General features: G+C 44.7%; 1 protein-coding gene across 2 annotated transcripts; it reads left to right on the top strand.

Moving 5' to 3' along the window:
• The first annotated feature begins 24,781 nt into the window (after window positions 1-24,781).
• Window positions 24,782-142,145, top strand: MGLL (monoglyceride lipase). 2 transcript variants are annotated; one of them, XM_089682454.1, is made up of 8 exons: window positions 24,782-24,911; window positions 38,746-38,886; window positions 59,096-59,202; window positions 108,447-108,583; window positions 112,756-112,866; window positions 115,187-115,276; window positions 132,266-132,481; window positions 136,136-142,145. In XM_089682454.1, exons 2-8 carry the CDS (start codon window positions 38,762-38,764, stop codon window positions 136,280-136,282), a joined length of 933 nt encoding a protein of 310 aa, XP_089538580.1. In that variant the 5' UTR covers window positions 24,782-24,911; window positions 38,746-38,761; the 3' UTR covers window positions 136,283-142,145. The 2 variants fall into 2 exon arrangements, with proteins under 2 accessions (XP_089538580.1, XP_089538581.1); XM_089682455.1 differs by having other exon boundaries at window positions 24,822-24,911; window positions 38,750-38,886.
• Window positions 142,146-144,179: the final 2,034 nt, after the last annotated feature.

Raw genomic sequence — 144,179 nt, 5'->3', positions numbered from 1 at the left:
GCATGTCTGCAAGACTTCTCCAGGTCCTCCCCCATCCTCTGGAACTCACTACCCCAATCCATCAGACTGTCACCTTCCTTCCTCACCTTCAGGCGCTCCCTGAAAACCCACCTCTTTAGGGAAGCCTACCCCACCCTCACCTAACAGCCATTCTCCTTCATTCCCCCTACCACTCCATCCCCCACAGCCACTTCCTCCTGTACCACTACCCCCTTCCTTCTAGATTGTAAGCTCGAAAGAGTAGGGCCCTCTAACCCCTCGTGTGCTGTTTGTAGTTGCTGTACTGTTTCATGTATTGTCCCCCCCTCTATTGTACAGCGCTGAGCAAACCCTTTGGCGCTATATAAACTCGATGTAATGTAATGTAATAATGATGCTTTTCTTACATCTTGGACATCAGTAGCAACTATTGTAACTGGGCTACTGATTGTAGTTCCGTTTATTCGAATATTTGAATTTTATGAATTTCTATTTATGTGTTTGATAGTTATGTTCCACCTGCTGGTGGTTTTTTAACCCAATAAAAGGTGTTCAATTTTTTTATGATTTGTTTATATATTTTTTGCACACTTGATGCTGATTTATATGGTTTGGTACCTTTAAAGCCCCATTAGTTTTTCTGGTCAGGGTCTCATTTATTATTTTGCCCAGACAAACACTCTAAAGGTTTCTAGGCAGATATAAAAGGCACAGAACAACGCAACCCTGTATTAATTAATAGATCACTGAATGTATACTTCAAATGCAAGCAAACGTGACCAGAACTGAATGTGACCTGGTTTCAGCCTCTTGCAGCCCCTGTGCAGCATGGCTGGAGTGTGAGAGTAATAAGCAGCTCAAAGAGCCAATCAGTTCAATGCATGATGATAGAAGGAGGGAGCAGAGTGACAGGGAAATGAGCTTATCACTGCACTGCTTCTCCTTTCACTGTCCAGTCATAGGCTTGGGGTGGGATCAGGATGACTTGGGAACAGAAGAAACTGGGTTGAATGATGTTGTCCATCAGACTGAGGACATCTAGTGGCAGAAAAAACTACTGCATGGGAAATTTCTATCTTAGGGGTGAATATTGCTGCATTTTTTTTTTTTGTCTTTTTGGGTGGATACATCTAAAACCATATTGATGCAAAGCTAAAACTCAGGTAGCCGGTAGAACGTGTTCAAGGGCCATGTTGGGTTATAAATGATTGCTTCAGCCAACAAAAAGGCTGCCTCTATTGTTGGCGATGGAAGTGCACTTCAAGATGATTTTGTAGGTGAGAGTCTTCAGAGGTCTGGAAGGATGCTTGTGAAAAAAACAAAGAATTCTAATTAGTTTTTGTTAATTAATAACAAACATCGGGCGTTTGTTCAATCATGTAAGGGTGGGGAGCAACGCAGGCGTGTAAGATTAGGCGCACGGGTTATTACACAGCGGACTAATTCAGGTTCATTAATATGCAAACCTAGAGCTCCTCCAAAGTTATTATTCATAATACAATCTCTGAGCCTAATGTCAATATGGAGATGTTTGATCATTATATTTCAGGGATGTGCATCTTTGCACACAGGAGGGACACATGTAATATTATATCCAGTAAAAGGCTATTTCTAATTATACACCTGAAAGTAATAAACATAACAGTGGAGATGAAATTAAGATCTACAGTGCAGATTTAAAGTCTATTTAAGGTAACTTTTTTTTTAGTTTTGAATAGTCCGGAAGGGGTAGCCTGACATGCTATAACTCAGATCCCGGTGCATATGTTCTCATTTTATGTCTATAAAAAAAATAAGCGAGGTATAATTTTCCATAGCATTTCAAAAATATTTACTGTCAATTTTCAGTGTGCCCCTTGACATCATGTGCCCTTGTATTAGGTGTCCCCATCACAGGGCCGCCTTACATCAGATGGTCTCATTAGAGTGCTCCCTTATATTAGGTGTCCCCATTAGAGTGCCCCATTACATCAGGTGTCCCCATTAGAGTACCTTCTTACATCAGTTGTCCCCATCACAGTGCCTCCTTACATCAGATGGTCTCATTAGAGTGCCCCCTTATATCAGGTGTCCCCATTAGAGTGCCCCATTACATCAGGTGTCCCTATTAGAGTACCTTCTTACATCAGGTGTCCCCATCACAGTGCCTCCTTACATCAGATGGACTCATTAGAGTGCCTCCTTACATCAGGTGTCCCCATTAGAGTGCCCCATTACATCAGGTGTCCCCATTAGAGTACCTTCTTACATCAGGTGTCCCCATCAAAGTGCCCCCTTACATCAGGTGTCCCTATCAGAGTGCCCCCTTACATCAGGTGTCCCCATTAGAGTACCTTCTTACATCAGGTGTCCCCATCACAGTGCCTCCTTACATCAGATGGTCTCATTAGAGTGCCCCCTTACATCAGGTGTCCCCATTAGAGTACCTTCTTACATCAGGTGTCCCCATTAGAGTACTTTTTTACATTAGGTGTCTCCATCAAAGTGCCCCCTCACATCAGGTGTCCCTATCAGAGTGCCCCCTTGCATCAGGTGTCCCCATCACAGCGCCCCTTACATCAGGTTTTCACATCAGTTCCCCTTACATCAGGTGTCTCTATCAGGGTGCTTCCTTACATCAGAGTGCTTGATTACATAACATGTCCCCATCACAGTGCCTCTTACATCAGGTATCCCTACCATAGTGCCCCCATACATCAGGTGTCCCCATTTGAATACCTTCTTACATCAGATGTCCCCATCAGAGTGCCCCCTTGCATTAGGTGTCCCCATCATAGTGCCCCCTTGCATTAGGTGCCCCCATCAGAGTGTCTCCTTACATCAGGTGCCCCCATCAATATGCCCCTTTACATCAGGTATCCCCATCAAAGTGCCCCCTTACATCTAGTCTTTCCATGAGGGAACCCCTTACATTAGGTTTTGCCATTAGAGTCCCCCTTACTTCAGGTGGCGCCATCAAAGTACCCCTTACATCAGGTGTCCCCATCAGAGAACCCCTTACATCAAGTGTCCCCATCACAGTGCCCCTTACATCAGGTGTTGCCATCAGAGTCCCCCTGATAACAGGAGGCTTCATCAGAGTGCTTGCTTTCATAACGTGTCCCCATCACAGTGCCCCTTACTACAGGTATCCCCATTATAGTGCCCCCATACATCAGGTGTCCCATCAGAATCCTCCGTACATCAAATGTCCCTACTAGAATCCCACATGCATCAGGTGTCCCCATCACAGTCCTTCCCTATTTAGCACCAGGCTGGATAGAACTGTCAGTCAGTTCATTTCCAGACCATGGTTAGGCCAAGCTGATGTAATTCTCACCTAGGTGAGTATTGAACTGGGACCGAGTACTTGTCACGAAAAAGGTACTCATTCCCAGGAAAAAAAAAGTTAGATGATGGGAGAAGAAAGGGGGTGAGTGGTACATGCATTTTTAAGTGAGGGTCTGATTTAAGTCAGGAGTTTATCTTCCAGTGATGGAGAACCATTGTGAGTATTGTGGGTGCCTGCCAAAAAAGGTGCTCACTCCTCAAAAAATACATATTGTTAGAGGAGGGTGAGGAAGGTGATGAGCAGAACTTTCATTTTTAAATGAAGGTCTGCTTTAAATGGAGAATTTCCATGGAAAATCTTCAAATGATGGAGGACTGTGCTGACTGGAGGCCAAAATTGGGTTGGCCCGACAACATTATCATTCCATGGAAGGCTTTGAGGATAATTAGGGGTTGCTGGCTGCTAGAGTTTAATTACCATTGACTAGTTCGGTGAGAATGGTCCCACAGCCTCCTGAGGCGTGTGAAGTATCCTAGGAGTTTGCTGGCAGGCAGGTCAGGCCCAGCTGATGTAAATCTTGACTAGATGAGTATTGTGGGTGCCTGCCAAAAAAAGTATCCATTCCCTCTAAAAAAAACATTTATTAGAGGAGAGGGAGGAAGGGGAAGAGTAGTACTTTCATTTTTAAGTGAGGGTCCACTTTAAATTGAGAGTTATCTTCCAATAAATGTTAGATGATGGGAGAAGAAAGGGGGTGAGCGGTACCTGCATTTTTAAGTGAGGGCCTGCTTTAAGTTGGGACGTTATCTTCCAGTGATGGAGAACCATGCTGATCGAAGGTCAAGACTGGGTTGTCCCAACAGCATTATCATTCCATGGAAGGCTTCGAAGATGATCATGGGCTACTAGTTGCTAGAGTTAAATTACCATTGGTGAGCCTGTGAGACTGGTCCTGCAGCCTTCTGAGGCATGTGACGTGTCCCAGGAGGTTGTCAACAGGCGGGCCAGGTCAAGCTTACTAAATCTTGCCTAGATCAGTATTGTGGACGCCTGACAACAGGTGTTGCCCCTTACATCAGGTGTTGCCATCAGAGTCCCCCTGATAACAGGAGGCTTCATGTGACGTGTCCCAGGAGGTTGTCAACAGGTGGGCCAGGTCAAGCTTACTAAATCTTGCCTAGATCAGTATTGTGGACGCCTGACAACAGGTGTTGCCCCTTACATCAGGTGTTGCCATCAGAGTCCCCCTGATAACAGGAGCCTTCATCAGAGTGCTTGCTTACATAACGTGTCCGCTTACAACAGGTATCCCCATTATAGTGCCCCCATACATCAGGTGTCCCATCAGAATCCCCCTTACATCAGATGTCCCTACTAGAATCCCACATGCATCAGGTGTCCCCATCACAGTTCTCCCCTCCTATTTAGATGATGGGAGAAGAAAGGGGGTGAGCGGTACCTGCATTTTTAAGTGAGGGCCTGCTTTAAGTTGGGACTTTATCTTCCAGTGATGGAGAACCATGCTGACCAAAGGTCAAGACTGGGTTGTCCCAACAGCATTATCATTCCATGGAAGGCTTCGAGGATGATCATGGGCTACTGGTTGCTAGAGTTAAATTACCATTGGTGAGCCTGTGAGACTGGTCCTGCAGCCTTCTGAGGCATGTGACGTGTCCCAGGAGGTTGTCAACAGGCGGGCCAGGTCAAGCTTACTAAATCTTGCCTAGATCAGTATTGTGGACGCCTGACAAAAAAGAATATCCACTCCCTGAGAAAAAAAACATTTGTTAGAGGAGGGGGAGGAAGGGGGTGAGCAGTGCTAGAGTTAAATTACCATTGGTGAGCCATGTTAGACTTGTCCTGCAGCCTCCTGAGGTATGTGACCTGTCCCAGGAGGTTGTCAACAGGTGGGCCAGGTCAAGCTTACTAAATCTTGCCTAGATCAGTATTGTGGACGCCTGACAAAAAAGGATGTCCACTCCCTGAGAAAAAAAACATTTTTTAGAGGAGGGGGAAGAAGGGTGTGAGCAGTGCTAGAGCCATGTTAGACTTGTCCTGCAGCCTCCTGAGGCATGTGACCTGTCCCAGGAGGTTGTCAACAGGTAGGCCAGGTCAAGCTTACATAAATCTTGCCTAGATGTGTATTGTGGGTACCTGATAAAAAAGGATATCCACTCCCTGAGAGAAAAAACATTTGTTAGAGGAGGGGGAGGAAGTGGGGTAGCAGTGCTTTCATTTTTTAAGCGAAGGTCTGCATTAAATGGAGAGTTTACATTATCTTCCAATGGTGGAGAAGCATGCAAACCGAAGGCCAAGATTGGGTTGTCCAAACATTATCATTCCATGGAAGGCTCTGAGGATGATTAGGGGGATACTGATTGCTAGAGTGGACTGGAGAGCCAGAGATGGAGTCCTTTGCCTGGACAAGGAAATGAAGATAAAACATGAATCTATTATATAATCTGTGGCTTCGGGGACAGGAATGGGAGGGGGGTGTGCATTATGTTCTGCACGGAGTTCTCTGTATCTTTGGTCCTACTGGAAACCCCCTTTAAGTATCAGAAAATCATTTAAATTGCTTTTCACATTCAGACGTCCATATGAAGGAACCTGGTAATTTTCCAGCAGAGGATAAATTGCTGTTGTGGTTGAGAAGCAGCTGCAGAGCATTAGTTAAAAGGAAGATTGTCCTGTCTGTCTAATATGAATGGAATATCTGTTATTCTCAGCGGCAGGCGAGGTGGGAGAGCCCTGATCTGGGCGAGCAGATAACGATGCTCTCCGGGCTGTGTACAATAATGAGATTCTTCAATCGCCAGGAAAGCCCCATTACCCGATAGTCACAGCCAGAAAAATACTGCATGTTTGCAGCAGAGATTAATTTTGCCATCTAATCAGACAAAAAAAGAAATATAATCGGGGATCCAGGCCGTCCTTCCCCTGGCTGCATTAACACTGCGCCAATTCTGCCGGGTTCATTATCGCTAATCGCACACAGCTTCAGCCTCGGCTGCTGCAGAATGTGCTGCTGGTTGGTCTATAGGAATTGAAGTGTCCTGTGCATTTGAAGTTGACATTGTTATGGTTTATGCTCACCACCAGGGGCGGACTGACAACTCATCATGGGGCCCCCGGACAATAGGGGATCATGGGGCTCCTGTGTCCTTGCCCAAACTCAAAAAAGCCTATGAAAAAGGTACCAGGGGCATCTCATGGGGCCCCCTACTGACCCCGGGCCCTCGGGCAGTGCCCGAGTTTCCAACTGGTCAGTCCGCCCCTGCTCACCACACATGTTACAGTCTGGTTGTACAATATCCTTTAGATCTATCGACAGATATGTAGTGCATTCTTGGATACCAATTAGGCAAATCCTCATATTACATAGTTTTGGTAAATCGAAACTTGATTTTACAAAGATTGCACCACGTTTGGTCCCTCCTCTGATGAATTGGCCCTTCCTGAAGGGTCAGCAGATGCTGCCAAAATAGGATGATGGAATTTTTCTTCTTCCTCTGCAATGTGTTCCAAAACTCTGCTTCTGCCCTGGCCTGTATTGCCTGTGCCTGTGCTCGCTCTTAGACTAGGGCCTGGGCCTTAGTGACTTCTGCCTGGACCCATGCCTCAGTGTCTTGTTCTTGGGCCTTGTCCATATTTCCATTGAACCAGAGGCGGACTGACAATTCATGGGGCCCCTGGGCAATAGGGGATCATGGGGCCCCTGTGTCCTTGCCCAAATTCAAAAAGCCTATGAAAAAGGTACCAGGGGCAGTGCCCGAGTTTCCAAATGGTCAGTTCGCCCCTGCGTTGAACACATTCCTGGACATAGGCTCATCCGTAGTGAGAGCTGTAGCAACTACCAGCTAGATACTGGGCTTATCAAGAAACAATGCACATATTGGCCAGTACATCCTGGATCATCAGATATCGTCCAAAACTTTTAATGCAGAATGATCACATTGCAAAGGACCAAGTGTAGGACTAAGTGGTTAGCACTTCTGCCTGGCAGTACTAGTATAATTGGTTTGAATCCCAACCATGGTGCCACCTGCCTGGAGTTTGCATGTTCTCTCTGTATGTGTATGTATGAATGTGAGTTAGGGACCTTAGATTGTACACCCCTTGAGGGTTAGGGACCTTAGATTGTACACCCCTTGAGGGTTAGGGACTGATGTGAATGTACAATATATATGTAAAGCGCGGAGTAAATTGATGGCGCTATATAAGTACCTGAAGAAGAAGTGCAAAGTTTTGGAGCTGCTTAGGACCCCTTTGCTAGGCATGTGATGATGAAGGGGTCCTATGTGGCACCAAAATTATGCACTTGGTCCTTTGTGATGTGATCTTTCTGTGATAAACGTTTTGGATGACATCTGATGATCCACAGTTGGCTGGTGAATATGTGTATTGTTCCTGGGCCTGCGCCTCACTGACTTGTGCCCGGACCAGAGCATCAGCAAGTTGTGCCTGGGTAGCCTTTGCCTCGGTCACTTCTTAAGATCAGTAAAACTATATATATTGCATGCTACTGCTAATCCCATTATTTTAGAGCTGACTTTATATTATTTGATATAGCAAAACTACGTAACTGTTGCAGAGACTCTTCCATATTAATACTTGATAGAAGAGAAGAATATTTTTCAGACAGCTTCTTATAGCGTTCATAAGCTCTTATTATTATTACAGGTACTTATATATCGCCATCAATTTACACAGCACTTTACATATATATTGTACATTCACATCAGTCCCTAACCCTCAAGGGGCGTACAATCTAAGGTACATAACTCACATACACATCTAGAATGTGTATGTATGAATGTGAGTTAGGGACTTTAGATTGTCCAATTAGGCCAATTTAGACAAGAGCCAATTAACCTACCAGCATGTCTTTGGACAGTGGGAGGAAACTCACACAGGCACAGGGAGAACATGCAAACTCCAGGCAGGTGGTGCTGTGGGTGGGATTTGAACCAATGACCCTAGTACTGCCACACCAAAGTGGCCACTGTGCTGCCCTTCATATCTTTGTGAATTCACTGTTTAGCTGCTTTGCATCAATACATGTTTCAGTAGCAGCAGTTATGCATTGCATAGTCTTATTCCACAGATCATTACATTAAATTAAATTAAAAGATCATCCAATTCTGCCTTGCTTGCTTTAATAAACTACTTTCCTTAGCCTTGTCTCTGTGAATAACTCACACTGATGGAGACGACATAAAAGAAGCCGAGAGGATCTAGCTAGGACTGAGCTAAAGTAGCACTAAAGAGAAGCGGAGGACAGAGGGAGAATCCAAATCTTTCTTTCTTTCTTTCTTTTTTCTTTCCTTCTTTCTTTCTTTCTTTCTTTCTTTCCTTCTCTCGCTTTCTTTTTCTTTCTTTCTTTTTTCTTTCCTTCTTTCTTTCTTTCTTTCTTTCTTTCTTTCTTTCTTTCTTTCTTTCTTTCTTTCTTTCTTTCTTTCTTTCTTTCTCTTTCTCTCTCTCTCTTCTTTCTCCCCCCTCTCTCTCCCTCCCTCCCCCTCCATCTCCCTCCCTCTCTCTCCCTCTCTTTCTTTCTTTCTCTCTCTTTCTTTCTCTCTCTCTTTCTCTCCCTCCCTTCCTCTCTTTCTTTCTTTCCTTCTTTCTTTCTTTATTTCTCTCCCTCTCTCTTTCTTTCTTTCTTTCTTTCTTTCTTTCTTTCTCTCTCTTTCTTTCTTTCTTTCTTTCTTTCTTTCTCTCTTTCTTTCTGTCTTTCTCTCTCTCTTTCTTTCTTTCTCTCTCTCTTGTAGACATGAAACCCAGCAAAGTTTTTGTGTGTAACATTTCTGCAACCAAGTGACATTTCATGCAGGGTGTAGAAAAACCTGCATGAAACATAGACAACAGTTTCAACAGAGGTCGTGTGGAAAAAACATTGCTTCATATAGCAAGTACTACTTCCTCTTTGACTTCTTGTTTATTGCTATAAATGTGACCAAAATGATCTCAAATGCTTTATAAAAAAAGGTACAAACACTCATACATAAAATTTGATGAGCAAAACCACCCAGAGGAAGAGGAAATACAGTACATTAAACCAAAAGTACAGATGAGTCTAAAAAAAAAACATAAATGTTTCTGTCTATAGCAGAGGTCTTCAAATTCTCTAAGCAAAATGGGAATTTAAAGGCAGTATATCTTCAAACTGTGTTAAAAGACACATATCAGTCTTTACTGTATTAAAAAATAAATAAAAACATATAATAAAATCAAATTATGGCTGGTTTCATATTGTATATATGTACAGAAATACACAGCATGCTAAACATAGATACCCAACATTCCTGGTTAACATAAATAGTCATTCATCATGATGACTTCTTCTAAATGTGTTGTTAATATGGGATCGCCCAATGCATTTCAGAGAATAATTCCTTCTTCAGGGATGTATGATGAAAACGAGAATGAAAACAGGGTATATTGTATACTGTGCACATTCAGGAACAATTTTACAGCAGTCATTTTAAAAGAACAAAAGAAAAAATGGAACAAATAAAAGAAGGTACCCACCCCCTTAACTGGTCATCCACAAATAGCGGACTTTATTGGCACAACACAGGACACATAATTAAAACTTAATCAGTTTATTTCAATATATTAAAACATACACAACCCATTAAAAGTACTGGGAATATGATGCCTAATCTAGATGTCAACGCGTTTCAAAATGGAATTGCTTCATCAGGATATTGGGTATGCAGATCAGAAATTACGCCTTAGACAGGATCGGGTGCATCCAGGGTGCTGTGGCTGTAGGCCAAAATTACAGAGGTTGATATTCTAGTAGACCCAGAGATTTGCCTTTTTCATAGTACTAAGCTTTCAGTTAAAAAATACAAAGAATCTGGTTTATTGTACTATCTGAATGCAGCAAAGGGACTGATACCCAAGTATTGGAGGAGACAGGAGGTGCCAAAAATAAAGGACTGGGTGGATAGGGTGGATAAAATATGTAAATTGGAGGAATTTTATCATTTGAATGAAGATAAGATGTTGAGTTACCATACAAGATGGAACAAATGGGAGGAATTAAAAAAGTCAAGGCTAGCCTTAGAGGTTATGGGGGATTAACATAGAATAATATGGAAACATATTTTGTTCTTTTTTTATAGTGATTACGATCTCCAGAAATGAACAGGAAAATGCAGAGCAGAAGGGGTTAGGGATTGGATGGGGGGGGGGGATGGGTGGTAAATATGTAGGGGGTGGGGGAAGGGATGAAACGATAAATGTTTTGATAATAAGCAAAGGTTTCAATGAGTATGTTTGTATAACTTGTTTATCTGAAAAATTAATAAATATTTAAATTAAAAAAAAGAAATTATGCCTTAGGCAGTTTATACAATCTGAGGCCTGATTTCTTAACTGCATACCCATTGTCCTGATGAAGCAATTCCATTGCGAAACGCATTGACATTTGGACTTGGAGAAGTCTACATTCACATCATTTTTTTCTAATATCATACATATTCAGTACTTTATATTGTTTGCTTTCCATACCAGTAGTGGGGTATTGTATGTGCTTTTAAATTATATAGGGATTGTATTCCCAGCGCTTTTAATGGGTTGTGTATGTTAAACTGTATAAACAGCCTAAGGCATAATGTCTGATCTGCCTGCCCATTGTCCTGATGAAGAAATTCCATTGTGAAACGCGTTGACATCTGCATTAGGGATTATAGCCAGTACTTTTTAATGATTTGTGTATGTTTAAATATATTTTAATAAACTGATGAAGTTTTAATTAGGTGTCCTGTGTTGTGCCAATAAAGTCCACTATTTGTGGGTGGCCAGTTTTCTTTGCTCCCCTTTTCTTTGCTCCATTTTTTCTTTTATGAAATATCTGGGATGTGGCACGCTGAAAGTCTGTACTAGTCTACTTTAAAAGAACAAATGCTTGCCATCGCCCACTCCACCAACATATTGCCACATTTGAGGCTTACACGGGATCAACGAGTAACCACTGGAGTCCCACAGGAGCACACTTCAAAAAGTCCTATTCCACTAAAATGTTGGAAAGCATCCAATATGTGGGCAAATGAAGAGAGGAGAGAGAAGGGCCTTCTTCAGGCACTTCCTGTTATTAAGTGACACCTGTCTCTTAGTTGTGCACCTGTGTTGTCACCCTGTCACACCTACCTTAGCTGGAGACAACAAGGAGCCATGCTGACATGGCATGGTCCACCAGCGTCACTATCAACAAGCAGGTCCAGATTCTCAGTGCTGGTATTGCATTGTGCGGTTCCTGGTTCGAGCCTACTGAAACATGGTGGGAAGAAGAAAAAAATAAATCAACTTCTCCATGAAAGTTCACATAGGTTGATACTTAGAAATCATATTAGGAAATGCTAAGTCATTTGCTCATGTGACCAGCAAAAAAAGAAGCCTTAATATGTAATTATAGGCAAAATAGGCAAAAATAAAAAATTACACATATTATGTAGTGTGTCACTTTCATTAGCACAGTAGTTTTTGATTTTTTCCATATTTAGAAAAAAAAAAAAAAGAGTGTTTTGCGGACCGCTTTCGGGGTGTTCTTCTTCTTCTTCTTATTATTATTATTATAATACAGGATTTATATAGCAAGTAAATAAATATAATGGCGCCTATGGAAAGAAAGAGAAAAAATATATGTGTATGGATCACTTAATTGATATACCAGCTGCAAAATCCACCATAAATAAATAAAGTGTAACAAATAATTTGCGCTAGTAAATAAATATTAAAAATCAAGCTCCGTCCTACGCGTTTTGTCATCGACGTCCTCACAGAGCTGATTTTTTTTGTGCACGTTTTTGGATCTGTATTACACATCTCAAATTTTGGACTGTTTGTTTCGACATTTTTCTATATAAAAAATGTTTATATATGTATTTATAAATATTATTTACATGAATAATATTTTATTTATATTTTTTTGATTCATAGATATATTTTAATATTTATTTACTAGCGCAAATTATATTTTGTGTTAGGATTTATATAGCGCCAACAGTTTGCTCAGCGCTTTACAATATAACGGGAGACAATTCAGCAACAATACAGTTCAATACAAGAGGGTTAGGAGGGCCCTGATCCTGGGAGCTTACAATCTAGGAGGGAAGGGCTGCTGGTACAAAAGGTAGTAACTGTGGGGGATGAACTGGAAAAGTAGAAGATTCCAGTATTTTTGATTGAAAAGATACTTTTATTACAGAAGCATCAAAAACAACATGATACATGCAATCGGGGTACATCTCACCCTGTACTGCGACGCAGCGCACCACATTGCAATACAGTTCCAAGCATACGATAAATACATTCAGAAATAAATACATTCGCTCAGCCTGACGTGATATGCGTGGAGGACGGATCTCCAGACCACCACGTCATGCATAACGCCGCTTACCCCAAAAACCGTAGCATCCTAATACACAATACTTTTTACTAATGTCACAAAATCATGCAAAAACGAAAAACCAAACGTTACAGTCTACAATAGGCATCGGGTGTGTGGGGGGGGGAAAGAGGAAAAAAGGGGGAAACACAGGCCCGAAGCTTTATTGAAAGGACAAAGACACGCAAGGGGGAGTAGGGGGAAGGGGGAATCTTCAGACGTCCTCTTCCTGCTTAAAGTCCATCAAGGAATAGTCTCTGAGCAGACTGAGGATCAGTCTGCGGCAGTCCTCAATGGACATCCTCTCCCGCTGGTGGATGAGGCGCTTTCTGGCGCACCATAAAGCGTCCTTAAAACAGCACAGCACCCGCCAGGCGCCGTCAATGTCCTCCAGAGAAAAAGTCCCACAGAATAGTCCATTCAGCACCGCAAAGTGAGTGATGGCTGTCTGTGGTACAAAGTCCTTGAGTTCAGGTTCCAGGGCCCCCAACAGGGCCTGAGCAAATGAGCACTCCCAGAAAACGTGGTGAGACGTTTCCTCGTGGATGATGCAGAAGGGGCAGTGTCTGTATCTGCTCAGGTTCCTGGCATGCATAAATGTCCTGAGAGGCAACCCCCCTTGGATTGCCATCCATGCCAGGTCTTTGTGCCTGTTGGTGAGAATGTTGGAAGAAACATTCCTCCAGACCACCTTGCAGGTGTCTGAAGGCAGGCCTGGAACCGACTCCAAAATGTCGCTGGCTCGGATGAGCTTGTAGATAGTCTTTGGCTTCCACAAGTCAGGCTTGACTCCCTGTAGCCCTTGCTCCCTGATGAACTTGAAGGTATCCAAGTAGTACCAAGGAGTGTCCTAGTTGTAGGGGATGGAACTATCCCAAGTGTCCCACCCGAGGGACCTCCAAAGAGGCAACAGGAAGAAGCGAGACATTGCGTTCCCGCCAGAGTCCATAGTCCGTCTGGGCAAAGTTCTGCGGATGCAGTTGCAAGCAAAGAACACCCTCAGCTGGGTGGCGATGTCGGGCACGCCCTTACCGCCCTTGAGGGGTTCCTTGAACATGACTGCCCGCTTCACTCTGTCCATCTTGGAGCCCCAGATGAAGTGAAACACCGCCCTGGTGATGGCCTTACAGGTGTTGACCCGTGGGGGCCAGGCCTGGGCGAGGTACTGCAACACAGGGAGAATCTCGCTGCAGAGTACCAGTGTCTTCCCTTCGATGGAGAGGTCTCTGAGGCTCCATCCAGTATTCCAGTATTAGCTGAGGGCAGGATAGGATTCCCTGAAGAGATAGGTTTTCAGAGATCGCCTAAAACTGAGCAGAGTAGCAGGGGCGGACTGACAACTCATGGGGCCCCTGGGCAATAGGGGATCATGGGGCCCCTGTGTCCTTGCCCAAACTCAAAAAAGCCTATGAAAAAGGTACCATGGGCATCTCATGGGGCACCCTACTGACCCCGGGCCCTCGGGCAGTGCCCGAGTTTCCAAATGGTCAGTCCACCCCTGCAGAGTAGGCGATAGTCTGATAAATTGGGGTAGAGAGTTCCAGAGGGTGGGGGAAGCTCTGGAGAAGTCCTGGAGACGAGCATGGGAGGAGACAAGGGAGCTAGAGAGTAGGAGGTCTTGCGAGGAGGAGAGTACGGTTTGGGTGATATTTAGATGTTGTTAACTTAACATACACACTCGCAGCGGTTCGCATGAATGGGGTGCGATTCTGATGCGGTGCGGAATTTGAACAGAAAACGCTGAGAATTCCGCACCGCATCAGTGTGAACCCGGGCTAACGGGTTTATTTACTAAAACTAAGGAGTGCAAAATTTGCTGCAACTCTGCATAGAAACCAATCAGCTTCCAGGTTTTATTGCCAAAGCTTAGTTAAACAGGCTGAAGTTAGAAGCTGATTGGATCCCATGCACAACTGCACCAGATTCTGAGTGCTCCAGTTCTAGTAAATCTACCCCTGTGTATCCATCGCAAAAGAACCTGAAAACAATGCATTATGGCCATTAGATGGAGCTGATGATGACAGGAAATAAATCCGTATTTACTTGCACATCAGCTCCACCTAAAGGCCATAATATATTTTTCTGATTCACAACATTCTTATGAATGAACAACATTTGATCTGGAGAGAAAATTGCTTAGTAACATTTGATTCTGCCAGCATTTACATCCCTGCATCAGTTTAGCAATGTTTTCACCATAGCCTCATGCAAATTTCATCCTAGATTCACGCATTTCTTTCCATTCAGTTAAACATTTGAATCTTGGGTGGAAACATTGATAAACAGACCTCTATGAAAAAAGCTAAGCATTTCCACCCTCTCTGTAAGTATGTATTCATCTCTATTCATCTGTTTGTGCATACAGTGAAGGAAATAAGTATTTGATCCCCGGCTGATTTTGGATGTTTGCCCACTCACAAAGAAATGATCAGTCTAAAAATCGAATGTTCGGTGTATTGTAACACAGAGACAGAATATCAACAACAAATTCAAAAGAAATGCATGTCTAACAAATGATGCACTTATTTGCATGTTCATGAGGGAAATAAGGATTTGATCCCCTATCATTCAGCAGGATTTCTGGCTACCAGGTGTCTTTCATACAGGTAACAAACTGAGATTAGAAGCAGTCTCTTAAAGGAAGTGCTGCTAATCTCATTCCGTTACCTGTATAAAAGACACCTGTCCACAGGAGCAATCAAACAATCAGATTCTAAACTCTCCACCATGGCAAAGACCAAAGAGCTGTCCAAGGATGTCAGGGACAAGATTGTAGACCTACACAAGGCTGGACTGGGCTACCAAACTATCGCCAAGCAGCTTGGTGAGAAGGTGACAACAGTTGGTGCAATCATTCACAAATGGAAGGAACACAAAACAAGTGTCAGTCTCTCTAGGTCTGGTGCACCATGCAAGATCTCACCTCGTGGAGTGTCAATGATCATGAGAACAGGGAGGAATCATCCCAGAACTACATGTAAGGATCTTGTCAATGATCTCCAGGCAGCTGGGACCACAGTCACCAAGAAAACAATTGGTAACACACTACGCCGACAAGGACTGAAATCCTGCAGTGCCCGCAAGGTCCCTCTGCTCCAGAAAGCACATGTCCAGGCCCATCTGAAGCTTGCCACTGAACATCTGGATGATGCAGAGGAGGACTGGTGGGAAGTGTTGTGATCAGATGAGACCAAAATCCAGCTCTTTGGCATCAACTCAACTCGCCGTGTTTGGAGGAGGAAGAATGCTGCCTATGACCTATGAACACCATCTCAACTGTCAAACATGGTGGTGGAAACATTCTGCTTTTGGGGTGTTTTTCTGCTAAGGGGACAGGACAACTGCACCGCATCAAAGGGACGATGGACGGAGCAATGTACCATCAAATCTTGGGTGAGAACCTTCCCTCAGCCAGGGCATTGAAAATGGGTCGAGGATGGGTGTTCCAGCATGACAATGAGCCAAAACACACAGCCAAGGCAACAAAGGAGTGGCTCAAGAAGGAACACATTAAGGTCCTGGAGTGGCCTAGCCAGTCTCCACACCTTAATCCGATTGAAAATCTGTGGAGGGAGCTGAAAGTTGTGCAAACTTCTGTGATTGCCAACAAGGGATTTGCAACCAAGTACTAAGTCATGTTTTGTGAAGAGGATCAAATACTTATTTCCCTCATGAACATGCAAATCGGTGCATAATTTGTTAGATGTGCATTTCTTTTGAGTTTTTTTGTTGCTATTCTGTTTCAGTGTTACAATACTACCATTCGATTTTTACACTGATAATTTCTTTGTGAGTGGGCAAACATTCAAAATCAGCAAGGGATCAAATACTTATTTCCTTCACTGTATATATATATATGTACATTATATTGACAAAAGTATTGGCCCCTTGCCTTTCCACACACATGAACTTCAATGGCCCCCTAGTCTTAGTGCGTAGGGTTCAATATTGAGTTGGCCCCGCCCTTTGCAGCTATAACAGCTTCAGCTCTTCTGGGAAGGCCGTCCACAAGGTTTAGGAGGGTGTCTATGGGAAGGTTGGACCATTCTTCCAGAAGCACATTTGTCAGGTCGGGCACTGATGTCGGGGGGAGGGGGCCTGGCTTGCAGTCTCCGCTCTAATTCATCCCAAAGGTGTTCTATGGGGTTGAGGTCAGGACTCTGTGCAGGACAGTCAAGTTCCCCACCCCAAACTGGCTCCTCCATGTCTTTATGGACCTTGCTTTGTGCACTGGTGTGCAGTCATGTTGGAACAGGAAGGGGATATCCCCAAACTCTTTCCACAAAGTTGGGAGCATGAAATTGTTCAAAATGTCTTGGTATGCTGACGCCTTAAGAGTTCCCTTCACTGGAACTAGGGGGCCAAGCCTAACCCCTGAAAAACAACCCCACACCATAATCCCCCCTCCACAAACTTTACACTTGGCACAATGCGGTCAGGCAAGTACCTTTCTCCTGGCAACTGCCAAACCCAGACACATCCATCGGATTCCCAGAGAGAGAAGCGTGATTGGTCACTCCAGAGAACACGTCTCCCCTGCTCTAGAGTCCAGTGGCGGAGTGCTTTACACCACGGCATCTGACGCTTTGCATTGCACTTGGTGATGTAAGGCTTGGATGCAGCTGCTCGGCCATGGAAACCCATTCCATGAAGCTCTCTACGCACTGTTGTTGTGCTCATCTGAAGGCCACACCAATCTTGGAGGTCTTTAGCTATTGACTCTGCAGACAGTTGGTGACTTCTGCGCACTGTGAGCTTCAGCATGCGCCATCATGTGACGTGGCCTTCCACTTGGTGGCTGAGTTGCTGTTGTTCCCAGTTGCTTCTACTTTGTTATAATCCCACTAACAGTTGAGCGTGGAATATTTAGTAGCCAGGAAATGTCACGGATGGACTTATTGCACAGGTGGCCACCTATCATGGGACCACGCTTGGAGTCACTGATCTCCTGAGAGTGACCCATTCTTTCACCATTGTTTGTAGAAGCAGTCTGCATGCCTAGGGGCTTGATTGTATATACCTGTGACCATGGAGGGGATTGGACCACCTGAGCCAAAGGATTTGGAGGACCCAATACTTTTGGCAATATAGTGTATATATATACAGTGTGTGTGCTCTGTAGCTGTTTTTTCCTGACATTCCCTTTGAAGCCGGCTGCCCTCCACCCGGACCTCAGAAGCGCACACGGCCCATCTGATAGGCGGTTCCTCCCTTCTAAGGATACATTAGCTGAGGTCATAATAATTACTACATTACCGCTGTCATATGCGATGCCATTAATGAAATTACAGCATATGGCCTTAACCCTTTCCTTTGCATCTAAAAGTCATCAGAGAAAAAAAAATTGGTTTTCCTCGTATAGGATGCTCGGTGTAAATGGATCACTTTACAGACATGACATAATATTTACAGTAAGGCTAAATTTACACTTGTAGTTGGGGGACAGTAAAAACAAGTAGTCGAATTGCATTTTTACCACCCCTCTTTATTCTGCAAAGGCAGCCGGATGGGGTTGTATACTTACCTGTAGCCTCTATGCTTTGCCTCTCTGTGTGGCCTAAATTATTCCTTGTCGTGTTCGGCCGGCAGTACCACCTGGCCAATGCCAACCTGTAAAGGACCGCCCGGCGGTACCTCTAGCACTCCACTGGTCAGGTGCTTCCAGAGTGAGGAATCTAAGTCCCGGAGCACTTGTTCACCAGGGCCCCTGATGGTGGGGATGGACTTGGAGAGCACCGAGACCAGGTCACAACTACTGGGCACACCCACCAATGGTAGAGGCGTCCGCCGAGGGCTCCCGCAGAGTAAGAGCCTGATATGAGGAGGTCGGGCGATCCCGACGGGATGGATGGCTGAGCAGGTGCAGGGTCAAACGAGCCGAGTCGGGAGCCGTGGGGTCTGCGAGGTAGAAAACAGCGGGCAGAGAATAGTCGGGTCACACGCCGGGTCAGCAACAGTAGATCAGAACCAACAGGGGGCATCCAGGAGAGAGGTCAGGCAAACCAAGGGTCAGGGCAGGAGAGTACAGCAATGTCAGGAGCAATCCGGGTCAGCAACTTATCAGAACACAGGTACACACAGATCAGGGAACAGGAAAAGACCAAATGGCAACCAGTGACAGCTCAGGGCGATTTAAATACTGCGCCCCGCGCTGTCATTGGTGCCCGGCGCGCACCCGTGTCTCCTAGTGCGCATGCGCGAGTTCGTCGCCGCGGCCGGCCTGGACCTAGTGCCCGTATCCCCGTGCAGGGCGGTGCACTGCGCCTGCGTCGGGACCAGCGCCGCGGCGATCCATGACACAACCATTTAGCAGCGTTTAGGAGCAAAAAAACGCAAATTTATTTCTGCTTCTAGCTGCTGAAGCTCAAAAAATGCTAATAGCCTAAAGTAGTGTGCAGGGACACATAGGAGAACACTATTTAGCTTCTAGGCGCTTAAAAAAATGCCAGTGCGTATGGAGCCTTAAAGAGGAGGTGAGGAGTCAAACACAGGAGGGCGCCTCTAAGTGCAGCCATAAAACCAATTGTTAATAAAAAGTGTGTTAAAACCGCTGACATTTTTGAATGATGTAAAGGCATGTCGTGAAATCCAATAAAGCATCCTGGTCTCAGATCACAGAGGGTTAATCCAGGTGTGTGGCGCTGAGCTGCTGATAGGCATAGAAGTAAGGGCAGCATCAATCCACAGGGAATGCTAATCCAATGGAGTCAAGCTGTGAGATTCTCTGTGTGATGTCAAACACCAGGGGATCAAAACTGAGCGTGGCTACGCGTTTTAATCTGGTTGAATGAACTCCGTGCACATGGGTGGGAGTTACATCATCCTGCATCTGCCAATCAAAATGGTCGGGGACCCAGAAGAAACTGTGGAGAAGATGTCGGCACCTGCAATGAAGCTCAGGAATATTGCATTGCCGGGGAGCAGGTATTTGTCACCCTCAGTAAGTGACATATAAATCAAACCCTGTGTGGCTCCCCACTGGTAGTAGTTTATGCTCTCTATATTTTAATCAGGGGCAAACTGACAACTCATGGGGCCCCCAGGCAATAGGGGATCATGGGGCCCCTGTGTCCTTGCCCAAACTCAAAAAAGCCTATGAAAAAGGTACCAGGGGCATCTCATGGGGCCCCCTACTGACCCCGGTCCCTCAGGCAGTGCCCGAGTTTCCCAATGGTCAGTCCACCCCTGGTTTTAATATGCAGTTTTTCCAAGTCTTCAAGCTAGTCATGTGACACCATGGGGTCTGACTCCTCACAATTTCTTCTCCAGGCTGGGTGGTCTTCACTGATGCAAAGAGCTGTGCTGACGTCTTGATATTCTGTGCTCCGGCACACTGTTAATGGAGGGTGAAGAGATAATGTCCTCCTCAGGGGGCGGGGCCATGACGCCCTGCACTTACAGTATGTGCTCAATCTTCTCTGGGTGTCACACAGCCCAAGAGACTGAGGAGATCTGTAAAGTCTGAGGTACAGTAAACTGGCCCTTTCAATGAAAAGTTTGGAGACCCCTGGTCTAGACAGAGGTCAAGGGTTCTGCATCCTCTTAGAGCAGAATGAAAACTCCTCCTGGAAGCTGTAACCAGTGCTCTGCTGGACACTGATAGAAGTCACAAGACTTCTCTAACTGCTGATGAGAAAAGGTATTTAGCAGTTTATAATTACCAAAATAATTGCATTTCCATGTTCTGTGTACTGTGGGAGACCGGATATAGTGAATGTAGGGTCCGGGGAGACCAGATATAGTGAAGGCAGGGTCCGGGGAGACCAGATATAGTGAAGGCAGGGTCCGGGGAGACCAGATATAGTGAAGGCAGGGTCCGGGGAGACCGGATACAGTGAATGCAGGGTCCGGGGAGACTGGATATAGTGAATGCAGGGTCCTGGGAGACCAGATATAGTGAATGCAGGGTCCGGGGAGACCAGATATAGTGAATGCAGGGTCCGGGGAGAGCGGATATAGTGAATGCAGGGTCCAGGGAGACCGTATATAGTGAATGCAGGGTCTGGGGAGACCGGATATGGTGAATGCAGGGTCCGGGGAGACCAGATATAGTGAATGCAGGGTCCCAGGAGACCAGATATAGTGAATGCAGGGTCCGGGGAGACCGGATATAGTGAATGCAGTGTCCTGGGAGACCAGATATAGTGAATGCAGGGTCCGGGGAAACTGGATATAGTGAATGCAGGGTCCGGGGTTTATATAGTGAATGCAGGGTCTGGGGAGACTGGATATAGTGAATGCAGGGTCTGGGGAGACCAGATATAGTGAATGCAGGGTCTGGGGAGACCAGATATAGTGAATGCAGGGTCCGGGGAGACCAGATATAGTAAATGCAGGGTCTGGGGTGACCAGATATAGTGAATGCAGGGTCCGGGGAGACCAAATATAGTGAATGCAGGGTCCGGGGAGACCAGATATAGTGAATGCAGGGTCCGGGGAGACCAGATATAGTGAATGCAGGGTCCGGGGAGAGCGGATATAGTGAATGCAGGGTCCCGGGAGACCGTATATAGTGAATGCAGGGTCTGGGGAGACCGGATATGGTGAATGCAGGATCCGGGGAGACCAGATATAGTGAATGCAGGGTCCCAGGAGACCAGATATAGTGAATGCAGGGTCCGGGGAGACCGGATATAGTGAATGCAGTGTCCTGGGAGACCAGATATAGTGAATGCAGGGTCCGGGGAAACTGGATATAGTGAATGCAGGGTCCGGGGTTTATATAGTGAATGCAGGGTCTGGGGAGACCGGATATAGTGAATGCAGGGTCTGGGGAGACCGGATATAGTGAATGCAGGGTCCGGGGAGACCGGATATAGTGAATGCAGGGTCTGGGGTGACCAGATATAGTGAATGCAGGGTCCGGGGAGACCAAATATAGTGAATGCAGGGTCCGGGGAGACCAGATATAGTAAATGCAGGGTCCGGGGAGAGCGGATATAGTGAATTCAGGGTCCGAGGTTTATATAGTGAATGCGGGGTCCTGGGTTTAGTTCTACTTTAAGCCCTGGTTCACACTAATACGCTCCTCATGCGTTCCACAACGCATAGATTCCCATGTCAAGGGAGATAACTTGGCTTTCGATGGTCGTTCACACCTATGCGTTCCAAACGCGATTTCCAAAAGGGTTTTGTGCGTGTTTTGTGCGTTTTCAAACCCCATAGACTTGAATGGAAACAGCAGTGAAAACGCATAGGTTTAAATGCAATGCGATTTCAGTGCGAGATGCACCTTTTCCTAATGTCACAAAATTAGCCAGAACAGAAATCACAGCTGTGCAAACTGGCATCAGAATTGCACCGCAATTGCCTCTGAAATCGCACTTGAAAATGCATACACAGTTACATAGCACTGTTCAACAAATTTTTATTTTTTGCCAGTTTTGGAAACAAAAGGATCCATTTCTTAATGAATTTCACATTCTGAGTTCAAATATAACAATGAAGCTTGTCAATTGGCTCTAGTTTTTCTGTAAACGGAAAGTTTTCTACTATAGGCGTAATGACTACATAATGCACAATAATTATATAGATAGATGTCTTTCCACAAATATAAAGCAAGTGATATTGACTACATAACAAAGCCTAAATGGCATAATATATTGCATAGGATTACCAAGAAAAATTATAGCCATAAGCTAAGTTGAATCATTTTAATACTTAGGATTCTCACTAGTTTTGTCTTCAGTTTGTGTCGATTTTGCTTCTCTTGGCTTTTCTCTTGTATTCGAGGAAAGGGCTATCTCTTACAACTGCACGTGACTACACGCTTCAGGTTCTTCCTCACTTGACTCAACCACGAAGGATTCTGGTGCTTTAGGAATTGGTAGCCCCTCTCCATGAGGAACTGGACGTATTGCCGATGGAATATTTGGATAGTGCACAGATAACTTTTTCTTCTTATTTAGCCCTTTTACAATTGGAGGCACCATACAAAAGTAACAATTACTAACATGATCTGTTGGCTCTCTCCAAATCATTGGCACAGCGAAAGGCATAGATGCCTTTTTTCCATTCAACCATTGCTCCAGTGCCGTCCCACAAGAATTGCAGCATATATGTGGTGCCCAGCTCTTGTCCTGGTCTCCTATCTTGCAGCCAAAATACAAGTTGTAGGCTTTCTTAATCATTCCTGTTATCCTCCTTTTTTGTGAGATAAAAGTTGTTTCACCGCAGATATAGCAGAAATTATCTGCTTTATTCACACAAGTTCGAGGCATTACTGAGTAGCCTATATAAGCATAAAACGAAATGTAAAGACGCTGTCCAACTACAATCAGCTACAGATACTGCAGCTTTTATGCAGTGAAGTGATGCAATTAAAGGCTAATATTGCATCATCTCAGTATACATGCAATTTTCTATTGGTCACCAGTATCAATTGCGCAATATGCAGCTGAAGTTGCATCATAATTTTGAATGGCTTACGTCATTAGATGGGTGAATATATCATGGAAACTAGAGCCAATCAACAATTTTTAGGGTCATTTTTGTTTTCAGCACCCCAAAATTATGTAAGATTAGCTAATTTTATGCCCAAAACTTTTTACCTGTTGAACAGTGTAGTTAGTCTGGCTGAAAAAAGACAAAAATCCATCCAGTTCAACCATAGAAAAAAAAAAGTTATAATCCTATACCCACAGTTGATCCAGAGGAAGGCAAAAAACCCAGCAAAGCATGATCCAATTTGCTCCTGCAGGGGAAAAAATGCCTTCCTGATCCTCCAAGAGGCAATCGGATATTCCCTGGATCAGCTTTACCTCTAAATGTTATATCCAGTTATATTCTGTGTATCCAAGAAAGAATCCAGGACTTTCCTACAGCAATCCACTGAGCTGGCCAGAACCAGCGTCAGTGTGAACCAGGGTTTATAGTTTCATGAGATTGTATGATGAAAGCGATTGAACCAAACACTGGTTGAGTGAAAAAAATAAAAAACAGTGTGAATAAGCGACAGCTAGTGACGGTTTTGACCATATACTATACAATCTGATTGTACAATCTACTTTAGATCTGCTGTCTACTGTGTACTGTGAGGGTCTGCTGCGGAAAAAATGAATTGATCACACGGGGTTAGTCGGGGGTGGTTTTTCGTGCCCTTTGTCTCGCTTGCCGGTTCAATCATTTTGTCAAATCATTTCAGTTTTATTAGATTGCAAGCTCCTTGGGGGCAGAGAAGGAAAACACAACCAGTAGGGCAGCACAGTGGCTAAATGGTTAGGGCTTCCGCCTGGCAATATTAGGGTTGTTGGTTTGAATCCCAACCAGGGGTGGACTGACAACTCATGGGGCCCCCGGGCAATAGGGGATCATGGGGCCCCTGTGTCCTTGCCCAAACTCAAAAAAGGTACCAGGGGCATCCCATGGGGCCCCTTACTGACCCCGGGCCCTCGGACAGTACCCAAGTTTCCAAATGGTCAGTCTGCCCCTGATCCCAACCATGGCACCACCTGCCTGGAGTTTGCATGATCTCCCTGTTCCTGTGTGGGTTTCCTCCGGGTACTCTGGTTTCCTCCCACACTCCAAAGACATGCTGGTAGGTTAATTGGCTCCTGTCTAAATTGTCCCTAGTATGTGCATGTATGAATGTGAGTTAGGGACCTTAGATTGTACGCCCCTTGTGGGTTAGGGACCTTAGATTGTACGCCCCTTGAGGGTTAGGGACCTTAGATTGTACACCCCTTGGGGTTAGGGACTGATGTGAATGTACAATATATATGTAAAGCGCTGTGTAAATTGATGGCGCTATATAAGAACCTTTAAAATAAAAAGGTAAATTGTTGGCACTTTATAAATTTAAACAAATGAAATCAAATTTTCGACATCTCGGCGGCAATGCGTTGGCCCGTCTATGCCCAGATCCCTCGACTGCTATCTACAGCCAGTTTATTTTTGCAAACAGCACAACACACAGCCTCCCCACCAGACAAGCAGAAGGCATTTGCACACAAAAAAAAAGAAAAAAAAAAAAAGAAAAAAAAAGGGATAGTCTCCTTTAAGAGGTGGGCATGAAACCCGGCCCCCTACTTAGCATGACCCCGCCCCGCTCCGGTGACAACCACGTGCTGTTACCAGTGCAGCAGTGGAAGTGACAGCAGGGAGGGAGAGCCCGCCCGCTCATCTGCCTATCCCCGCCCCTCCCCTCCTGATCAGCTGCACAGGCTGCGCTGGCTGTCAGTTAGAGGGCTGACACCGAGCTGGGCACCAGCTGCATCACCAGCATGGCACTCCAGGGCTAGGACACCTCACTGCTGGCTCTCTGGCTGGGTAAGGCTGCCAAGCACAGCTTGGTGGGTAAGAGGGCACACCTCCCCCTCCCTTTCTTCCTATTCTAGGTGGTGGGTAAGAGCTTCCAGTGCTGGAGGGTAAAGGCAGCACCCTCATCCCTTTTGTTGGGTGAGCAGCAGCAGCATCCTTTGCATTGCTGGTGGGTGAGAGCATCCTGCAGGCTAAGGCAGTGCCAGTGCCCTGTCTTCTATGGGCAGGGGTAGGGGTAGGTACAGCACCAGGTGGTCAAGGTGCATCCTCCAGCTTTGCCAGGTGCCTGGTCCTCTTCTCCTCCCTCCCCTGTATTAAATCTATTGATCCATCAGTAGATAAAACGTTTTGGTTTTTTTCCCCCTTATCGATCCCCCAGGCAAATATGCTTTCCTCAATTGATTATTAAGCGAGCGAGTGAGCTAGCGTGCCAGCTGGGGGGATGAGATGGTGGGGGGGGGGGGATAATTTGAGTGTCTGTAGGTATTTAACGTTCCTTGGCTCGATAAGGCAATATTGCCTCCTACTCTCTGTAGTAAAAGCAATTCTTGGCTCCACTGCCAGACATGTCTTTGCTATTTTTTGTTCTCTGTGGTTGCTGTAATAGGTATGTGCAATTGCTCTCTTGAAACGGCGAAAGCAAGCCGGGGTCTGTTGTTGGCACATGGTGGTGGTATGGGGGTGACCTGTGCCACTGGTGCTGGCGCGGGTTCCTTGGCACGCCTTTGAGGTTCCCCGCTGTGGGTGCAGATTGTCATCTTCTCCGATGCTTAGCATGGCTTTTTTTTGTTTGGATATGGTGGCTGTTTTTTTTTCTTCGTATCAAGTTAAGCAACCAACCCAAAGAGCTGCGGCAGTGTGTGAAAAACGCACAAATACGTCAAAGATGGGTAATATGGATTATTGCTCCTTGAAAAATGTTCATGGACTTACTCAGTGGACCCAGTTTTGTGTGGCTATGGTGGAACTGCAAGTGTCAGCATGGTCTACAGCCTTGGTCTATAGCTTTGGTCTACAGCCTCGGTCTATAGCTTTGGTCTACAGCCTCGGTCTATAGCTTTGGTCTACAGCCTCTGTCTATAGCTTTGGTCTACAGCCTTGGTCTATAGCTTTGGTCTACAGCCTTGGTCTATAGCTTTGGTCTACAGCCTTGGTCTATAGCTTTGGTCTACAGCTTTGGGCCACCGCCTTGGCTTGATGGTCTTCTAACTCCACCAGCCCCACCGCTGCCTGATAGTGACTTGATTTGAAGATCTAGACCCAGCATATCTGTGAAGGTTCTCATATATCCAGGTCATGGTATACCTAGTAGTCACATTCAGCTGGACATGTTCTATAATGTTGTAGATGTTCCGTAGAGTCTAGCCCGCTATTGACTTGATTTGAGGAACTATAAGGCCCAGCATGTCTGTGAAGGTTCTCATATATCCAGGTCATGGTATATCTAGTAGTCACATTCAATCAGACTTGTTCTATTATGTTGTAGATATTCCGTAGAGTCTAGCCTGCTATTGACTTGATTGAGGAACTATAAGGCCCAGCATGTCTGTGAAGGTTCTAATATATCCTGGTCATGGTATACCTAGTAGTCACATTCAACCACACTTGTTCCAAAATATTGTAGATGTTCCATAGAGTCTAGTCCACTATTGACTTGATTTGAGGAACTATAAGACCCAGCATGTCTGTGAAGGTTCTGAAATATCCAGGTCATGGTATATCTACTAGTCACATTCAACCGGACTTGTTCAATAATGTTGTAGATGTTCTGTAGCGTCTAGCCTTTGTTGACTTGATTGGGGAACTATAGGACCCAGCATGCCTGTGAAGCTTCTCAAATATCCAGGTCAGGACTTGTTCTATAATGCTGTAGACAGTCCATAGAGTCTAGCCTGCTATTGAATTGATTGAGGAACTATAGGACCCAGCATGCCTGTGAAGGTTCTCATATATCCAGGTCATGACTTCTTCAGTTATACTGTAATGAGTGTCAGAAAGATACTCGAGCATTTATATCCACATAGGTAGCAGAGAAACCTTAATCCAATCACCATGGAATATGTCAAGGCAGATGTTGATTGCTGAAGAACAAGATGGGAGGTGTGAGAGTTGGAGAACCACCTTGTTCTGGTTACATAATCCCAAGCTTGTTGTCAAGGAGTCTGCAAAGGTGTTAATCATTCAAATCACACAATTGAATGTGTCAACTGTCAAATCTTCTGAGTTGACTGTTCAGTTGTGGAACTATAAGACCCAGCATCTCTGTGTAGATAGCTTCTTTAAGCCACTTCTTCAGATCTAAGTCCGGGTCAAGAAGATACCCCAATGTTTATATCCACACCAAGAGCAGAAAACCATAACCTAATCACCATGCAATGTGACTAGGCAGATGTTGACTATTCAAGATCAGGATGAGAGGCATGACAGTTGGGGAATCCCCGTTGTTTGGTTACATAATCCCATCCTTGGTGTCAGGGGGTCTGCACAGGTGTTAATCATTGGAGGCACACAGCTGATTGTGTCAGTTGGCAAATCGCCAAGGATGACTGTTCAGTTGTGGAACTATCAGACCCAGCATGTCTGTGAACGTTTTCATTTAACTAGGTCATGGCATATCTTGCATTAGCCACATTCAGCGGGACTTGTTCTGTAATGTTGAAGACATTCTGTACCTTCGCCAACCCACTTCTTCAGCTCAGTGTCCGGAAGATACCTCAGCATTTATATCCACACAGGCATACCTTAACCCAATCACCATGGAATGTGTCAAGGCAGATGCTGATTGTCCAGGAACAGCATGGAAGGGGTGAGAGTTTGAGAACCACCATGCTCTGGTTACAACATACCATTCTTGGTGTTATGACGACTAAGTAGGTGTTAATCATTTGATCCACTGGTCCAATCGCCAGCGTTGACTGTTCAGTTATCCAACTATAACCCAGCATGCCTGTGAAGGTTCCCATTTATCCAGGTCATGGTATACCTAGTAGTAGATTCAGCTATAACCCAGCATGCCTGTGAAGGTTCCCATTTATCCAGGTCATGGTATACCTAGTAGTAGATTCAACTATAACCCAGCATGCTTGTGAAGGTTCCCATTTATCCAGGTCATGGTATACCTAGTAGTAGATTCAACTATAACCCAGCATTCCTGTGAAGGTTCCCATTTATCCAGGTCTTGGTATACCTAGTAGTAGATTCAGCTATAACCCAGCATGCTTGTGAAGGTTCCCATTTATTCAGGTCATGGTATACCTAGTAGTAGATTCAGCTATAACCCAGCATGCCTGTGAAGGTTCCCATTTATCCAAGTCATGGTATACCTAGTAGTAGATTCAGCTATAACCCAGAATTCCTGTGAAGGTTCCCATTTATCCAGGTCTTGGTATACCTAGTAGTAGATTCAACTATAACCCAGCATGCTTGTGAAGGTTCCCATTTATCCAGGTCTTGGTATACCTAGTAGTAGATTCAACTATAACCCAGCATTCCTGTGAAGGTTCCCATTTATCCAGGTCATGGTATACCTAGTAGTAGATTCAACTATAACCCAGCATTCCTGTGAAGGTTCCCATTTATCCAGGTCATGGTATACCTAGTAGTAGATTCAACTATAACCCAGCACGCCTGTGAAGGTTCCCATTTATCCAGGTCATGGTATACCTAGTAGTAGATTCAACTATAACCCAGCATGCCTGTGAAGGTTCCATTTATCCAGTCATGGTATACCTAGTAGTAGATTCAACTATAACCCAGCATGCTTGTGAAGGTTCCCATTTATCCAGGTCTTGGTATACCTAGTAGTAGATTCAACTATAACCCAGCATTCCTGTGAAGGTGCCCATTTTTCTAGATCATGGTATACCTAGTAGTAGATTCAACTATAACCCAGCATGCCTGTGAAGGTTTCCATTTATCCAGGTCATGGTATACCTAGTAGTAGATTCAACTATAACCCAGCATGCCTGTGAAGGTTCCCATTTATCCAGGTCATGGTATACCTAGTAGTAGATTCAACTATAACCCAGCATTCCTGTGAAGGTTCCCATTTATCCAGGTCATGGTATACCTAGTAGTAGATTCAACTATAACCCAGCACGCCTGTGAAGGTTCCCATTTATCCAGGTCATGGTATACCTAGTAGTAGATTCAACTATAACCCAGCATGCCTGTGAAGGTTCCATTTATCCAGTCATGGTATACCTAGTAGTAGATTCAACTATAACCCAGCATGCTTGTGAAGGTTCCCATTTATCCAGGTCTTGGTATACCTAGTAGTAGATTCAACTATAACCCAGCATTCCTGTGAAGGTGCCCATTTTTCTAGATCATGGTATACCTAGTAGTAGATTCAACTATAACCCAGCATGCCTGTGAAGGTTTCCATTTATCCAGGTCATGGTATACCTAGTAGTAGATTCAACTATAACCCAGCATTCCTGTGAAGGTTCCCATTTATCCAGGTCTTGGTATACCTAGTAGTAGATTCAACTATAACCCAGCACGCCTGTGAAGGTTCCCATTTATCCAGGTCTTGGTATACCTAGTAGTAGATTCAACTATAACCCAGCATGCCTGTGAAGGTTCCATTTATCCAGTCATGGTATACCTAGTAGTAGATTCAACTATAACCCAGCATGCTTGTGAAGGTTCCCATTTATCCAGGTCTTGGTATACCTAGTAGTAGATTCAACTATAACCCAGCATTCCTGTGAAGGTGCCCATTTTTCTAGATCATGGTATACCTAGTAGTAGATTCAACTATAACCCAGCACGCCTGTGAAGGTTCCCATTTATCCAGGTCTTGGTATACCTAGTAGTAGATTCAACTATAACCCAGCACGCCTGTGAAGGTTCCCATTTATCCAGGTCTTGGTATACCTAGTAATAGATTCAACTATAACCCAGCATTCCTGTGAAGGTTCCTATTTTTCTAGGTCATGGTATACCTAGTAGTAGTTTTCTACATTTACGTAAGGGACGTAAGATGTTTCAAAGCTTCTCCTAGCCACTTCAGTTCCAACCAAAGCTACAAAATGTCTTCAGCATTACAATTCTGGTTGAATATCAACAGCTACTAGATATAAGACCCAGCATGTCAGTCATGATGGAACTTGTAGTTCTACAGCTTGTGGAGCTATAAAGCTCACCTCACATGTTCCTGTAGATCTTCCAACAACTATGTAGTTCAAGGGCTTGCCTAATTGGAGACAAACTGAGTGGATAGATTATGAAGGTTCTCATATTACACGGTTTTTGGTGAATTTAAAGTTGATTGTACAAAGCTTGACCGATCAAATTGAAATGGGTATAATGACCCTAAGACTCAGCATGGTGGCCATGCAGAAGCTGAAGGGGCCCCACAGGTCTTCTTTTTCATTGTTCTGAGTTTACATCACGATAATTTGGGTAATCTTAGTCTAATTGGTAACTGCAAAAACATACTGTACTTTCTGGAATTCTTCGTTTCACTCCGGGGATGTCCAGAGCCGGCTGTGGAGGAGGTGAAGGTGGTTATTCGAGGACACTGTGCAGCATGTTAAAATCTTTTATTGTATGCTCTTAGTTCCCATGACAGAATGAGGGACCTTGGTATTTATCAAGCACCCATGACATATATTCTGTACAGTTACAGTATCTAAATTTCAAATACCGAGCAATGGTTAATCGTAGAGCTAATAGGACTTGATGTAGCAATCTCTAGCGTAGGTCGGCACTCTTGATGTTCTCATTGGTGTGGTGGGAATGAGGGAGGGTAGGTACACCATCAGGGTCATCATTTTTTGACATTTCATCAATGAGCCCACAGGACCACTGCTGACCGTGGTTAGGGGCTCCTAGTCCTATCATGGAAAAATACAAGAAAAACCATCAAAAGCATTGCTGAGGGTTGAATGCCAGAGGAGGCGAACCATTCGAAATAAAACGACAATGGAGAAAGATAAACCGTATGTCCAGCCAAGACAGTTTTTTTTTTTCCATTTTAGATGGAGTGGGCAAGGCTTAGAACCCCTGTCAATGTTTTACTCACACGTGGGGCTCCATTCAATTGTCTATATACTATACAATCTGTACAATCTAGTTTTTCCAAAGTAAATAGAGAAAAAATTCTCCTAACCAGCCACCACAATCTGTGTATGAAGATCAGCTTCAGTCTACATGTTTCCGCCAAGGAATCCCACCGCCTGGATGTGTTTCGTCCCACCCACCAGGGCTTAGCCAATGACTAAGCTCCGCTGGGTGGGGTGAAACGCTCAGAGAGCGTGGTTTCTTGGTGGATACACTGCAGGGAGCCCATTCAAAAAAAAAAGTTGGTAGAGTTTATTACCATTTTAAACCCAACAGACGTTCTACTCCTCCCCCACTCCATCACTGTTTAGAGCTGTATATCTGGTAGTGGTTAGTCACCTTCAACTGGATGTGTTCTGTAATACTGAAGACTTTTCGTAGCATCTCCAAGCAAACTCTTCAGTTCTAATGAGTGTCAATTTGACTGACACCTTCAAGAAATCTGACACTCAGTGGATTAACACCTATGCAGACCCTTTGACACCAAGGAAGGCATTATGCAACCAGAACAAGGTGATTTCCCCAACACTCACACCTCCCATTCTGTTCTTGGAAAATCAGCATCTCCCCTGACACATTCCATGGTGATTGGATAGAGGCATTGGTTCCACCTTTGTGCTGTGGTGTCATCCAGACCTCCCGTTAGAACTGAAGAAGTAGCTTTGAGAAGCCTTGGAACATCTTCGACATTACAGAACAATTTTGGTGAAAGGCGACCAAGGTACACCATGACCTGGATAAATGAGAACCGGCACAGATGTGCAGAGCTGTGGTGCTTTCCATCACCGCACTGCTTGAAAATATCCCGTGTCCTGGGAACACCTACACCGGAGCCAAGCGAAGTACGAAACCACGGTGATAAAGCTGAATTGTTCATCGTGCAGTAAGTAACCCAGCATCCAGTCGCATTTCAGTGTTCTGTAGTCAATTGAAAAGTTTATTCTGATTGGTTGCTGAGTGCCATCGCACTTTTCGGTGCCTATTGCGCAGATTCTCAGCCAATTGGATGTATTCCCCATGGAGCCATGTGCAGCAGATTCTTCTGCTGATTCATAATCACCGGTTAGAGGCTAAGAAAATATAAATTCTGATATAAACTGAGCTTAGCGAGTCCTGTTAGCTATTTTGAAACATAAGAGGTTGTTCAGAAAGTACTTATAGTCGGGAGGGGCTGGCAGTAATGCGCACAGCGAGAGGCGTACTTGACAGGACCTACAGAACGAAATTCGAGAAATGTATTTATATTTTATTAAAGGTGAACGTACCTTCCTACATTTGAGAAGCAGCGGTTATTCGTTCAGTTGATCTTGTTTTCAACCTGCAGCAGACTCATCTTTATAAAGCTGGCCATACACTGTACAATCCCTGTACAATCTCCTTTATGGTGGCCATACATGTGCTCTGTAATCATTTAAATTCTTTTTTTGCAATTGATCTCTTCCAATAGGAATAATCAATCCGAAGACGACAAGTCTTTCGATCAATATGTCACACGTGGGGAAGTGGATTTTGATCCGTTGTCAAGGCTAGGTACACACCTATACAGTTTGCGTTTGATCCGTTTCTGCAGTGCGTTTTGTGTTTTTGCACACGCATTTTGCATTTTTTTCTTGTTGCTAGGCAGATTTAAAACGCAAAACGCATGAAAAATGTGGCAAAACACATTAAAAAATGCAGCAAAAACGCACTACATGCTTTTCTTCAGAGTTTCCATAGAAGTCAATAGAACCAAAAAGGCAACTTTTTGTGTTTAAAAAAGTCAGTGACCCTTTCCAAAAAAACGCACCGGGTGAAAATGCGGAGATGTGAATGTGTCCCATAGGAAATCATATTAAATGGACTGTACTGCGTTTCTGTAAAACGCTGCGGAAAACGTTTAGGTGTGAACCTCGGATAAGATGTGATCATAACTTACAAGCGTAGGCTATCAATCATATCTGTGCTTCCACAATGTTGTCTCATAATCCGATTGGTCGAAATACGATCCTATTCATGAAAGTATCTTGGTGCTCCTGATTGATTATTATTATTATACAGGATTTATATAGGTCCAGCAGTTTGCTCAGCGCTGTACAATATAACGGGAGACAATACAGCAACCATACAGTTCAATACAAGAGGGATAGGAGCAGGGGAGGACTGACAACTCATGGGGCCCCCGGGCAATAGGGGATCATGGGGCCCCTGTGTCCTTGCCCAAACTCAAAAAAGCCTATGAAAAAGGTACCAGGGGCATCTCATGGGGCCCCCTACTGACCCCGGGCCCTCGGGCAGTGCCCAAGTTTCAAAATGGTCAGTCCGCCCCTGGATAGGAGGACCCTGCTCCTTGGAGCTTACAATCTAAGAGGGAGGGGCTAGTGGTACAAAAGGTAATAACTGTGGGGGATGGACTGGTAGGAGGAGTAGAAGATTCCATTATTAGCTGAGGGCAGGATAGGCTTCCCTGAAGAGATGGGTTTTCAGAGATCGCCTAAAAGTGTAGGTGATAGTCGGATAGATTGGGGTAGAGAGTTCCAGAGGATGGGAGAGGCTGTGGAGAAGTCTTGGAGACGAGCATGGGAGGAGGAGACAAGGGAGCTAGAGAGTAGGAGGTCATGGGAGGAGCGGAGAGTACGGTTTGGGTGATATTTGGCTTTATATGTTATTGTTAATATTTGCAACATGATCAATGATATTCTGCCCTGGCCAATCAACTCAGTTTGATCCCGACTGAAATTGAGTCTAAGTCGATCGGAATTGGCAGTTATGTCTGTTCAGTTTTTTAAAAATTCAGTCCTTTCGATTGAATCAGACATCAATCAGATAGCAAAATCAAAGCATGTATGGCCACCATCAGATTTACCAAAACTCTGTAATATGGGGACAGACCAGGGGCGGACTGACCATTTGGAAACTCGGGCATTGCCCGAGGGCCCGTGGTCAGTAGGGGGCCCCATCAGATGCCCCTGGTACCTTTTTCATAGGCTTTTTTGAGTTTGGGCAAGAACACAGGGGCCCCATGATCCCCTATTGCCCAGGGGGCCCCATGAGTTGTCAGTCCGCCTATGGGACAGACACAATTCATGCAATTTGTATCAAATTAGGCAGGTCATTGCATTACATAGGGGATGGTAGATCTAACTCCAGGTTCACACCGTTTTGTGCATCGTTTTGCAGAAACGCAGTACAGTCCATTTAACACGATTTCCTATGGGACGTCTTCACATGTGCGTTTTCACCCGCTGCATTTTTTGGAAAGGGTCAGGGACTTGCAAAAAGTTGCGTTTTGTTTCTATAGACTGCAATGGAAACACTGCAGAAAAGCATGTATTGTGTATTTGCTGCATTTTGTATGCTTTTTTGCCATGTTTTTGATGCAGTTTGCGTTTTAAATCTGCCTAGCAACAAGGAAAAATTAAAAAAAATAAAACAAAATTGCATAAAAAATGTGGCAAAAACGCAAAATGCAATGCAGAAACGGCTCAAACGCAACCTGAATAGGTGTGAACCGAGCCTAAAGGAGATGCATTCAGATTGTAGAGTGCATGGTCAGCTTTAAACTGAATTGTCTGCTTTTGATTTTGTATGATCTTATTACAGTGTATGCATACAGTTTACTTTTGGATGGAGTAGGGAAGGGTTAGAACCCCTGCCCCATTTATTTTTTTTTGTTGTCTTTGTACCATTGGGGACATTTCTATACACTTCCTGTCCAAGATCTGCAACAGGAAGTTAGAGGAAAACTCCCAATGTGAGGAAAATTCACCTCTTATTCTGGCCATACATGTAATGATCTGAATGAACGATTTTTCACAGAATCAGACAATATGATTGGATCCGTGACTTATCAAAGACATATAAGAAATGTCATCGTACGAATGTTACAAGAATTCACTAATAATCACAGTACTGTATGTAATACGTTTATTTCCTGTGAACGTCAGCTCCATCTACTGGCCATAATGCAGTATTTGCTTGGTTAAAGTATTTAAGAAAAAACTGCACTATGGCCACTAGATGGAGCTGATGATCATAGGAAATAAACACAACACAGAGCCAGAGACAGCAGCTTGTCCCAATTTGACAATGGTGTGGGTGAGCGGCCCTGTATACAGACAGTGGGAGAGATTTACTAAAGCTGGTTCACTCAGAATCTGGTGCAGCTGTGCATGTTAGCCAATCAGCTTCTAACCTCAGCTTGTTCAATTAGGTTTTGGCAAAAAACCTGGAAGCTGATTGGTTTCTGTGCAGAAGTGCAATCGGTTTTTGAACTCTTTAGCTTCAGCAGATAAACCCCAGTGTGTGCTCGGGGCCAGCTATGTGCAGCACTGTCAAATCAACGATGCAACCAGTGATGCTCTGCAGGTGAGCTGCCTGTGTCCTAACAAGCAGCGAAGTTGGGCAGCTGTGCGTCATTGGTTGCCAGAATGCACAGTATTCTTCGTCGCTAGGATGCAGGTGGCTGGGCCGCACAGCATCCTTGGTTGCTGGGAAGCAGGCGGCTGTGCTGCACAGCGTCTATGGTTGCTATGGTGCAGGTGGTGCCAGCATCCTAGCGACAAGGTCAGTATTGCTTCCCTTTACGCACAAGGTAACATTACTGAGCTGCCGTGAGGTCAGGGTGTTCAGTATGAACACTCTGGGCTCAGTGCCGCCCCCAACCGAATGCCACCTGAGGCCTCGTTAGCAGCATGCCCCTGTCGCCGAGTATTGCCTCAACCCTCCCAAATTGCTTGGGTTCAGTTGGGTTTTCAACCCTCCCAAATTGCTTTGGCTCTGTTGGGTTGAGCATGCAGAATGTGATTACACATGCGCATAGTTTATCTGTACACACATAGAGGTGTATTTATAAAAGAGGTGCATAGTATTTCATCTAGTATAAAAGCGTGTACATTTGTTCTGCAAAAGAAAAAAAAACGAACATTATTAGGCTATTTCCCGTATTGGTCGAATGATTTTCATTCATTTAAAACAGAAAATACCACATTTGGCCACTAGATGGTGCGAAGTATATCAGAAATTTCCTGTGATACCTAGCGCCATCTAGGGGTATCCAAATGCACTATTTTCTATTTTAACCACTTTTCATCTGACTTACAGCAGATTTACTGCTACAGGGCGGACGTTCTGTGCAAATTCTTGTATATAAACATGATTTAGCACTTCTGCTGTAAGGGGTGCGTGCATGCCACCAGATTGCCACTTCTGCTGTGATTGGACACAGCAGAAGCCAAACAAAATACATAGCTAGGCACCTTAAACATTGGATCTCCCTAGATGTTTAACCCCTTCCCAGCCAGTGTTACTAATACATTAACAGTGTATAATTGTAGCACTGATCACTGTATTAGTGTCACTGGTTCCCACAAAGTGTCAGCATCAGACTGTCCGCCGCAATATCGCAGTCACTGATCGCCGCCATTACTAGTATAAAGAAAATCCAGTATTAATACCAGAGTTTGCAGACGCTATAACTTTTGCGCAAACCAATCAACTTAATTGGGATTTTTTTTTTATCAAAAATATGTAATTTATGAAGAAAAATTATTATCTTTTTTTAAATTTTATTATTAGTTACATTTTTATAGCAGAAAGTAAAAAATATTGTTTGTTTTTTTTCAATTTCGGAATGGCGAAAAAATTAGAAAACCCAGTGATGATCAAATGTCACCAAAAGAAATCTCTATTTGTGGGAAAAAATGATGTAAATTTCATTTATGTACAGCGTTGGACGACCGCGCAATTGTCAGTTAAAGTAACTCAGCGCCGTATCGCAAAAAAAAGGCCTGGTCATGAAGAGGGGTAAATCTTCCAGAGCTGAAGTGGTTAATGAGATACATTCGACCAGTGTAGGAAATAGCCTAATAACATTTGTTTTTTTTGGGGGGGAGGGGTTTTCCTGGCCTCATTCAGCAGGTCTTTGAAGTGTGGGAGGAAACCAGAGTATCCGGAGGAAACTTACGCAAGTACAGGGGGATGTGCCTACAGGTTTAACATGGCGAGGAGCAAAGTTCGGAAGCCTGCGGCACCCGATCAGCTATTAAATACCATGGTCCCGAGTGCTCTAAACATATAAAAAGTGACATCTGAAGTTGCCGGTCACATATTGTTTGAACGTATTGCATGTCCTGCTTGTGTACGGAGCACAGATGCTCGCGGTGTTTGCGGTAAATGTCTCTGTTTGCGTGTAGGGCTGACGTGGGACAGGTGTAAAGTGGGATCGGGGGAGCACCAGCCAGGTAAGTGGGTCAGCCGTGTGTTTATCCATCTGCCCGACTCAGAGTGAGTGACATACGAGGGGGGGGGGGGTGGGGGGGAGCTGCACCTGTTTCCTTTGTTGTTTGCTTCCATGGCTCACATATCTCACTCAACTGACGCCATCCCGCCCTGTGCGCTCTCCACGCAGCTTAACCCTGACCTGACCAGGGGAGTTTTTAATGTGTGTCGATCAACACAAGGACACTCTAAGGCTAGGTTCACACTTGTGCGTCACAGGTCACTGTACAGCAAGCAGCCCATTAAACTGAACGCAGGTAAAGAAGTCCTGGAGAGAAGTTGTGTTCCTTTACAGGGGCGGACTGACCATTTGGAAACTCGGGCACTGCCCGAGGGCCTGGGGTCAGTAGGGGGCCCCATGAGATGCTCCTGGTACCTTTTTCATAGGCTTTTTTGAGTTTGGGCAAGGACACAGGGGCCCCATGATCCCCTATTGCCCAGGGGCCCCATGAGTTGTCAGACCGCCCCTGTCCTTGTGTTATAGCCATTGTTAGACTGCGGCTGGCTTACAAGTTGAACTGGGTAGCCCAGGTAGTTTATAAAGAAGTCCTGGAGCCTTTGTTAAAAAAATGCATTGCACGCGCGGAGCCACATGGTGCTGCAATGTGCAGAGCCACATGGTACCACAACGTACAGAGCCACATGTTACCGCAACGCACGGAGCTGCATGGTTCCGCAACATGCAGGGCCACATGGTACCACAATGTGCTGAGCCACATGGTGCCGCAACGTACAGAGTCACATGGTGCCACAACACGTGGAGCCACATTGTGCCGCAACGTGCAGAGGCACATGGTGCCACAACTTGCAAAACCACATGGTACCACAACGCGTGAAGCAACATGGTGCCGCAACGTGCAGAGCCACATAGTTCCGAAAGGTGCAGAGCCACATGGTGCTGCAACGCGCAAAGCCACATGGTGCCGCAACGTACAGAGGCACATGTTACCACAACGCACGGAGCTGCATGGTGCCGCAACATGCAGGGCCACATGGTACCACACTGCGCTGAGCCACATGGTGCCGCAACATACAGAGCCACATGGTACCACAACTCGTGGAGCCACATTGTGCCGCAATGTGCAGAGGCACATGGTGCCACAACTTGCAGAGCCACATGGTACCACAACGCGTGGAGCCACATGGTGCCGCAACGTGCAGAGCCACATGGTGCCGCAACGTACGGAGCCACATGGTGCCACAACACACACAGCCGCATGGTGCCACAGCACCATGTGGCTCCGTGTGTTGCGGTACCATGTGGTTTGGTGGTCACAAACACACTGCATTTGCTAGATGCTTTTAGGGTGCCACTAGCAATTAATGGCACCTACATGTGAGAAACGCTCATGGAAATGCGCCTTTTCCACACCGCGTACTGGTGTGAACGAGCCCTTAGGGAGCACTGGAGGGATAATTTTGCTGCTATCAACAATGGCAGGCCTCCTTTTCACCATGAGCCCCCCCCCCCCAGGTCATGTGGCTCCCCCTGTGTTTTACACGTTTTCTCTTCTTTTAGGCAGCAACCTTCCACCATGCCTGAAGACGGCGCCCCCGACGTGAGTCCTACAGGTGCCCCAGAAAAGGAAGCGCAGCATTATGTCAACCAGGACGGGCAGAAGATTTTCTGCAGATACTGGAAGCCCGAAGCACCGCCAAGGTACAGCATGAAATGTCCTCTTTATAAAATGATGGGGGCCTTTGTAAAAGGAATCCGGGGGGGGGGGGGGGCTTGTTCAGTATCACCAATTTGCCTAGAATAAAAAGGAAAATTTTGCAGATGGTTTTATCTGTTCTCCATTGAAAGGGTTAAAGCACAGGGAGAACATGCAAACTCCATGCAGATATGGTCTTAGTCTAGGTTCACACCTATGCGTTTTCTTTTGCGTTGTGCAGAAACGCACAGCAGTCCATTTAACATGATTTCCTATGGGACAGGTGCATATTTCCGCGTTTTCACCCGGTGCATTTTTTTTGGAAGGGGCCAGGGACTTTTTTTTCTCCAACATGTTGCTGGGCAGATTAAAAAGCAAACCGCATCAAATATGCGTAAAAAATGCACTACATGCTTTTCTGCAGCGTTTCCATTGAAGTCTATAGAACAAAAGACTCAACGTTTTGCGTCTTTTGTTCTATAGGCTTCAATGGAAACGCTGCAGAAAAGCATGTAGTGCATTTTTGACGCGTTTTTGATGTGCTTTGCTTTTTAATCTGCCCAGCAACATGTTGGAGAAAAAAAAGCGCAAACCGCGTCAGCAACGCAAAACGCACTGCTGAAACGGATCAAACGCAAACTGCATAGGTGTGGATCTAGACTTAGCCTAGGTTCACACCTATGCGTTTTCTATTGTCTTTTTGCAGAAACGCACAGCAGCCCATTTAACATGATTTCTTATGGGACACGCTCGCGTTTTTTGGAAAGGGTCAGGGACTTTTTTAAAATGCAAAACATTGCGTTTTTGGTTCTGTAGACTTCAATGGAGACGCTGAAGAAAAGCATTTATTGCGTTTTTTATGCATTTTTAACGTATTTTTGATGCGTTTCGCGTTTTAATCTGCCCAGCAACAAGTTGGAAAAAAAACTGCAAAACACATTAACAACGCGGCAAAAATGCATGTGGAAAAACACACAGCAAAAAGCTCTGCAGAAACAGATCAAACGCAAACTGCATAGGTGTGAACCTAGACTTAGACAGGATTCGAGCCTAGAACGCCCGCCAAGGAATTTTGATATTTGCATATCTCCTCCCAAGAGCCGGCCCACTACTTGCATCAGGACTAGGAGAGGAGTAACAGAGGCAGGGTGTTTTCAGGAAGCTATGTACAGCCCCCTGCTGGCCCCTCCCACCAGCCGTGAACTACCTGCATTGCCTAGAGAAGCACATAGTCCCAATGGTGACATCACAAGTCTAAAATAAGGTGTGTAATATAAATGAAAACATTGTATTTAATCATTTCATTATCATGTTGGTGAGGGGGGGGAGGGGAGGAACCAGGGAAGGCAAAAATATAAGAAGATTAAACTTCAGCTTTAAAGCTTATATGAGAGTTTAGTGATTGGGTTTAGATCTGTAATTCGCTAATATTCTTGTATAGACCCAATCGTGACTGTCTGCCTTTAACCCTTTCAGCCGGAAAGGGGCATTTATGAAACTGGGACACTAGGAAATATGTCCTCGGAGTTTATTGGAAAATATATTATGGAAATCGAATTATCATTAAAGTCAGGGGGGAGGGGCCGGGATGCAGAAAACGATCGGAGCAATTCATGACGTCTTCATTGAGAAGCTCTGCATGTGGCATAGTTAAATATCGGATAAATTCAGCAGCTTTGCCTTTAGGTGTGTGTGTGCAATCGGTATTTATTCTAGATCCCAGCTCTCCGATAATAGATTCCTCCTGTACCTCCCTGGCTATGTCAGCCCTGCGGAATGCGGCTGGAAAAGGGCGATCATCACCTGCCAGGCTTTCGAAGAAAGAGTAGATGGGTGGAGGCAGCATGTCAGCATTGCTAGAATACCTTCACCTGGGATACCGGAGTTGTTTATTATTACAGTATATTGCTTGCTGTTCTGGTATAGGTGAAAGGTTCCCCTGCTAAAAGCCAATCTAAAGCCAGCCATTGAGGGATCAAAATTCAGCCAGTTCTCCCAGGACCGGGCAAATTTCCATCCATCTATGGCCGTTGCCGAAAAATGTACATCTGATCAGAGCATGCAGCCACTGTCTGGGTATTCTGACAGCTGCCGCTGGAGTTATGGGAGATTCCGCCCACCTTCAGGTGTCCCCGTTCTTCTCCTGCATTCTCCAATGTATAATAAATGCACTCAGATATATGGAAGCCACAGAGCACGGGGCCCCCACTACCATGTATACATCTAATCAACCGATACATTACTCGGATGACTTTTGATTCAGTCAGAATTCAATTATTTAAATATAAATTGTGCCCAACACAGCGACTGATCCAGCGATTATTCTGCAGTTGGCACAGCAGTAAATTTCCACCATCTTTGGGCTGATTTCATCAATGTTCAATTGATTGTAATTACTACTGCAATTAGAGTAACTGCTCAGAGATCACCTATGACAAAATCAATTGATTAAGATCGATATCTATACAAAATTGATTGAAAATCAATCGCCCTCATGTCTGTCTATTTCTCGCTCTTCCTCACTTCTCTTTTTTTTATTTATTTATCTATCTCTCTTCCTTTCTCCCTTTCTGGAATTTATAAATTTCTTTCTTTCTTTCTTTCTTCCCCCCTATCTCTTTCTTTGCTCTGTTATTTTATCTTTTTTTCCCTTCTTTCTGTTTCTCTCTTACTTTGAGCTTTCTATCTTTTTAACTTTCTTTCTCTCTCTCCCTTTCATCTATCTATCTATCTATCTATCTATCTATCTTTCTTTCTTTCTCTCTCCATTTTTGTTCTCTTTCTTTCTCTTTCTTTCTTTCTATTTCCCCCTATCTCTTTCTTTGCGCTATCTGTCCTTTTATCTATTTTTTCCTTCTTTCTGTTTCTCTCTCTCTTACTTTGAGCTTTCTATCCTTTTATCTTTCTTTATCTCTCACCCTTGCATCTATCTATCTATCTATCTATCTATCTCCTTTTTTATCAATATATTTCTTCTTTCTTTCTTTCTCTTTCTTTCTTTCTCTTTCTTTGCTCTATCTGTCCTTTTATCTGTTTTTCCTTCTTTCTGTTTCTCTCTCTCTTACATTGAGCTTTCTATCCTTTTATCTTTCTTTATCTCTCTCCCTTTCATCTCTCTATCTATCTATCTATCTATCTATCTATCTATCTATCTATCTATCTATCTATCTATCTTTCTCTCTCCATTTTTGTTCTCTTTCTCTCTTTCTTTCTTTTTCCCCTATCTCTTTCTTTGCTCTGTCTGTCCTTTTATCTTTTTTTCCTTCTTTCTGTTTCTCTCTCTCTTACTTTGGGCTTTCTATCCTTTTAACTTTCTCTCTCTCCCTTTCATATCTATCTATCTATCTATCTATCTATCTATCTCTCAATCTCTCTCCCTTTCTGTTATCTATATATTTCTACTTCTCTCTCTTTCTTTCTATTTCTCCCTCTCTCTTTCTTTGATCCATATATCCTTTAAATTTATTTTCTTTCTTCCTTTTTCTCTCTTACTTTACTCTATCTATCTATCTATCTATCTATCTATCTTTCTTCTATGACACAAGTCATGTTTTTTATAAATAAAGAACAGGTTGAACAGGTTCTCTTTGCAGGACTGACACCTGGGGAATCTTGTCTTGCGCACTTAGTGAATGGCCTCTTCCAGTATGTTCCGGCTCAGCCAGTGATGAGTGGATTGTTCTTCATTTAATGATTAGCGAACTTGGCCAGACCTCAGGATTTTGCGGTTCCACTCAGCAGATGCAGTCTGAGCGGTTCTAGGTTTCTTCTATACTGGATCCCTATAGCCGCCAATATCCTTTTCTGAGCAGCTTTGAACTGGAATCATGGTAATTTCAGCTTGTGTGTTCCCTGGTTTGGGGCCCTGCAGGTTCTGGGCCTTCCTTCTGCAAGGGAAGTTGCAGAATCTGGCTGCAATGGACAGGGTATGTCATAGCTAATCTGTATCAAGTCGGAATGTTGGGACCTCCAGGGATCTGCATACTATTAAACCTGAAGTTTAATCTGCTCGTATTTTCCCTTCTTTGGTTCCTCCCTCCACCATCATCAACATGTTAATGACATTATTAAATAAAGCTGTTCTGTTTTCATTACACACCTTATTTTACATACAGTGATGGCATCACTGGGTCTCTGTGCTGCTCTATGCAATGCAGGCAGATAATGGATAGAGAAAGGGATCAGCAGAGTTCTGTACACAGCTTTCTGAAAACTTCAGTGCACCCTGTCTCTGTACTCCTCTTAAGAGCTCTCAGCCCTGAAGGAAGCAGTGGTCTGGCTCTTAGGAGAAATTATGCTAAATTCAAATTCCTTGATGGGTGGGGTGCGAAAATGAGGTGGAGCTCTCTCTGACTTGCTGCAACTTCTAATGCACATTGTGAGAAGCTCACAGTGTGCAGTGAAATCAGAGGAAGCACCTAAATCATTGGCCATCCCTGATGCTCTATGACAGCCAGCAAGTAAGGTGGATGTGCATCATGTCTAGGCAACCCTCCAGGTACAGCCTGCCTTGCAGGCCACTCAAGCCTGTTTTTTGCTGCGTGTGGAGGGAGCAGCACTCTCTGATTGGTCAGGAGGGCTGTTAATCAGTCTCCAGCTGGCCCTCCTCTACTCCCCCCCCCCCCCCCCGCAGCTTAAAATATTTCTGTGAGAGTCAGGAGCGGCTGGGACTAGCAGCTACCAGTGATTTGAGTGTGCCCCCCCAGCTGATGTCATCCCTCATATTGGTAGAGAAGCAATGTCATCAGGTGCGGACTGACCATTTGGAAACTCAGGCACTGCCCGAGGGCCCGGTGTCAGTAGGGGGCCCCATGAGATGCCCCTGGTACCTTTTTCATAGGGTTTTTTGAGTTTGGGCAAGGTCACGGGGCCCCATGATCCCCTATTGCCCGGGGGCCCCATGAGTTGTCAGTCCGCCCTTGGATGTCATCCCTCATATTGGTAGAGAAGCGATGTCATCCCTCATATTGGTAGAGAAGCGATGTCATCCCTTATGATTGGGGAGTAGTGATGTTTTCTATCATATTTGGGGAGCAGCAATGTCATCCCTCATATTTGGGGAGCAGAGATGTCTTCTATCACATTTGGGGAGCAGAGATGTCATCCCTCATATTTGGGGAGCAGTGATGTCATTCTTCATACTGTATTTGAGGAGCAGTGAAGTCATCTCATATTTGGGGAGCAGTGATGCCATCTATCATATTTGGGGAGCAGAGATGTCATCCCTCATATTTGGGGAGCAGTGATGTCATTCTTCATACTGTATTTGAGGAGCAGTGAAGTCATCTCTCATTTGGGGAGCAGAGATGTCATCCCTCATATTTGGGGAGCAATGACATCATTCTTCATACTGTATTTGAGGAGCAGTGAAGTCATCTCTCATTTGGGGAGCAGAGATGTCATCCCTCATATTTGGGGAGCAATGACGTCATTCTTCATACTGTATTTGAGGAGCAGTGAAGTCATCTCTCATATTTAGGGAGAAGTGATGTGATCTATCATATTTGGGGAACATCTATGTCATCTCTCATATTTGATGAATAGTGATGTCATCTATCATATTTGGGGAGCATTGATGTCATCTATCATATTTGAGGAGCAGTGATGTCATCCTTCATATTTGGGGAGCAGTGATGTCATCTATCATATTTGAGGAGCAGTGATGTCATCCTTCATATTTGGGGAGAATAAATGTCATCTATCATATTTGGGGAGCAGAGATGTCATCCCTCATATTTGGGGAGCAGTGATTTCATTCTTCATACTGTATTTGAGGAACAGTGAAGTCATCTCTCATATTTGGGGAGAAGTGATGTCATGTATCATATTTGGGGAACATCTATATCATCTCTCATATTTGAGGAATAGTGATGTCATTATCATATTTGAGGAGTAGTGATGTCATCCTTCATATTTGGGGAGCAGTGATGTCATCCTTCATATTTCGGGAGCAGTGATGTCATCCTTTATATTTGGGGAGCAGTGATGTCATCTATCATATTTGAGGAGCAGTGATATCATCCTTCATATTTGGGGAGCAGTGATGTCATCTATCATATTTGAGTAGTGATGTCATCTATCATATTTGGGGAGCAGTGATGCCATCTCTCATATTTGGGGAGCAGTGATGTCATCTATCTCATATTTGGGGAGCAGGGATGCCATCCATCTCATATTTGGGGAGCAGTGATGTCATCGATCTCATATTTGGGGAGCAGGGATGCCATGCCTTGGTGCAATTCAGTGTCGTTCATTCTGCATGGCACTCCAAGGCATCTTGCGGCAGATGTGCATTGCAGCACAGTAACGTGCCTTTCTCTGCTAAAGGATGGTGGCTGAAATATTTTTTGGCAGGTCCATCGCAGGGTGTGCTGGGTGCAGTACAGAATGATGTGATGCCCTTCAAAATGAATGGCACTACTTTGCACCAACGCATGTAACACACATTGCAGGAAAAAGCATGGTAACGCCTGTATGGGGCCCCATGATTTGTAATGGCAGCCCTGCATGCTAATATTTCCCCAAGAATACCTTCCTGTGGATGGTGCAGAGCAGACATCAGATCCTCTACACCCACCATACAGAATACTGACACCATATACTGTACATTGGTGGATCTCAGTGGCATCTGTTCCATCAGTCTAACCTGGAAGGCAAATGGAATCCAGCAAAGCGTGTTTAGTGCGGTCACTGTGCCAGAGGTCGGTCATTTTTCCATGAGGTCATTTGAGTGCCGGTCAGGGTAACCTGAATCCGTGACCCTTCGGTACAATTACTGAGCCACCTGCGCCAACCACGCCGCATTCCGCCATCATGGCCCTGATAGCCGAGGTGACTGACCTTGTCATCTGATATATTATCTGTGAACTGTGCGTGGGAAGCCATGGATGGGGTCAGCTCATTGAGGTGTGTGACCAGCTGAATTCTGATTTTTTTTCTGGAATGCATTGTGTCTTTTTAATTTATGGATGGTCCTATCGGGTCCACCTGAAAAACTGACAGACGGACCCAATCGGACCGCTAGTGTGAAAGGGGCCTAATACCACAAGAAAAATGAAGACACCATCCAAGGTCTTTTTAATTCACCATTGGGGTGGAAAAATTAGTATGGAGTGTAGGGGCCACTCAGTCCAATCTGGGGGCCAAATGAGTTTTTTTGGGAGGGGAACCAGATCCATTGATCATAACTAAAAAAAAACCCTCAACAGTTAGGGCTCATGTACACTGCGGCTGAAAAACTCACGTTCAGGAGCTGTTCAGCGATTTTTTTTTTTTAGCAGCTCCTGAACTCTCCCTAATGTTTTCCTATGTGTCCATGAACACCTCGTGGTTTACAGTCATTTGAGTTTACAGTCATTTTTTGAATGCAGAAAACTTGCGTTCAGCAGTCGATTTTATCAGCGTTTCAAACGCAAAGCGCTTGTAAACGCGGCTAAATGCGGCAAATCGCGTTTATAAGCATTTGCAAATTTTTTTTAACTCTTCCAGTTCCCAATGCTGTCCAGAGCCTTTTTTCATCATGAAAAATGCATGTAAACTGTTTTCAAGGTACTCAGATGGACAAAACACTGAACACAGGATGTTCCTACCAAGCTTGTCACACATTGTAATAACCAATTCACACCTAAGACCTCTCCCACCCTTGGAAACAAAAGATATGTTAATGACCATTCACACCTCAGACCTCTCCCACCCTTGGAAACAAAAGATATGTTAATAACCATTCACACCTCAAATTCCTCATGAAGACCCCCTGCCAGGTGGCCTTAATGACTCCACCAGACACCTTTCCCACCCTTGGAAACAAAAAGATATGTTAATGCCCATTCACACCTCAGACCTCTCCCACCCTTGGAAACAAAAGATATGTTAATGACCAATTCACACCTCAGACCTCTCCCACCCTTGGAAACAAAAGATATGTTAATGACCATTCACACCTCAGACCTCTCCCACCCTTGTAAACAAAAGATATGTTAATGACCATTCACACCTCAGACCTCTCCCACCCTTGGAAACAAAAGATATGTTAATGACTATTCACACCTCAGACCTCTTCCACCCTTGGAAACAAAAGATATGTTAATGACCATTCACACCTCAAATTCCTCATGAAGACCCCCTGCCAGGTGACCTTAATGACTTCTCCACCAGACACCTTTCCCACCTTTGGAAACAAAAGAAATGTTAATGAGCAACTCCCACCTAAGATAATCTCAACACATCCTGCTGTCTCTGCTTCTACTCTCTGTATTTCTCTGAAACAGTCTGAGATAGTTAATAATTGACCACTTTTCAGTGCATTCTGGGCATTTGGGAGGTTCTCCTGTGCTTATCTTTAAAAAACGCTTCTAAACGCACATAAACGTGTTATGCAAACGCGGCTAAACAGGCTTTTTTTAACCCGCGGTTTCCAGCAGTCAGTTTCCGTCGTTCAGAAGTGTCCCGTGTACATTGGGCCTTAGGCTCCAGCTGTTTTTGTTTTAAGGAGTATATTCGCCTCCTGGCTTCCTGCTCTAACATGATTCAGGCACTGGGGGCTGGACGTGCAGACAGGTCTTTAAGGCACATGAATGGAGAGCCAAGAAAACCCCTATCCAGGAGGTGACACGGGGAGTTGCATTCCTGGTTTTCCAGCTGTGTAGTTTAAGGCGGAGTTATCTGATAATTATCCTAACTGGAGTCAATTCTGCTAAGCCTGGCTGCAGGTTGAGCCCTCCAAGGCTGCAGATGGCTGTCAAGGTCACTCCAAAGCCCTCAGCCTGCTAATAGAAATTCAGCAAAGCAGACGCTTGCAGTCAGATGAAGTGGACGGAGCCGTCGCGGGAATCGAATATCATTTCACGGCTACCTGTGGCCAGTGTGTGACCCCCCCCCATCCGGTCTGCTAGTTACGGAGCCCACAAAAGACACAGCTTTTTTTTTCCCCCAGCCTTGCAGAATGATAGCTTCCACAACTTGTTCTCTTTTCAGTAAGCAATTTTATAAAAACACAGGATGAAATCATCCGAGGTGAGCGTCAGCATCGCACCGCGTCCCCGCGGGAGGACGTAACCCCAGCTGACGGTGTCCCCGTGGAACTGATAGGAGAAACACGGCTGTAAGCTGAACTCCAGGCAGATATAAAAGACACAAATGAATGCAGCTCTGGATTCATTAAGGCCCCATTCACATCTGCGCATAGCAGGAACTCGCATTTTTTCATGTGTTAACGCTCATAGGGCAGCCTGTGTCATTGTCGCTAATGTCATTTTTGTAAAAATGCAAACATTGCACGTTCCTTGAATTTGACTTGAAGTCTCTACACAGCAGAGCTCAGACTGGGAGAGAGAGAAGCAGCAAAAGGAACCAATTAACCACTTCAAGTCCAGACCAGGAGCGGACTGACAACTCATGGGGCCCCCAGGCAATAGGGGATCATGGGGCCCCTGTGTCCTCACCCACACCTAAAAAAGCCTATGAAAAAGCCAATGAAAGGTACCAGGGGCATCTCATGGGGCCCCCTACTGACCCCGGGCCCTCGGGCAGTGACCGAGTGCTCGAATGGTCAGTCCGCCCCTGGTCCAGACACTTTCACCCCCTTCCTGTCCAGGCCAATTTTCGGCTTTCAGCGCTGTCACACTTTGAATGACAATTGCGCGGTCATGCAACACTGTACCCATATGAATTTTTTAGCATTTTTTTGAGACAGATAAAACTTTATTTTGGTGGTATTTATTCACCACTGGGATTTTTTTTATATATATATAAATAAAAAAGCCCCAAAATGTTTTAAAAAAGCATTTTTTTCTTACAAAATTTTGCAAATAAATAATCTTTCTTCATAAATCTTGGCCAAAATTTATTCTGTTATCTTTTTAGTAAAAAAAAAAAAAATAACCCAAATTAGTTTATAACCAATAATTATAATTTTTCAAATTTTTTTACATTTTCATTTTATTTTTTTATATTATTATTTATGTTTTTTTTCTAAACATACTGTCACCGTAGCAGTACAATGTCACTATAGTGACACTGTACAACTTGTGGGGGGTGATGAAGATTTTTTTTTTTTTACACTGATTGCTTTTACACCCATAAAGGATGTAAAAGCAATCATTTCTCCTTCTCTCTGGAGGACTGTGTGGACTGACACAGGGGAGTAGCAGGCTTCAGGAACACAGGCGTAGTCAGGGCTGGAGAGGTGAAATGGTCAGGCGGGCCATAAGGCACTGTCAGGCACCGCCCGGCAGGATCTCTAGTGACCCACAGAACAGGATTCCTAAGGGAGCGGAGTCTAAGCCCCAGTCTGCCTTTTCACCAGAGCCCCTGATGGTGGGGATGGACTTGGCGCAGGACTGAGACCAGGTCGCGGCCCCTGAGTGCACCCAACTGTGGTAGAGGGGTCCGCCGAGGGTATGTACCGGGGGAAAGCCTGATGTGAAGGTGCTGGCAGGTTTGGACAGTAGTGACTGGATCCGTGCGGGATGGATGGATCGTCTGGGTAGCGTCAGGCGTAGTCAGGCAGGCCAGGTCAGCAACGTGCGGGCAGTGAGGTACCGGAGGAGCAGGCAGAGAATAGTCAGGGTCACAAGCCGGGTTCAGTAACTCACGGGCAGCACGGTACAGAGGATCAGGCAGAAGGATGGTCAGGCAAGCCAGGGGTTCAACAGGAGACAGTCAGCAGAGGTCAGGATCAAAGCAGGGTCAGCAACTAGGCAGGAACACAGGATACCAGGTACAGGGGCTCATGGGAAACATACACCAAGGCACTGATCACAGGCCTGGTCCTGCTTAAATACACCTCCTGCAATCAGCTTCAGCTGATGGCTGACTGCAGGAGTGAACTTCTGGCTGCTGAGAGCACCCACTGGTCAGCCCTGGTACTGCAGCCCACACGGCAGATGAGTCCCACCACCAGTGCTGAGTCCATTCCTGACAGCTGCAGTGAGCATTGAAACCCGCCCTCTTTCTGCCACGCGTATGAGTTATGTGGGCAGCAAGAGATCCTAAAAAAAAGCGTTTCTAAAATTCTCTTCCTATTATATTCACCCGTGTCCCTTATCACCCCTCCAGTGCAGCATTGCAGCACGACCCTTAGGCATTTGACACTTCTGGGAGTGTCGGATGCCTGTGGCCCCCCCCGGTACATGATGTGGTTCCTTCCTCCAACCCCTGCATCCAGACAGGACATAGCAGTGTCCTAAAGGTCAAAGCCCTGTTGCACAATGGGGGGCTCAGGCTTCTACAGCCCTAGAAGTGTTGAATTCTGAAGAAGCTTATGGAGGCTCCAACGCTGGAGAGGAGGGACAGTAGAAGATAGGGGCCACCAGGGAGATGAGTACAATTCCTCTTCTATTGCAGAAGACTTTTTTTTATAGACTGACAGGGTGTCGTTAATGCTGAGATATGTTCTGGGACTCGTTTGTTACTTTTCATCCCTAAACAAGATATTATATAATAGTGGTCTCCAAACTGCGGCCCAGGGGCCGGGTGCGTCCCTTTGTTTGCTTTTATCCAGCCCTTGGGGCACTATTTCATCCACTGATACCAACATTGAGGCATAATTCCCCTCACTGACACCAAACTAAGGGGCACAATTCCTTCCAATGACACCAATGATGGGCCACAAGTTCTCTCAATAACACCAACGATGGGCCACATTTCCTCTCAATAACACCAACGATGGGCCACAATTTCTCTCAATAACACCAACGATGGGCTACAATTCCTCTCAATAACACCAACTATGGGCCACAATTCCTCCCAATGACACCAACGATGGGCCACAATTCCTCCCAATGACACCAACGATCGGCCACAATTCCTTTCAAAGACACCAATGATGGGCCACATTTCCTCCCAATGATACCAACGATGGGCCACAATTCCTCTCAATGACACCAACGATGAGCCACAATTCCTCCCAATGACACCAACGATGGGCCACAATTCCTCTCAATGACATCAACGATGGGCCACAATTCCTCTCAATGACACCAACGATGGGCCACAATTCCTCTCAATGACATCAACTATGGGCCACAATTCCTCCCAATGACACCAACGATGGGCCACAATTCCTCCCAATGACACCAACGATGGGCCACAAGTCCTCCCAATGACACCAACAATGGGCCACAAGTCCTCCCAATGACACCAATGATGGACCACAATTCCTCCCAATGACACCAACGATTTGCCACAATTCCTCTCAATAACACCGACGATGGGCCACAATTCCTCCCAATGACACCAACGATGGGCCACAATTCCTCTCAATAACACCAACTATGGGCCACAATTCCTCCCAATGACATAACGATGGGCCACAATTCCTCCCAATGACACCAACGATGGGCCACAATTCCTCTCAAAGACACCAACTATGGGCCACAATTCCTACCAATGATACCAACAATGGGCCACAATTCCTCTCAATAACACCAACGATGGGCCGCAATTCCTCTCAATAACTCCAACGATGGGGCACAATTCCTCTCAATAACACCAACTATGGGCCACAATTCCTCTCAATGACACCAATGATGGGCCTCAATTCCTCCCAATAACACCAACGATGGGGCAAAGTTCCTCCCGCTGACGCAAAATATGGGTTGAAATTCTTCCCACTGACACCAAAAATGGGGCACTATCCCTCCCACTGTCACCAAAGATGGGGCATTGTCTCTTCCCACTGACGTTGGGACGTTTACTACTCCCAATGGCCACATTTGCCCCCCCCCCCCCAAAGTCTGAAGAACAGTAAACTGGCCCTTTGTTTAGAAAGTTTGGAGAACCATGTTATATACCATCTAAAGCTGTCAGAAAAATTGATCAAACAGCCGATCCAACACCATTAAACATTGCCCGACTTATCGGGGTTTTTCAGGTTCTGCGAGAAATTTTACAGTATTTTCGACTATCTTGTTCATTGAGTTGTTTATGGGGTCTGGTTGGTCCAGGAACCCGGCAGTGAAGAGGTTAAGCCTTGCATGGCAGGCGGATGCAGCACGTGGCTTCGTTGTAGTTCACCGGCTGCTGGATAAATCAATATGGATGTTTAAATTGCATTGTGGAGCCGTCAGATTAGAGACCCGTCTTTGTGATTTGCAGCTTAGCAGAGACTGCTGTGCGACCTTCAATAGTTACCTGTCATGTGACGGCTCCTGCATTCCACGGCTGGAGGAGAACCACACGTCCCTATTTCCCTTTCTGATGTCACAAACAGCTGTGGTCAACCGCATGGCAATAATGCAAGGGATGGAGTCACGCACGTTCTTTGTTTATAACGGATATTTGTATAGCACCACAAATTTACACAATGCTTTACATACCAATTCACATCAGTCACTGGCCCCAAGAGCTTACAATCTAAGGTCCCTATACCACATACACATACAAGCAGTGCTGGGACAAGGTCATCTAGAGCCCAGGGGGAACATGCCAAATTGCACCCCCCCAAGATGCATGAGCATTATGAGTCAGCAAAAATCCCCCCCAAAAAAATAATAATAAAAATTGAGCACTAATCTGCATGTTTACCTCCTAAGTATGAATTCCCCTCCTCCCAGTACAAATCCACCCCCTATTGAAAAACACCCCTCCCAGCAAAAATCTTTGCCGCCCCCCCCCCTCCCCATCCACTTATCTTAGATCCTCTCTCTCCCCATATGCCCCTAGCACAAATCCCTCTCCTAAGTAAAAAATTCCCCCTCCTCCCAGTACAAATCCACCCCCTATTGAAAAACACCCTTCCCAGCAAAAATCTTTACCGCCCCCCCTCCCCATCCACTTATCTTAGATCCTCGCTCTCCCCATATGCCCCCAGTAAAAATCCCTCTCCCAAAAAACTTGAGCACTAATCTCCATGCTTACCCCCTAAGCAAAATCCCCCCCCCCCCCAGTACAAATCCACTCCCTATTGAAAAACACCCTTTCCAGCAAAAATCTTTGCCGCCCCCCCCCTCCCCATCCACTTATCTTAGATCCTCGCTCTCCCCATATGCCCCCAGCAAAAATCCCTCTCCCAAAAACGTGAGCACTAATCTGCATGCTTACCTCCTAAGTATAATTAAAAATCTTTGCCGCAGCCCCCCCATCCCTCTATCTCAGATTCTCTTTCTCCCCATATGCCCCCAGCAAAAATCCCTCTCCCAAAAAAATTGAGCACTAATCTGCATGCTTACCTCCTAAGTAAAATCCCCCTCCTCCCAGTACAAATCCGCCCCTTATTGAAATCCCCCTTTCCCAGCACAAATCTTTGCCACCTCCCCCCCCCCCCATCCCCCTATCTCAGATCCTTTCTCTCCCCATATGCCCCCAGCAAAAATCCATCTCCCAAAAAAGTTGAGCACTAATCTGCATGCTTACCTTCTAAGCAAAATTCCTCCTTCTCCCAGTACAAATATGCCCCCTATTGACATCCCAGCAAAAATCTGTGCCACCCCCCCATTTCAGATCCTCTCTCTCCCCATATGCCCCTAGCACAAATACCTCTCCTAAGTATGAATTCCCCCTCCTCCCAGTACAAATCCACCCCCTATTGAAAAACACCCTTCCCAGCAAAAATCTTTGCCGCCCCCCTCCCCATCCACTTATTTTAGATCCTCTCTCTCCCCATATGCCCCCAGCACAAATCCCTCTCCCCAAAAAAATGAGCACTAATCTGCATGCTTACCTCCTAAGTATAAATCCCCCTCCTCCCAGTACAAATCCACCCCCTATTGAAATCCCCCCTTCCCAGCAAAAATCTGTGCCACCCCCCAGTTCAGATCCTCTCTCTCCCCATATGCCCCCAGCAAAAATCCCTCTCCTAAAAAAATTGAGCACTAATCTGTATGCTTACCTCCTAAGTATAAATTCCCCCTCCTCCCAGTACAAATCCGCCCCCTATTGAAATCCCCCTTCCCAGCACAAATCTGTGCCGCCCCCCCATCCCTCTATCTCAGATCTTTTCTCTCCCCATATGCCCCCAGCAAAAATCCCTCTCCCAAAAGAATTCCCCCTCCTAGCACAAATTCTCTACTCCTCATATTTCCTCTCCGAGCACAAATCCTTTCCCCCCTTCAAATGTAGTTATTATAGGTACTTAGGTTAGGTTCACATCTGTGTGGGTGGTGCTGCTGCGGATCCGCACGAAAATCCATGCAGCCGCACCACCCGCACAGAGAAATGCGGGACACTGAGCAGGAAGGGGTTAACATCTGGGGAAATCGAAGGGTTGACTGTGTGCCTAACTATACTACATGTCCCACAGCACAGAAGTGTGAATGGGATCTTTGTTGCTATTCTTAAGGCTTTTTAATAATGAAGTACTTCACAGTACATGCAGCTACTGAGGTCAGTGACGGCTTGTTTTAAAGCTTTTTCTGCCTGGTACAAAGGCAACTGCCTTAGGTGTATAGTCCAGGTACAGGTTCACTCTAAGAGCTCGGACTGTGGTTAGGCGTAAACAGTGACGGAATTGTGTGTGCGCATCGCTTGCCTTTATTGCTGTATAATTGGCCTTGAGTGGCCATTTGCGCAGCTGTTTGTGACATCAGAATGGAAAAATATGAATCCACAGCTCTCTGCCAGCCGTGGGGCTGATAAGTACAGCACAGAGCACAGGTAGCTAGGAGCTCGCTGGATTTCCTGGACATTGGCAGGTGTTTTTCTGATGAGAAAAAAGATAAAACAGAAGAAATGTGCCTGTGATAGAGACTGTACTGAAATTGCGGTTTTCAGATTTTGCCCAGAAAGGCTTTTAAAGACCATCGGGTTCCCTGTGTTTCCCTATTGCCCTGTTATAGCAGTGATCTCTAACAGTCTCATGTAATATGTTTAGAGTCTATGACTGTCCTCAGTCTCCAACAATTCCTATAGCATGTTCACCGTCTCTAAAAATCTCCTGCAGCATGTCCGCAGTCTCTGACCATCTCCTGTATCATATCCGCAGTCTCTGACCATCTCCTGTATCATGTCTGCAGTCTTTGACCTTCTCCTGTATTATATCTGCAGTCTCTGACCATCACCTCTATCATATTCCCAGTCTCTGACCATTTTTTTGTATCATGTCTGCAGTCTCTGACCATCTCCTGTATTTTGTCCGCAGTCTCTGACCATCTCCTGTATCATGTCCACAGTCTCTGACCATCCCCTGTATCATGTCTGCAGTCTCTGACTATCTCCTGTATCATGTCTGCAGTCTCTGACCTTCTCCTGTGTTATGTCTGCAGTCTCTGACCATCACCTCTATCATATCCCCAGTCTCTGACCATTTTTTTGTATCATGTCTGCAGTCTCTGACCATCTCCTGTATTTTGTCCGCAGTCTCTGACCATCTCCTGTATCATGTCCGCAGTCTCTGACCATCTCCTGTATCATGTCTGCAGTCTCTGACTATCTCCTGTATCATGTCTGCAGTCTCTGACCTTCTCCTGTGTTATGTCTGCAGTCTCTGACCATCACCTCTATCATATCCCCAGTCTCTGACCATTTTTTTGTATCATGTCTGCAGTCTTTGACCATCTCCTGTATTTTGTCCGCAGTCTCTGACCATCTCCTGTATCATGTCTGCAGTCTCTGACCATCTCTTGTATCATGTCTGCAGTCTCAGATCATTTCTTGTATCATGTCTGCAGTCTCTAACCATCTCTTGTATCATGTCTGCAGTCTCAGATCATTTCTTGTATCATGTCCGCAGTCTCAGATCATCTCTTGTATCTTGCCTGCAGTCTCTGACCATCTCCTGTGTCATGTCCGCAGTCTCTGACCATCTCCTGTATCATGTCCGCAGTCTCTGACCATCTCCTGTATCATGTCTGCAGTCTCTGACCATCTCCTGTATCATGTCTGCAGTCCCAGATCATCTCTTGTATCATGTCTGCAGTCTCAGATCATCTCTTGTGTAATATCTGCAGTCTCCAGTCATCTCTTGTATCATACCTGCAGTCTCTGACCATCTATTGTATCATGTCTGCAGTCTCTGACCATCTCCTGTATCATGTCTGCAGTCTCTGACCATTCTATTGTATCATGTCCGCAATCTCTGACCATCTCCTGTATTATGTCCGCAGTCTCTGACCATCTCCTGTATCATGTCCGCAGTCTCTGACCACCTCTTGTATCATGTCTGCAGTCTCCGATCATCTCTTGTATCATGTCTGCAGTCTCCGATCATCTCTTGTATCATGCCTGCAGTCTCTGACCATCTCCTGTATCATGTCTGCAGTCTTTGACCAACTCTTGTATTATGTCTGCAGGCTCTGATCATCTCTTGTATCATTCCTGCAGTCTCTGATCATCTCTTGCACCATGTCCGCAGTCTCTGGCCATCTCTTGCACCATGTCCGCAGTCTCTGGCCATCTCTTGCACCATGTCCGCAGTCTCTGGCCATCTCTTGCACAATGTCCGCAGTCTCTGGCCATCTCTTGCACAATGTCCGCAGTCTCTTACCATCTCTTGCACCATTACCGCAGTCTCCGACTATCTCTTGCACCATGTCTGCAGTCTCTTGCCATCTCTTGCACCATTACCGCAGTCTCCGACCATCTCTTGCACCATGTCCGCAGTCTCCGACCATCTCTTGCACCATGTCCGCAGTCTCTGGCCATCTCTTGCACCATGTCCTCAGTCTCTTACCATCTCTTGCACCATGTCCTCAGTCTCTTACCATCTCTTGCACCATGTCTGCAGTCTCTGGCCTTCTCTTTTATGCTGTATGCAGTCTCTGACCGTCCCCTGTATCATGTCCATACTCTTTGACTATACGCTGTTGTGTGTCTGCTGTCTCTGACACCAAGTATTCACGGAATTTTATGTGTGGCCCTTTCGATGATGTTGGGGGCTGCACCACAGCTTTAAGGTTTGTTTTCTGGGAAATTCAAAAACTATATTTCAGGGAGGGTTTAATGATGAGTGGATGTGGAGATTGCTGAGCAGACCGGAATCTGCTATAAACCCCCAAAAGAGCAGAACGTTTAATATAAAATTCACAGGTTCCCAGCGAGCGGCGGCCATGGAAAAGGTTAATCGCTAAACATCTGCTGTTGATGAATGTGCGTCGTTCCCTTCGTGTGCGAGCGCCGAGCGCCGGAGAGGCAAAAACAACAGCGGAAGGGACATCAGACCGATTGTTATTTATTTTTCCACTGGAAAATAGGAGCGTGTGTATCTCTGCCGACATCAGAGGGGACATCTGCGTCTAGCGGGGAGGAATTTTCCTGCTCTGTGCTCCGGGGGTCACATCGACGTATATAGCGCTGGAAAGGAAACATTGACTGCGACCGCATGAAAGATGTTATCGCCGGGAGCCCATCAGATATTCTGGCGCCCAGGAGGTTGGAGAAATTCCTGTTCTTGTCGGCGGATAATCGTTCCGCTCCTCGATCCGCCCTCCCTTCCGTCTCCGAGTTATAAATAATGTAGAGGTGGATTAATGTATATACATGTATATGATCGGTGAAGGGCGTTCTGTACCGGTGGTGGCCCCTGATACCTCCAGAGGGCCACGATATAGCCCACAGATTTTAGTCATGCTGATTTTTTTTGCAGTGCATCGCAATGCACACTGAAAAGGTTAGAGCATGTTTATCTCCAGCATTGGTGTCAGTGGATGCAATAATAACCCCCAACATTGGTGTCAGTGGATGCAATAATAACCCCCAGCATTGGTGCCAGTGAGTGCAATAATAACCCCCAGCATTGGTGCCAGTGTGTGCAATAATATCCCCCAACATTGGTGCCAGTGTGTGCAATAATATCCCCCAACATTGGTGCCAGTGAGTGCAATAATAACCCCCAGCATTGGTGCCAGTGAGCGCAATAATAACCCCCAGCATTGGTGCCAGTGAGCGCAATAATAACCCCCAGCATTGGTGCCAGCAGGGACGGACTGACCATTTGGAAATTCGGGCACTGCCCGAGGACCCGGGGTCAGTAGGGGGCCCCATGAGATGCCCCTGGTACCTTTTTCATAGGCTTTTTCGAGTTTGGGCAAGGACACAGGGGCCCCATGATCCCCTATTGCCTGGGGGCCCCATGAGTTGTCAGTCTGCCCCTGGGTGCCAGTGAGTGCAATAATAACATCCAGCATTGGTGTCAGTGGGTGCAATAATAACCCCCAGCATTGGTGCCAGTGTGTACAATAATAACCCCCAGCATTGGTGTCAGTGAGTGCAATAAAAAACCCCAGCATTGGTGTCAGTGAGTGCAATAATAACCCCCAGCATTGGTGACAGTGTGTGCAATAATAACCCCCAGCATTGGTGCCAGTGAGTGCAATAATAACCCCCAGCATTGGTGCCAGCAGGAACGGACTGACCATTTGGAAATTTGGGCACTGCCCGAGGGTCCGGGGTCAGTAGGGGGCCCCATAAGATGCCCCTGGTACCTTTTTCATAGGCTTTTTTGAGTTTGGGCAAGGACACAGGGGCCCCATGAGTTGTCAGTCCGCCCCTGGGTGCCAGTGAGTGCAATACTAACATCCAGCATTGGTGTTAGTGAGTGCAATAATAACCCCCAGCATTGGTGCCAGTGAGTGCAATAATAACCCCCAGCATTGGTGCCAGAGATATGCAATAATAACCCCCAGGATTGGTGTCAGTGGATGTAACAATAACCCCCAACAATGGTGCCAGAGAGTGCAATAACACCCCCCAGCATTGGAGTCAGTGGATGCATGAATAACCCCCAACAATGGTGCCAGAGATGTGCAATAATAACCCCCTCCATTGGTGTCAGTGGATGCAACAATAACCCCCAAAAATGGTGCCAGAGAGTGCAATAATAACCCTCAGCCTTGGTGTCAGTGGACACAATAATAACCCCCAAGCAGTGAAGTTAATGGAAGCAAGAATAACCCCCAACATTGGAGTCAGTGAGTTCAATAATAACCCCCTCCACTGCTGTCAGTGTATGCATGAATAACCCCCAAAAATGGTGCCAGAGAGTGCAATAATAACCCCCAGCATTGGTGTCAGTGAACACAATAATACCCCCAGCATTGTGTCAGTATTATTAACTCCACCCCCGGTGATCATGGCAGTGAAAGTTAACCACCAAACACCCCTCCACCCTCCCGCTTTGGTGGTCATGGCAGTGAAAGTTTGTTGGATGCCAGGGATCGAAGTATAGGCATTCCTGAGGATATACTGTATATCCACAAACTGCATCTATTTGTTGATTTATTTATTTACAGTCATTTATTGATTAGGTAAACATCCAATAACCGATCGTTGTTCTTGTTTCAGGGCTCTGATGTTCGTGGTCCACGGCGCCGGAGAGCACTGCGGCCGATACGATGACCTGGCGCAGCTACTGACCAGCTTGAATTTCCTCGTGTTTTCCCACGACCACGGTGAGTCCCCGGAGCCCGGAGCGGGCAGTCACTGACCTAACTGGCAGCCAAGTGGTTAATCTCACCAAATGTTCCCGATTAGCCTTCCAGCCAATGAGAAAGCGATCGCAGTCCTCCGGTGGTGTCTGGACTTAGCTTTATGTTGCCAAGTGGAAGGCTGTCAGATTTATGTTACTATGCAATTTTGTTGGCAGGAAAATGTTCGTTCCAACCTGCGTCTCGTGCGGCGGGTATGTTGCCTGGAGCCGCTTCCTCCTAATCAATGAAGATAAATTGGCGGCAGCTGTGCTTATTGCTCGGCTTTGTCAAAGATACTTCGTCTAATCTGCTTCCTAAGGGACTTTAGAAATAAGCCCCTCCCACTAGTCGTATGACCGTACCTAGAAAAGATGTGACCGCGGGGTTCAGAACAGGATGGCGCCTCGCTGTGTTCACAGCCCGAATCTCAGGGTCAGAGGAGACGATAAAAATCGGATCTGGAAACAATTGTGTGCAGGTGCAGGGCGGCTTTACTGGATTCCTCCTTGTGACTGATTTCAAGGCAAAAAAGCGATTTGTGAAATCCAGCTAATGGAATTGTTCATATTTCTGTCAAACGCTGTCACCTTATATACAAATTATTGATCCATTACTGCTTCCTCCTCCACTGTCCGACAAGGCACACACTGTCACCTTATATACAAATGACTGATCCATTACTGCTTCCTCCTCCATTATCTGACAAGGCACACACTGTCACCTTATATACAAATGACTGATCCATTACTGCTTCCTCCTCCACTGTCTGACAAGGCACACACTGTCACCTCATATACAAATGACTGATCCAGCACTGCTTCCTCCTTCATTATCTGACAAGGCACACACTGTCACCTTATATACAAATTACTGATCCATTACTGCTTCCTCCTCCATTATCTGACAAGGCACACACTGTCAACTTATATACAAATTACTGATCCATTACTGCTTCCTCCTCCATTATCTGACAAGGCACACACTGTCACCTTATATACAAATTACTGATCCATTACTGCTTCCTCCTCCATTATCTGACAAGGCACACACTGTCACCTTATATACAAATTACTGATCCATTACTGCTTCCTCTTCCATTATCTGACAAGGCACACACTGTCACCTTATATACAAATTACTGATGCGTTACTGCTTCCTCCTTCATTATCTGACAAGGCACACACTGTCACCACATATACAAATGACTGATCCAGCACTGCTTCCTACTCCATTATCTAACAAGGCACACACTGTCACCACATATACAAATGACTGATCCAGCACTGCTTCCTACTCCATTATCTAACAAGGCACACACTGTCACCTTATGTACAAATGACTGATCCAGCACTGCTTCCTCCTCCACTGTCCGACAAGGCACACACTGTCACCTTTTATACAAATTACTGATCCAGCACTGCTTCCTCCTCCACTATCTGACAAGGCACACACTGTCACCTTACATACAGCTTACTGATCCATTACTGCTTCCTCCTCCATCATCTGACAAGGCACACACTGTCACCTCATATACAAATGACTGATCCAGCACTGCTTCCTCCTCCACTGTCTGACAAGGCACACACTGTCGCCTTATGTACAAATTACTGATCCATTACTGCTTCCTCCTCCACTATCTGACAAGGCACTCACTGTCACCTTATATACAAATTACTGATCCAGCACTGCTTCCTCCTCCACTATCTGACAAGGCACTCACTGTCACCTTATATACAAATTACTGATCCAGCACTGCTTCCTCCTCTACTGTCTGACAAGACACACATTGTCACCTTATATATAAATTACTGATGCGTTACTGCTTCCTTTTCCACTGTCTGACAAAGCACACACTGTCACTTATATACAAATTACTGATCCAGCACTGCTTCCTCCTCCACTGTCTGACAAGGCACACACTGACATTTTACTTACAGTTTACAGGTGCAGCACTGCTTCCTCCACTCCATGACACACGCTGTCACTTTATATACAACTTACTGATCCAACACTGCTTCCTTCTCCATTATCAGGAAACACACTGTCACTTTATATACAGATTACTGATCAAGCACTGCTTCCTCCTCCATTATAATCCTGAGGCTTTTCTATTGGCTATCTGTCCCTTTAACATGCATATTGAGTTCAACTTAGAGTACATGTTAATGCCCTTAGAGGAGCAAGGAACAGCTGGAAATAATAATACCAATCATGCCATAATACCGGTACAATATTTAGGCCACCATGATCGGTTTACCAGGATGGCTGAAAATGGCAGAATCGGTCAACTGCCATCTTATGTCTATGGGGACCTCATATTTGTCGCATCATAAGATGATATTGCTCCATTAACCGATATTAGTAAAGCTCCTCAGGGCGGTGTGTCTTAGGAGAGGCGTCTGACGATCTATGGAGAGGAAATGACGTATTGTGTTTGTGGTGATTCTATATCGGGATGACACAGAGGTGGTTTCAGATCTATAAAATTGAAAGTTAAACAGGAAATCCGAGTCACCATCTCCTAGCAGGGTGGTGCAGCCGAGGATCTCTAAAGTTAGTATTTTCTTCCATCTGAAGACCTTGTCCTGCCAGTAACCTTGGGGGGAAGTTTGAGTCAGCCTGTTCTAGCCTTTGTCATGTCCAAGAGGAATACGTTACATAGTGCTCCTCCTGCTATAATTAGTTGTCTGGAAGAACATCTGCAATCTAAAAGTAGGATTGGATTTGAGGGTTTCAGACCTCAAAAAAAACACTTTTTAAAACTTTTTTTTGTTTTTGTTTTGGATGGATTGTCAGGGTTTTATAGCTGCCGCGTTCCCATTGGGTAGAATTCCTTTCACTTCCTGTCCCAGTGACAACCAGAGCAGTGTAGGTAGCTAAGTTTCAGTTGTCCCTCTCCAGAGGGCTTTCTTCATACACTATATTGCCAAATGTACTGGGCTGCCGGCCTTTACACTCACATGAGCTTAGTCTTAGTCCGTAGGGTTCAATATTGAGTTGGCCCCGCCCTTGCCATGCACATGAACTTTAATGGCATCCCAGTCTTAGTCCGTAGGGTTCAATATTGAGTTGGCCCCGCCCTTTCTATGCACATGAACTTTAATGGCATCCCCGTCTTAGTCCGTAGGGTTCAATATTGAGTTGGCCCCGCCCTTTCTATGCACATGAACTTTAATGGCATCCCAGTCTTAGTCCGTAGGGTTCAATATTGAGTTGGCCCCGCCCTTTTCACGCACATGAACTTTAATGGCCCCCCAGTCTTAGTCCGTAGGGTTCAATATTGAGTTGGCCCCGCCCTTTGCAGCTATAACAGCTTCAACTCTTCTGGGAAGGACGTCCACAAGGTTTAGGAGGGTGTCTATGGGAGGGTTGGACCATTCTTCCAGAAGCCCATTTGTCAGGTCAGGCACTGATGTCGGGGGAGGAGGCCTGGCTCACAGTCTCCGCTCTAATTCATCCCAAAGGTGTTCTGTGGGGTGGAGGTCAGGACTCTGTGCAGGACAGTCAAGTTCCTCCACCCCAAACTGGCTCCTCCATGTCTTTATGGACCTTGCTTTGTGCACTGGTGGGCAGTCATGTTGGAACAGGAAGGGGCCATCCCCAAACTCTTCCCACAAAGTCCAAAATGTCGCCTTAAGAGTTCCCTTCACTGGAACTAGGGGGCCAAGCCCAACCCATGAAAAACAACCCCACACCATAATCAGCAGATGAAAATAAACCAAAAAAGAAAACTAATGCAGCCATCACATCTAAGAATTGGTAAGCTGCAATATCATAAATAAATTGCTTTCGGGATTAATACTCGGGGAATGGCATGTCCTCCATGGAAGCAGAGGGCAGGTTCCCCACGTCTCCGGTACAATGTCATCCTCCATCTACCTGCAGCTTACCCAATCACAATGATTGCTTGTTCTTTTGTTTGCGGTAGTTAATGTAATCCTGGACCCATTACAGTCTCTCCAGACCTGTTTGTTGAGCTCTCCTCTGCATAATTCATCATTGTCCTTCTCTGCAAAACTGTGTCATGGTGACAGGGCTCCAGAAACAGCCTTTCAACATTCCGCCCTCTCCTGTGTCTGAAGTCAGTGCAGAGACGCGGGTGGAAGAAGGATTTTTAAAAAGAATATTATTCAGGAACAAGGGACCTTAAGAGATGAAAGGAAATGGCAGCGCCCTATAATGTCCTGCATACATTTCCATTCTATCCCGAGCAGCCTCTTCTGTAGGTTAGGTTCACACCTCTGCATTGCCATTCATGCATCTTCCAGCGCGTTTTGCATTTTTCAAAACAGATTTTTGATACGTTTCGTGGGGTGGTTTTGTTTTTTTTTTGCCAATAGGAAAGTATTGACTTTGATGTGAATGGGTGCAAATTGGATGAGACTTTGGATTGGTGCGATTTTTGGATTGGTGAGACTTTGAAGCTCCTTTTTTTCTTTCTAATAGGAAAGTATGACCGTTCTGTTCATGTGGTGTGGCTTTGATGCGACTTTCATGCTACTTGATTTCCAGAGAGTGTAAAATCGCATCAAAGTCGTGCTATGTGGGCAGAACTGTCGTACATTCTTATTAGAAAAAAGAAAAAACGTTGTATGAATTGTTTAATTGGGCAACTATGTGGCCAATGAGGTTTGATGGTGATAAATGGAAGGTTCTGCACTTGGAGTATGCATGCATCATACATACTAGGGGGATACAGTATTATATCTCATCACTGTTAACCCTTTGACTGCCCCTAGATGTTAACCCCTTCCCAGCCAGTGTCATTACTACAGTGTCAGTGTACAGTATTATATCTGATCGCTGTTAACCCCTTGATTGCCGCTAAATCTTAACCCCTTCCCAGCCAGTGTCATTATTATATCTGATCACTGTTAACCCCTTGATTGCCCCTTGATGTTAACCCCTTCCCAGCCAGTGTCATTATTATATCTGATCACTGTTAACCCCTTGATTGCCCCTTGATGTTAACCCCTTCCCAGCCAGTGTCATTATTATATCTCATCACAGGTAACCCCTTGATTGCCCCTAGATGTTAACCCCTTCCCATCCAGTGTCTAATACTACGGTGTCAGTGCACAGTATTATATCTGATCGCTGTTAACCTCTTGATTGCATCTAAATCTTAACCCCTTCCCAGCCAGTGTCATTATTCTATCTGATCGCTGTTAACCCCTTGATTGCTCCTAAATGTTAACCCCTTCCCAGCCAGTGTCATTACTACGGTGTCAATGCACAGTATTATATCTCATCACTGTCAACCCCTTGACTGCCCCTAGATGTTAACCCCTTCCCAGCCAGTGTCATTATTATATATGATTGCTGTATTATATCTGATCGCTGTTAACCCTTTGATTGCCGCTAGATGTTAACCCCTTCCCAGCCAGTGTCATGACTATGGTGTCAGTGTACAGTATTATATCTGATCGCTGTATTATATCTGATAGCTGTTAACCCCTTGACTGCCCCTAGATGTTAACCCCTTCCCATCCAGTGTCATTACTTCGGTGTCAGTGCACAGTATTGACCGTTCTGTTCATGTGGTGTGGCTTTGATGCGACTTTCATGCTACTTGATTTCCAGAGAGTGTAAAATCGCATCAAAGTCGTGCTATGTGGGCAGAACTGTCGTACATTCTTATTAGAAAAAAGAAAAAACGTTGTATGAATTGTTTAATTGGGCAACTATGTGGCCAATGAGGTTTGATGGTGATAAATGGAAGGTTCTGCACTTGGAGTATGCATGCATCATACATACTAGGGGGATACAGTATTATATCTCATCACTGTTAACCCTTTGACTGCCCCTAGATGTTAACCCCTTCCCAGCCAGTGTCATTACTACAGTGTCAGTGTACAGTATTATATCTGATCGCTGTTAACCCCTTGATTGCCGCTAAATCTTAACCCCTTCCCAGCCAGTGTCATTATTATATCTGATCACTGTTAACCCCTTGATTGCCCCTTGATGTTAACCCCTTCCCAGCCAGTGTCATTATTATATCTGATCACTGTTAACCCCTTGATTGCCCCTAGATGTTAACCCCTTCCCAGCCAGTGTCATTATTATATCTGATCGCTGTTAACCTTTTGACTGCCCCTAGATGTTAACCCCTTCCCAGCCAGTGTCATTACTACGGTGTCAGTGTACAGTATTATATCTGATCACTGTATTACTGTCACTAATTATGTCTTTGTCAGTTAGTATACCCCCAGTGAGGGTCTGTAAGTGCCAGATTGCCCACCACACTATCACAGTCCCGCTGTAAGTCGCTGATTACTGCCATTACTAGTATAGCATCATAGCTGTGTAAACATATAATGGGAAACATGGATTCTTCCAGCCTGTCGCTTACTGCTGACATCGTCCCCGCCTAGGCAAAAGTCAATGACTGGAGCAGCTTTTTAATGATAAAAGGTGGAGCTTTTTCGAATGATGCTCTATAATGTGACAGAAATGTATTTATTAGAATTGTACAGTCAATGAAAGGTCCACTTTTTAAACACACTATCATTTTTTTAAATGTACAAATTAGGGACATTTGGCAAGGCGCATAAACACTTAAGCATTTAATGAAATGTTTGGCAAGGGTAACAGACCCAGAATTGTGAATGGTGTGTTGGAAGCAAAGAAATTCTGCAACAGATGGTGCCAGGCTCCATGAACCGGGTATCCTGGCACTGGCCGTCGCTGGTGCCTGTCTTCCAGCCAACGCATTGAACAAGCTGTGTTCTTGACATACACATGCGGGAATGAGATATTAATACGGATACCCACTTCTCACCGTCCAACAAGGAGGGAGCGCGCGCTGGCACCCGATTTTGTATTTACTAATCTGACACAGCTTGGCAAGCCCATCAGAGATCCCAGGACCGTGCCAGAGATAGACGCACCAAACTGCCTGTACTGGAAGGAGGACAGATTCAGTCTAGTCCTGTCTGGACCAAAAAGCTGAACTCCAGGCAGATAGAAAAGACACAAATCAATGCAGCTCTGGATTCATTAAGGCCCCATTCACATCTGCACATAGCAGGAACGCGCATTTTTTCATGCGTTAACGCTCATAGGGCAGCCTATACACTTGAGCAAATCATAATGCATCGTTATGGCCCCGTTCACATCTCTGCGTTTCCGATCGTGTGTAATGCATCGTTATGGCCCCGTTCACATCTCTGCGTTTCGGATCGTGCGTAATGTATCGTTATGGCCCCGTTCACATCTCTGCATTTCGGATCGTGCGTAATGTATCGTTATGGCCCCGTTCACATCTCTGCGTTTCCGATCGTGCGTAATGCATTATTATGGCCCCGTTCACATCTCTGCGTTTCTGATCGTGCGTAATGCATCGTTATGGCCCCGTTCACATCTCTGCGTTTCCGATCGTGCGTAATGTATCGTTATGGCCCCGTTCACATCTCTGCGTTTCCGATCGTGCGTAATGCATTATTATGGCCCCGTTCACATCTCTGCGTTTCCGATCGTGCGTAATGCATCGTTATGGCCCCGTTCACATCTCTGCGTTTCCGATCGTGCGTAATGCATTGTTATGGCCCCGTTCACATCTCTGCGTTTCTGATCGTGCGTAATGCATCGTTATGGCCCCGTTCACATCTCTGCGTTTCAGATCGTGCGTAATGCATCGTTATGGCCCCGTTCACATCTCTGCGTTTCAGATCGTGCGTAATGCATCGTTATGGCCCCGTTCACATCTCTGCGTTTCGGATCGTGCGCAATGCATCATTATGGCCCCGTTCACATCTCCGCGTTTCCGATCGTGCGCAATGCATCGTTATGGCCCCGTTCACATCTCTGCGTTTCCGATCGTGCGTAATGCATCGTTATGGCCCCGTTCACATCTCTGCGTTTCCGATCGTGCGTAATGCATTGTTATGGCCCCGTTCACATCTCTGCGTTTTTGGATCGTGCGTAATGCATCGTTATGGCCCCGTTCACATCTCTGCGTTTCGGATCGTGCGTAATGCATCGTTATGGCCCCGTTCACATCTCTGCGTTTCCGATCGTGCGTAATGCTTGCAGCTTCACAGCCGGGTGCCTACAAGTAGTTCTGCTTCTTGTGAATGGCCCCGTAGTCTTCAGTGACCTGTCACGTGTCCCAGAAGACTATGGGGAGGGAGGAAGGACGACTTCTGCTTCTGATCGCCTAGTCGATCACAGAAGTGGGAGCGGGTACTTGTCGAAATCGGACTCCGATCCATTATGCTCCAGAATCTGCAGATCTTATCCATCCTGCGGGGATCATCGGCTTTCTCTACAACTTACCTTTTTGTGGAGTGGGTCCGGTGTCACCCCGTATTGGTTGCATGCAGACGATCCCTGCAGGATGAATCAGATCTGCGGATTGGGGAGCGTAATGGATCGCGTTATGAACACAGCAAAGGAAACGCACGCAGAACACAGGTTTCCCGCACTACGTTCTGGTGTGAACTGGCCCTTCAAATAAAAGTTCTTTGAGTTCTGGTCCAGTGACTTCGCCTAGGATGTGATTGCAAACGGAATCTGCTGTAGTCAGGAGGAAGCATTTCCTCTCCCAGAGTGATCAGACTGCAACATTTATTTATTTTTATTTTTTATTTCAGGTACTTATATAGCGCCATCAGTTTACGCAACGCTTTACATATATATTGTACATTCACATCAGTCCCTAACCCTCAAGGGGTGTACAGTCCCTACCAGGGGCGGACTGACAACTCATGGGGCCCCCGGGCAATAGGGGATCATGAGGCCCCTGTGTCCTTGCCCAAACTCAAAAGAGCCTATGAAAAAGGTACCAGGGGCATCTCATGGGGCCCCCTACTGACCCTGGGCCCTCAGGCAGTGCCCGAGTTTCCAAATGGTCAGTCCGCCCCTGGTCCCTAGTAATACCTCATCTGGAATATGCAGTTCAGTTTTGGGCACCAATTCACAAAAAGAACATTGGGGAACTGGAGAAAGTACAGAGAAGGGCAACCAAAGTGATAAGAGGCATGCAGGAGCTCAGCTATGAGGAGAGATTAGAGGAACTGAATTTATTCTCTCTCAATCTAGGCCAGGGGTAGGCAACCTGCGGTTCTCTAGCTGTTGTGGAACTAAATTTCCCATGAGACATTGCAAAATTGACAGTTACAGCTATGACTTGCAGAGGCATGGTGGAACTTGTAGTCCTGCAACAGCTGGAGAGCCGCAGGTTGCCTACCCCTGATCTACGGTATTGTAACTTTGTAACAAATCACAAGATGAGAGGCTACAGCAGGGGCTGATCTGTGTCAAACATTTGTGAACACGGCCAAAAAAAAATGCACAGGCACTGGGACTTACGTGATTGGTTCTGAATTCTCAGTCCAGGATATAGCGGTAATAGGGATTTTGTAAATGTAAAGAGGAGAGCACTAGTGAATGAATCAAAAAACGAGGGGTTGAGCTCAGTGATGGCTAAGAACATGATTATGACAGAGGAAAAAAAAGAAAGCCATGAAGGATAAGTGCTGCGGAGAGAAGAGATATGAAAGAGTGAAATCGTTCATCTACCTGGGCTTCATGATTAATGAAGAGAACAGAGTGTCCCAGGAAATAAGACCGAGAGTGGCTGCTGGAGAGCGATGTTATTACTCGGTGAAGATGAGGGATCGATGATTTTGTCACAGAAATGTAACGTTCTGGTTTGCAGTACTCTTCAGAAAACCATGTACTGTATTCTATGTGCAGTCCTGAGTACTAGACGCATGGATGATAGACTTGAAGCACAAAACGTTCATTGAAACATATTCTTCAAGTGGCTAAATCCACTTTGTGAGCAGCAAATGCCTTTGCAAACCCAGATATGACCTTGTAAAAGGAGCAGTGACATCATCACTGTGCTGTACATTGTCTGTGCAGAGAGCAGAGCTGTGGGAGGGACCCAGCAGGCTCCACCTAGTACAGGCTGCCTGCAGAAAGCTACAGTAGGGGGAGGGGACAAGACCGGCCACGAGGAGAGAGCAGCAGTGAGTGGTCTTTATTGCAGGAAGCTCCTGCACAGAGGGAAAGTCTCACACTGGATTCCTGCACAGATCTGGAAGAAATACACAAAGTACACCGAGATTCCAGGAGGAATACACTTTAAAAATGTATTTAGACAATCTGTATTTTTCCCAAGAATCAGCTTAGTGAGAACTTACATTGGTGGTCAGTGTGAGTGTTAGAGCGACCCCTTACGCTGGTGGTTGGTGAAAAAGCGACCCCTTATATTGGCGGTCAGTGTAGAAGTGACCTCTACATTGGTAGTCAGAGTAGAAGTGACCTCTACATTGGTAGTCAGAGTAGAAGTGACCTCTACATTGGTGGTCAGTGTGAACATGACCTCTACGTTGACGGTCAGTGTAGAAGTGACCCCTTACATTGGTGTTTAGGGTAGAAATGACCTCTTACATTGGTGGTCAGAGTAAAAGTGACCTCTACATTGGTGGTCAGAGTAGAAGTGACCTCTACATTGGTGGTCAGTGTAAACATGACCTCTACATTGGTGGTCAGAGTAGAAGTGACCTCTACATTGGTGGTCAGAGTAGAAGTGACCTCTACATTGGTGGTCAGAGTAGAAGTGACCTCTACATTGGTGGTCAGTGTAAACATGACCTCTACATTGGTGGTCAGAGTAGAAGTGACCTCTACATTGGTGGTCAGAGTAGAAGTGACCTCTACATTGGTGGTCAGAGTAGAAGTGACCTCTACATTGGTAGTCAGAGTAGAAGTGACCTCTACATTGGTAGTCAGAGTAGAAGTGACCTCTACATTGGTAGTCAGAGTAGAAGTGACCTTTACATTGGTGGTCAGTGTGAACATGACCTCTACATTGGCGGTCAGTGTAGAAGTGACCTCTACATTGGTGGTCAGTGTAGAAGTGACCTCTGTATTGGTGGTCAGTGTGAACATGACCTCTACATTGACGCAGTGTAAAAGTGACCCCTTACATTGGTGGTTAGTGTAGAAATGACCCCTTACATTGGTGGTCAGGGTAGAAATTACCTCTTACATTGGTGGTCAGAGTAGAAGTGACCTCTACATTGGTGGTCAGTGCAGAAGTGACCTCTACATTGGTGGTCAGTGTAGAAGTGACCTCTACATTGGTGGTCAGTGTAGAAGTGACCTCTACATTGGTGGTCAGTGTAGAAGTGACCTCTACATTGGCGGTCAGTGTAGAAGTGACCTCTACATTGGTGGTCAGTGTAGAAGTGACCTCTACATTGGCGATCAGTGTAAAAGTGATCTCTACATTGGTGGATAGGGTAGAAATGACCCCTTACATTGGTGTTCTGGGTAGAAATGATCCCTTACATTGGTGGTCAGGGTAGAAATGCCCCCTTACATTGGTGGTCAGGGTAGAAATCACCCCTTATATTGGTGTTCTGGGTAGAAATGACCTCTTACATTGGTGTTCTGGGTAGAAATGCCCCCTTACATTGGTGGTCAGGGTAGAAATGACCCCTTACGTTGGTGTTCTGGGTAGAAATGACCTCTTACATTGTGTTCTGGGTAGAAATGCCCCCTTACATTGGTGGTCAGGGTAGAAATGACCCCTTACATTGGTGTTCTGAGTAGAAATGCCCCCTTACATTGGTGGTCAGGGTAGAAATGACCCCTTACGTTGGTGTTCTGGGTAGAAATGACCCCTTACATTGGTAGTCAGGGTAGGAATGACCCCTTACGTTGGTGTTCTGGGTAGAAATGACACCTTACATTGGTGGTCAGGGTAGAAATTACTTCTACATGGATGGTCAGGGTCGAATTGACCCCTATATTGGTGATCAGGGTCCTATTGGATGACTGCTAGAGATCCCTGCTATAACAGGGCAATAGGGGAACACTGATTAATGTCTGTAGGGGTCCCGAGGGTTGGCCACACACACCAGAGAGCTGCATGCGCCCTCAGGCCACAGGTTGGGCACCAGTGCATTTGAAACTCCCAACATCCAACGCATTTTAAGGCGCAAAACCTTCTCCCTTCTTCAGGGCTCAAATATAGTGTGTGGTTAGGAGGACTCAAAATCAGGATAGTCACCAAAATGAATTATTTATAGAATGAAGAATGGAAAGTGCCCAGGATCAGTGGTCAGTATGGCCGCAGAACGCTGCTGAAGAGTCGGCTGCAGCCCCGGAACAGAGGGGAGGAAGGCGACACGAGCCAGCTTTCAAATATAATCGTGGTACAAGGTTTCCGGATCCTAGATGGCTTGGCCATGTTATGAAGATGGAAGAAAAGACCGCATGGTGATGTGAAAGTAAATATAAGAGAGCTGAGCTGGGGGGGGGGGGGGGGGGGCAGAAGATGAAAGGTGATGGATAGAGTATTATGGGCTCACAGTGCCAGAGGGAAATGACACCGACACCGTTACCGATCGTTAAGGCAGTATTAAACCCCAAACCAAAAATTTAATATATTGCAGCTTATCAGTCATTGGATGTGGTGGCTGCATTAGTTTTCTTTTTTTTAAGGCTTTTTTCCTCTGTTTTCCCCCGTTCATATGACAAGTATCGCACCTCCTGTATTAGAGCGCCCCACTCTGGACGAAGGAGCACAGGAGGCACAGCAGAAAGCAGCCATGTCAGCCTGGGGGAAGGGGAAGGAAGGGAGTGTTATGCAGGCCATACATGAGTCGAATTCCAAACAATTTTTTTTCGAAAATTGGAATTTTCGTGCCGTTTGTAATCCGATGGCGCCACCATTGATTTCAAAATTCGACCAACCAAGCCTTCAATTTCACCACGTGTGGCTACAGAAAGGAATTTTCGTGGCCAAGAATTTTCTTTTCTTTCCAGGTCACGGCTCACGCTCATTTCTTTTTCGTTTTTATTTCTCGCACGATTCTCCTGTCATTGATTCGAAATTTGTTCGTTTTTCAAAAAATTTCCAGCATGCCCGATCACTCAAATTTGATGGTCACACGAAAATCGGCCATGTCTGTGACCCACTAATGGTGCGAAATTCGAACGAAAATTCTTAGAAAAGATTTTCTAAAGAAAATTCTTTCGGAATTCGACTCGCGTATGGCCGGCTTTAGATGTACTATCAGATTTAAATACACTAACAAATTGAAGCTGCACTCCAGCTCACACGTTATAATCAGTTACAGCAAACAGTTTTTTTTTTCTTTTCGGGATAAAGGTCTGAACATCGTAAGCACCCCTGCCAGTGTTAAATGCTTTGTCTCATCCCTGTAAACTTATACAACTGGAAAAGAGCTTGTTCTGTTGATAAACAGACTTACTGGCTGGATCCCCAGGTGAAAATAGAAGAAAGAAAGCGTAAGGCTACGTTCACACTAGCTTTGTCAGCAGGCGTCAGACAGGCATTGGGGAAGCGTTTTTAACGCTTCTCAAACGCCTATGAAAATTCTGCACATGGCAGCACGCAGTGCTGGTCACACTGAAGCATTAGCGTCGTGGCGAAAACTGACACCTCATGTCAAGTTGAAGTCTCCCATTTAAGTCTATGCCTGGCAGGCATTTGCGGGGCGTTTGCGACGCGGTTGCGAGGTGTTTGTGGAGCGTTAAGGCTACGTTCACACGAGCGTTGTCAGCAGGCCTCTGAAAATTCAGCACATTGCAGCACATAGTGCTGTTCACACGGAGGCGTTAGCGTCGCATCGCTGCAAAACGGACGCCTCTGGTCCAGTCAGGAGGAGTTGAAGCCTCCTATTCAAGTCTATGGTGCTGCTCCGCAACGCCTGGCCGGCGTTTGCGGTGCGGTGGTGACACGGCTGCGAGACGTTTGCGGAGCATTAACACCATTCAAACTTCATTATAGGCGTTTGTGGGGCATTTTTAATGCTTGGCAAGTGCCTAGCAACCGCCGCTAAACCGCGCATACGGTGTTTTTGGAGCGTTTGCGGAGCGTTAAAAATGCTTCACAAACGACGGACATGTCAAATGCTATAGGGGAGTTTGGCAAGAGTTGGAAAAACAGTCAAGTGAGAACGAGTCCTGAGACCATTTAACTTCATTATAGACATTTGTGGTGCGGTTTTAACGCTTGGCAAACGCCTATCAAACGGCTCAAAACCACGCATAGGGTGTTTGTGGAGTGTTTGGGGAGCATTAAAAACACTTCCAAACACCTATATAACGCTATAGGGGCGTTTGGCAAGAGTTAGAAACAGGGGCGGACTGACAACTCATGGGGCCCCCGGGCAATAGGGGATCATGGTGCCGCTGTGTCCTTGCCCACACTCAAAGTACACCCAAAAAAACCTATAAAAAGGTACCAGGGGCATCTCATGGGGCCCCTACTGACCCCGGGCCCTTGGGCATCACCCGAGTCCTTGAATGGTCAGTCCGCCGCTGCTTAGAAATAAGTCAAGTGAATACGAGCCCTAAAAAAGAAAGTGAATGCAGACGACATGTCTAAGAATGAAACCACAATATAATAGAAATGTTTGATTTTGGGTTTATTACGGCTTTAAAAATGGGTTTTAAAATATTAAATTCTACAACTCCGCGTTCCTTTCTTTTTTTTTTTCATGGAGCTGCTTACCCATCGCTTCGTTTGCCAGCCTTCGCCTTTGACAGCACGTTTTCCCCTCCGTGAGCCGGTTGCGCGCGGAGAGGCTATTTTAAGTACACAGAGGCAGGCAGAGCGCGCCGAGGCTGTTTGCTGAGACGACAAACAGATTGATCAGTAAAGTGCATTAGATAATCGTAGCCCCAGGCAATGCCCGGAACATTATTAAAATCTAAATCGCCGTCAGCCGCAGTCAAGAAGCAATAAATGATTTGACAGCACAAGTGAACCACCCGTTGCGGCATAAAAAGCTGTGCAGCCACGCAGGAGGGCTGAACAGTTAAAAGGGACACTGACATTTATTTTCCCCCAATTCTTTTTATTGCCTGAAAATGGAAATCTTTATTTTTTTTAGGAAAAATAATTCCTAAGATCTAGTTCACACTGGTGCAGTTCAGTGCACTTTTTTTCTGCATCAAAAATGCATGCACGGTGTTTTCTATGTATTCCAATGGCCCTGGTTCACACCAGTGAAGAAAACAAATTAGAACATGCTGCATTTTTTCTGCACAGAACCATCCTGGAACATGGCAAACTGCATTGGAACTGCATGTGGTGTGAACTGGAAGCAAAGACGCATCCGGAGCAGGGGCAGACTGACCATTCAGTCACTTGGGCACTGGTGATCGGCTGTGTCATTGGACATGGCTGATCGTGTGGTAAAAGGCCACTGTGATTGGCCTTTACCACATCACGTGATCAGATGTGTCCATAGCAGGGTTGGACTGACCATTTGGAAAATCGGGCACTGCCTGAGGGCCCGGGGTCAGTAGGGAGCACCATAAAATGCGCCTGGTACCTTTTCATAGACTTTTTGAGTTTGGGCAAGGACACAGGGGCCCCGTGATCCGCTATTGCCCGGGGGCCCCATGAGTTGTCAGTCCGCCCCTGATCCGGAGTGCATCCAAAGTGCATTTTTGTAGTGTGAACTGGCCCTAATAAACCCGAACCCCCACTTTCCAGGCCCTTCCCCTGCTCTGAAAGCAGTTGGGGATTTTCTGGCTGGCCAGATGACGTCACAGGTCCTTTCTCTCTTCTTCTCGCAAAACAGTGATCCTTGTTCAGGCCATAGACGGTTCGTTTATCGGATAATTTTTCGTCCGAAAAACAAAATATCGTTCGTTCTGTAAACCGATGTTGCCACCAATGATTTCAAAAATCGGCTGTTTTTCACGAATTTTCCAGCATGACCGATAAATGAAATTAGGAGGAACCGCGAAAATCAGCCGATGCCATTGCCCCACTAACAGAGCAAAAATCGGCCGATTATTCTTTTGGATAAAAAGTCGGCCGCTAAACGAACCGTCTATGGCCTGCATTAGGGCCGGTTCACACTATAGAAACATAGTCCAGATGCGTTCTGGATGGGTTTTTGCATGCGCGTTTTTGAGCCCAAGGGGTTAAAGAATAGTTTTCTGTCCCTGGCTTCAGAATGCAGGCCATACACGGGTCGAATTCCCAACAAATTTTCTTTTGAAAATCTGAGTTTTTGTGCCTTTGTGTAATCCGATCGCGCTACGGTTGATTTAAAAAATTTGACCAACCAAGCCTTCAATTTCACCTCGTGTTGCTACAGAAAATAATTTTCGTGGCCAAGAATTTTCTTTTCTTAGCAGGTCACGGCTGACGCTCATTTCTTTTTCGTTTATATTTTCCGCACGACTCTCCCATCATTGATTCAAAATTTGTTCGTTTTTCTAAATATTTCCAACATGCCCGATCAATCAAATTCGATGGTCACAGGAAAATCGGCCGTTTCTGTGACTCACTAATGCAGGCCATAGATGGGTCTAAAATCGGCTGATTTTCGCACCGTTAGTGGGTTAATTGGTCAGCCGTTTTTTGGGATTTTGGCACATTTTTTTTTATCGGTGAAGTTGGAAAAGAATCAGCCGATTTTGCCGATCGGCCGATTTTCCTGGGAATAATGGGCAAATTGGCCGAGCTTTTTACCGATAAAAAAATCTGTGCATGAGCCGTGACCTGCAAGAAGAAGAAAAAGAAGAAGAAAGAAAAAGAATTTGACATGAAAAAATATTGCGGTTGCAACAATGTATCTATTTGTATCCGAATAAAAACATCTGTATCTGAAATGGATACAAATAGATACAATGTTGCAACCGCAATATTTTTTCATGTCAAATATAATAGCGGAGCTCTCTGCAGGGACAGAAGTAAATAAATGCCGGCCGTAGACGGGACGAAAATCGGCCGATTTTTTTTTTTTTACCGTTGGTGGTAACGTCGGCCTATTGAACGACCTATTTTTTTGGTTTTTTTAAAAAACGGACGGTTTTCAACCCGTCTATTGCCTGCATAATGGTGCGAAGTTGGAAAAAAATCGGCCGATTTGCCAATCGGCCGATTTTCCCGGCAATGATGGGCAAATTGGCCAAGCTTTTTACCTATAAAAAATCTGTGCATGAGCCATGACCTGCAAGAAGAAGAAAAAGAAGAAGAAAAGAAAAAGAATTCCAGTCCGCTATTATATTTGACATGAAAAAGTCTTGTGGTTGCAACAATGTATCCATTTGTATCCGAATAAGACCATCTGTATCCGAAATGGATACAAATAGATACATTGTTGCAACCGCAAGACTTTTTCATGTCAAATATAATAGTGGAGCTCTCTGCAAGGGACAGGAGTAATTAAATGCCGGCCGTAGACGGGACGAAAATCGGTCGATTTTTTTTTTTTTTTTACCGTTGGTGGTAACGTCGGTCGATTTTTTTTTTTTTGTTTTTTTTTTTTTAAAACGGCTGGTTTTCAACCCGTCTGTGGCCTGCATACTGGTGCGAAATTCCAAGAAAAATTCTTAGAAAACATTTTCTAAAGAAAATTCTTTCGGAATTCGACCCGTGTATGGCCGGCTTAAGCATCTAGGGAAGGAAAATTATTATTATTATTATATGGGATTTATATATTATTATACAGGATTTATATATATTATTATTATTATTATACAGGATTTATATATTATTATACAGGATTTATATATATTATTATTATACAGGATTTATATATTATTATTATTATTATTATTATACAGGATTTATGTATATTATTATTATACAGGATTTATGTATATTATTATTATTATACAGGATTTATGTATATTATTATTATACAGGATTTATATATTATTATTATTATTATACAGGATTTATATAGAGCCAACAGTTTGCTCAGCGCTTTACAATACAAGGGAGACAATACAATTACAATACATTTCAGTACAGAAGGAATAGGATGGCCTGACTCGTGGAGCTTACAATCTAAAGGAAGGAGGAGGTGATACAAAAGGTGATAGCTGCGGGGGATGATCAGGTGCAGGGGATTCAAGTACAGTTCTTAGATGGAGGTGGGGTAGGCTTCCCTGAATTAGTGAGTTTTCAAAGATCGCCTTAAGGCAGACAGGGTGGGGGCTGACTGGACATGCTGTGGTAGGGAGTTCCAGAGGATGGGAGAGGCTCTGGAGAAGTCCTGGAGGCGAGCGTGGGAGGAATACAGACTGCTTTCTGTACAGGCCCTGAGGGCTGCACAGTGAGGGCCATAGGGCCACAGTTTGGGAACCTGGTATGGAAATGTGTAAAAAAAATAAAACTGGGGATGGGGATGGAGTTTTATGGTATGGTAGGTGCATGTTAGTTATCATTGGAAGCAGGATTATCCCCTTCTTTCAAAATATAATGAAACCTTCAATATCTTCTTCCTCTGCCCTCCTTCGTGGGGTATTTGCGTTGAACTACAGGTGCAATTTATCAGCCGTGTTTGCCACGTCTTAGTGTTCTTGTCCTTCAGGCCTTTTGAAAGTCTTCAAAGCGTTCTTTCATCCTTCAGGTGTTAAACACCCCAGAACCATTCCACTTATAGAAATCACCATGGGCGAAAAAATTGACAACGTGAGGTCTGTTTTCATAAACAGCTGCCGCGCCGTTTAATTAATGTGAAATATTCTGACTCCTGCGCCAGATGGGTTTGGTTTTCTTTTCCTTCTTTTTTTTATTATTGTTTTAAATAATCTACAGCCAGAATGAGAAAACAATAATGCTCAGCTATTTGTATTATCCGGTTTACCTCTTCACTGCTGGAGATTCACTCGTTCTTAGAAATGATGAGGACCAGGGTAATGGTGGTGAAAGGGGTCTTTCATCTTCTGCGGACACAATTACTTGATTTATAATACCACATTTCCTTCTAAATAATGATCTGCATTATCTTGATTATGAGATTAAAGAGGTTGTCCTTTGATGTGCCTCTGCAACAGTACATACATTATATTGCCAGAAGTATTGGCCCCCTGCCTTTCCACACACATGAACTTTAATGGCCCCCCAGTCTTAGTCCGTAGGGTTCAATATTGAGTTGGCCCCGCCCTTTGCAGCTATAACAGCTTCAACTCTTCTGGGAAGGCCGTCCACAAGGTTTAGGAGGGTGTCTATGGGAAGGTTGGACCATTCTTCCAGAAGCACATTTGTCAGGTCAGGCACTGATGTCGGGGGAGGAGGCCTGGCTCGCAGTCTCCGCTCTAATTCATCCCAAAGGTGTTCTATGGGGTTGAGGTCAGGACTCTGTGCAGGACAGTCAAGTTCCTCCACCCCAAACTGGCTCCTCCATGTCTTTATGGACCTTGCTTTGTGCACTGGTGCGCAGTCATGTTGGAACAGGAAGGGGCCATCCCCAAACTCTTCCTACATAGTTGGGAGCATGAAATTGTCCAAAATGTCTTGGTATGCTGATGCCTTAAGAGTTCCCTTCACTGGAACTAGGGGGCCAAGCCCAACCACTGAAAAACAAACCCACACCATAATCCCCCTCCCACCAAACTTTACACTTGGCACAATGCAGTCAGACAAGTACCATTCTCCTGGCAACCGCCAAACCCAGACACGTCCATCAGATTGCCAAACAGAGAAGCGTGATTGGTCACTCCAGAGAACATGTCTCCACTGTTCTAGAGTCCAGTGGTGGCATGCTTTACACCACGGCATCCGACACTTTGCATTGCACTTGGTGATGTAAGGATTGGATGCAGCTGCTCGGCCATGGAAACCCATTCCATGAAGCTCTCTAGGCACTGTTGTGCTAATCTGAAGGCCACACCAAGTTTGGAGGTCTTTAGCTATTGACTCTGCAGACAGTTGGCGACTTCTGCGCACTGTGCGCTTCAGCATGCGCTGACCCCGCCCTGTCATGTGACGTGGCCTACCACTTGGTGGCTGAGTTGCTGTTGTTCCCAGTTGCTTCCACTTTGTTATAATCCCACTAACAGTTGAGCGTGGAATATTTAGTAGCCAGGAAATGTCACGGATAGACTTATTACACAGGTGACAACCTATCACGGGACCACGCTTGGTGTCACTGAGCTCCTGAGAGCGACCCATTCTTTCACCAATGTTTGTAGAAGCAGTCTGCATGCCTAGGGGCTTGATTGTATGCACCTGTGGCCATGGAGGGGATTGGAACACCTGAATCACATGATTTGGAGGGCTGGCCCAATACTTTTGGCTATATAGTATATGTGTGTGTGTATATGTGATTGTGATATATATATATATATATATATATATATATAATATTTTTTTCCTACATACAAAGATATCTAGCACTGTGCAGACATTTTAAGCAGTTGTGAAGAAATGCTGTAAAGTAAAAATGCTTTCGTAATATATATATTAATTATTTATTTTTATCAATTTACAAAATGCAAAGTGAGACAAACAGAAGACAAATCTGAAACAAATCAATATTTGATGTGACCACCCTTTGGCTCCAAACCAGCATCATTTCTTACACTTGCACAAAGTCAGGGATTTTGTAGGATTAGAGTCAGGTGTACGATTAACCAATTTTATCAAGCAAGTGCTAATGATCATCACATCTTCATATGTAGGTTGAAACAGTCATTAAATTGAAACAAAAACAGTGTAGGAAGCTTAAAACTGGGTGAGGAACAGCCACACTCTGCTACTAAGGTGAGATTATGGAAGACCATTTGATGTCACAAGTCATACACTCCTCAGCCCAGTCCTCCAGGCTGGCAACCACCCAACAAGGCATTTTGATATATGCACAACTCCGCCTAAGAGCCAGCCCACTGCTTCCATCAGAGCTGAGGGAGCTTCAGTGCAGTAATGAGGCAGAGCGCTGTGATGTTTTCAGGAAGCTATGTACAGCAGGCCATGATCTGCCTGCATTGCGTTGAGAAGCACAGAGTTCCAGTGATGACTTCACTGGGTCTAAAATAAGTTGTGTAATAAAAAATGTAAAGGTTTTATTTCAGATTTCCTTAACCTCTTCACGCCGGCTGAATGCAAATGTGCGGCCTCTGGGCCTAGGACCGAGCAGCCGAACATTTGCGTTCTATTAAAAAAGAACATATGTGCTGAGAGCGCGCGCCATGCGCGCTCCCAGCACATATGTCCAGTACACACGGAAAGGTCCCGATCTCCTCTTTCGATCGGGACCTTTCCCGATCATGTGACTGCCGTGATGGCGTGTCACGGCGGTCACGTGACCCTAAACCCCGCCCCACCTCCTGGCTTCTGAAACCCTTAAAGGGCTAGGAGGCGCCGGCGCCAAGGGGTTAATGTGTTGATAAAGGGAGAAAACAGGAGTCAGGGAAGGCAAAATATAACCAGAATAGTCTTCGGCTTTACCTCGGAATACACCAGCAATAATTGTAGGACCCCATTCATAGGAATGGACATGGATTTTACAGTAAATGATTGCAGCAGATTGGCACCCCAGTGCCCAGTAAAGGAGACGCCAATAGACCACATTGCAGCATACCACAATTTATTTATTTCAGGTACTTATACAGCGCTGTAAATTTACACAGCACCTTACATATATATTGTACAGTCACATCAGTCCCTAACCCTCAAGGGGCATACAATCTAAGGTCCCTAACTCACATTCATATACAGGATCCAATTAACCTACCAGCATGACTTTGGAGTGTGGGAGGAAACTGGAGTACCCAGAGGAAACCCACACAGGCACAGGGAGAACATGCAAACTCCAGGCAGGAGGTGCCATGGCTGGGATTTGAACCAGCGACCCTAGTATTGCCAGGTGGAAGTGCTAACCATTTAGCCACTGTCTATGCAGCAAACAAGCTGGGATAGCTGCCCATATACAACAATGCACATAAAGAAATGCTCTTTAACAGGTAGGGCCCTAAACAGGGGCGGACTGACAACTCATGGGGCCCCTGGGCAATAGGGGATCATGGGGCCCCTGTCTCCTCACCCACTCTCAAACCACACCCAAAAAAGCCTATGAAAGGTACTAGGGGCATCTCATGGGGCCCCCTACTGACCCTGGGCCCGAGATCCTGAATGGCCCTAAAAGTTGCCTTAGCACTAACTGCATCCTATACAAATCTTGAAATTAGCCGCTTTGTAAAACTCACCTGCCGCAGCACCGAATCCGTACAGCTCTGTTCACATCTTAACATCGCCGACATCCCGGCGTTCAAAGCTACAGATCCGCTGCTGAGGAGAGATAGCGGTTTATCAGCACGCCCCAGAATGAAGAATGATGTTCTGGCAGCGGGATGCCTAGAGCTGCACACAACTAAATCCTGCCCTGAGACCCGCTCATCGCCTTCACTATTCAGCGTATTATGCCGAGCAGGAGAAAGAGAAGAAAACGCGGCATAAAGGTGAAAAAATAAAAAAAGAGCAGAAAGATAAGCAGATGTTACAGAGCAAGACGGCCAACGACTAGAAGAATTGGACAAGGAAGAGAATGCTATGGTCTCGTGGAAATCCTTGAAAAGCAATCTCCCTGGTTGGCACATGTGCATGCGGCACACCTGATTGATTAAAGTGATTCGAAAAGTAAAATTTTTTTTTCTCTTTAGAACGGGTGTCCAAACTGCGGCCCTGGGGCCGGATGAGGCCCTTTGCTTATCTTTATCCGGCCCTTGGGAACTATTCTTCCCTCAGATAAAAGGCACCATTCCCCCCACTGACACCTGCAATGGGCCTTTATTTTTCCCACTGATACCAACGAAGGGGCACTATTCCTCCTACTGATACCAACAATGGGCCATTATTCCTCCCACTGAAACCAATGATGGGCCATTATTCCTCCCATTGACACCAATGATGGGAAACTATTCCTCCCATTGATGCCAACCTTGGGGTACTATTCTTCCCACTTACACCAATGATGGAGCACTATTCCCCCCACTGACACCAACAATGGGGCATTATTCCTCCCAATAACACCAATGATGGGGAACTATTGCTCCCAATGATGCCAACATTGGGGTACTATTCTTTCCACTGACACCAACGATGGGGCACTATTCCTTCCACTGACACTAACAATGGGCCATTATTCCTCCCACTGACACCAATGATGGGTCACTATTCCTCCTACTGATACCAACAATGGGATTTTATTCCTCCCACTAACACCAATGATGGGGCACTATTCCCCCCACTGACACCAACAATTGGCCAATATTACTCCCAATGACACCAATGATGGGGCACTATTCCCCCCAATGACACCAACAATGGGCTATTATTCCTCCCAATGACACCAACGATGGGCCATTATTCCTCCCAATGACACCAATGATGGGGAACTATTCCCACTACTGGCACCAACAATGGGACCGAATTTCTGCCACTGATACCAACAAGAGGCCATTATTCCTCCCACTGGCACTAATGATGGGGCACTATTCCTCCCATTGATGCCAACATTGGGGTACTATTCTTCCCACTGACACCAACGATGGTACCCATTGATGCCAATATTGGGGTGGGCCACTATTCCTCTCCCTATACCAAAGATGGGACATTTTTTAATGCCAAAATATTTTCTACTCTTGCTGGTCACAGTCTGGCCCCCTAAAGTCTGAAAGATAGTAAACTGGCCCTTTGTATAGAAAGTTTGGAGACCCCTGCTTTAGAATAACAAGCATGTTATACTTACCTTCCCTGTGCAATAGACTTGCATAAGTCCCCCTTATGGCTCCTTTTCCCTACCAAGTGCCCCCCACAACAAGACAAATTATATGGGGGCTAGCTCCCAACCCTCACTGTCTGCATCTATTGACACAGACAGCGGGACTCGAGCCTGCCCCCTGCTCTGTCATCAGTGGCTGTGCTGGTCTCTGAGCCAATGAGGAGGGAAGGAGCAGACAAAGAGGACAAAGCCGCTGTTCTGCATGTCCATTCACACACAGAGCCATGGCTTGGCCCTGCCCCCTCTCTCCTCATTGGCTCACTGGCTGTGATTGACAGCAGTGGAAGTCTTTGTCTCCCGCTACTGTCCCAGCCAATGAGGAGCGAGAGTCCCTGGAGAGCCAAGGCTCTTGTGCACATCACCGGATCAAGATCAGGCTCAGGTAAGTATACGGAGGGGCTAAGGGGAAGGGAGTGCATGCAGAAGGTTTTTCACCTTAAGATGGTTGTAAAGGCTAAAGGTTTTTGTACCTTCTTGCATTCTACGCATTCTACGTGTTCAACAGGCCCCCGAATACTTACCTGAGCCCCATCGTGATCCAGAGAGCCTCGGCTCCCCAGGGACTCTTGCTTCTCATTGGCTGGGACGGTAGCGAGAGCCATTGGCTCCCGCTGCTGTCAATCACAGCCAGTGAGCCAATGAGTAGAGAGAGGGGGCGAGACCAAGCCACAGCTCTGTGTGTGAATGGGCATGCAGAATACCGGCTCCGGTGCGAGCTTGCTTGCGTGCCCTCATAGCAAGTAGGGCTCTTGGCAGGAGGGAGGGGCCAGGAGTGCCAGCAGGGGACCCGAGTAGATGAGGATGGGGGTTGCATTGTGCAAAACCACTACATAGAGCAAGTAAGTATGACATGTTTGTTAATTGAAAAAGAATATTGCCTTTAATATCACTTTAACGCATAGAATGCATTAAACCACTTTAAGACAGGCACTTGTCTCCATCAGAAGCCCAGGTGACAGAATGACAACTCAGGAGCACAATTGGGAGACAGAAACAGAGTGTTGTCACCCTCTAACAGGAAGTTCCTGAACAAGGACCTTCAAGGCAGGATCATCACGGATTCATTTATTCAAAGCTTTAGATTTAGAAATAAAAAAAAAAAAAGATTTTTTAAATGAGATTACCTTGTGAAAGCTTATATGTGATTCTAGTGAATAAGTTTAGATTTAGTTTAAAGCAGAACTCTAGGAATTGCAGCACTTGCTGCTGGCTTAAGGGGGGCTACGTCCATCGAGGTGTATGCAACCTCATGGACTTATCACTTTTGTTTACTATTTACAGGACATTTTTACTGAGCGCCAGGAAGACAGATGTCGCTACACTTCCAGCACTTCAACTCTGGACCTTCAGGTCTCCAGTACAACAGCTGCATAGTCGTTTGCAGCTGCTCTCCCCACCCCTCCATTCTTCTTGCCCAATCATGGAAGGCTTTTTATTATGGGAACCCATTCACAAAATACAAGATATTCCCTGAGTGGGGCAGGCAAAGCCACTGCAAATGGCTCTGCAGCTGCTGTTTTCGAGCCCATTGTCAGAGTCCTGGAAGTATAGCGATAGCTGTAATTCCGGCACTCAGTAAAAATGTATATAATGAATAAAAGAGATAAACCTCAATGGATTTAAGCCTCTTAAAAACGTATTCTGTGGTTAAAGGTACTGCCATTCCTAGAGTTTCACATTAAGGATTTTTATGAAAAAGCTGTTTGTTTACATACAGTATTTTTATCCAGCTTACCCGGAGTGACTATTTAAAGCCGAACCTTGCGCATTTGTGTATTCTCCTCTCCTGAAATTGCTTACCCTGATTTTACTGCACACTGAGTTTCTCACAATGTAAGTTAGATGAAGCCAACCTCAGTTCCTGGCTGGAAGACGTTGATCATCATCCTACCCAGCCTGTCCCCTGTTCACCCCTTTCATTTATTGGATTTCCATTTTAACCACATCAATAAAGGGCACTTTTACCCCCTTCCTGCCCAGGCCAATTTTCAGCTTTCAGCGCTGTTGCGCTTTGAATGACAATTGCGTGGTCATGCAACACTGCACCCATATGAAATTTTTAGCACACAAATAGAGCTTTATTTTGGTGGTATTTAATCACCACTGAGTTTTTTATTTTTTACTAAATAAAATGAAAAAAAAAACTGAAACTTTAAAAAAAAAAAAAAACCCTCAGTTTTCTTCGTTTCTGTAATAAAATTTTGCAAATAAATTTCTTCATAAATTTAGGTCAAAATGTATTCTGCTACATTTCTTTGGTGAAAATAAAAATAATAATAATAATTTGTATTTTTTTTCAAATTTTTCAATTTTTTTATTTTTTATTACCTTTATTTTATTTATTTTTTTCAGCACCATAGTAACATTGAACTATTCTGGATCAGGATTTTTCTTTTTTTAACACATTATAATTGCTAATACCGATGTATTTCATTGATATTTGCAATCCTTGTTTCTGAATGAAACTGATTCATTCAGTCTTTTGTTGTGATTACCTGTGATTGGGCAAAGCTGATCACATGATACAGATGGGCTGTGATTGGTCCTGTCTGTATAATGTGACTGCTTTGACCAGTCACAGCTAACAACATAATTGTATACAATGGACATGTGATCTGCTGTGATTGGTCACGGGACACTATCACATGACATTGGCAATGGGCAGTAGTGATATGTCATCGGCTGTGTCCTGTGGACAGATCGCGGCCGTGTGAGCAGCTCATTTTGACAGGACGTCATATGACACCCAGTCACAACGGCAAGTGTCCCACCATCAATCTGCAATAGGCCGGGCTGGAAGGTGTTAATCATGGAGGCTCAGCATCACACGTAAGCGTTACCTAGGGTGCAAGTAACAGCATGCCTAGGGGAGCCTACTCCTCCAGGCTGTCATCCACTCATCCAGGCATTTTGATATTTGCATAGCCCCTCCCAAGAGTCAGCCCACTGCTTGCACAGGCAATAAAAACCTGTTGGAGGTTCTAACGCTTCACCACTCTATCCACATCTAAAAAAAGTGCAAGAAACTACCTGTTGATCCTGCCAGAAATATAGTCGATAACATCCTGTGATCAGGACTGTGGATAAGGGGGTACCATCAGTCCTCCTGTATGGGGCCCAGGCCAATAGGGGGGCCCGGGCAGTTGGGTGAATTGAATGTAGGAGGAGAGGGTGACTGGCACGGGGGGGGGGGGGGCACTTACTGGAACTGATGTGCTGTATGGCTCTCTGCAGCATCTGAAAGCTGAAATCTTCTCCTTTCCCTCCCGCTGGTTTTCAGCTGCTGCAGAGAGTCATACAGGGGATCGGTTCCAGTAATTGCTCCCTCCACACACCATGCCGATCACCCTCCCTGTACACATCTGATTCACCCAGCCGCCTGGGCCCCCACAATGCCGGCTTACCTTTTCTCCTTCCCTCCAGCAGCTTCAGCACACAATAGGATCTTTCAGGATGGAGAGTGGGGAAAGGGTCTGATAAATATGTCACATTAATCAGCCCCTTCCTTTCCTGAATTAACACATTTGAGTGATTGGCTTCAGGCATACCTGAAGCATAGTAAACTGTGGGGGGTTTTTTAAGGGGGCCCTGTCAGGTTGGCCGTATGGGGCCCCATGGTTTCTAACAGCAGCCCTGCCTGTGATTGCTCAATCTTATTAGTTACACTGTTCTTAGCTATTTATGTGGACTACAGAACAACTCCCACTATAATATGAAGATAGGGAGAGGGGAAGGTCATCTGTAGTCCTTACATACCTCCTATCCTAGGATGACAATCCTGCCTCTCCATAGATATAGTATGATGAGTATTGTCACGTTAAGACAGAAAGGGAGCTTGACAAAAATAGAAAACTAACGCAGCTACCACATCTAAGAACTGTCGAGCTGCAATAAATTACATTTTTAGTTTTGTGTTTAGATACGCTATAAATTCCCTTTAAAAATACAAAATGCGAGTTCCACTTATATCTGAATGCATGCGGTTTTTTTTTGATGTTCTGCATCGCTTAGGCGGCCTGATTTATTCTCGGCTGTCTCCATGAATATTCATTCATACCTATCTCTCCCTGTGAAAGTCCCTTGCCGTGTAGCCATCTCCATCATCTCCACGGTAATTACATTACATTATTCTCCCGTCGACCCACCGGGGCTACGCAGGCGTCGGCATGTAGCGGAAAGGGTGAGCCTGGGCTTATTTGTATAGAAAGCCATTGGGGGATTATGTTCAATGCCGATCAATGGCCCCGTGTTCATTTGTGGATCTTGTTAAAGCCCAAAATGAAATATAATCGCCTTACCTAAAGTTCAAAGTATGTGAAGCAAAAACAAATTTGGAGCCTAGAAAGCCTAAATCTACTCTCATTCCATCTCCATACCTTCCTGTGCCCTGGAATCAGGCTGTTAATGAGGCCTGGATCTAGCCTGTCTAATGTGGGAGTGCAATAGAAAATGTTAGGGGGGCAGAGAATGGGAGGTCAGCAGGGCAGTGTACAGGGGTCAGCAGGGCGGTGTGCAGGGGTCAGCAGGGCGGTGTACAGGGGTCAGCAGGGCGGTGTACAGGGGTCAGCAGGGCAGTGTACAGGGGTCAGCAGGGCAGTGTACAGGGGTCAGCAGGGCAGTGTGCAAGGGTCAGCAGGGCAGTGTGCAGGGGTCAGCAGGGCAGTGTGCAAGGGTCAGCAGGGCAGTGTGCAGGGGTCAGCATAGCAGAGCACAGGGGCCAGCATAGCTGAGGATAGGAGACAGCAGATCTGAGGACAGGGTCAGAAGGGCAGTGTGCAGGGGTCAGCAGGGCAGAGCACATGGGCCAGCATCGCTGAGGATAGGAGACAGCAGAGCTGAGGACAGGGGTCATCAGGGCAGTGTGCAGGGGTCAGCAGGGCAGTATGCAGGGGTCAGCAGGGCAGAGCACATGGGCCAGCATTGCTGAGGATAGGAGACAGCAGAGCTGAGGACAGGGGTCAGCAGGGTGGAGGACAGGGGTCACAACTGTTAGGGCACTCAGCAGAGCTCCTCCTCCACACAGATAGCTTTGGGGGGGGAACAACTAAAATATAGGGGAGCATAGCCCACCCCAGCACCCCCCTAGATCCGGCCATGCTGTTAGCTACTGGTGCATTTTGAAAATGAGGCCAGAGATTGCCTAATGTCTTCTAAGGCCAAGCTGGCTTTATGCTGGTGCCAGTGCAATAATGCCACTGCTGGTTAGCTGCATAGCTCTAGAACTGGGACCAATCATACCACCTGGATTTGCCAGCCTGGGCAGAGGAGGGAACAGAGACTGATTGGTTCAAACTGCATTAGGTGTAAGTTAGTTAAACCTTGACTCATTCACTTAAAGGACCCATTCAAACTAAGCTAAAATGAATCCACAATGCCTACAGCTATAGAGATGAGTGAAGGCTTGTATAAGGGCCCATTCACAGAGGCAGTGGGATGCATTTCTGACTGCATTCCAAACTGCACAGGTGGAGGTTATCCTATAGGCATAGTTCACACTACCGAAGTGCAGTGAAAAAAGTACAGCAAGCGGCATTGTTTTGCACTCTAAAGGCACAGAAACACACACAAATGCACGTAAATGTACAAAAATGCGCTGCAACGCAAAGGAAATGCAGGCGTAGGAAAAATGCACTGCAGATGTGCATACAAATGCGCATCAAGCATTTCTGCCTCTTGGGATTATGCCTCCTGTATGTAGTTTTTAAAGTTTAAAATAAAGAATTTAAATTATAAAATAAATTAAAATATGTGCATCAAATTCACGTCACTGCGCATGCAAAAATGGGTATAATTATTATACAGGATTTATATAGCTCCAACAGTTTGCTCAGCGCTTTACAATATAACGGGAGACAATACAGCAACAATACAGTTCAATACAAGAGGGATAGGAGGGCCCTGATCCTGGGAGCTTACAATCTAGGAGGGGCTAGTGGTACAAAAAGGTAGTAACTGTGGGGGATGGACTGGTAGGAGTAAGAGAAGATTCCATTATTAGCCGAGAGCAGGATAGGCTTCCCTGAAGAGATAGGTTTTCAGAGATCGCCTAAAAGTGAGCAGAGTAGGCGATAGTCTGATAAATTGGGGTAGAGAGTTCCAGAGGATGGGGTAAGCTCTGGAGAAGTCCTGGAGATGAGCATGGGAGGAGGAGACAAGGGAGCTAGAGAGCAGGAGGTCGTCCGAGGAGCGAAGAGTACGGTTTGGGTGATATTTAGAGACAAGATTGGTGATATAATTTGGGGCAGAGTTATAAATGGCTTTATATGTTATTGTTAATGTTTTGAATTTTATCCGTTGGACAATGGGAAGCCAGTGGAGGGATTGGTAGAGAGGGGTGGAGGACACTGAATGGAAGCCAGTGGAGGGATTGGCAGAGAGGGGTGGAGGACACTGAATGGAAGCTAGTGGAGGGATTGGCAGAGAGGGGTGGAGGACACTGAGTGGAGGCCAGTGGAGGGATTGGCAGAGAGGGGTGGAAGACACTGAGTGGAGGTCAGTGGAGGGATTGGCAGAGAGGGGTGGAGGACACTGAGTGGAGGTCAGTGGAGGGATTGGCAGAGAGGGGTGGAGGACACTGAGTGGAGGTCCGTGGAGGGATTGGCAGAGAGGGGTGCAGGACACTGAGTGGAGGTCAGTGGAGGGATTGTCAGGGAGGGATGGAGGACACTGAGTGGAGGCCAGTGGAGGGATTGGCAGAGAGGGGTGGAGGACACTGAGTGGAGGCCAGTGGAGGGATTGGCAGAGAGGGGTGGCTGATACAGGGTATATCAGCTTCTCTTGTTTGCTCCCTTTTGGTCTGTTAAATATACCATTGAATGTGTTTTGTTATATCTATTTATTAAGTGCAAAAAACCTTGTTGATCCTGAAAGAAATCAAATCAGTTCATAACTTCCCGTGTTCATTACTTGTTGCTACAGTTCTGACCACCACTGGAAGGGTCTTCCTGCTGCCCACCGATTAAAGGACCATCTTCCTCATTGAGCTGAAATGGATTTAGTAAGGGTTCCCCAAGACCTGAAAACTATATTAGGGGTTTCTCTGGTGTAAAAAGATTGAGAAAGGCTGCTCAAGGACAAGAAGTGTTACTGGCAGGATCACCAGGTGAAAATAAAGAAAAAAAGTCTTGACAAAGAAAGCCTAAATAAAATAAAAGGAATGCACCCACCGCATCTAAGGACTGGTAAGCTGCAATAGGATGTTTTCCATACCCTGGAGAACAATATATTATCCAGATAATGTACCCTGCAGTTGTTCTTCTAGCAATCCGACAGGAATCATGCTGACTTTACTGCCTTGCATTCAGTTTGCTACTCAAAGGCATACCTTTAATTATTGCATATTGTGCTCTATACTGAAAATATGTCACAGCAAGCATACAATCGCCATGCTTCGCAGCTTATTATTTTAACAGTGCTACCTTGGTGTGGAATCCCAGATAATAAAGATATGTTATACTGTAAATGAACACATCTTTATTGACTCTTCTCTGGTGCTGTCACGATATTGCCGCAGTAACAAATGAAATCGGTGATTAGGATCTGCGGCTCGGGTAGCTCGCGGACGCAGTTTGATTCACCGCGCATGTTGCTGACAAGAAGGAAAACAAAGTGAGAGAAACTGGTTTACCAGCCTCATTACCGGAGCCCATCGAATGAGCAAGTGACAGAGCATAGAGCCATTTGTGCTCCGTCCACTGGTTTATGCTAAGTGGGATCATTATTCTTCATGGAGAGCAGTTAACTGTTACAGGGAAGGATGTATTGGGCCTGATGTCTGAGATACGAGATTGCATAATAGTAAAACCTGTCATGAAAATTATTCGCTGTATCTGTTCTGTGAACTTAGGTGACAGCGATCTTAACCATATGTAAGCAAGCAACTTGTTTGACACAACTTGCAACAATGTAACAAATGCAATGATAGATTTAATCACAGCAGTAAACCCCGGACTGGCAGAGAAACAAAAAGTCAGGGGTGTCAAACTCAATTTTATTGCCAGCATTATGGTTGCCCTCAAAGGTCCAGTTGTGTCTGTAAGACTAGATGTCCAGATTGCCCAACCCCCCCCTTACATCAGATGTCAAGAGCCCCTCCAGACCCTGCATTTTGTGCACCCCAGCTTCTTCTTGGCAGCAGCACAAGGTAAGTGGGTGGACTGTGATGTAAGGGAGGGTGGGAGACTCTTGTCATCTGATGGTTTGGTGGGGGCCTTGTGTCTGATACATGTGTTGTAAGGCCTAATGCACACTGATGTAAAAAAAAACACTTTCAGAGACATCTGGCATCTTTTCATTTATTTGTTTATGCCTCTGAGCAGGGGCGGACTGACAACTAATGGGGCCCCCAGGCAATAGGGGATCTTGGGGCCCCTGTGTCCTTGCCCACACTCATAGCACACCCAAAAAAACCTATAAAAGGTACCAGGGCCATTTCATGGGGCCCCCTAGTGACCCTGGGCCCTCGGGCAGTGCCTGAGTGCTCGAATGGTCAGTCTGCCCCTGCCTCTGAGCACAGCTGCATGTTAGCTAATGTGCCAATGCACATGTATGCGGGTGTTTAAACATATTTCCATGCTGCATTCAAGGCATAAAATGCCCCAAACTGGCGTGGCCAGAGAAGCATTTTGGCACTTTTTACATGTAAACGTGCATAGAAGCGCATAAATGCCCATTTATGTCCATTAATGCATTCTAGGGACTAGAGTAAAGTCTGGTTCCCAGTGGAACATGCGTTCCGGTGCGGTCCCTCATGTTCTGGCCTTGAGAGCCCATACATTTGAATGGGCTACAAAACGCACTGGAACATGCAAAAAATAGTTCAAGCACTGCTGGTTCAAATTGCACCTCATTGCGGTACCATGCAGTTTGGTGGCCACAAGCACACTGCGTTTGGGAGATGCGTTTGGCGTCCCAGTAACAATTAATTGGCATACATGCACTTTTCACAAGGGCATCTTATTCACATGCGGTGCAGGAAACACACACGGAACATGCCTTTTCTGCACCATGTTTCGGTATGAACGGGCCCTAAATGAAAATTTAAAAAATTTGTTTACATGCATGTACTTGTAAACGCCATATGTGCATAAATGCATGTCATTGCGGGCCAAAAAAAAAAAACATATTTAGGCTGGATTTTCCTGCCAGCTCCTAGCAGAAAGATCCAGCATATATAGGAGTATTTTATTCAAGTCCAATGTGGATGAGACCATTCTAGAAATGTCGGTCTAGTCCAGCCTTTCTCAACCAGGGTGCCCAGGCACTCTGGGGTGCCTAGAGGTTGCTTCAGGGGCGCTTTGGCAAAATGTCTAAAAATTTCCCAAAACTTGTATGCAAGCCTGCCTTTTAGTTACACAAAGCCACAAGCTTTCATTGTGCACCATTACGGCCTTCTAGCTGCCGGCTTCCTGACAACCAATGACATCATCAGTTGATAAGGAGGATGTCAGTTGCCTGCAGAAGAATAAATCACCTCTAATGTCGGGTGTCCTAAGTGTATGGATCTTGCTGCCTTGTATAAAACTTTTCACATTTAGAATGGGGCGCCCTTTTAAAATTATGGACTGTCTTGAGTCACCCCATTTTAGAATGGGGTTCCTCAAGACCGTCCATATATATATAGGGTGCCTCAGAACTGTCCATAATTTTTAAGGGTGCCTTGAGTGAAAAAAGGTTGAGAAACACTGGTCTATTCCACCACCATTAGGCCCCATTCACATTTGAGCATTTTGTAGTTAATTAAATATGCCATTGTTTTAATTGGTGCCTGTTCACACCCGAGAACTCAGGGGCCTGTCACTAGGTGTTTGGCACTTGAAAAAAGTAGAAGAGCTTCTTTTCAGGCAGATTTGGGCATTTTGGCCCAAAGACTTCTAAGGGAGGGCCTGAAAAAACATGCGGAAAATGTACGTTACACTCATATTTCAGGCTCTTCCATAATAAACATCTATGGGTTGAAAAATGCGCGATCCTGCCCTAAAGAAGATCTTGTACGGCACTCCGCTCCTAAAACATGCAGACGCTCAAGTGTGAATGTAGCTCTAGGGTTCCATCAAATCGAGCCTTGTAGCCTTGCGTCATAAGAATGGAGTGAACAACAGAGCACACTACCATGGTGTAAAAGAAATAACGTGTTTCATTCACAATTTAGACATTGTATATTTGGTGTGTAGGCAATAAATAGTCACTCCATTTCTCATGGCCAGTGGCTTCAGTAACCGACTGGGTGAGGAATGTTGGATCGGGCATTCAGGATGCACCAGCCCGAGTCTCCACCTTTTACCCACATGGTGTCTATGAGTACTGTTCTCCACCTGCAGGACACATCATCGGCTGCCATTGTTAGGAAGGCATTTAGGAGAAACCTCCATTTCCTCAGCCTTCTGTGATTTCAATTTTCATATCCTCCAATTTTCATATTTTATCTGGATTCAGATTAAAATGACCGTCCCTTTATCGGAAATAGGTATCCTTATTCTGGTGTGCTAGCTCTGTGTGCTGAAAGTCACATTTCTAATTTTTTCCCTAAAAGCCAACTCTGGTCCTCATATTCCGCCCACTTTCCCCCACGGCATAACTCAGTTAATCTCCTGAAGGTACTCCAGTGTTTTTCTGATACCTTTTTTTTTTATACTTAATTCTTCAAATATCTTCAGCTTGGTCATGTGATTCTGTAGTGTCCTTTTCTTCCTCGTGTCTTCTCCAGGTCAGACAGGTTTTACTGAGACATCATGACATCAGCTTCACTCTTTGTACCAGTACATTGAGAATGAAGGGTGTTGTGGTAACAACTCTTGGTTCCAGCATTTGGGGCACGCTCATCTAAGTCTCCACCACCTACTCACATGGTGTCCATCCGTAGTCTTGTCCTACCACAATACACATCACTGGGTTGCTGTTCTAAGAAACCCCTTTTGGAAAAACTGCCACTTCCTTAGCCCTCTTTGACTTCAATTTTCATATGCCATAACTGTCACTTTTTTGAAAATACAGTTGTGACCAAAATTATTCAACCCCCAATGCTGTAAAGGGGTTTAGGGACTATAGTGTACATTTGGAATTGTATTCAGAATCAAATCCTACAAGGACGTTGTAACTACCCAAATGCAACTAAAATGACATCAATTGTTTATGTAATACAGTAGTAAATGGTTCTTATGTGGTTTCTTCATTGCCACAATTATTCAACCCCTTAAAGACTACCACTCTGAAGAACAGAGGTTCATACAGGTGCTTTCCATCAGGTATTGAAAACACCTGTGGATGTCACCGAGCAGCAATCAAGCATAATAAGCACCAATTAGGCAGCTTTAAAATGACTGTGATACTCAGCTCCTTCTAGACATTTACTGGTGTGGTTACAAACATGGTGAAGGCAAGAGAATGGTCCAGGAAGACAAGAGAAGAGGTGATTTCTCTTCACAGGAAGGGCAATGGCTATAAGAAGATTGCAAAGATGTTAAACATACCAAGAGACACCTTAGGAAGCATCATTCGCAAATTCAAGGCAAAGGGCACTGTTGAAACGCTACCTGGTCGTGGCAGAAAGAAGATGCTGACTTCGACTGCTGTGCGCTACCTGAAGCGTAGAGTGGAGAGAAGTCCCCGTGTGACTGCTGAGGAACTGAGAAAAGATTTGTCAGATGTGGGTACAGAAGTTTCAGCCCAGACAATAAGACGCACACTGCGTAATGAAGGCCTCCGTGCCAGAACTCCCAGGCGTACCCCCTTGCTGTCTCCAAAGAATAAGAAGAGTCGACTGCAGTATGCCAAAAGCCATGTGGACAAACCACAAAAGTTGTGGGATAGTGTTCTGTGGACTGATGAAACAAAATTAGAACTGTTTGGGCCCATGGATCAACGCTATGTTTGGAGGAGGAAGAACAAGGCCTATGATGAAAAGAACACCTTGCCTACTGTGAAGCATGGTGGAGGGTCAATCATGCTTTGGGGCTGTTTTGCTTCTGCAGGTACAGGGAAGCTTCAGCGTGTGCAAGGTACCATGAATTCTCTTCAGTACCAGGAGATATTGGATGGAAACGTGATGCAGTCCGTCACACACCTGAGGCTTGGGAGACGTTGGACCTTTCAACAGGACAATGATCCCAAGCATACCTCCAAGTCCACTAGAGCATGGTTGCAGAGGAAAGGCTGGAACATTTTGGAGTGGCCATCGCAGTCACCAGACTTAAATCCGATTGAGAACCTCTGGTGGGACTTAAAGAAAGCAGTTGCAGTGCGCAAGCCTAAGAATGTGACTGAACTGGAGGCCTTTGCCCATGAAGAATGGGCGAAGATACCCGTAGATCGCTGCAAGACACTTGTGTCAAGCTATGCTTCACGTTTAAAAGCTGTTATAACTGTAAAAGGATGCTGTACTAAGTACTAAGATTGAATGTCACTTGGGGGTTGAATAAAACTGATAATGCTGTGAGCACAGAAAAGACATTTGTGGTTATTTCATTATAACTGTTATGTTATATTTGTCTGACCTACAAGTGCCTCTTTAATGTAAATGTAAGCAAGATGACTGAATGATCAAAAGCAATGTCAAACTGGCCAAAACACTCAATTTCAGTGGGGGTTGAATAATTTTGGTCACAACTGTAGGTATCCTTAACTTGATGTTCTAGTTTTGTGAATTCAAAAAAATAAAATGCTAATTGTGAAATTTTAGATTTTTTCCAGAAACCCAACTCTGGTCTTCATATTCTCTCCCCCCAGGCCACACTTGCTATCTTTTTTATGCTTACCTCCAGGGGCGGACTGACAACTCAGAGGGCCCCCGGGCGTTAAGGGATCATGGGTCCCCTGTGTCCTTGCCCAAACTCAAAAAAGCCTATGAAAAAGGTACCAGAGGCATCTCATGAGGCCCCCTACTGACCCCGGGCAACTCAGGTAGTGCCCGAGTTTCCAAATGGTCAGTCCGCCCCTGCTTACCTCTTTAAAACTCTTCAGACCATCATGTGATACTGCAAAGTTCTTTCCTTCCTAGTCTCCTCTCCAGGTTTGGAAGTTCTTACTGTGGCACACTGCTGTAATTTGTGGTGCGGTTACACATATGTCAAAATCGGGTGGAGGGGACTTTGACTTATCTCATCCCTAGTGTCCCAGCTAGGACCGCTTGAGAAGATGGGACACATGGGCGTACATAACACACATCAGAGCATTTCTGCGGCGGGTACGGCCAGGTGTTTTCAATCTGCTTCGGACAGGAAGCCTGTACAAGTCAATGACAGGCTGACGCTGTACACAACTGTACGCATGTAATCGCACATTAAGGGACTGACTACGTTTAAGAGCAGATGTGCGCCCCTGGATGCAGAAAGTTGGCGTTCCTTGCGCCATTATAAGTGAACAGCAGTGGAAAGGGTCAGCCTGTCATTTGTACAGGCTTCCTGCTTGTGGCTGATCGAAAACACTTGGCTGCACCTGCCACGGAAATACTCTGATCCGGGTGGTTCATGCCCTTAGTTGGCCATGTGCATGAGACCTTATATACCTTTTACATTTACACTTTAAACAGACCCTGTAACTTGGCACTGAATGGACAAGGTGACAGGGTCTCTTTAAGTCCTAAAGTATCTATTAACAGATTCATAAAAAAAAAGTGTAATATACTCTCTAAAACATGAGACTGTGAACAGACTCCTTGTAAGGTTAGACTTCCTCGAATTACCTTCCTGGTTAAATAAGTATATAATTAACACCATCTGCTAACATTGTTCTTTGATATGAATTGCACCACCGTCATGGTGTCTACCATCCACAGTTGGATATTTATTAAGTCTGTTAATCATTTTCCACAGTCCCTTATCCTGAAGAACATCCGCAATGTTTCCATGTTTGAAGGCTTAGATCACTTGTAAACCTGACAAAGGCGTGCCTACAGTCTTGAAATATTTCAGTGAAATCAAATACACGTTTCAAAGATTTTTTCATAATTAAGACCTTATGGGCCAGATGGCTCCTTGAGTAAGGAGGATTTTTTTTGAATTTATGGAGGTTCTTGCCATCCATAGTCAGGCTTGGATCTTGGAGGAGGCCATATGGACCTGAGCCCAAGGACTGGCCACTTTGTGTACATGGTTCCTTGGCTGGTGACCAGTGGAACAGGCATACAGACCTGTTCCATATAATTGTTGGGATGTACTGTAAAGCTGACCATATACAGTACATTACACTATGATTGTGCAGTCTCCTTTAGATCCGGCAACAACTAAGTTGTGCAAGGACATGTCTGAATAAATACAAGCTGAATTAAATGTTTGGGCAGGTCCTCACATTTCAAGTTTTAATAGACCTAAATAAAATTGTACCGTAATTGTACAATTAGATTGCAGTATCCATGGAATGTATCTACAGTTTGCAGTGTCCCATTGTGAGAAGCAGCCAGCAAATGCCCAAGACTCTTAGATTACTTGGAACTCCATCCAACAAAATTTTATTAGTTTTGGATGCAGAAGGGTTAGATACAATCTAACCCTGCATTATTTAAAACCAGAAAAAGAAGATTTTTAGCCAAATCCTATGTTAAGCTGGTCATAGACATTAGAGCAGCCATTCTCAACCAGGGTTCCATGGATCCTTAGGGCTCCTTTAGAGGTTGATAGGGGTTCCTTGAGCTGTGGTTGATTGGCCTTACAGTACATCTGATGGTGCCTGCAAATTTCCAGTGCCAATGCAATTTGCCAAAATCAGCAGCATGACACAATTATGCTTTTTCTGGCTCTAAGGGAGGCATTCTTCCCACCGACCACCAATGTAATGAGCATTCTTCCCACTGATCATCAATGTAAGGGCCATTCTTCCTATTTACCACCAATGTAAGGAACATTCTTCCCACTGACTACCAATGTAAGCAACATTCTTCCTACTGATCGCCAATGTAAGGGCCATTCTTCCCACTGATCACCAATGTAAGGACCATTCTTTCCACTGATCACCAATGTAAGGGCCATTCTTCCCACTGATCACCAATGTAAGGGCCATTCTTCCTATTGACCAACAATGTAAGGAACATTCTTCCCACTGACTACCAATGTAAGCAACATTCTTCCTGCTGACCACCAATGTAAGGGCCATTCTTCCTATTGACCAACAATGTAAGGAACATTCTTCCCACTGATCACCAATGTAAGGACCATTCTTCTCACTGACTACCAACGTAAGGAACATTCTTCCCACTGATCACCAATGTAAGGGCCATTCTTCCTATTGACCAACAATGTAAGGAACATTCTTCCCACTGACCACCAATGTAAGGAACTTTCTTCCTAATGATCACCAATGTAAGGAACATTCTTCCCACTGATCACCAATGTAAGAAACATTCTTCCCACTGATCACCAATGTAGGGAACATTCTTCCTACTGACCACCAATGTAAGAAACATTCTTCCCACTGATCACCAATGTAAGGAACATTCTTCCTACTGACCACCAATGTAAGGGCCATTCTTCTCACTGACTACCAACATAAGGAGCATTCTTCACACTGACCACCAGTGACCAGAAAGACTGAATTAGAGGATAGTCTGATATGCAGGAACGATCCAACCATCCAGCTTTGTGCCTACACATAAATATTTTCTTTGCCCATGTCTTCATGTTAGTAATGTAGAGCAGAGGGCACCTCTAGAAACCTCTGGCACCAGCTGGCCTTAGGGAATCCAAGGTGGATCAGGCACAGTTGTCCTTATTTTTCCCTAAAAGTCACCCTAGACATGAGACCATCGTCCAATATCATCAGTCATCTAAATTATATAGTACTAGTACATTATTGCTGTCACTGGTATCGCTGGGTTGAATTCTGTAATTCTGAGATTTTCTGGAGGTGGAGGGTGAACTTTCCAACGAGGACACAGTGATAGCAAATGGGCAATGGGTCTAACCCTCACACTTTCTAACCCCCCAAAAAATTAAATTAAAAGATTTAGCTGAAGTTGGGCTTCAGGAACAGCTCCAGGAACCTAAAAAAACTACTTGCAGTTGGGCCCACCCCACACTGCAAGGGTTGAATGCTCATTAACTAGGAGATGAGGAATAAGGTGATATACTTGCCTTACTCCTCACTCCAGCAGGCTTCTAGCACTCACCTCTGCACTGGCTTGTGGGTTGTCCCTCCCCATTCTGGCATACAATGCAGGGCTATTGGTCCTACATTGTACATGATGCGTCATTGTGTGACCACGGCCTGGAGTGTCCTATAGAGGGGTTGTTGAGGGAGCAGTCACACAAATGGAGGTAGCCACAAGTAGGAGGAATAGGGTAAGTGGTCTCCAAACTGCAGCCCACGGGCCTAATGGGGTAGTATTCCTCCTGCTTATACAGCTTTATTTTTGCCACTTACACCGACAATGGGGTATGATTCCTCCATTGATACTAACAGTGGGGCATAATTCTTCATTGACATCAATAGTGGGGCATCATTTTTACCACTGACACCAACAGTGGAGAATAATTCCTCCACTGACACCAACAGAGGGGCATAATTCTTCACTGACACCAACAGTGGAGAATAATTCCTCCACCGACACCAACAGAGAGGCATAATTCTTCACTGACACCAACAGTGGAGCATAATTCCTCCCACTGACACAAATTCCTCCATTGACACCAACAGTGGAACATGATTCCTCCATTGACGCCAACAGTGGAACATGATTCCTCCATTGACAACAACAGCAGAACATGATTCCTCCATTGACACCAACAGTGGAACATGATTCCTCCATTGACACCAATAGTGGAACATGATTCCTCCATTGACACCAATAGTGGGGCATAATTCTTCCCACTGACACCAACAACAGAGTATAATTCCATCATTGACACCAACAGTGGAACATGATTCCTCCACTGATACCAATAGTGGGGGCACATTCTTCCCACTGACACCAACAATGGGGTATAATTGCTTTGTTGAAAAAACAGTGGGGCATATCCTCGTGACATTAACATTGGAACATGATTTCTCCATTGACACCAATAGTGGGGCATAATTCTTCCCACCGACACCAACAATGGGTATAATTCCTCCATTGATACCAACAGTGGAACATGATTCCTCCATTGACAACAACAGTGGAAGATGATTCCTCCATTGACACCAACAGTGGAACATGATTCCTCCATTGACACCAACATTGGAACATGGTTTCTCCATTGACACCAATAGTGGGGCATAATTCTTCCCACTGACACCAACAACAGAGTATAATTCCATCATTGACACCAACAGTGGAACATGATTCCTCCATTGACACCAACAGTGGAACATGATTCCTCCACTGATACCAATAGTGGGGGCACATTCTTCCCACTGACACCAACAATGGGGTATAATTGCTTTATTGAAAAAACAGTGGGGCATATCCTCGTGACATTAACATTGGAACATGATTTCTCCATTGACACCAATAGTGGGGCATAATTCTTCCCACTGACACCAACAATGGGTATAATTCCTCCATTGATACCAACAGTGGAACATGATTCCTCCATTGACAACAACAGTGGAAGATGATTCCTCCATTGACACCAACAGTGGAACATGATTCCTCCATTGACACCAACATTGGAACATGGTTTCTCCATTGACACCAATAGTGGGGCATAATTCTTCCCACTGACACCAACAATGGGTATAATTCCATCATTGACACCAACAGTGGAACATGATTCCTCCATTGACACCAACATTGGAACATGGTTTCTCCATTGACACCAATAGTGGGGCATAATTCTTCCCACTGACACCAACAATGGGTATAATTCCTCCATTGATACCAACAGTGGAACATGATTCCTCCATTGACACCAACAGTGGAACATGATTCCTCCATTGACACTAACAGTGGAACATGATTCCTCCATTGACACTAACAGTGGAACATGATTCCTCCATTGACACCAACAGTGGAACATGATTCCTCCATTAACACCAATAGTGGGGTACATTCTTCCCAATGACACCAACAGTGGAGCATAATTCCTCCACTGACACCAACAATGGGTTTCCCGATGAGGACAATAGTGGACCACACCTGTGTACTGCTTGTAATCTCCATCGGAAACCCATGTGACAACGCAGGAGGACAATTGGGAGCCAGGGATAGAACGTTATCACCCCATAACAGGAAGTGCTTGAACAAGGTCCTTCAGGGCAGGAACACCAGATAATATTTGAATGAAAGATGCAGATTTACAAAGCGTTGAAAATTACTTTTATAACATTTTTTTGAGATTTTATTGACTGGGTTGACATCCCCTTTAAATCTGCCATCATGGATCAGTTGGGCACTTTAAGCAAAGCCAGAGTTTCTGTCACTTTGAAGTGATCTGTATATTATCAGCATCAACATCTCCTGGCCGATCTACAGTCCCGGCCCTGAGCGAACACTGTGTATTAATTAACACCTCCTTATCAGGGCTCCTGATAGAATCTGCAGGTGTAAGCTTTGCCGCTGAATATTTACAGAAGTTGTCAAAACTTTTATAAAAAAAAATAAATAAATAAAAATGCCATTTAAAGCTGAACTCCGGCCTTCCCTTCAGTCTTGCTCAGTTGTATCAGATCCTCTCCTGGACTGAAACGGCTTCCTCTGATTTCACTGCACACTGTGAGCTTCTCATAGTGTGCATTAGAAGCTGCAGCAAGTCAGAGAGAGCTCCGCCTCTTTTCCTGGCGGCAGCATCCCATGTGGGTGTTACCTAAGGTGCCCTGCATGCAAATACAACCTGCTCCTCTGGGCTGACACCCACCCATCAAGGCATTTTAATGTTTGCATAACTCCTCCCACTTCTTGCATCAGGACTGGGGGCTCTTGGGAGCAGTACAGATGCTTTCTGGAAGCTATGTACAGCACCCTACCAGCCCCTCCCCCCTCCCCAGTAGGAATGCGGGGGAACATAGTTCCATCACCTCCATCACTTATTGTATGTCATGGCAAGGGGTGCTGGAGGGTCTACTGTTGCTGGCTGCTGGGGGATCTGTTATTGCTGGAGGGCTACTGTTGCTGGGAGGGATCTACTGCTGAGGGAGGAGTCTATTGTTGCTGGCTGCTGGAGAGTCTATTGACTGCTTGCAGCTTGTAGATCTATTGTTGCTAGTGGGGTCTTTTTTATTGCAAGGGTGGATCTTTTGTTTCTGGGGGAGTGTATTTTGTTGCCGGGTGTATAATGTTACTGGGGGGGATTCTTTTGTTGCTGGACAGATCTCTTGTTCCTGTGAGATCTGTTGTTTCTGGGGGGATCTATTGTTGCTGTGGTTCTATTGTTGCTGGGTAGTCTGTTTCTGGGTGCTGGAGGGTCTATTGACTAATTGCTACTGGGAGATCTATTGTTGCTAGTGGTGTCCATTGTTGCTGACGTGGATCTATTGTTTCTGGGGGAGTGTATTTTGTTGCTGGGCGTATAACGTTGCTGGGGGGGATCTTATGGTGCTTGGCAGATCTCTTGTTCCTGGTGGATCTCTTGTTTCTGAGGGAGTCTATTATTTCTGTGGGCCTATTGTTTCTGGGGTGTCCTGTTGTTTCTGGCTGCTGGAGGGTCTATTGACTGCTTGCTACTGGTAGATCTATTGTTGCTAGTGGGGTCTTTTTTTTGCAGGGGTGGATCTTTTGTTTCTGGGGGAGTGTATTTTGTTGCTGGGTGTATAATGTTACTGGGGGGGGGCTCTTTGTTGCTTGGCAGATCTCTTGTTCCTGTGAGATCTATTGTTTCTGGAGGAATCTATTGTTGCTGTGGGCCTAATGTTTCTGGGGTGTCCTGTTGTTTCTGGCTACTGGAGGGTCTATTGACTGCTTGCAGCTTGTAGATCTATTGTTGCTAGTGGGGTCTTTTTTTTTTTTTTTTTGCAAGGGTGGATCTTTTGTTTCTGGGGGAGTGTATTTTGTTGCTCGGTGTATAATGTTACTGGGGGGGCTCTTTGTTGCTGGACAGATCTCTTGTTCCTGGGGGATCTATTGTTTCTGGAGGAATGTATTGTTTCTGTGGCTTATTGTTGCTGGTTAGTCTGTTTCTGGGTGCTGGAGGGTCTATTGGCTGCTTGCTACTGGTAGATCTATTGTTGCTAGTGGGGTCTTTTTTTTTGCAGGGGTGGACCTATTGTTTCTGGGGGAGTGTTGCTGGGTGCAGGGGCGGACTGACAACTCATGGGGCCCCTGGGCAATAGGGGATCATGGGGCCCCTGTGTCCTTGTCCAAACTCAAAAAAGCCTATGAAAAAGGTACCAGGGGCATCTCATGGGGCCCCCTACTGAGCCCGGGCCCTCGGGCAGTGCCCGAGTTTCCAAATGGCCAGTCCGCCCCTGTCTGGGTGTATAATGTTACTGGGGGGGGGGGGGGATTCTTTTGTTGCTGGACAGATCTCTTGTTCCTAGGGGATCTATTGTTTCTGGAGGAATTTATTGTTGCTGTGGGCCTATTGTTGCTGGGTAGTAGAGTGGAGACATGGTGTGACTCAGAAGGGGGGAGTATCTGCACCTATACTCTGAAAAAAAAAAAGCCCTGCCACCATCCATGATCTGCGTGCATTGCATAGAGAAGCACAGAGACCAGGCACTGCGTCTAAAGTAAGATTTGTAATGAAAACGAAAAAATATTATTTAAAATGTCATTCGCACATGAATGAGGAGGGGGGGGGGGGGAGGAACGAACAAAGGCAACATATAAGCTGATTAAACTTCAGCTTTAAGTGGTGACTCTTCAACTGATGGAAATTGCACTTCCCCATAATACTGATTGCTAGAGACATGATGACGCGGCACGTTTCAGGAGGGCTCTGCCCTGTCCTGAACTGAACTCAGAAACCTGGGATACACAAAGATAGGCCGGCTGTGTGAGGTCGCATTATAAAGATAAGGCCACTGATAGGTCGCAGTCGATGGGCGGGGTCGGCATCCATTTTCAAATACACAGCACAAACAATTCCCTGAAAAGTAATCCACCTCCACCCCTGAAGGTTAATCAAAAATTGTGTACAAAACTTTTCTTTAACAAAACCCCATCAAGTGTCCAAAACAAATCCCCACTTGTGTAAACTAAATGTTCAACCAAGTCTCTTTCATTTCTTCTTTCAACGAAAAATCTTTTCTCAACACCCGCAAGTTCTGATGACAGTATCCCTCAAAAGAAAAAAACTTAACATAGTGTCATACCTTTTTAAAAGATACAAATACACACGTGCCCCTTCCAGTGCAACATGCAATATTAGTGAACAAACAAACACACAGAAAAAAAGAAAAAAAAAATTATATTGTATCCCGTTATTCAGTGAAACATTCACAAACCGTGTACACTCTAAACCAGGGGTGGGCAAACTTTTTGACTTGAGGGCCGCAATGGGTTCATATATTGGACCCGGGGGCCGGACCAAGAGTAGATGAATGATGTGTATGTGTCATCCATAGTAAGTATAGTAATATTCCCCCATAGTAAGCATAGTAATTAATCCCCCATAGTAATTAATCCCCCATATAGTAATTAATCCCCCATATAGTAATTCATCCCCCATAGTAATTCATCCCCCATATAGTAATTCATCCCCCATAGTAATTCATCCCCCATATAGTAATTCGTCCCCCATATAGTAATTCGTCCCCCATATAGTAATTTGTCCCCCATAGTAATTCATCCCCCCTATAGTAATTCATCCCCCATAGTAATTCATCCCCCATATAGTAATTCATCCCCCATAGTAATTCATCCCCCATATAGTAATTCATCCCCCACATAGTAATTCATCCCCCATATTAATTCATCCCCCATATAGTAATTCATCCCCCATATAGTAAGTCCCCCATATAGTAATTCATTCCCCATATAGTAAGTCCTCCATATAGTAATTCATTCCCCATATAGTAAGTCCCCCATATAGTAATTCATTCCCCATATAGTAAGTCCTCCATATAGTAATTCATTCCCCATATAGTAAGTCCTCCATATAGTAATTCATCCCCCATATAGTAAGTCCTCCATATAGTAATTCATTCCCCATATAGTAAGTCCCCCATATAGTAATTCATTCCCCATATAGTAAGTCCCCCATATAGTAATTCATTCCCCATATAGTAAGTCCTCCATATAGTAATTAATTCCCCATATAGTAAGTCCTCCATATAGTAATTCATTCCCCATATAGTAAGTCCTCCATATAGTAATTCATTCCCCATATAGTAAGTCCCCCATATAGTAATTCATCCCCCATATAGTAAGTCCCCCCCCTGTGTCAATTCACTTACCTTTGGTCCGCGCGTTCCTCTCGTATTCCCGCGCCGTTCTGGTCTTCAGGGAGGACTGTGAGAGGAGTTCGTCACGCTGCCCCGCCTACATCCTGACAGCTGCAGAGTCCTGACGTCCGAGAGGAGGGAGGGGGGCGGCCATCCGAGAGGGGGGGCGGCCATCCGAGAGGAGGGGAGGGGAGAGGAGAGGAGGGGAGGGGAGAGGAGAGGAGGGGAGGGGAGGGGAGAGGAGGGGAGGGGAGGGGAGGGGAGGGGAGAGGAGGGGAGGGGAGGGGAGGGGAGAGGAGAGGAGGGGAGGGGAGGGGAGGGGAGGGGAGAGGAGGGGAGGGGAGGGGAGAGGAGGGAGGGGAGCGGGCGCCCGGCACACAGGAGAGCCGCATCTAAATTTGTAAAGAGCCGCGGCTTGCCGACCACTGGCCTTGCGGGAGCCTAGCTCCGCGGGCCGGATTAAAAGGTCCGCCGGGCCGTATACGGCCCGCGGGCCGTAGTTTGCCCATTGCTGCTCTAAACTCTGTGTATAGACAACTCAAAAATGATCACTGCAAATGTGTACCACCACACTACATATGCATCAGTGATCACTTTATCCTCACACCCAAAAAATCTCCAACTCGTGTGTAAATGGATAATTACCCTATATACCAGAAAATAGGGCATAACAAAGATCTGGATTCACTTCTTAGCTGTCGGATTCCATCCAATATTAGGTCCAGTATTAAAGTTTTCCTTCCACTCTCCTCATAAGAAAGACCGCAATTATATATAGTAGTTTCAATAAAATACCATTCTTTATTCAATAACTCACATTACAATTCGGATAAGGCAGCTCCTCCTCATAAGAATGCACATGCAGACTGACTAGGGAACACTGGCCACATGTTCCCACTTCCAAGATGGCCGCGATCGCACTTCCTGTCAACGTCGATGCGTCTGACGTCACGTGTCCCTAACGGCATCCAGCATTAGATTTCTGGTACTTAAAGGGTATGTCACGGCAAGATAAAAAATACAAAAACATCCCATAATACCAGAAAATAGTTATCAATATGGGCAGCACAGTGGCTAAATGGTTAGCACTTCCGCCTGGCAGTACTCGGGTCGTTGGTTCAAATCCCGACCATGGCACCACCTGCCTGGAGTTTGCATGTTCTCCCTGTGCCTGCGTGGGTTTCCTCTGGGTACTCCGGTTTCCTCCCACACTCCAAAGACATGCTGGTAGGTGAATTGGATCCTGTCTAAATTGTCCCTAGTATATGTATGTATGAATGTGAGTTAGGGACCTTAGATTGTACCCCCCTTGAGGGTTAAGGACCTTAGATTGTACACCCCTTGAGGGTCAGGGACCTTACATTGTACGCCCCTTGAGGGTCAGGGACCTTAGATTGTATGCCCCTTGAGGGTCAGGGACCTTAGATTGTATGCCCCTTGAGGGTTAGGGACCTTAGACTGTACGCCCCTTGAGGGTTAGGGGCCTTAGATTGTACGCCCCTTGAGGGTTAGGGACCTTAGATTGTACGCCCCTTGAGGGTCAGGGACCTTAGATTGTACGCCCCTTGAGGGTTAGGGACCTTAGATTGTACGCCCCTTGAGGGTTAGGGACCTTAGATTGTACACCCCTTGAGGGTTAGGGTAATGATGTGAATGTACAATATATATGTAAAGTGCTGCGTAAATTGATGGCGATATATAAGTACCTGAGATAAATAAATAACAGTTCTGTCCATGTAGTGCAACTTTACACTCTCTGACATTCAAGTAGTATCAAAGTAGCATCAGCCTGGGTTCACATACATGTGGTGTGGTAATTTGCACAGACACCGCATTCCTGTACAAATCATGTGTGATTGCAGCCATACTTGCATTGCACCCACACCAAAAACAAGCAGGACCCTTTTTGGGGTCCACACTACAATCAGATTGCATGGGCATTCACACCTATGTGATTCGATTCTGCACATTGCACCACGTTTTGCGGACTGCTTACGGGGTGATGTTAACTTAACATCAGGGGCGGACTGACAACTCATGGGGCCCCCGGGCAATAGGGGATCATGGGGCCCCTGTGTCCTTGCCCAAACTCATAAAAGCCTATGAAAAAGGTGCCAGGGGCATCTCATGAGGCCCCCTACTGACCCCGGGCCCTCGGGCAGTGCCCAAGTTTCCAAATGGTCAGTCCGCCCCTGCTTAACATACACACCCGCAGCGCTTCGCATGAACGGGGTGCGATTCTGATGCGGTGCAGAATTCGCACTGAAACCACTGCGAATTCCGCCCAGCATCAGTGTGAACCCGGGCTCAAAGCAGCGCCCATCCAAAGCCACATTAAAGTGGCATCAAAGTCAATACATTCCTTATAACAAACACCGCCCTGCAAAACGCATCAAAAAGACTTGTTCCAAAACGCAAAACACGCTGTTAAATCTCACAATCCGCAATGTGCATAGATGTGAACCTAACCTGAAAGCAGAACTTCAGGCCCTGTTCTTCATGCCTTCACTCACCCCACCCCGCACTGCTGTCATGGCACAGATATGTCTCCAAAAATAAAACTTTGATGCAGCTTTGGATGGATGCAACGTTGATGCGATCTTGATGTGACTTTTTTTTTGTTGCTAATTATTATTATACAGGATTTCTATATTATTATTATTATACAGGATTTCTATATTATTATTATTATTATACAGGATTTATATATTATTATTATTATACAGGATTTATATATATTATTATTATACAGGATTTATATATTATTATTATTATTATACAGGATTTATATATTATTATTATACAGGATTTATATATATTATTATACAGGATTTATATATATTATTATTATACAGGATTTATATATTATTATTATTATACAGGATTTATATAGCGCCAACAGTTTGCTCAGCACTTTACAATATAATGGGAGACAATACAGCAACAGTTCAATACAAGAGGGATAGGAGGGCCCTGATCCTGGGAGCTTACAATCTAATGGGGAAGTATAACAGTTCTGACACTAAAGTAGCATCAAAGTCGCGTCCATCCAAAGTCGCATCAAAGTTAATACTTTCCTATTGGCAGAAAAACCCCTGCAAAACGCATCAAAAATGCGTGTTCCAAAACGTACTGTGAAATCGCACAGCCCACAATCTGCAAGGAAGGATGTCACCATGAATGGGTTCGATACAGGGGCGGACTGACCATTTGGAAACTCGGGCACTGCCCCAGGGCCCGGGGTCAGTAGGGGGCCCCATGAGATGCCCCTGGTACCTTTCATAGACTTTTTTGCGTGTGGTTTGAGTGTGGGCGAGGAAACAGGGGCCCCATGATCCCCTATTGCCCGGGGGCCCCATGAGTTGTCAGTCCTCCCCTGGTTCGATGCAATGCCCGCTCTTAGCATTTGATGATTATGATGTCATGTGATGATTCCTGAGTCTCATTTCCCGTTTTTTTCTTTTATTTTGCCAGTTGGCCACGGACAGAGCGATGGTGACAGGATGACGGTATCCGACTTCCATGTGTTTGTCAGGGACGGCCTTCAGCACGTGGACCTGATGCGGAAGGAGCACCCAAATGTACCGCTGTTTATCTGTGGACACTCCATGGTAATAAACGTATATTCAGTACACCGGCACCTAGATCTCACTAAATAGCTGCACCAAACTCCTCCTTCGCCCTTTGTTCCATCCCAGTTCTGCTGATCTCCTGCAGTCTCTTTGCAGCCATGTCCTTCTTTCGTTGGGTTTCCTGATGATGACAACGGTGGTCCATGCTTGTGTAATGTGTGTTGGAACGACCACTTGTATTCTCCATTAGAAGCCCCTGTGACTGGGTACAATGCAGAAGAACCATTGCGGGGTAAGGGCAGAGCGTTGTCACCACATAACAGGAAGTGCCTGCTGCAGGGTTGACAAGCACTTCCTGTAAACCCTTTTCTAGGACAAGAAGCCTCATGGCTGGATCACCAGATTTTTGGATCAAAGAACGCTGCAGACTTCACAATATTTCATATGACTTGAGCACATTCAAGGTTGCATGAGATTGAGTCCTGTTCACACTGCCGCGTTGCTTTTCTTACACATTTTTCGTGCGATTTTTACAGCATAGGGCAGCCCATTCACTTGAGTTTGTCTACATATAGTAATGGCACCACAAAAAAAAAAGCTCCAGAACCTTTTCCAAAGTTGAGCTGTTCCAAAATTCACTACAAGCGCATCATGCTGTTTTTTTCATGCGTTTTTCGCATGTTCCAGGAAGTCGGCATTTCTTCATGTATTCCCAGGATGTGCAGATGGGAAAAAGGCTGTTATCCCCGGTTCACACCAAGACAATTTGTGATGCGATTTGACAGTTCAAAATCACATGACAAGTTGCACCCTATTTTCAGCAATGGAACCGTTCGTATCATTGTGAATCAAGTCGCTGAGACTTTGAAAAAAGGTTCCTGCGCTACTTTTCTGCAGTTTGATTGCAGCTTGCATTGACTTCTGTTAAATGAAGTTGCAAACCGCACTGAAATCGCAGATCCAAATTGCACAGATCTGTGGCTTTGAAATCGCGCTGAAGTAGGGCGATTTCATAGTTGCACTGGTGTGAACCACGGCTAAACCCTGCCTCACACCGAGGCAATCTATCATGCGATTTGGCAGTTCAAAATCGCATGACAAGGCGCACTTCATTTGTGCCAGTGGAACTGTTCATATCTTTGCGACTCAAATCGCAGTGACTGAAAAAGTTTCCTGCACTACTTTTCTGCCATTTCATCGCGGCCTGCATTGACTTCTATTAAATGAAGTTGCAAGCCGCAATGAAATAAGAGATCCAAATTGCACCGGTCTGTGGTTTTGAAATTGCACTGAAGCCGCCCTGGTGTGAACTAGAGCAATTTGTCATGCGATTTGACAGTTCAAAATCACATGACAAGTCGCACCCTATTTTTAGCAATGGAACTGATCAAATCATTGCAGCTCAAGTTGCAGCGACTTTGAAAAAGGTTCCGGAACTATTTTTCTGCAGTTTCATTGCAGCTTGCATTGACTTCTGTTGAATGAAATTGCAAGTTGAACATCCAAAGCGCACTTATCTGAAGTTACTGAAGTTGCACAATTTCAAAAGCCGCACTTGTGTGAACCAGAGCAATTTGTCATGCGATTTGACAGTTCAAAATCACATGACAAGTCGCACCCTATTTTCAGCAATGGAACCGATCAAATCATTGCAGCTCAAGTTGCAGCGACTTTGAAAAAGGTTCCGGCACTATTTTTCTGCAGCTTCATCGCGGCTTGCATTGACTTCTGTTAAATGAAGTTGCAGGCTGCAATGAAATCGAACACCCAAACCGCATTTATCTGCGTTTTTTGTAGTCGCGCTGAAGTTGCACGATTTAAGCTGCACTGGTGTGAACCAGGGCTGAAGTGTTGGTTTTGGGTGTACCGTACTTTAAGCCTGGGCTCACACTGATGCGGTGCGGAATTTGCGCTGGTTTCTGTGTGAATTCCACACCGCATCACAATCGCACCCCGTTCATGAAAATTGCTGCGGGTGCGTATGTTAACGAAACCCTGAAATTGGTTCACAAAACGTGGTGTGATCTGCCGAATCGGATCGCATGGGTGTTAATACCCGTGCGATATGATTCTAGTGCGGACAAAAAAAGGGTCCTGCACCTGTTTGGTGTGGGTGCGGTGCGATTTGAGCCATAGAAAAATGTATGGCTGAAATCCAACTGCACAGAAATCGCATGTGATTTGCACAGGAATGCGGTGCGGTTCCCATGCAAATCACATGCGAAATGACGTTCCGCACAATTGTGAACCTGGGCTCAAGCAAAACTGAGCAGTTTTTTTCCATTTTGGATAGAGTAATGCAGGCCATAGATGGGTCAAAAATCGTCCGTTTAAAAAAAAAAAATGGAAAATCGGTCGTTCAATCAGCCAACATTACCACCAACGGTAAAAAAATTTTCGGCCCGTTTACGTCCGGCATTTAATTACTTCTGTCCCTGCAGAGAGCTCCGCTATTATATTTGACATGAAAAAGTCTTGTGGTTGCAACAATGTATCTATTTGTATCCATTTCAGATACAGATGTTATTATTCGGATACAAATAGATACATTGTTGCAACCGCAAGACTTTTTCATGTCAAATATAATAGCGGACTTCTTTTTCTTCTTTTTTTTCTACTTCTGTTTCTGCTTCTTCTTTTTCTGCTTCTCCTTCTTCTTCTTCTTTTTCTTCTGCTACTTCTTCTTTTCTTCTTCTGCCTCTTTTTCTTCTTCTTCTTCTACTTATTCCTCTTCTACTTCTTCTTTTTCTTCTTCTTTTTCTACTTCTTCTTTTCTACTCCTTTTTCTAATTCTTCTTCTTTTCTTCTGCTTCTTCTTCTTCCTCTTCTACTTATTCCTCTTCTACTTCTTCTTCTTTTTTTCTTCTTCTTTTTCTACTTCTTCTTTTCTACTTCTTCTTTTTCCTTCTTCCTCTTCTTCTTCTACTTATTCCTCTTCTACTTCTTCTTTTTCTTCTTCTTTTTCTACTTCTTCTTTTCTACTCCTTCTTTTTCTAATTCTTCTTCTTTTCTTCTGCTTCTTCTTCTTCCTCTTCTACTTATTCCTCTTCTACTTCTTCTTCTTTTTTTCTTCTTCTTTTTCTACTTCTTCTTTTCTACTTCTTTTCTACTTCTTCTTTTTCCTTCTTCCTCTTCTTCTTCTTCTACTTATTCCTCTTCTACTTCTTCCTCTTCTTCTTCTTTTCTTCTTCTTTTCTACTTCTTCTTTTTCTTCTTCTTTTCTCTTCTTGCAAGTCACGGCTCATGCGCAGATTTTTTATCGTTTTTTTATCGATTTGCCCATCAATTCCGGGAAAATCGTCTGATTGTCAAAAGTTTTCCAAATTTACAGATAAAAAAAATGTGCCAAAACCCCGAAGAACAGCCGACCAATTAAGTCACTAACTGCGAATATCGGACGATTTTCAACCCGTCTATGGCCTGCATAAGGGAACGTTATAACCCCTGTTCTTTTTTTGTTCGATCAAAATTTCTTTTCACTTTCTGTTGCACAGCCAAAACAGGAAATGAGAGGAAATCCCTTCAGCAATGCTGAATTTTCACCTGAACCAGTGTCCCCATTGGATGATTTCTACCCTATTCCTGTTCTTGTGACAACCCACAATTTGGGATTTGCTTTCACTTTAATTTTTGGCAATAACAAATAAAGAGGGTGAATCTCCCTAATGCCCCGTATACACATTTAGAATATCGGACGAATGATCGTTTGTTTGTTTTTATGCATACTAGTCTCATATCAGTGAAGAGGTTACTAAAGTTATGAAAATGCTATACACTCCGGCCACATCGGGTGCGACTTGCATGCCCTGCGACTTGCAAATGGTATGCCAAGTCGCACCCTATTGTCCGCTATTACAGCGGTCATATTGGTGCGGTCCCGACTTGGTCAGAGCGCACTGATTTCTAGAGTAGTACATTCACTACTTTTGCTGCAATTTGCATAGACATCTGTGTCAGATGTCTTGCAAATCGCAACTGAAATCGTCAAGTCACCCGATTTTGAAATCGTGCGACTTCCCTGCAAGTCACACAATTTCAAAATCGGCTTTGATGTGACCGGGGGCTTAGCGTGCGATTCTGTTTTTACTTCTTATAGATTTGATAACAAAAAAATATAAATCTGTATTAAAATGTATTATAAAAAATCAAATCGTGAATAAGATAAATTGTTTTTCAAAAAGTTGCAAATGTATTTATTTATTTTGGCCTAGGGGGGCGCTATTAGCATTTTGATGGCCAACGAGAGGCCAGCTGAATTCTCCGGCATGATCCTGATATCACCGCTGGTGTTGCCTAACCCGGAGTCGGCTTCTTCTTTCAAGGTAAGATCTGTTCAATGATCGAATTATCTGGGGGGGGGGGGGGAGTGTGCTGCAAAAAAAACAGGGGGGTTTGTAGCCTGTGCAGCAGTGTTTGGACCATTGGTCCCTGCAACCCTTCCCCCGTTCTCAGTAAAATATTGATTCCCACTCTCCCACTCCAGTGCTCTGCATTGGCAGAGCTGAGTAGCAGCCACACCTCTCATCACAAGTGTCCTGACACAGACTAAAGCAGGCCATAGAAGGGTCGAAAACTGGCCGTTTAAAAAAAAAAAAAAAAAACAACGAAAAATCGGTCGTTCGATCGGCCGACGTTACCACCAACGGTAAAAAAAAGGCAGATTTTCGTCCTGTCTATAGCCAGCATTTAACCCCATAATTACTTCTGTCCCTGCAGAGAGCTCCGCTATTATATTTTACATGAAAAAGTCTTGCGGTTGCAGCAATGTATCCATTTCGGATACAGAAGTTTTTATTTGGATACAAATAGATACATTGTTGCAACCGCAAGACTTTTTCATGTAAAATACAATAGTGGACTGGAATTCTTCTTCTTCTTTTTCTTCTTCTTATTTTTCTTCTTATTTTTCTTCTTCTTATTTTCCTCTTCTTTTTTTTTTTCTCTTCTTTTTCTTCTTATTTTTCTTCTTCTTCTTCTTTTTCTTCTTCTTCTTCTTTTTCTTTTTCTTCTTCTTTTTCTTCTTCATATTCTTCTTCTTCTTCTTGCAGGTCACGGCTCATGCGCAGATTTTTTATCAGTAAAACGATTGGCTGATTTGCCCATCATTGCCGGGAAAATCGTCAAAATCGGCCGCAAATTTTCAAACATGCCTGATAAAAAAAATGTGCAAAAAGCCCGAAAAACGGCCGACCAATTAACCCACTAACAGTGCGAAAATTGGCCGATTTTTGTTCGGCCGATTTTCGACCCGGCTATGGCCGGCATTAAATTGTGCAGAAGGAGAAGGGAGCACTTCTGGGCACGTCTGTTACTGAGTGCTGATTACTAAGTGCACTGCGGTCTACCTCCAGTGCCTGTGAGACCGCACCATCCTATTTAGACACCTTCCCCAAATGCCAATACAATAGGAAGGTGCTTATCTAGGACCATTATTCACAGTTAGCTCTGAAATGACCCGTAGGGGCGTTCAAAGCATCACCTATGTAAACTATAGGGAACCAAAGTTTTTGGAAGTTTCACGGGCGCACACAATTTGAAGTCCTCATGCACACGGGGCGTTTTTACAGCGGCTGTTTTTGGCTTTCTAGAGGAGTTTTTTAGCTGTAAAAACGCTCTAAGGCGGCAAAACGTGGTAAATCACAGCAAACTTGAACTTTTTTTGAGCAATTATTCTATTCTATTCTTTTCTGTTCTAATATTTGAATTAGAATTTATTCTATTCAAATTTTGAAAGACAGTTATATTCTTTCTATTTTATTCTAGTCTATTCTTTTCTGTTCTATTCTATTTGACTTATAATTTATTCTATTTGAATTTTGGAAGACAGTTATATTCTTTCTATTTTATTCTCTTCATTTGTTTGTTTCTATTCTATTCTTTTCTATTCTATAATCTATTCTATTCTTTTATATTGTATTTTATTCTTTTATATTCTATTTTATTCTTTTGTCCATTCTGTTCTAATCTATTCTATTCTTTTCTGTTCTAGTCAATTATTTGAATTAGAATTTATTCTATTCAAATTCGGAAGGCAGTTATTCTTTCTATTTCATTGTATTCTATTATTTTCTGTTTTATTCTATTTGAATTTCAGAAGACACTTATATTCTTTCTATTATATTCTATTCTTTTCTGTTCTATTCTATTTGACTTATAATTTATTCTATTTGAATTTCGGAAGACAGTTATATTCTTTCTATTTTATTCTCTTCATTTGTTTTTTCTATTCTATTCTTTTCTATTCTATAATCTATTCTTTTCTATTCTATAATCTATTCTTTTCTATTCTATTTTATTCTTTTAGTGTTCATTCTGTTCTAATCTATTCTATTCTTTTTCTAGTCAAATTTGATGCGAATTTGAATTTCGTCCGAATTTTGTTTAGTTTAGATTCATTACTAATGTAATTCGAAAATTCAGAGACATCCAAATAACGAAAAAAATCCAAATTCGGATTGAAGCAAGCTGCCTACCTTGAGTTTCTGATATGGAACTTTTCACTTTTCTCTGACTTTTCGGCACAGTTTTTCCGGGACTCAGAAAGTGTTAAAGCCATTATAACAGCATTAGAGCCAGGAAACTGGCATTTTCAGAAGCAGGTCATATTTTTTTTTTCCATTAATATTTTTTTTTTCCTAACAGGTGTTTGCAGCTAAAATCCTGAACCACGTTCTGCCAAATTTCTCCCTCGGCGGTATTGACCCCAACTATTTGTCTCGGAATAAACAGGAGGTGAGAAATGTCAAAGCTTTGTCATAGTTATCCTTGCACTTGCCTAACAAGAGGGTTTCACATGAAGGTGAAGTTATCGCCCAGCTCCAGCCGCAATGTCTTTGCTGCCCTTTAATCTTTTAGGCCTCCATAGCAGTAGAAGGCAGAGTCCTCCCTCACATCTACAGTCATGGCCGAAATTGTTGGCACCCTTGATATTTCTCCAGGAAATCATGTATTTCTCACGAAACGTATTGCATTAACACATGTTTTGCTATACACATGTTTATTCCCTTTGTGTGTATTGGGACAAAACAAAAAAAGGGAGGAAAGAAAGCAAATTCGACATAATGTCACACAAACCTCCAAAAATGGGCTGGACAAAAGTATTGGCACCCTTTCACAACTGCGGATAAATAAGAATGTTACAAGCATGTGATGCTCCTGTAAACTCACCTGGGGCAAGTAACAGGTGTGGGCAATATAGAAATCACACCTGAAAGCAGATAAAAAGGAGAGACGTTCACTTAACCTTTGCATTGTGTGTCTGTCTGTGCCACACTAAGCATGGACAACAGAAAGAGGAGACGAGAACTGTCTGAGGACCTGAGAACCAAAATTGTGGCAAAATATCAACAATCTCAAGGTTACAAGTCCATCTCCAGAGAACTAGATTTGCCTTTGTCCACAGTGCGCAACATTATCAAGAAGTTTGCAACCCATGGCACTGTAGCTAATCTCCCTGGTCGTGGACGGATGAGGAAAATTGATGAAAGATTGCAACGCAGAATAGTCCGGATGGTGGATAAGCAGCCCCAAACATGTTCCAAAGACATTCAAGCTGTCCTGCAGGCTCAGGGAGCATCAGTGTCAGCGCGAACTATCCGTCGACATTTAAATGAAATGAAACGCTATGGCAGGAGACCCAGGAGGACCCCACTGCTGACACAGAGACATAAAAAAGCAAGACTACAGTTTGCCAAAATGTACTTGAGTAAGCCAAAAGCCTTCTGGGAAAACGTCTTGTGGACAGATGAGACCAAGATAGAGCTTTTCGGTAAAGCACATCATTCTACTGTTTACCGAAAACGGAATGAGGCCTACAAAGAACAAAACACAGTACCTACGGTAAAATATGGTGGAGGTTCAATGATGTTTTGGGGTTGTTTTGCTGCCTCTGGCACTGGGTGCCTTGACTGTGTGCAAGGCATCATGAAATCTGAGGATTACCAAAGGATTTTGGGTCGCACTGTAGGACCCAGTGTCAGAAAGCTGGGTTTGCGTCCAAGATCCTGGGTCTTCCAGCAGGACAATGACCCCAAACATACGTCAAAAAGCACTCAGAAATGGATGGCAAAGAAGCGCTGGAGAGTTCTGAAGTGGCCAGCAATGAGCCCAGATCTAAATCCCATTGAACACCTGTGGAGAGATCTTAAAATTGCTGTTGGGAAAAGGTGTCCTTCCAATAAGAGAGACCTGGAGCTGTTTGCAAAGGAAGAGTGGTCCAAAATTCCGGGTGAGAGGTGTCAGAAGCTTATTGATGGTTATAGGAAGCGACTGATTTCAGTTATGTTTTCCAAAGGGTGTGCAACCAAATATTAAGTTAAGGGTGCCAATACTTTTGTCCAGCCCATTTTTGGGGTTTTGTGTGACATTATGTCATATTTGCTTTTCTGCCTCTGTTTTATATTTGTTCCAATACATACAAAGGGAATAAACATGTGTATAGCAAAACATGTGTTAATGCAATACCTTTTTTGTGTGAAATACTTGATTTTCAGGAAAAATATCAAGGGTGCCAACAATTTCGGCCATGACTGTATTATTTGAAGCTGAACACCAGGCAAGCGGCCAAATGTGCGGTTGAAATACAACGTTCACAGACTGGCCAATGCGCCAAAAGATTTATACAGTGAAGGAAATAAGTATTTGATCCCCTGCTGATTTAGAATGTTTGCCCACTCACAAAGAAATGATCGGTCTAAAAATCGAATGGTCGGTGTATTGTAACACTGAGAGACAGAATAGCAACAAAAAATTCAAAAGAAATGCATATCTAACAAATGATGACTGATCTGCATGTTCATGAGGGAAATAAGTATTTGATCCCCATCACAAAGCATGACTTAGTACTTGGTGCAAATCCCTTGTTGGCAATCACAGTTGTCAGACGTTTCCTGTAGTTGGGCCCCCAGGTTTGCACACATCTCAGGAGGGATTTTGGCCCACTCCTCTTGGCAGATCCTCTCCAAGTCATTAAGGTTTGATGGCTGATGTTTTATAACTCGAACTTTCAGCTCCCTCCACAGATTTTCAATCGGATTAAGGTGTGGAGACTGGCTAGGCCACTCCAGGACCTTAATGTGCTTCTTCTTGAGCCACTCCTTTGTTGCCTTGGCCGTGTATTTTGGGTCATTGTCATGCTGGAACACCCATCCACGACCCATTTTCAATGCCCTGGCTGAGGGAAGAAGGTTCTCACCCAAGATTTGACGGTACATTGCCCCGTCCATCGTCCCTTTGATGCGGTGCAGTTGTCCCGTCGCCTTAGCAGAAAAACACCCTCAAAGCAGAATGTTTCCACCACCATGTCTGACAGTTGGGATGGTGTTCTTGGGGTCATAGGCAGCATTCCTCCTTCTCCAAACACGGCGAGTTGAGTTGATGCCAAAGAGCTGGATTTTGGTCTCATCTGACCACAACACTTCCAACAGTCCTCCTCTGCATCATTCTTTGGTATTAGTGGGAGGAATGGTGCCCTATCATTAGTTTCAGTAGAAGGAATTGTGCCCCATCATTGGTTTGAGCGGGAGGAATAATTTCCTGTCATTGGTGTCAGTGGAGGAAATAGTGCTGCATCATTGGTATCAGTGGGAAGGGTAGTGCCCCATCATTGGTATCAGTGGGAGGAATAGTGACCCATCATTGGTGTCAGTTGCAGGAATAGTGCCCCATCATTGGTGTCAGTTGCAGGAATAGTGCCCCATCATTGGTGTCAGTTGCAGGAATAGTGCCCCATCATTGGTGTCAGTTGCAGGAATAGTGCCCCATCATTGGTGTCAGTTGGAGGAATAGTGCCCCATCATTGGTGTCAGTTGCAGGAATAGTGCCGGATCACTGGTGTCTGTGGAAGGAATCATACCCCATATTTGCTGTCAGTGAGAGGAATAGTGCCCCATCATTGGTATTAGCGGTAGGAACAGTGCCCCATCATTGGTATTAGTGGGAGGAATAGTGTCCCATCATTGGTATCAGTGGGAGGAACAGTGCCCCATCATTGGTGTCAGTGTGAGGAATAATACCCCATCATTGGTGTCAGTGGGAGGAATAGTGCCCCATAGCTGGTGTCAGTGGTAGGAATAGTGCCATATCATTGGCATTAGTGGGAGGAATAGTGCCCCATCATTGGTGTCAGTGGGAGGAATAATAACCCATCATTGGTGTCAGTGGGAGGAATAATACCCCATCATTGGTGTCAGTGGGCGGAATAGTGCCCCATTATTGGTGTCTGTGGGAGGAATAGTGCCCCATTATTGGTGTCAGTGGGAGGAATAGTGCCCCATCATTGGTGTCAGTGGGAGGAATAATACCCCATCATTGGTGTCAGTGGGCGGAATAGTGCCCCATTATTGGTGTCAGTGGGAGGAATAGTGCCCCATTATTGGTGTCTGTGGGAGGAATAGTGCCCCATTATTGGTGTCAGTGGGAGGAATGGTGTCCCATCATTGGTATTGGTGGGAGGAATCGTGCTCGCATTGTTAATTTCAGTGGAAGGAATAGTCCCCCGTTTTTTGATCAGTAGAGGGAATAGTGCCTCATTGTTGGTTTCAGTGGGAGAACTAGTGTCCGTCCTTGGTGTCATTGGAAGGAATAGTGCCCCATTGTTAAAGATTATTTTTATGTGGTATATGTCTTTAATTTCTTTTACATCTGCCCGGAGTTCAATGTAATTATACATGGATGTCACTGCTTTCTATGTTTCTGAACAAGCTCTTTGTTTACTGCCATCCATCGAGCATCACTTACATCAGAATGCAGAATACGGCAGCCCTTATAATGACCCTGTCTGTATTACAAAGAACGGAGCTGGTCACATAGACGATAATTCACCCGTCTAGCTCATTTTCTGCTTCAGTTAGCAGAAGAGGGTTTAAAAGGTCATTGGGATCTAAATTATACATTCTCATTCATATTTCACAGCCGACTTCCCCCATACGTCTAGTCTCATGGTACACTTGATTGTGGCGGATAGGAAAATATGATGGTGGTGGGCACAAAGCCTATAGATCCCTATCAGGGTCCAGGAAGGATCAATAACAATAATTACAACTCAAAGTAGTTTTAGGAGTATATCAGCATAAGTAAACTTAAAGTGTTACTAAACCTCGGACCCCGCATTTACTATATCCGCTCTCCCCGGACCCTGCATTCACTATATCTGGTCTCCGCAGACCCTGCATTCACTCTATCCGGTCTCCGCAGACCCTGCATTCACTATATCCGGTCTCCGCAGACCCTGCATTCACTCTATCTGGTCTCCCCGGACCCTGCATTCACTATATCTGGTCTCCGCAGACCCTGCATTCACTCTATCTGGTCTCCGCAGACCCTGCATTCACTCTATCTGGTCTCCCCGGACCCTGCATTCACTATATCTGCTCTCCCCGGACCCGGCATTCACTATATCTGGTCTCCCCGGACCCTGCATTCACTCTATCTGGTCTCCTCGGACCCTGCATTCACTCTATCTGGTCTCCCCGGACCCCGCATTCACTATATCTGGTCTCCCCGGACCCTGCATTCACTCTATCTGGTCTCCCCGGACCCCGCATTCACTATATCTGGTCTCCGCAGACCCTGCATTCACTCTATCTGGTCTCCCCGGACCCTGCATTCACTTTATCTGCTCTCCCCGGACCCTGCATTCACTATATCTGGTCTCCCTGGACCCTGCATTCACTATATCCGGTCTCCATGTACCCTGCATTCACTATATCCGCTCTCCCTGGACCCTGCATTCACTATATCCGCTCTCTTCGGATCCTGCATTCACTATATCTGTTCTCCCTGGACCCTGCATTCACTATATCCGCTCTCCCAGGACCCTGCATTCACTATATCCGCTCTCCCAGGACCCTGCATTCACTATATCTGGTCTCCCCGGACCCTGCATTCACTATATCTGGTCTCCCCACACCCTGCATTCACTATATCTGGTCTCCTCACACCCTGCATTCACTATATCTGGTCTCCCTGGACCCTGCATTCACTGTTTCTGGTCTCCCCAGACCCTGCATTCACTATATCTGGTCTCCCTGGACCCTGCATTCACTATATCCGGTCTCCCTGGACCCTGCATTCACTATATCCGCTCTCCCCGGACCCTGCATTCACTATATCTGCTCTCCCCGGACCCTGCATTCACTATATCCGGTCTCCCTGGACCCTGCATTCACTATATCCGCTCTCTTCGGATCCTGCATTCACTATATCTGTTCTCCCTGGACCCTGCATTCACTATATCCGCTCTCCCAGGACCCTTCATTCACTATATCTGGTCTCCCCGGACCCTGCATTCACTATATCCGCTCTCCCAGGACCCTGCATTCACTATATCTGGTCTCCCCGGACCCTGCATTCACTATATCTGGTCTCCCCACACCCTGCATTCACTATATCTGGTCTCCTCACACCCTGCATTCACTATATCTGGTCTCCCTGGACCCTGCATTCACTGTTTCTGGTCTCCCCAGACCCTGCATTCACTATATCTGGTCTCCCTGGACCCTGCATTCACTATATCTGGTCTCCTCGGACCCTGCATTCACTATATCTGGTTTCCCTGGACCCTGCATTCATTATATCTGGTCTCCCGGGACCCTGCATTCACTATATCTGGTCTCCCCAGACCCTGCATTCATTATATCTGGTCTCCCGGGACCCTGCATTCACTATATCTGGTCTCCCAGGACCCTGCATTCACTATATCTGGTCTCACCGGACCCTGCATTCACTATATCTGCTCTCCCCGGACCCTGCATTCACTATACCCGGTCTCCCACAGTACACAGAACATGGAAATGCAATTATTTTAGTAAATAAAAACTGCTAAATACCTTTTCTCTTCAGCAGTATATAGCAGTCTTGTGAGTTTTCATTCTCCTCTGACTGTCCTATGAGGCTGCATGACCCCTGACCCTCTGTCTGGACAGTGCTGATTGGCCCTTCACATGCACCCTCCCAAGAAAAAAAATAAATAAATCTAGCAATGCACACCAAACCGAGCATGTGCAGCTTGTCCCCAAGGCTCTGTACTATCAGCAGATGGACTGGGGACAGTAGAAGGGGAGGATCAGAGAAGACAGGAACAAGTAATTTTTACACAATGCAGAGGATTAATCTTGTAGGAGGAGTTTTCATTCTGCACTGACTGTCCTATGAGGCTGCAGGACTCCTGACCTTCTGTCTGGACAGTGCTGATTGGCCCTGTGCTGATCACATGCACTATCTCAAGAAAAATAAAAATCTCTCTAGCCATATACATTAAACTGAGCATGTGCAGAGTGACCCCACCCGATATGTCTTATTGGGATAAAAGGGGGACACTGGAAGAAGGGGAGGATCAAAGAAGACAGGATCAAACAACCTTTTTACACAATGCAGAGGATTAACCCCTTAGGTTCCACAGTGAGTATAACAAGCATGCTTTATTGCATATACAGACTGATTGTACTGTTGTGGGTTTAGTAACACTTTAAAATGAAGGAATTATAATTGGAAGGAGGTTATAGCCAAAAGGTTGTGGACCTCAAAATTCTGTCCGGTTTAATGCTTGAACCTTTTCTCTAGTTGATGAATCAGCCATTATATACAGTATCTCCCAGAAGTGAGTCCACTCCTCACATTTTTGTAAATATTTTTTTCTACCTTTTCATGTGACAACACTGAAGAAATGACACTTTGCTACAATGTGACGTAGTCAGTGTACAGCTTGTATAACATGTAAATTTGCTGTTCCCTCAAAATAACACAACACACCGCCATTAATGTCTAAACCGCTGGCAACAAAAGTGAGTCCACCGCTAAGTGAAAATGTCCAAATTGGGCCCAAAGTGTCAATATTCTGTATGGCCGCCATTATTTTCCAGCACTGCCTTAACCCTCTTGGGCATGGAGTTCACCAGAGCTTCACAGGTTGCCACTGGAGTCCTCTTCAACTCCTCCATGATGACTTCACGGAGCTGGTGGATGTTAGAGACCTTGCGCTCCTCCACCTTCCATTTGAGGATGCCCCACAGATGCTCAATAGGGTTTAGGTCTGGAGACATGCTTGGCCAGTCCATCACCTTTACCCTCAGCTTCTTTAGCAAGGCAGTGGTCATCCAGGAGGTGTGTTTGGGGTCGTTATCATGTTGGAATATTGCCCTGTGGCCCAGTCTCGGAAGGGAGGGGATCATGCTCTGCTCAGTATGTCACAGTACATGTTGGCATTCATGGTTCCCTCAATGATCTGTAGCCCCCCAGTGCCGGCAGCACTCATGCAGCCCCAGACCATGACACTCCCACCACCATGCTTGACTGTAGGCAAGACACACTTGTCTTTGTACTCCTCACCTGGTTGCCGCCACACAAGCTTGACACCATCTGAACCAAATCAGTTGATCTTGGTGTCATCAGACCACAGCACATGGTTCCAGTAATCCATGTCCTCAGTCTGCTTGTCTTCAGCAAACTGTTTGCTGGCTTTCTTGTGCATCATCTTTAGAAGAGGCTTCCTTCTGGGACGACAGTCATGCAGACCAATTTGATGCAGTGTGCGGCGTATGGTCTGAGCACTGACAGGCTGACCACCCACTCCTTCACCCTCTGCAGCAATGCTGGCAGCACTCATACGTCTATTTCCCAAAGACAGCCTCTGGATATGACGCTGAGCACGTGCACTCAACATCTTTGGTCGACCGTGGCGAGGCCTGTTCTGAGTGGAACCTGTCCTGTTATACCGCTGTATGGTCTTTGGCCACCGTGCTGCAGCTCAGTTTCAGGGTCTTATCAATCTTCTTATAGCCTAGGCCATCTTTATGTAGAGCAACAATTCTTTTTTTTTCAGCTCCTCAGAGGGTTCTTTGCCATGAGGTGCCATGTTGAACTTCCAGTGACCAGTAGGAGAGAGTGAGAGCAATAACACCAAATGTAACACACCCGCTCCCCATTCACACTTGAGACCTTGTAACACCAAGGAGTCACATGACACGGGGGAGGGAAAATGGCTGATTGGGTCCAATTTGGACCTTGTCACTTAGGGGAGGACTAACTTTTGTTGCCAGCGTATTAGACATGAATGGCGGTGTGTTGAGTTATTTTGTGGGGACAGCAAATTTACATGTTATACAAGCTGTACACTGACTACGTCACATTGTAGCAAAGTGTCATTTCTTCTGTGTTGTCACATGAAAAGAATAAAATATTTACAAAAATGTGAGGGGTGTTCTCACTTCTGGGAGATACTGTATGAGACTTCTAATGCCGTATGTGACACCATATGGAACAGTCCTGATATGTCCTTCCATGCAAGAGTTCAAGTGGTATTAAACTCAAAATCAAACTCCTATTATATAGCAGCCTACCAATTTTTAGATGTGATGGCTGCATTCATTTTCTTTATTAGGCTTTTTTTCCCTTTTTTTTACCTGGTGATCTGGACAGAAAGTCTGTTGTTTTTCAACAGAACAAGCTCTCCTGGAAGTGTATCAGTTTACAGAGATGAGACAAACCATTTTACAACTGACGGGTGCTTACAAAGATCAGCTTTTATTTAATCATGTAAAAATGTTATCCCAAAAGAATAAAATGTCGCTGCAACTGCTTGCGTAACTGTAGTGTGAGCCAGGGTCAGCACCCCAAACACGATGTGATTCTTACGTACGTCAGGATCGCGTGGCAATCATGGCAAACCACGTCTTGTCGCCCCAAAAAGGAGCAGGAGCCTATTTTCAGTCGACAGACATGCGTAGAGCAGCCTATTCAAGTGCATGGGCTGGCCTTATGTGACACTTCGAATCGCATTAGATTTGCCCTTATAAAATCGCAAAGCAGGAACAAGCTACTTAATATGTTAAAAGGGCCTTAGTGTATTTAAATCTGCTAGTACAGCTAACACTCCCCTCCCTCAGACTGACAATCCTGCTGTCCAAAGGTGCCCCCTGTGCTCCTTCATCCAGGGTGGGGGCACTCTAATACAGGAGGGGTGTTACTGGCTGCAGCCGCTGACCAAGTTTTCCAACAGGTCCAACAGTCAATCAGTAGATTAACTCCTGTGGTCACACGTCGAAATTTGGCAGGTCCCTGTTGAATCCACCAAATTTCGATCCATCCATGGCCAGCTTTGATACGTACCTGGAGACAGAACTGTTCTTGCTGCCAGCCAATCACATTCTCCCTAAACTGATTTTAATGCCATATGGGAAAATACAAGGAGGAATTTTATTTGTCACATAGGGTTATCAGCAGGGGCGGACTGACCATTCGAGCACTCGGGCACTGCCCAAGGGCCAGGGGTCAGTAGGGGGCCCCATGAAATGCCCCTGGTACCTTTTTTATAGGCTTTTTTGATTGTGGGCAAGGACACAGGGGCCCCATGATCCCCTATTGCCCGGGGGCCCCATGAGTTGTCAGTCCGCCCCTGGTTATCAGGAACCTTTACAGAAATTACCAGGAAAATGCTAGTTTACCTCCTAGACCAGGGGTGTCAAACTGTGGCCCTCCAGCTGTTACGGAACTACAAGTCCCATCATGCCTCTGCCTTTGGAAGTCATGCTTATAACTATAAGCCTTGCAATGCCTCATGGAACTTGTAGTTCTGCAACAGCTGGAGGGCCGCAATTTGACACCCCTGTGACCTAGCCCTAGACGATATGGCAATAGAATGGTATACCCATCCGTATTATTATTTATTTATTTCAGGTACTTATATAGCGTCATCAATTTCCGCAGCGCTATACATATATATTGTACATTCACATCAGTCCCCGCCCCTGAGGAGCGTACAATCTAAGGTTCCAAATTTACATTCCTATACTAGGGCCAATTTAGACAGGACACAACTAACTAACCAGCATGTCTTTGGAGTGTGGGAGGAAACCCATGCAGGCACAGGGAGAACATGCAAACTCCAGGCAGGTGGTGCTGTGGTCGGGGTTTGAACCAACAACCATAGTACTGCCAGGGGGAAGTGCTAACCATTTATCCACTGTGCTGGCCATCCGTATTCCAAAATGACTCTATTCTAAATGTTTCCTTTGTCGACTATCATTTGAGCTCAGGAAAATTTTTTAAATAATGAAGCAGTTAGAGAGATGGGAGTATGTGAATATTTTAGCTGATACTTCAAAGGCAGTTTCCAAAACACATTGAAATTTTAGTGAATAGATTGAAATAATCCATTAATCTGGAAGAGAGACATTCTGTGGGCATTATGTTTTCTTGGAAATGTAGTTCAAATGGAAAAACAGTCTGCACTGCGTTATGATATTTTAATATCGGGCCTCATTAGGAAAAAAGAAAAAAAATTGGAGACGAGTACAAGCTAATGGTGAGCAATCTACCTCTTCCTTTCATTTTCTAGTCTTCACTTGTAAAATGAAAGCTGGTATCTGATTGGCTGAAGATGGTAACACAAAATCATAACCTTGTAAACCTTTTAGTTCTTAAAGCCGGGGATCTTCATCTGTATGTACGATCCAAAGACAGGCTGGTAGGTTAATTGGCTCCTGTCTAAATTGGCCCTAGTATGTTACATAGTTAGTCTGGCTGAAAAAGGACAAAAGTCCATCCAGTTCAACCATTAAAAAAAAAAAAAAGTTATAATCCTACACCCACAGTTGATCCAGAGGAAGGCAAAAAACCCAGCAAAGCACGATCCAAATTGCTCCTGCAGGGGAAAAAATCCTTCCTGATCCCCCGAGAGGCAATCGGATATTCCCTGGATCAGCTTTACCTCTAAATGTTATATCCAGTTATATTCTGTGTATCCAAGAAAGAATCCAGGACTTTCCTACAGCAATCCACTGAGCTGGCCAGAACCAACTCTTGAGGGAGTCTATTCCACATTCTCACAGCTCTCACTGTGAAGAAACCTTTCCGTGTTTGTAGATTAAATTTCTTTTCCTCCAGATGTAAAGAGCGCCCCCTTGTCCTCTGTGATGACCTCAGGGGGAATAGCTCTACACCGAGTTCACTATATGAACCACTGATGTATTATACATGGAGATCATATCCCCCCTTATGTATTATAAATGGAGATCATATCCCCCCTTATGTATTATACATGGAGATCATATCCCCCCCTTATGTATTATACATAGAGATCATATCCCCCTTATGTATTGTACATGGGGATCATATCCCCCTTATGTATTATACATGGTGATCATATCCCCCCTTATGTATTATACATGGAGATCATATCCCCCCTTATGTATTATACATGGAGATCATATCCCCCCTTATGTATTATACATGGAGATCATATCCCCCTTATGTATTATACATGGAGATCATATCCCCCTTATGTATTATACATGGAGATCATATCCCCCCTTATGTATTATACATGGAGATCATATCCCCCTTATGTATTATACATGGTGATCATATCCCCCCTTATGTATTATACATGGAGATCATATCCCCCCTTATGTATTATACATGGAGATCATATCCCCCCTTATGTATTATACATGGAGATCATATCCCCCTTATGTATTATACATGGAGATCATATCCCCCTTATGTATTATACATGGAGATCATATCCCCCTTATGTATTATACATGGAGATCATATCCCCCCTTATGTATTATACATGGAGATCATATCCCCCTTATGTATTATACATGGAGATCATATCCCCCTTATGTATTATACATGGAGATCATATCCTCCTTATGTATTATACATGGTGATCATATCCCCCCTTATGTATTATACATGGAGATCATATCCTCCTTATGTATTATACATGGAGATCATATCCCCCCTTATGTATTATACATGGTGATCATATCCCCCCTTATGTATTATACATGGAGATCATATCCCTCCTTATGTATTATACATGGTGATCATATCCCCCTTATGTATTATACATGGAGATCATATCCCCCCCTTATGTATTATACATGGTGATCATATCCCCCCTTATGTATTATACATGGTGATCATATCCCCCCTTATGTATTATACATGGTGATCATATCCTCCTTATGTATTATACATGGAGATCATATCCCTCCTTATGTATTATACATGGTGATCATATCCCCCTTATGTATTATACATGGAGATCATATCCCCCCCTTATGTATTATACATGGAGATCATATCCCCCCTTCTGTATTATACATGGAGATCATATCCCCCTTATGTATTATACATGGAGATCATATCCCCCCTTATGTATTATACATGGAGATCATATCCCCCCTTATGTATTATACATGGAGATCATATCCCCCTTATGTATTATACATGGAGATCATATCCCGCTTATGTATTATACATGGAGATCATATCCCCCCTTATGTATTATACATGGAGATCATATCCTCCCTTATGTATTATACATGGAGATCCAGCAGGCTGGATGTACCCAAGCTGATCGATCGATCAACGTAGGGCACATTCTGCCTGCCCATACATGGTTTGAATCTCAGCCGGTTCCTGCTGAACTGGTACGAACCCTCTATGACCGGCTTTGAAGTGTAACTACAGTCAAAACGTTTTTGTATAGTTTTGGAAGAGAGGAAAATGGCAAGAAACCCTGCAATTTTTTTGTTGTTGTCTCTGTCCTGTTGAGGATATTTCCTTTCACTTCCTGTCTTAAGCTGGTCATACATGGCTTAAATTGTGGCTCATTCAGCAAGAAATTCAAACTGCAGCTGTCCTTGTTATCGCTAGAGATGAGCCTAGGTGTCCTCCGATTTCATCTCTGTCCGTAGTTTCCACCTCACACTGATTTGTAGTCCAGTTACAGTGAAGGAAATGCATATTTGCTCCCCTGCTGATGTTGAATGTTTGCCCACTCACAAAGAAATGATCGGTCTAAAAATCGAATTTTCGGTGTATTGTAACACTGAGAGACAGAATAGCAACAAAAAAATCAGCAGAAATGCTTGTCTAAGAAATGATGACTGATCTGCATGTTCATGAGGGAAATAAGTATTTGATCCCCTTCACAAAACATGACTTAGTACTTGGTGGCAAATCCCTTGTTGGCAATCACAGAGGTCAGACATTTCCTGGAGTTGGCCACCAGGTTTGCACACATCTCAGGAGGGATTTGGTCCACTCCTCCTGGCAGATCCTCTCCAAGTCATTAAGGTTTGGTGGCTGATGTTTGGCAACTGGAACTTTCAGCTCCCGCCAAAGATTTTCAATCGGATTAAGGTCTGGAGTCTGGCCAGGCCACTCCAGGACCTTAATGTGCTTCTTCTTGAGCCACTCCTTTGTTGCCTTGGCCGTGTGTTTTGGGTCAATGTCATGCTGGAACACCCATCCATGACCCATTTTCAATGCCCTGGCTGAGGGAAGAAGGTTCTCACTCAAGATTACGCGGTACATTGCCCCGTCCATCGTCCCTTTGATGCGGTGCAGTTGTTCTGTCCCCTTAGCAGAAAAACACCCCCAAAGCAGAATGTTTCCACCAACCAGTCCTCCTCTGCATCATTCAGATTCAATTTTTTGGACCGATCATTTCTTTGTGAGTGGGCAAACATTCAAAGTCAGCAGGGGATCAAATACTTATTTTCATCACTGTATCTGCCGATGGGATCATTACCCACCCCATAGCACATGTAAACAAAGAGGTGTGATGCTGGTGATGTCATTGCCCTTATATGGACACGGGCCTACATTTAACCAATGACCAGGGACGAACTGACCATTTGGAAACTCAGGCACTGCCCGAGGGCCCAGGGTCAGTAGGGGGCCCCATGAGATGCCCCTGGTACCTTTTTCATAGGCTTTTTTGAGTTTGGGCAAGGACACAGGGGCCCCATGATCCACTATTGCCCGGGGGGCCCCATGAGTTGTCAGTCCGCCCCTACCAATGACAATGACTAAATATGGACTAAATATTGACATGTTTCCATATAAGGTCGCTGTCCTCACCAGCCATGTGCTATGCCATGGAGTGACCTGGCCCTCAGCTGATTGGACTTCAAAATCGAAGTTCAGGTAGTGGTGAGTTTGGAGGACACCCAAGCATATCTCTAGTCAGACCCACCTTGCTCATCAAACTTTGATTGAAGAATTAAAGGAGCCAAGTGGAACAGTGTTGGCCAAACAAGTTACTGCATTCAATAAGATGCACACATAGTTTGAATGCAACAGCCAAATAGTAAGATTCCTTCATCCACATAGTTGAGAGAACAAGCAAAATCTAAATTTGTATGTCTAATTTTTAAAACACAACAGGAAGCGAGAGGAGAACTCTCCAAAGAAAATCTCCTAGAGTAGGGTTTCTCAACCATGGTTCCATGGAACCCTAGAGTTCCTCCAGAGGTTGCTAGGGCTTCCTTGAGAAATGAGCAAGTTCTGCCTCTCGGATAAGTTCCCACTGACACTATAGAGCTTTTTAATTATCTGTAAGGTGGTAATTCTTCTCAATGAACACAAGTGTAGGGAGCATTCTTCCCACTGACCATCACACTAATCTATCATGAGTTGTAGATACAGTAGTTATTAAAGTGTTACTAAACCCACAGCAGTAAAATCAGTCTGTAGATGCAGTAAAGCATGCTTGTTATACTCACTGTGGAACTTAAGGGGTTAATCCTCTGCATTGTGTAAAAATGATTTGATCCTGTCTTTTGTGATCCTCCCCTTCTACTGTCCCCAGTCCATCTGCTGATAAAACAGAGTCTTGGGGGCAAGCTGCACATGCTCAGTTTGGTGTGCATTTTCTTGGGAGGGTGCATGTGAAGAGCCAATCAGCACTGTCCAGACAGAGGGTCAGGGGTCATGCAGCCTCATAGGACAGTCAGAGGAGAATGAAAACTCCTACAAGCTTTAAGCCGTGCTTGGCAGGATACTGATAGAAGTCACAAGACTGCTATATACTGCTGATGAGAAAAGGTATTTAGCAGTTTTTATTTACTAAAATAATTGCATTTCCATGTTGTGTGTACTGTGGGAGACCGGATATAGTGAATGCAGGGTCAGGGGAGACCAGATATAGTGAATGCAGGGTCCGGGGAGAGTGGATATAGTGAATGCAGGGTCCGTAAGACCAGATATAATGAATGCAGGGTCCGGGGAGACCGGATATAGTGAATGCAGGGTCCGGGGAGACTGGATATAGTGAATGCAGGGTCCGGGGAGACCGGATATAGTGAATGCAGGGTCCGGGGAGACCGGATATAGTGAATGCAGGGTCCGGGGAGACCAGATATAGTGAATGCACGATCCGTAGAGATCAGATATAGTGATTGCAGGGTCTGGGGAGACCAGATATAGTGAATGCAGAGTCTGGGGAGACTAGATACAGTGAATGCAAGGTCCGGGGAGATCAGGTATAGTAAATGCAGGGTCTGGGGAGACCAGATATAGTCAATGCAAGGTCCGGGCAGACCAGATATAGTGAATGCAGCGTCCGAGGAGACCAGATATAGTGAATGCAGGGTCCAGGAAGACCGGATATAGTGAATGCAGGGTCCGGGAGACCGGATATAGTGAATGCAGGGTCCGGGGAGAGCGGATATAGTGAATGCAGGGTCCGAGGAGACCAGATAGAGTGTATGCAGGGTCTGGGGAGAGCAGATATAGTGAATGCAGGGTCCGAGGAGACCAGCTATAGTGAATGCAGGGTTTGGGGAGACCAGATATAGTGAATGCAGGGTCCGAGGAGACCAGATATAGTGAATGCAGGGTCCGGGGAGACCGTATATAGAGAATGCAGGGTCCGGGGAGACCGTATATAGAGAATGCAGGGTCCGGGGAGACCAGATATAGTGAATGCAGGGCCCAGGGAGATCAGATATAGTGAATGCAGGGTCCGGGAAGAGCAGATACAGTAAATGCAGGGTCCGGGGAGACCAGATATAGTGAATGCAGGATCCAGGGAGACCAGATATAGTGAATGCAGGGTCAGGGGTTTAGTTACACTGTAATAGGGGTTCCCTGCGCCTGGAAAGTTATTTCAACGGTTCCTCAGTGATGAAAAGGTTGAGTAAGACTGACCTAGACAATGTCACATGAACAGATTGAAGAGTTCCCTTTAATTCTACCATTTTCTTTCCTGGTGATATAAATCTGTCTAATATGGAAACAGCAATAAAAACCTGACAGAGAGCCTTAGCCATGCGTGCTCTATTGAAAAATACAAAATGAAAAGTTTGGCCCCTAGCTATTCTTTAAGATGACCATACTGAAATATCAGGCACATCAAATTATAGGGAAAGGGAAATACTAGATTTCATGGAGTGATTAAATCTCCTTGATGGCTTTTGAATATCTCAGAAGAGCTTTAGCCTGTGATGGAGCCTTTCCATCCCACTTCCTACTGGGGGCACATTTAGGATGTATGGAGTAAACATACGATGGATTGCATGCAGGGGTGGACTGACAACTCATGGGGCCCCCGGGCAATAGGGGATCATGGGGCCCCTGTGTCCTTGCCCAAACTCAAAAAAGCCTATGAAAAAGGTACCAGGGGCATCTCATGGGGCCCCCTACTGATCCTGGATCCATGGTGATCCTGCAGGTTCCATCCAAAGCCGCTATCTGCATGTAGTTAGGACGTTCCTCATACAATCATCAATCAACAAACCGGTCCTTCCCTGTCTAAATGTGCTAGGAACTTTAGACTCTGAGTTCCTCTGGGGCGGAGACTCCCATAGTGAATTCACTGTGTTAAAAAAATGTAAATTGTAAAATAGCTGATACAATATAAGGTGTCTAAATGTAAAGCCCATGCCCTGTGTAAATAAAATATTTGATTGTTTGTCTATCTAGGTGGAGTGTTATGCCACTGACCCCTTGGTCTACCATGGTGGGATAAAGGTTTGCTTTGGAGTGCAGCTCCTGAACGCCACGGCCCGGGTGGAGAAGGCACTTCCACACCTCAAGCTGCCCCTGATATTGTTTCATGGCACCGCCGACAAGCTTTGTGATTTCAAAGGCTCTCAGTTCATGATGGACATCGTCCCCAGCGAAGATAAAACACTGAAGGTAAATACTTGTAAATCAACATTACCTCCTGCTAACAAATGAATAAAATCAGAACAATGACAAGCTCTGCTTTGTTCTCATATATCATTTTTTAAATGCAAGCAGTGTAAGTACCTTAGTGTGACCTGGTATCAGCCTCCTGCAGTCCTTGTACAGCAGAGCTCCGTGATAGAGAAGGAAAAGTGGCTCAAGGAGCCAATCAGGTGTGCTGCAATGCAATAGGCATGCTGATAGGAGGATAGTGCAGAGTGGCAAAGAAATGAGCTCAACAGGATTTTGGTTCTCTTTTCACAAGGTGGGGAGAGGAAGTGAAAGTGAAACTGCAGCAGAGAAAAATCAAGTCCCCTGCTAGATGGGTCTGCACTATGTGGCGGAGCTGTGTAAATCTCAGGACAGAATAAACAGAAATACATATCCTTTGGGGGGTAAAACAGTTGTCATATATGTATTTAATTTCTGTATTAAGCTGCTTATCTGGAGCAGGGGTGGACTGACCGTTTGGGAACTCGGGCACTGCCTGAGGGCCCAGGGTCAGTAGGGGGCCCCATGAGATGCCCTTGGTACTTTTCATAGGCTTTTTTGAGTGTGGGCGAGGACACAGGGGCCCCATGATCCCCTGTTGCTCGGGGGCCCCATGAATTGTCAGTCCACCCCTGGTCTGGAGTTTCACTTTAAGTTTTGCCTGTGATTTGAGAACGAAAGACTGACCAGCTGAGCTTGTTGTTTTGCAGCGGATAGCATAGCAAAGGATGGAACATTTTAACTTACTCAACAAAGACCAGCTGTTTTCCAGTTTCACTAGTGATAATGCAGCACTTCCAAGTCCCAGCGTTCAATCATAGGTTACAGTTAGGGATGGACAAAATTGCAGATTTTCACTTGGTGAAAATCGACATATTTCAGTAAAATTTGCCATTTCGGCAAGATGAATTGCGGTTATTGGGGAAGACTAAATTAGGAGGCTCTTAGAGGAAAAATGTCACTGACACTGGCACCAACAAAGGGATCACATGTCTTTGTTGATAAACAAAGCCATGTCAAACAGCAAACTTTCTTTTCTATAGCTAATTTTGCCAAGCGGTACCACATGGCGAAATTAGAGAACAAATTTCAAGTAAATTTTCAAATCTGTAAATTTGCTGTGATGTCTGGTTTGGCTAATTCAGACGCTCGTGTCTACTGTGATCTGCAGAAATTTTAATAAAATTAACTAGATAGAAACCTCCCTCATTGTGCTTGCTGGAGTCATTCAAAAATATACTCTGCATATATACTGTGTGTGTGTGTATATATATAGTGTGTGTACGTATGTATGTGTATATATATATATATATATATATATATATATATATATATATACATACATTCATACATATACACATACATACATGCGCACACACACTATATATCACAATATATATATATATAACACACACAGTATATGTACTCTGCATATACACTGTGTGTGTGTGTATGTGTAAGTATATATATATATATATATATATATTGTGTGTAATACATATATATATATATATATGTGTGTGTGTGCGTGTATGTATGTATGTATATATATATATATGTAGTGTGTGTATATATATATATATATATATATATATATATATACATACATATACACATACATACACGCACACACACTATATATATATATATATATATATATATATATATATATATATATATATATATATATATATAGTGTGTAATACATGTATGTATATATATATATATATATATATATATATATATATATATATGTGTGTGTGTGTGTGTGCGTGTATGTATGTATATATATATATATATATATATATATATATATATATGTAGTGTGTGTGTGTATATATATATATATATATATATATATATATACATACATACATACATATACACATACATACACGCACACACACACACACTATATATATATATATTTAGTTCATACTAGCTCATAAAAATGTATATTGAACACATTATATACACATTATTATGATATTGTTATACAGGATTTTTATAGCATCAATAGCTTGTGCAGCACTTTACAGAATGGAGGGAGACAATACAGTTACAATACAAGTCAATCCACTATATATATATTGTGTGTGTGTGTATGTATGTATGTGTATATATATATATATATATATATATATCTATCCTCTTGTATTGTAACTGTACTGTCTCCCTCCATTCTGTAAAGTGCTGCACAAGCTATTGGCGATATATAAATCCTGTATAACAATATCATAATAATGTGTATATAATGTGTTCATTATACATTTTTATGAGCTAGTATGAACTAAATCCGGCAATATGGGAAATTGAGTGTACAAGCTGCACATCATCTTGTTAGCGGGATTTATGTCTGCTTCTGATAATATCCAGCTGTCACGATGACTGCGGGCACTCACGGTTTGCGGTGCAGCCAAGATATAAACTCTGCACTGTAGATACCATCTGTGTTGATATTAATATTATATAGTGAGAGCTCACAGATATTAAAGCTGTTGACAGGCTGAAACACCAGCAAGCCCTATACCACAGACTGCACCAAGTAGACCAGTTTAAAGGAAACTGGTTGTGTCCATTGAGATGGGAGGTTTCCCATAAAGCCTAACTTAAGCCGGAAAACTAAAAATGTTAAAGTCAGACCAGTTTTCTTTCGTTTTTGAGAGTAGGGGAGGGTTCGAAAATCTGTCACCTTTATTTGTCACTGCGACAAAGAGTGATAATAAATACAAAAGTTGGATTTTTACCAGGAACAGGAGGTGAAGGAACACCTTCCAATAAGGACATTTGTTCTGGGGACAGTTGTCCAAGAGAAGATTTACCCTCGCTTTGGAGAAATCCTCTCTGAGGTCCTGATGGGATATGGAAAGAAAATAAAAACTGGCAGGGGTCCTAAAGCCCCCCTCCCAATATTCTGGTGGGGGTTAATAGATCTAAGTGGCTGTCCTAAAGCCCCAACCAACTTTTCCCCTCTCACTATCCATTGCAACCCACCATCCTTCTGATCCGGTGGGAGTTAATAGAACTAAGATGTTGTCTTACCCTGAACCAACTTCCCCCTCCCCCACAATTCCCTCCAACTACCCCCTTTTAGTCCATTGGGGGTTAATAGAACTAAGAGGCTCTCACAGGTGCTTCATCAAGAGTACCCAACCATATTCACCCTTTCTACCTAGTTGCTGCATTTACAGAAGTCAGTACCACTGCTTCCATGAATGAATCTGGATCTATAAATGGAGAATAAATGGATGATTGATAGATCATCATCCATTCATAGGTCACGATCCTTCATAGAAGCTGCAGTACAACCTCTATGAATGCAGTGGCTGGGCAGAAAGGGTGGGCATGGTCAGACACTCTTGATGACAGCCTGTGACAGCTACTTAGTTCTATTCACCCTGCTGCACTGGAAGATTGAGGTAGCGGGGGGCTTGGGTGGTAAGGGGTAAGATTTCAGCAAAAGGAGGTGACAGCAGCACAAGGGACACTTCTCATGAAGAGAAGTCATGTCCCTTGTGCTGATACTTTCATTTTTTTTATTTTAGGTAAACTTACCATTTCCCACAATTTTTTTGGTTCACCCGCACTTTAAGATGTATTGGTGTCCATTCATCCACCTTAAATTTTTTGCAGGTGTATGAAAACGCTTTCCACGCTTTGCACAAAGAACTTCCTGAGGTGACAAATGAGGTGTTCCAGGAGATCAAGAGCTGGATCCTTCAAAGGCTAGAGGCGTCCACATCAGCTCCAGCAACAACAGAACAGCCAAAATGTACTTAAGGGACCCTACACCCAACAACGCCCCCCATGGACTCTTGTCCTCCCATATAAGCCTACTTCCAACTAAGCCTCCATTCAAGTCACTTCTCAGCTGAGCCTCCACACCATACTAGAGTTAGGCCTCTAGGGTCTCCATCTCTGATTCCCAAGTCACAGGAACCGATGGGGAACTTTGATGGTGTACAACAACACTTACTTGACAAAGCACAAGAAAGCCACAAATGCAGCCGATGGAAATCTTTCTCCACACTCAGCTGGGGTGGATGCACAGGGAATGTTGGGCGATTTCAACTCGCAGACAATTTCTCTAGGAAGGATTTGGGCATTTAAGTTTTCAGCAATAATTTTACAATGTGCATCCACCTTTCTCGGAAGCCAACTTCACAGGAAACAAATCTTTCAAGTCTACAAAGCGATCTGTCATCCTAAAGCACAAAGCAATATGATACCGTCCATAGGAAGAAAACAAGAATGTATATCGCATCATTGCTTTTTTTTGCTGACGGACATCTTGGAAAAGCGTCGAGACTGTGTTTAAAGATCAGCTGTGAAGGAATCCTTTGTATATATCCCCTTTTACCCGTTTTAATAGATTTTATTACACATTATATAAAAATAATAATAATTTAATATGTTAATATATTTTCTGCCTGCATAGGACAAGGTGGAGGAAATGTAGTTTTTTTAGATTATTTTTTACATTCTAGAAAAAGTGAATTTGTGGCCTTTTTGCCTGCTAACTGCTAATGTATGTAAATTTTTTATCTGACCAAGAAAACACGGTGATATTTTTTGTTGGGTAATGTGCTTTAGGTTATCTTTGGCAGTAACAAAAAAAAAGAAACCTTAAAGATACACTCCAATTGAACACAAAAGGAAAGTGAATCTGTCATCTTTAGATGTTACTAGCTCCGTAGTAATGTTCTTTTTTTTTTGTATTCCCTACTATGTCAAAGAAAAAGTGTTCTGGATAAGGCAGGACTGCTATTAGAAATCATCCCCTCTCCGTAGCTATGGGCTCACGAGGATCAAGTGTCAAGCTATTGATTGAACTTACCTTTCTGCACTGTTACCAGCAAAATCCATACAGAGAAGGGAAATGCTTAGGTGTGAACAGGGGCGGACTGACAACTCATGGGGCCCCTGGGCAATAGGGGATCATGGGGCCCCTGTGTCCTTGCCCAAACTCAAAAAAGCCTATGAAAAAGGTACCAGGGGCATCTCATGGGGCCCCCTACTGACCCCGGGCCCTCGGGCAGTGCCCGAGTTTCCAAATGGTCAGTCCGCCCCTGGGTGTGAATCCCTCTCACATCCAAAGCTGTCCCTCCTCATTCTTTCTCAGTGTCTCTCAGTGCTCCTGATCCAGCTTCTTCATGCCTGTCTTCAGTAGGGTGGGAAGAGGACTGCCACTTTTAGCCCTGGTACACATATATGCGGCCGTGCGGGCCGCATTTTGCGCGGGCATGAGAGCCCATTCATTTGAATGGACTCCCGTGCCCTGGGACACACAGGGAAGAAGTCCCTGCACTTCTTCTGAAAACGCAGCCTGCACGGGAACCTCGGTTCCCAGTACGGTTGCGATTTCCAGTGCAGGCGGTGTGCCATTAGAAGTAATGGCACCCGCCCGTGGGTCCGCATTCCTCTGTACGGGTTGCACGGATTTTCGTGCGGATCCTCAGCCACATCACCCGCACATATGTGAACCTAGCCTTAGGGCCGGTTCACACTATAGAAACGCAGTCCAGATGCGTTCCGGATGCATGTTTGCATGTGTATTCTGGTGCGTTTTTGATGCATACCAGTTCATTTTGTCCCCTCACTTTTTCTTCAATTAAAATAGCGACATGTGCGTTTTTATGCATTTTACTGCTTTCTAGTACAGTTCTGTGCAGAAAAAATACAGCCTGTTCTACTTTTTTTTTCTGCATCTGGAATGCACTGGACCTGCAAGCACTGATGTGAACTATGACATTGACAACCATGTAACGTACTTTCTGTGTGTTTTGGATGCAGAAAAACCGCAACTGAAATGTATGTAGTGTGAACTGGCCCTTAGTGGGAAGAGGACTGCCACTTTTAGTGGGAAGAGGACTGCCACTCTTAGTGGGAAGGGAACTGCCATTCTTTGACCTTATTTACATTGGGACTCATCCTGATTCAAAGTGGAACCCAGGCTCTCCTGCAAAATCCATACAGAGAAGGGAGATGCTGAGGTGTGAATCCCTCATCAAATCCCAAGCTGTCCCTCCTCTCTTAGTAGCCCTCAGAGCTCCTGATCCAGCTTCTTCTTGCCTATAATCAATAGGGTGGGAAGAGGACTGCCATTCCTAAACTTCATTTACACTGGGACTCATCCTGCTTCCAAGTTGAACCTGCACCCTCCTGCTGCCCCAAGGGGGCCTGTGCCCGCTTTGGGAGTACTGCCTGTACCCCCCTATTAGTGGCCCTGGGGTCAGGGCCCCATTGCAGTTTCTTTCCTGCATTGTGTGCAGAGACGTGTAGCTCATACAGTAGAAGACTACTCAGATTGATGGCTCTCCACCTAGACGCACTGCAAAAAGTCATACAAAGTCTGACAGTAAAGCATTTAGGGGAAAATGGTAGAATATTCTAATTCAAGTAGCCTTAGAGGAATATTGGAAAAACATGCCATTGCCGTCCTGAAAATAACCTTGCTCTCATGTTCTAACTACAGCTTCAGTACTGATTGTGTCACCAACCCAGAACAAGTAGGGGGTCAGTGAGTAAAGTCAGAACTCCTACAAGGATGTTTGGGGTCAGTGAGTAAAGTCAGAACTCCTACAAGGATGCTTGGGGTCAGTGAGTAAAGTCAGAACTCCTACAAGGATGCTTGGGGTCAGTGAGTAAAGTCAGAACTCCTACAAGGATGCTTGGGGTCAATGATTTAAAACAGTAAATGGCAGTCAACAACTAACAGTTTAAAAAATGTATTTGGGTCAAGAAGGGTTTCATTTACAGAAACCGGACTGGACTTGCCTATGTCAACAGTTCACCTTTAACCCAGTAAGGAACTATTTTGGATCTCCAGGACGCATGAAGCGAGCCTCGGGCTGCAATCCCCTTGGGACATTATTGAGAAATCTCCCAAGTCAGGCTAGGAATATAACCAATTTGTAAGTAGAACTAATTTTCTCTACAGGGGCGGACTGACAACTTATGGGGCCCCCGGGCAATAGGGGATCATGGGGCCCCTGTGTCCTTGCCCAAACTCAAAAAAGCCTATGAAAAATGTACCAGGGGCATCTCATGGGGCCCCCTACTGACCCCAGGCCCTCGGGCAGTGCCCGAGTTTCCAAATGGTCAGTCCGCCCCTGTTTCTCTAATATCTCCTTTTGGTTGAACATGGTCTTCAATGACCCATTGTTCCAAGTCGAAAAGAGAATGTAGACACATAGAATGCCATGCCTATGCTTCCCTATAGGAACTGCCTAAAAACCCCTCTTTCTTCATCTCTCGAAGTGTACCAGCATGTTGTTTAGAAGTCTTTCTGTAGTGTAGGAAAACCAACAATAAATAGTGTTTTACAAAATTGATGGCAGGGTTGCCTCAACTTACAGTATCAATTTGCAAAAAAGTGGTCATTGGACTTTAACGGGATCTGTTCAGGTTGAAACTGCCAACTTGTGTTTAAAAGTGTAAGTTCCAAGGTTGTCATCCTTGTAAAAAATAGATCTGAGGTTAAAGTGCCACACCAAGTAAATAACCCAGTCACAATACAAATTAATTCCACTGTAATATCAGCTGGAAGACCACACAAGAAAGCCAACATGTTTCAGGAGCCAAAAACTTGCACTCCTCATTAAGGCTTGAGGATAGGATGTAGGATGTATATGGCCTGAATTGAAAATACAAATGTACAGACTAAGCACAGTGTTCATCAACAGCTGGTTCCAGCAGCAACTCGGCCCCCAAATGAATTGGATTTCTTGTGTGGTCTTCCACCTGATTTTACACTGGAATACATTTGTATCTGGACTGTTAACTCACAGTGTTACATAGTTAGTCTGGCTGAAAAAAGACAAACGTCCATCCAGTTCAACCATTAAAAAAAAAAAAAAAAAAAGTTATAATCCTACACCGACAGTTGATCCAGAGGAAGGCAAAAAAACCCAGCAAAGCATGATCCAATTTGCTCCTGCTGGGAAAAAAATTCCTTCGTGATCCCCAGAGAGGCAATCGGATATTCCCTGGATCAGCTTTACCTCTAAATGTTATATCCAGTTATATTCTGTGTATCCAAGAAACAATCCGGGACTTTCCTACAGTGATCCACTGAGCTGGCCAGAACCAACTCTTGAGGGAGTCTATTCCTCATTCTCACAGCTCTTACTGTTAAGAAACCTTTCCATGTTTGGAGATTAATCTGTGTAGCTTCAATCTCAGATACATTTATTTTTATTACAGACCAAGTAAACTGTGGAAGTCCTTTGCTAAGTAGAAGGCCCCCGGTCAGAATCCAGATTCCCTGTATAAACGCCAATGAAGTACCAATGGAAAGTAATCCTAATAGGATAATCCCAGGATTGCAGTGCTAACTATCCATTCTCCCAAAAAACTCATCCTTGTGAGTCGCTGACCCAGAGCAGGTTTTCAAACACCTTTGCTTGTTCCAGGTCAGTGATCAAAAAAAGGATAAGGAAAGCCTGGAACTTACACTGTCAAAGGCAAGTCAGCCATTGCATGCTCCCTCTCTGTCCTGACAGGTTCTGAATGGGCAAAGTCTCTTACTAGCCCATCCCCCAGTCTACATATACTCAACTGATAGTCCATTCCTGAGGAAGTCAAACCCTTCGTCATGTCGGATGGTGTTGGAACCGTCATGCGGTTGGTGATGTCATGCTTCTTGTTATGAGTGCTTGGCGTTTGGCCGATAAGGCATGAGTACTGCATCCCGGTAGAATGCTACACGCTTCCCATACCTGAAAGCATGAAGTATATGTGACTGGGCAACAGAGGAGTGCAGGAAAAGTGAGTATAAGTGGGTGGGAACATAGGCTAGGAAAAGAAGTCCATTCATTCCAGTGCACGTGGGTGTTTGCATCTGCTAACGCGCTCTTGTAGGACACTTTTGAAGGATCTGGAACACAGTGCTAGAAATGTCATTTAGATAACGTGGAGTGACGTTTATTGTAGCATGTCCTATTCTGCTGCATTTACTACTTTTTACCTCTGTTCCCGTTGGTAGGAAAACAGTGTGTCAAAAGCAAGCCATTTTCCTTAAGTGCATGCTTTCCTATGGCTGCATCTGGCTTGCTTCTTAGTCTGATGCCCATTGGCGCTAACCATAGAAATACAGATCAAACAGATAATATAAACCATCCTGTTTTGATATGTACATATCAGATCAATACCATGTATACTAATAATATCATTTTTTAAAATATATTAACTGATCAGTTTTTTTTATGGACCTTGACAGTGAAATCCCCACCATTGGGTTCCCAGCTCCGCCCACCTGACAGCTTCTGTGGGAGGGTCCTGCTCTCCCTGTTGGGTTATTTTTTTATCATAGTACTGAGAAAACAGCAGGAGGAGCAAGACCCACCTCTACACCTGTAGTAAAAAAAAAAGCAAGAGTCCACGCAAAGGTAATGCTGGTGAGGAGATCCTATCTCCGGTATCCCTAGGAGATTTAGTTAGGAATGATCCTTTAAGATATTGGCCTGCTTTCCCCGGTGTGCATTGCTATGATGTCCTGCCAGGTTACAGAGATTTGTGTAACTGTATCCCACTTGTTAGCAAAGCAAAAAAAAGGCACAGTGTAAATCATTTTTATACATGTAACACTGAAGCGACACTGAAATTTTTCTCTTTATGAATAAAATTTGACTGTTATGAACTATGGTTTTGTAAAGGTTTAGTATGTAACCAAAACCTGTGAGTGTCCAGACTGTGTACATTAAAATTTTTACATTTTCGTTAATCATTTGAGCTCCAGAGGATTTACCCCCCTTAATGACCAGGCCTCTTTTTGCTACTCGGCACTGCACTAGTTCAACTGATAATTGTGCGGTCATGCAATGCTGCACCCAAACGAAATTTACATCCTTTTTTTCACACAAATAGAGCTTTCTTTCGGTGGTATTTGATCACCTGTGCGCTTTTTATTTTTCACGCTATAAACAAAAAAAGGCCAAAAATTTTGAAGAAAAACAATATTTTTTACTTTCAGCTATAAAAAATATATAGTAAACTCAAAGTTGGTTATAAATTTAGGCCAAAATGTATTCTGCTGCATGTTTTTGGTAAAAAAAATCCCAATAAGTGTATATTGATTGCTTTGTGTGGAAGTTATAGCGTCTACAAACTATGGTATAGATACTGCAATTTACGCCATTTTTCTGCTATACAGCGCTGCGCTAGTTTAACGGACAATTGTGCGGTCATGCAATACGGTACATAAATGAAATTTACATTTTTTTTCCCACAAATTGAGCTTTCTTTCGGTGGTATTTGATCGCCTGTGCGATTTTTATTTTTTGCGCTATAAAAAAAAAGGCTGACAATTTTGAGGAAAAAAAAACAATATTTTGGACTTTTTGCTATAAAACATGTCCAGTAAAAAAAATGCAAAAATCAAATTTAGTCATAAATTTCTGCCAAAATGCATTCTGCGACATGTCTTTGCTAAAAAAAACCCAAAATGTGTAAATTAATTGGTTTACGTGAAAGTTATAGCGTTTACAAATGGCGGGAAAGATACTGGGATTTTTAGGGGTTTTTTTTATACTAATAATGGCGGCGATCAGCGAATTATGATGGCGATCAGGGACTTATGGCAGCGACTTATGGTGGGACTGCGGCAACATTCTGACATTGGGGGTTACTGACTTGGGGTCACTGACATCCCCAAAAACACTAATACAGTGATCAGTGCAAAAAAAAAACCACTGACACTGTACTAATGGCACTGGGGAGGAAGGGGTTAACTTTATTTTGCAAGGAAGGGTTATCTGAGTGAGGGGAGTGTTTTACTAGGGGGCGGGGGTGTGTACTGGGCGGGACAAGGCTGATCGAGAAAGAGAAACTGTTCTTTCTCGATCAGCTCATCCTCGAGCTGACAGGGAAGTGACAGACAGCACAGCTACTGCAGCTGTGCTGTCTGTCACTGTTTGCCGCCGATCACCGGGAAACAGCCGCTAAGGACCGGCTGTGACCCGGCGACTCACATCTGCGGCGGTGATCGGCGGCGTGACAGATAGGGTGGCGGCGCGCCTGGCACGCGCCCCCTATTTGTTTACAAAACACACGTTTTAAAACATGGTTTTGCCTGCGAGTGCCGCCCTGCCACCGTATATCTACAGTGGCTGGGCGGCAAGTGGTTAAAAGAGAGGTATGGTCAAAACGACAATATTGTCAGGATTACCCGGGCTGCTTAGTTGACAACTGGCAGTCAGGCTGCAAATAATAATTATGTTGCTGTTTTAGGCTTTTTTTTGTTTCTTAGTGCTGTAGGAAAGGTTACATTACCCTGGGCCGTCAGCACAATGAAGAGTCGGACCACTGTTTATACAATCAAGTAGTGACCTCAGTTTCCAGAGCTCTGACTTGCACACTGCTCCACTCAACAGCACTGTTCAGGAATTGAGAGCGCTGTCCACTGGATTAGTGTGTGTAGGATGGGCGGGGTTGCGTCAGACCGCTGGAGACTGAGGCTTGTGCGAATGCAGCAGTTTGACTCTCCAGCATGCTGCTAGCACTCGGTATTTTAAAGTGGTATTAAACCAAAAAGCATTTCATATAATGCAGCTTACGAATTCTTAGGTGTGATAACTGCATTCGATTTCTTTTTTAGGCTCTCTTTCTTCTATTTCTATCTGGTGATTGAGCCAGGAAGTCGGTTGTTTTTCAAATGAACAAACTCTCCTGCAGAATG

The sequence above is a fragment of the Staurois parvus genome, unplaced genomic scaffold (assembly GCF_062004578.1).
Source record: "Staurois parvus isolate SC_StPar_1 unplaced genomic scaffold, SC_StPar_1.0 ptg000290l, whole genome shotgun sequence".
Taxonomy (NCBI): Eukaryota; Metazoa; Chordata; class Amphibia; order Anura; family Ranidae; genus Staurois; species Staurois parvus.
Note: the sequence above shows the minus strand (reverse complement) of the source record. Positions and strands in the feature narration are given on the sequence as shown.

Bases quoted from the DNA above. Each gene is read 5' to 3' on its own strand.
- MGLL (XM_089682454.1), top strand. From the start codon at position 38,762: ATGCCTGAAGACGGCGCCCCCGACGTGAGTCCTACAGGTGCCCCAGAA. The intron at 112,867-115,186 runs GTAAGATCTGTT...TTTTCCTAACAG, and splicing joins AGTCGGCTTCTTCTTTCAAG to GTGTTTGCAGCTAAAATCCT. The intron at 115,277-132,265 runs GTGAGAAATGTC...TTGTCTATCTAG, and splicing joins TGTCTCGGAATAAACAGGAG to GTGGAGTGTTATGCCACTGA.